This window comes from Stegostoma tigrinum, chromosome 2, assembly GCF_030684315.1.
Source record: "Stegostoma tigrinum isolate sSteTig4 chromosome 2, sSteTig4.hap1, whole genome shotgun sequence".
In the NCBI taxonomy this organism is placed as follows: Eukaryota; Metazoa; Chordata; class Chondrichthyes; order Orectolobiformes; family Stegostomatidae; genus Stegostoma; species Stegostoma tigrinum.
The window spans coordinates 34439031-34554423 of record NC_081355.1 but is presented as its reverse complement, the minus strand read 5'-3'; the positions used below and the strand labels follow the sequence as shown (position 1 = coordinate 34554423).

Here is a 115393-nt window from a genome sequence, read left to right as displayed (position 1 = left end):
ATCACATCATGGTGACACATTTAATGTTTCGGCTCAATGATCTTTCATCAGAACTGGAGAAAGTTAAAAATCTATTGACTTTAAGAAAGAGCTAAGGACAAAATGAGTATTTGTGATAAGATGGAGGACAGGAGCGATTGAAAAACAGAAAAGTTAGTCTTATGGGGTAAAGGGGAAAGGTGATGGGACAAGAACAGAAACAAAACAAAACAATGACCTGAACAGGTGTGCTACTGGAATTAAAGGCTAAAAATTTCAATGGTATTTTGTAGTTCTAATCTGTTGTCATCACAACGTTCTTGCCCACTTTGTTTGCCAGGACTCCACACTGAATGTCGCTTCTCCAACTCTTCTTCTTAACTTCTCCAGGACTATGACCTTGCCGATGAGCAAAAGGCCACTGTTTTCAAAACAGTCACTTACCTCATCTCCTCATAAGCAGGTTCAAGGAGCCAAATGGCATCCTACTATTCCGATATCTTATGATTGTTATGGTATTGTGGCAATCTTTCCTGAAGGGCTTTCCACTTGCTTCTCAAGATCACGCAGCCTGCACTGGTGGACCTATCAACTTTTCTGCCCTACTCAATTAATTTCTTCCAATTTTGACTCAGTTTATCTCTCTGTCTCCAAACTGTCAGCATTTGGGGGACACAAAAAGAGGAGGGGGCTGTGGGGTCCTGTAATTTACTGTGTGCATTTAACCAACTTCTTAACATTTTTTTCATCTCCTTGTAACAAAAATGTATCAGCGTTGGGACCCTTGCCATTTGAGGTATGTATGAATGATTTAAACTTGAATGCAGGAAAGCTGATCAGAAGTTCACAGATGAAATTTGTTGGGGTGGTAAATAGGGAGGAGGATCGCCTTGAATTACAGGATGACAGGCTGCTCAGATGGTCTGATCAATGGCAAATAGAATTTAATCTGGATAAGTCTGAGGTGATTCACTTGGGCAGAACAAATAAGGCAAGAGCATATATGATGAACAGTAGGACTTTGGGAAAGACATTGGTGTGCATGTCCATGTGTTTCTTAATGTAGTGGGATGAATAGATAAAGTTATTAGGAAGGCATATGGAATTCTTTATTAGCTGGGAAGAGGAGGATATGTTGGGACTCTACAAAGTATTGTTTTGGCAGCAGCTGGAGTACTGTCTAGAATTCACATTATGGGAGGGATATAACTGCACTGGAAAGGATGCAAAAGACATTTAGATTAAATTCCCTACAGTGTGGAAACAGCCCCTTCAGCCCAACAAGTCCACCCTGCCCCTTGAAGCATCCCGCCCAGACCCATCCCCCCTATAAGCCACACACCCCTGAACACTGCGGGCGATTTAATATGGTCAATTCACCTAGCCTGCACATCTTTGGACTGTGGGAGGAAACCGGAGCATCTGGAGGAAACCCACGCAGACATGGGGAGAATGTGCAAACTCCACGCAGACAGTCACCTGAGGCTTGAATTGAACCTAGGTCCCTGGTGCTGTGAGGCTGCAGTGCTAACCACTGAGCCACCGTGCCACCCAGGATGTTGTTTGGGCTGGAGAATTTTAATTATGAATTATGAAGAGAGATTTAATAGCCTAGTGTTATTTTCCTTGGAGCATTGTGGACTGAGGGGAGACATGATTCAGTTGTACAAAATAATGAGAGACATAATTAGTGTAGGCTGAAAGAAACCTTTCCCCTTGGTGGAGGAATCAATGACCAGGCGACATACCTTTAAGGCAAGGAAGAGGAAGTTAAAAAAGGATGTGAAGAAAAACCATTTCTCTCAGAGGATGTTGGGAATCTGGAATTCACTGCTTGTAGGGTTGGAAGAGGCAGAAGCCCTCATGATTTCAAGAAGTATTCAGAAGTGCTCTTGCATAAGACATAAAGTCTATGGGCCAAGTGCTAGAAAACGTGATCAGAAGTTACATGCTTGTTTTTGACTGGCACAGACTTGATGGACAAAATGGCCTTTATTTTGTACTCTATATGTTTATAACCCTATAACTGTTCCAGAGCTGTGCTTTCCTGGGAAAGCCCTGCTCACCCTTCAGAACTTTTCTGTCAGTGAGGGCATTTATGTATCGTAATTGTTTGGTGTTTTGGATACAAATGTAAAAAATAATTAAGAACTTTTGCCTTTGTGGAGATGTTTTCATTGCATTTCATTTTCTAATTTAAACGTGGAGGCATATTATGCATTTATGCAAGTTTGTTGGACTATCACTTTAATATTCGGACATGAACCTGGGCAGGGCAAAGGCATTTATCAGTAGGGGACCATTTTGGAGGTAGTGATCATAACACAGATTTAGGATAGCTGTGAAAAGGGTAAGAATCGACCAGGAATATAAGCTCTGAACTAGGGAAAGGCTAATTTTACAAAAACAAAATATCATTTGGCAGCAATGGACTGGGAGCAGCCACCTTCAGATAAAACAGAGTCAGAGACTTTGAAGAAAGAAATAATGACAGGACAAACATGTTCCAATAAAGACAAAGGATGGAACCATGACGGGAGAACACTGGATGTCACAGGACATAAAAGTGAGGGGACACAAAGGTTATGATTGACGAGGGGGGAAGAGAAGCTTACAGTAAATACCAAGGGCACAAGTCGCTGCAGGAGTATAAAATGTGTGGGGCAACTTATAAAAGAGAATGCATGAGAAGGCATTGGTGAGTAGAGCAAAGGAAAATTGAAAGGGGTATTATATAAAAAAAAAGTAACTAGGTACCACAGAAATATTCTGTGTTGATGTGTTGGCACAGTCCTCAAAGGGTACTTTACAGCAGCCTTTGCCTTGTTCTTAATATGTCATCGAGGCATAGGGTACAAGAAGAAAGAGTTTGGCTGGAATTGTATTAAATGTTGATTAGTCCACAACTGGAGTCCTGTGTGAAGTTATGGTCACCACATTATACGAGAGCTATGACTGTACTAGAAAGCATGTAGAGGAGATATGTCATGGCTGACAGATCTGAGATATGAGGAAAGATTTAACTGGCCTGGGTTGTTTTCCTTGGCTGAGAGAGGAGCTCATAGAGGTGTATAAGATTAAGAGGGGCATTAGTAGGAGTTCCATTGCTACAGAGATTAGTAACCAGGGTCATAGTTTTAAGGGAAGAGGTGGAAGGCAAACAGGAGAGTTGAGGAGAATGATTTTCACTCAGAGTACTAGTTGAGACAGGAATTCTCGTGACATTGAAGAATTATACAGATATTCATTTGCATTGCCATAACCTCCAGGGCTATGAGGCACAAACTGGAAAATGGGATCCATGTAGCCAGATATTTGTTGACTGGCACAGACATACTGTGTTGAAAGGAGTAATTTTGCATCCTGCAATATGCACTCCTCCCTTCCCTTCCTTGACGTTTCTGTGTCCATTTCTGGGGATAGACTAGCCACCAATATCCATTACAAACCCACCGACTCCCACAGCTACCTGGACCATACATCCTCACACCCCACTTCCTGTAAAGACTCCATCCCGTTTTCTCAGTTCCTCTGTCTCCATCACATATGTTCAAATGGGGCAAATTTCGAGGGAGCCTCCGAAATGTCCACATTCTTCATCAACCGAGGATTCCCCAGCTCTGTTGTGGACAGGGCCGTCAACCGGATCCAACCCATCTTTCGCACTTCAGCCCTCACCCCTTCAATTCCCTCGTACAACAGCGATAAGGTCCCCCTTATCCTCACTGACCATTCCACCAGCATCCACATCCAGAAGAGCATCAGACACCATTTCCGCCACCTCCAGCAAGATGCCACCACCAGACACATATTCCCCTCCTCTCCCTTGTCCACCTTCTGCAGGGACTGTTCCCTCCGGGACACAATGGTCCACATTTCCTTCACCCCCGGCACCGCCCCACAGCCCTATGGCACCTTCCCCTGTAACCGGTGAAAGTGCAACACCTGCCAATTTACCTCCTCCGTCCCTACTATCCTAGGGCCCAAACATACCTTCCATCTGAAGCAACACTTCACCTGTACTTCCAAGAATCTAGCCTACTGCATTCGATGCTCACGATGTGGCCTCCTCTACACTGGGGAAACGAAGCATAGACTTGGTGACCACTTCGCAGAACATCTATGTTCTGCTTGCAAAAAAGCCCTTGAACTACCTGTTGCCTGCCACTTCAATGCATCACCCTGCTGTCTGGCTAACATCTCTGTCTCTGGCTTGCTACAGTGTTCCAGTGAAGCCCAACATAAGCTGGAGGAACAACACCTCATTTTCTGCTTGGGGACCCTACAGCCCTCTGGATTCAATATTGTGTTCAATAATTTTAGGGCCTAAAATCTCATATGTCCCATCCCCACACCCCACACACCAGGCCTTGTTACCACGTAGCCTGCCACTATACACCTCTTGTTGTTAGTCACTAACAGTCCCCATTAACAACTACCCACCCTTCCAACCTGATCATTAGCAACTCCTTTGTCTGTCCAGTGATAATGGGAACTGCAGATGCTGGAGAATCCAAGATAACAAAGTATGAAGCTGGATGAACACAGCAGGCCAAGCAGCATCTCAGGAGCACAAAAGCTGACGTTTCGGGCCTAGACCCTTCATCAGATCTTTTGTCTGTCCAACTGTCTTTCTCTCTCTGCTTGGGCTCTATCCTATCGTTTACTCCCTACTCCACCGACCTCCCTGTTTTCTGCATATAAACTGACATTTTCCCAGCCACCATCACTTCTGAGGAAGGGTCACCAGATTGGAAATATTAACTCTGTTTTCTCCTCCACAGATGCTGCCAGACCAGCTGAGCTGTTCCAGCAACTCTGTTTTTGTTCATTCTGCATGCTAAACATCTATGAATCTATGTATAGGGGAAATGGGTGGTACTGTAATTCATGCTGTGTGAGCAGAAACACAATTCTGGCTGCAAAAGTATATGGTTGATCTCTGTTTAAGCATCATTTTAACTTTTGGTATTTAACTGTAGTAATAGAGGATAGTTAGCTGTTTGTAAGTGAAGAATTAAAAACTAAGCAACTTTCTAATTAAAGAGTATTTCAACAAAAAACTTCAGAAAGATAGTGGAACGAGATGTAAAGTATCAGGATATTGTTACCCACCCTTGTTTTCTTCCTGCACATCTTAGGAACTGAGGAAGAATAATGTGACCTGTAGACCTTCTTTACTCCTTTAATGAAAAGAAGAAAAGGAATGGCCTTGCCATTTTTGGTATTACACGAAAGGAAGATAAATAACAATGTTTCCTTTTCAGAATTGGACCCCATTGATTTGGATACAGGTGAAAATTTGGACAAATTATTAGCTTTGATGGATGCAAGTTATCAAAAAGATGATTTTCTAACTGTTTATTGTAGTGATTGTAACAAGGTTAGCTTGGTGGACCTCATAGAATATGAGTTCCCTGACTGGTACTGTTAATCTGATCCAATCAGGGAGCTCTGGCTGAGATAAGAGCAGGAGTATCAGACATCCTGTTCACTCTGAGACCTAGCTGTGACACAGCTGGATCAGTGTCAAGGACTCTTCACGTGTAAACACAGGATAAATTGGTGATGGGATACTGGCCAATGGAGTTATTTCAGTGGCAACAAGAGAAAAGCATACTCCTGAGGAAATTCACTTGAAACTCTCATCTGTGCATTGGGATAAGCATTTCTGGCATCATGCTGTAATTTGAGAAGCTTCATTCGTTTAATCCTGCCATCAAAGACTGGGCCCAGTATGTCGAAATAATGTGTTTTTTTCTTGACAAAATGCAGTTGGGGTGGATGCAAAGCTTGGAGTAGGTTTCCTGACACCATATGGACCCACAGCTTTTTTTGGTTATTAGGAGTCTGACTTTCTTGATGCACCAGATACAGAAACCTTTCAAGAGTTGGCAGATATAATTAAGGAATATTATGACCACAAGCCACCTAAGACACTATGTGTTACTCAGCAATTCAAGAACCAGCGCAATCCATATTGGAATTTTTGACTAAGTTAAGACGACTGGCAGAGGCATGCAAATTCCATTAAACTCTTAATGAGGTGCTAAGAGACTGTTTGGTTTGTGGGATTAATGATATAACTGTGCAAAAGCGCAAACTAGCTGAAGCCCAACTGGACCTCAAACAAGCACTACAAAAGGCTTTATCATTGTAAAATGCATCAAGTGGAGCATATGAGTTGCAAGGTATGCAACCGGATGGGAACACTCTTGTGAGTCCAACAGAGCCTGGGGAACACCACTTGAGTGAAAACAATTGCATAGCCTCACTCAGGACATGTCCTGAACAGAGAGATTGTAAGTCAGCCCACAGCAAAACCCCAAAGCCACGGGCAAATGGTTAAAATTTCTTCAGGATGTGGGCAGGTAAGCGATTGTAGTTGTTGCCAATATGTGGACTTGAGACAGCAAAAGAGTCTCACGAGACCCGAACTGTGTAAGAGACCTCACTGGCTGGTATCAAGGAGACTGCACACCCTGGATAGTGCACCTACATCTGGTTTGGAGCAATTACATTGCTTAGAAACATCCAAATCATAACTGATCAAAATAAACATCTGGTTCAATATTCACCCAGTTCTGATGGTGATCGATAATGACATGGCTGTTTCCGTGATCACAGACTAGTCTTTAATAAAATTTGCTCTGGACTCTAACTTTTGGTATTTAACTGTGGTAACGGAGAATGGTTCGCTCTTTGTGCAAGATTTTGGCTAAACTGAGAAGCTATACCGGGGAACCATTACAGATTGAGAGTACAGATTCAGTTCCAGACTGTTATGAGAAGCAGATTATTCAGTTGCCACTGATTGTAGTAAAACACTCAGGCCCAAGCCCTATGTGTTCATATTGGTTGAGAAAGATCCACTTAAATTGGCTCAACGGTTTTTGATTTGAAAATGGCTGCCTGAGTGAGGCCTAAATGAACTATCTCGAGGTTTTATCAAAGGGGACAAGGCCACCTTGCATGTTGACTAGGAAGAAATTCCATAAGTCTGTAGGGCCTATCCAAGGTCATTTGCCTTGCAAGCACAAGTAGAGACAGAAATCAGGAGGCTGGAAAGTGAAGGAATCATCAAACCAGTCCAATTTGCAGAGTGGGCAACATTGGTCATAACGATTGTGAAGCCCCATGGATTGGTTTGCCTTTGTGTGGATTTTAAACAAACAGTAAACCACTTTTCGCAGCTGATTAAATGCCCAGTCCCTTCCATGGATGATTTATATGCAAAGCTGACAGCAGGGGCTGTCCTTCATGAAGTTGGACAGGAGCCATGCATACTTGCAATTGCAGTTAAATGAGGTTTCCCAGAATTATGCTACAATTTATACCCATTTATACCCAATTTAAGGGTTTGAACCAATATACAAGATTGTCATTTGGATTATTGTCAGCCTGCTGCAATTTTTCAGCAGACGATGGAGAACATCTTACAAAGTCTACCCCAGATCACCATTTATCCAGATGATGTGCTAATAACAGTGGCCTACTTGGGCTACAGAGCCAACAAGACAGGGTTACACCCTTCAGTAGATAAAGTGAGGATAATCAAAGGTAGTTTGGAGGAGAACTTGTAGCTAGTGTCATTCCCATGCATCTGCTGCCCTTGTCCTTCCAGATGGAAGTGTCATAGATCTGGAATGTGCTGTCTGAGGATGTGTAGTGAACTTCTGCAGTGTGTCTTGCTGCTACTGAGTGCTGATGGTGAAGGGAGTGGATGCTTGTGGAAATGGTGCCAATCAATTTGGCTGCTTTGAACTGGATGGTTTCAAACTTCTTGAGTGTTGTTGGAACTGTACCCATCCAGGCAAGTGAGAAGTATTCCATCACACTCCTGACTTCTTCATCTTTGGTAAAAGTCTTAAAGTTTATCAGTGACAAGTGTTCAGCCACGGCATGCAGACAGAACAGTTTTCATCAAAACCAAAGTCCTGGGAAAAGCATTGGTGAGCCTCAGAACACAAATAAATCACAAAGTAAGGTCATTAGAGACTAGTTTCAATCAGTAAAACACAGTTTATAATGAAAGAGAGGGGCTTAAAGTGTTGCGAGACGAAGGGAAAGTCATTGATAAAGATAGAAAAATAATTGTACAGTTTTGGAACCTGATGGTTCAGGTACGGGATTGCTGGATACAGATTATAAATGTGTGCTTATGCGACTAGACTGTTGCAATTGACTGTTTGTTTGTTGAAGGATCGATAAGGTCTGATCAGTCCAAGAGGATAACCACCACAATGGGTGCTGAAGTCAAATATTTACCAGACAGGGCCAGTCAGTAGAGAAAGGTAACTATGATACGTGGAGCAGGGATGGTCCCTGTAAAATGTAACAACTTGTTGACTGTATAAGATGAAGGGCAGGAGGTAAGACTGTTGTATAGGGTTCATGAAGTTCAAAATTGGAAGGCAATGGAACATGGTATAAACATGAGCAGTGACTTTAGGAGAGAACATGTCTGTAGAAAGAGATTATTAATAGTCAAAAAGAATCCATTTAATAGGGAGAGATCAAACTGTAACAGTACAAAGAAGGGGAAAAAGAGGGCTTTTGTGGCTTAGTGGTAATGTCCCTTTTTCTGAGCCATGAAGTCTGGGATCAAGTCTTACCTGCTCAAGAGGTGTGCAATAAAATTTCTGAATAGGTTACTTAGAAAATATCAGAAAGAGATAGAAAGCAAGATAGTGGAGAATCTTAAAGACAAAGAATATAATGCAGGACAGGAATGCTACAAGGAGCAGAAGACTATGGGGTCAGGAAGCAACTTAAAAGCTTCTAAGCAGGAATTATTACAAATCTGGAGATAATTTGAAGAATATACAGACATAGCCATGCCAGATAGGAGACAATCAAATCTATTATGTAGGTGCATGGTACAGGATCTTGGCAGATCCATAAAGGTGGTAGTACAGGTGGATCAGTTTGTAAAGGCATATGGAATTCTGTAATTAATTGGCAGAGGTATAGAATGCAAAAAGTAGGGATATAATGTGTAATGGGCCATACAAATCCCTCAAAACATTTCAAGAAGATAGCCTTGACCCTAATGTTTATCTTATTTAAAAGCAAGTGTAAAGCATGCAGGATTACAAAGTGTGAAGCTGGATGAATGCAGCAGGCCAAGCAGCATCTCAGGAGCACAAAAGCTGACGTTTCGAGCCTAGACCCTTCATCTCTGATCCCATCTCTGATGAAGGGTCTAGGCCCAAAACGTCAGCTTTTGTGCTCCTGAGATGCTGCTTGGCCTGCTGTGTTCATCCAGCTTCACACTTTGTTGTCTTGGATTCTCCAGCATCTGCAGTTCCTATTATCTCTGTAAAGCATGCAGTCCCAGATATAATTTGAAAAGCTGTAAATAAAACTTTATTCTTGTACCAGTTACAATACAAAGAAAAAAGAAACAATAACTTTAACTATATTGAAATACTTAACAAAAGAATGTAATATTTTATTACTAATCATCAATTGTTCCTGAAGTGTGGCCCATGAACACATCATTGGCAGAGGTAAGTTCAGCAAAACAGATTTTTCTCAGGTGCTATGCTCCCTTCACTTGCACTGGAGACCATGAAATAAACAAGCAGCAGAGAAATAACTCAAACTTTTAGCTGCAGCAGGGAGAGCTGTATCTAGCAGCTTCAACAGCCAACTCCCCCAACCTCCCAACTTCAACTGAAGGCCAAACTAAAACCCAGAGTCTGTATCAGGTTAACTCCAACCCACTCATGCTTCTTTTCTCCAATTGAAAATAAAATCTCAGGATGCTCAATGCTGTTTAATCATTGCTTCTGAAATGGCTCTCTTCAAGCAAACCAGGATAAAATAAACCCCTGTTAAAGGCACACATTGTCAAAAAAAAATACTCATCAATATACAAAGATGGCTTCATTCTCCAAATTAGTCTTACACTATCAGTACTCTTCGAGTCATAGAGTTATATTTGTATGGAAACAGATCCTTTGGTGCAACTAGACCATGCTGACCATAGTCCCAAAGTAAACTGGTCCCACCTGCCTGTGCTTGGTCCGCATACATTTACACTAAAGCTAAGCATGCAAATCCATTCAATACTATAGTCCAGCTCAATCCATTTCTTCTATCACCAAACACCTCCAACTTCTTTCATCAAAATCATAACAATGCATTGGCAATTACATTATCTCATCTTGTCACATGCATAATTTTCAAATTGAATGGCTGTTACAATAAATTCCATCGTAACGGTCTGGTAAATTATCCTTCATGTTTCACAATAACATTGAGGCGTTACAACAGTATGTACAAGTGTCTCAGATATATTACTGATAACATAAATATTGTGATGTTGAAACGTTGCGATGCCAGCACCAAACTCAAGATCTCTTTGCCAATGGTGGAATATTTCTTTTGATAGATATTCACCTTTTGGGGGAAAACCACAATTGTCTTTCCATCCTTTCATCATCTTCTAGCAAATGTACATCCACATCCTTTGCTCTTTCAGGTAAAGTCACCTGCCAGTATCTTCTGAACAATTCCAGCATAGAAATATAAGTTGCTTGTCCCACCTTCTCAATACATTCTTCCAAATATGGAATAAGATACTAACTGTATTTCATAACTGCATTGACTTTGTGATTCTCCTCACATAATTGTTGGGTACCATCTGGTTTCAGCATTATCATGATGGTAAACTGCATTCACTGCAACTCACATCAATTATGTCATTTCTGAGCATGCTAACAATTTCTTTTTGAACCTGTGCCAATTTTAGAGGTTTAGGCCTATAAGGATGTTAATAATATATGAACAGCATTTCCTATACCTACACCATGCGTAGTTTAGTACTTCCCAGCTTATTCCCACGTATCTGTCCATGTAATAGTAATTACTCGGGCAGGTCATTCTGATTTTCCTCTGGAAGGCAACTCTAGTTCTACAGAATCCCGACAGCATGAAAACGGCCCCTTTGGCCCAACAAGTCCACATCAACCCTCAGAATATCTCATCCAGTCCCATTCCCCAAACCCACCTCATCTACATATCTTTGAACACGATAGGCATTTAGCATTGCCAAGCCACCGAGCCTGCACATCTTTGGACTGTGGGAGGAAACTGGAGCACCAGGAGGAAAGCCATGCAGAAATGGGGAGACTGTGCAAACTCCACACAGACAGTCGCCCATGGGTGGAATTGAACCGAGGCTCCGGGCGCTGTGAGTGCTAACCACAGAGTCACCATGCCACCTCTAACTGAGTAATATATCCCAATTTTTGAGAACTCCCTCAGTGTCCAACTTAGTTTGAGGAATATCAAATTCAGAATCATCTAGATTTAGTTCTTTGCTCTGAGTTGTCACAAGGAACACATTGTCCTTTTGCTTTTTCTTCCCTCTCAAAATACTGTTTGAATATATTCACTTGACATACCCTGTGAGTTTTCCTTCTATTTGGCGTTGTTATCAAATAATTCACTTCACTCAGTCTCTTTTTGATTTGATAAGACCTACTAAACCTTGCTTTTAAAGTTTCACCTATCACAGGTGGTAATATACCAACATTTTATCTCCAGTAGAGAAATTACAAATTTTAGATCTCTTGTTTGTATCCTGTTTCATTACACACAGGGCTATTTTTAAATGCTGTCTAGCCAACTCTTCTGCTGCATTTAATCTCTTCCTAAAATTTAACACATAGTCCAAATATGTAGTCTCTGAATTCTGACTCACCAATTTCTCCTTATTTCAGTGATCCTCTCACCTCAGAGCCATAGAGCTGTACATCATAGAAACGGAGCCTTTGGTCCAACTCGTCTATGCCAACCTGATATCCTAAATTAATCTAGTCCTGTTTGCCAACATTTGGCCCATATCCCTGTTAAATCCGTCCTATTCATGTTCCCATCCAGATGCCTTCTAAATGTCGTAATTGTACCAGCCTTCACCACTCCCTCTAACAGCTCATTCCATACACACATGGCCCTCTGTGTCAAAAAGTCACCCCTTAAGTCCCTTTTAAATCTTTCCTCTCTCACCTTACAACTCTGCCCTCCAGTTTTAGAATTTGCTAACCTGGGACAACGACTTTGGGTAATCACCCTATCTGTGCCCCTCATGCTCCAAAACTAATTCAATTATTTTTAGGTTATTTTTAGTTATTTTTAGGTGCATTTGGTGCACCTTAGTTGCAAAAAGTACAAATGGAATTCCTTTATCCCAATCCTCTGGATAGTCTTGACTATAAACCCTCAAGTCTCTAAAGTTTGCCATCATTTTAATGCTCTCTGCCACCCTGGGTTGCATGCACTGGATGTAAATTCTTTTATTCCTAAACTATCCATAACTTCCTTGAATGACTTTGAAGTGAACTTGGATCCTTGATCCCATTGTATCTGTGTGGTTAGTCCGCAGTTAATAAAATGTCTGAGTAACTATTTAACAATCCTTTTAGGCATGGTAGTGTGTTGTGCAATGGCTTCTGAAAATCTAGCAGACGTGTCCATTATGGTCAACAAATACTGGATACCACTTTTTGCTTTAGGGAGGCCTCCTACGCAACAATTAAGACTCATGTCAAAGGTTCCTCAAATACTGGATGGACATTAAGGGTGATGGTTTTGTCACTGCGTGAGGTTTTCCTATTTCCTGTCATGTGTGACATATATGAAAAATTCAATCACATTCTTTATTCTTAAAGATTAGCGAGGCCTCCTATGTGTGGAACTGCAGGACATGGGGGAGATACTAAACGAGCATTTTGTATCAGTGTTTACAGTGGAGAAGAATATGGAAGCTAGAGAATTTGGGGAAATAAACAGTGACATCTTGAAAAATTTCTATATTACAGAGGGAGTAGTGTTGGACCTCTTAAAATGCATAAAGGTGGATAAATCCCTGGGACCTGATCAGGTGTGCCCTAGGACTTTGTGGGAAGCTAGGGAAGCGATTGCTGGCCCCCTTGCTGATATATTTGTATTATCGATACCCATAGGTGTGGTGTTGGAAGACTGGAGGTTGGTTCATCTGGTGCCACTATTTAGGAAAGGTGGTAAGGGATATATTGGTGAGCCTGGCGTCATTGATGGGCAAGAGATCACAAGGTGCAGAGCTGGATGAACACAGCAGGCCAAGCAGCATTAGGGGAGCAGGAAAGCTGACATTTCGGGTCTGGACCCTTTTTCAAAAATGGAAGAGGGGAAGGGAATTCTGAAATAAAAGAGGAGGAGGCCGATGGATGATGGATAAAGGATCAGATAGGTAAAGAGGAGACAGACAGGTCAAGGAGGTGGGGATGGAGCCGGTGCCACAACGATGCCACCGACGGTTGCAGAAACAGCCCCACATATTTCGCTTGTAACCCTGCAGCCCAATGGTATCAATGTGGACTTCACAAGCTTCGAAATCTCCCCACCCCCGCAATCTCATTCCAAAACCAGCCCCACCTCCCTGACCTGTCCATCTTTTCACCTGCCTATCCGCTCTTCCCACCTCATCTTCTATCTATCAGCTTCATCCCTGCCTCCTTGACCTGTGTGTCTTCCCTTTACTGACCAATGCCCATCCTAACCCCAACCCTAGCCCTAACCCTCATCTTTACTGCCTTTACCTCGTGCATCTCTGATTTCCTATTTAATGCCATTGGTTGTAATTCTAAGATCATTACCTTTTGAGGTCCCACTTTCAGCTTGCTTCCTAATTCCCTATTTTCTGTTTTAGTTTTAAAAAAAGAGGCATGAGGTCCGATGTCTTTTATAGTAATGTATACCAGAATCACTGACTATTCATTCTCACGCTTCAGGGTGTCAGTGGTTGGCCTGAGACATCCTTGACCGTTGCACCAGGGAGGCATACACCATCCTGGAGCCTTGTTTGCAGCCACAAAACACTGATCTATTCCCCTTACAGTTGAATCCCCAATGACTACTGCATTTCCACACTTTTTGCACCACCCCTGTGCAGCAGAACAAACTGTAGTGCCGTGAATTTGTCTGTTGCTGTATCCTCCCTCAACAGTATCCAAAGTGGTATAGCTGTGTTTCAGGGGAACTGCCTACCTAGTTCTCTTACACTACCTGGTGGTCACCCGTTCCCTTTCTGTCAGTGGAGTCTTAGCCTGCGGTGTGACCGCCTCTCAATACATGCTGTCAATGATTCTCTCAGCTTTGCGGACGCTCCATAGTACAGTTGGTGCTCCAACTCCGAAATCCAGACTTCTAGGAGCTGCAGATGAAGATTCTTCCTGCATACCTGCTAGTCACAGGAACTGGAAGTGTACCTGGTCTCCCACATAGAAAAGAAGGAGCACACCACGGCTTTGAGCTCTCCTGTCACGACTTACCCTTTTAAATTAAACCTTTTGAAAGATGCTAAATATCAAATAGCAGTTTCTCTAGAATCCTTCTTTCCTGTTACTTGTTACTGCATAATCCAGTCCTTAGAAACTATAAACCATAAAAGATGAAAGTTGTAAATATTGACAAACATCACTTACTCCTTGCCAATCAGCTTTTCCTTTAGAGCCCTTATTCCTGCGGTAGTGCAAGAGCTTTCCAGTTTTCCAGTGATGTCACTTTTTTCCCCCAATAAGCAGAAAACCTATCACAAACTCATACACCATAACATTGACTGCAAAGACACCATTCCCAGACTGCTTCAAGGCAATATTGACTGTGAGGACACCCTTCCCAGGATGTTTCACTGTACATGGACACTGTTCCCAGACTGTTTCATTATGACACCAACTGTGAGGACACTCTTCCTAGACTGCTTTAAACGTGCTGTTGACAGCAAGGACAATTTTTCCTGTAACGTTTCACTGTGACGCTGACTACAAGGATATCCTCTCCAGTCACAGTATTATGTGTTGCTGCGTGTCTAGAGGCCCTCCTACCCCTGGTTAATACCAGCAGTGGCAGGTAATCAGTCACCCTTCTGAGGGCCTCAATTGATCATGGGGACTGCAGACCTCTTCCCGATTTAATTCAGGCAGAAATTGGAAGGCTGTGTGATTCAGGCATGATCCCATCCTGCCTTCTAAATTACTATTTTGCCCCCAGATACTCCATAAAATTAAATTCTATCAGCTCTTTATAACTTCCAAAGTGGCCTAGTAAGCCAGTTAAACAGTTACCATTTTGAGGAAAGTATGCAATATGTATAAATGCAATGAAATCACAATGGATCAAATTTGATTAACCTAAATTTCGAGCCGTAGTGAAGTTGTCAACCATTCTCGCTGGAAGATTAGCAAATCTTACAGAACAAAGTCTGTTAGGATACAGATTTCCAAATTGGGAACTCTGAATTAGCCAAATTTGTGCAAGAAATCTGAGGATTTAATATGGTTTTAAACTGATAAATTTAATATGAGAAACAGTTCAGCCAGGCTTCGTTTCAACAAAAAATAAACAGTTTTCAAATAATTTTGTCAAAAATCTTTGGAAAAATTGGCTAGATTACTAACAAAGAAATGATTTAGACTGTGCAAATTTGACCTCATTCAGGTGCCATTCATCTCAGGGGAGAAGGCTTGATACTAGTATGCATCTCAGTGAAGGAGGAGCTACATACAGGCCCCAGGGGACCTCCCACCCACAGCCTCCAACCTCATTGTTCCCCAACCCCGCACGGCTCATTTCAATCTCCTTCCCAAAATCCACAAACCTGCCTGGCCTGGTTGACCCATTGTCTCAGCCTGTTCCTGCCCCACTGAACTCATCTCCACCTATCTGGACTCCATTTTCTCCCCTTTGGTCCAGGAACTCCCTACCTACGTCTGTGACACCACCCACGTCCTCCACCTCCTCCAGGACTTCCAATTCCCTGGCCCCCAACACCTCATTTTCACCATGGACGTCCAGTCCCTATACACCTGTATTCCGCATGCAGATGGTCTCAAGGCCCTCCGCTTCTTCCTGTCCCACAGGCCCGACCAGTCCCCCTCCACCGACACCCACATCCGCCTAGCCGAACTCGTCCTCACCCTCAACAACTTCTCTTTCGATTGCTCCCACTTCCTACAGACAAAGGGGGTGGCCATGGGCACCCGCATGGGCCCCAGCCATGCCTGCCTCTTTGTAGGTTACGTGGAACAGGCCCTCTTCCGCACCTACATAGGCCCCAAACTCCACCTCTTCCTCCGTTGCATTGATGACAGTATCAGCGCCGCCTCTTGCTCCCCGGAGGAGCTCGAACTGTTCATCCACTTCACCAACACCTTCCACCCCAACCTTCAGTTCACCTGGGCCATCTCCAGCACATCCCTCACCTTCCTGGACCTCTCAGTCTCCATCTCAGGCAACCAGCTTGTAACTGATGTCCATTTCAAGCCCACTGACTCCCACAGCTACCTAGAATACAGCTCCTCCCACCCACCCTCCTGCAAAAATTCCATCCCCTATTCCCAATTCCTCTGCCTCTGCCGCATCTGCTCCCACGATGAGGCATTCCACTCCCGCACATCCCAGATGTCCAAGTTCTTCAAGGACCGCAACTTTCCCCCCACAGTGGTTGAGAACGCCCTTGTCCGCGTCTCCCGTATTTCCCGCAACACATCCCTCACACCCCGCCCACGCCACTACCGCCCAAAGAGGATCCCCCTCGTTCTCACACACAACGCCACCAACCTCCGGATACAACGCATCAGCCTCCGACACTTCCGCCATCTACAATCCAACCCGACCACCCAAGACATTTTTCCATCCCCACCCTTGTCTGCTTTCCGGAGAGACCACTCTCTCCGTGACTCCCTTGTTCGCTCCACACTGCCCTCCAACCCCACCACACCCAGCACCTTCCCCTGCAACCACAGGAAATGCTACACTTGACCCCACACCTCCTCCCTCACCCCTATCCCAGGCCCCAAGATGACTTTCCACATTAAGCAGATGTTCACCTGCACATCTGCCAATGTGGTATACTGCATCCATTGTACCCGGTGTGGCTACCTCTACATTGGGAAAACCAAGCAGAGGCTTGAGGACCACTTTGCAGAATACCTCCGCTCGGTTCGCAATAAACAACTGCACCTCCTAGTCGCAAACCATTTCCACGCCCCCTCCCATTCTTTAGATGACATGTCCATCATGGGCCTCCTGCAGTGCCACAATGATGCCACCCGATGGTTGCAGGAACAGCAACTCATATTCCGCTTGGGAACCCTGCAGCCTAATGATATCAATGTGGACTTCACCAGCTTCAAAATCTCCCCTTCCCCGACCGCATCCCAAAACCAGCCCAGTTCGTCCCCTCCCCCCATTGCACCACACAACCAGCCCAGCTCTTCCCCTCCACCCACTGCATCCCAAAACCAGTCCAACCTGTCTCTGCCCCCCTTACCTGTTCTTCCTCTCACCCATCCCTTCCTCCCACCCCAAGCCGCTCCTCCATCTCCTACCTACTAACCTCATCCCACCTCCTTGATTTGTCCGTCTTCCCTGGACTGACCTATCCCCTTCCACCTATACTCTCCTCTCCACCTATCTTTTCTCTCCATCTTCGGTCCGCCTCCCCCTCTCTCCCTATTTATTCCAGAACCCTCTCCCCATCCCCCTCTCTGATGAAGGGTCTAGGCCCGAAATGTCAGCTTTTGTGCTCCTGAGATGCTGCTAGGCCTGCTGTGTTCATCCAGCCTCACATTTTATTATCCCAGAAGCTTCCTGCCCGGATACTCCAAAGGCCCTGGCCCTCCATCTCCCCTGTATCTTTGATGTCAAAGTATACGGTAGTCCAAGCCAAGGAGAGTAAACCTGCATCCTCTAGACACAAACGCTAATGGGAACAAACAGGTAAATCTTCCAGGCCAACAAGACCAACTGCAGACCAATTCTCTACCTCAGCCGTGGGTTCCAGAGATTGCATCTAGATATGATGCAAGGTATAGGTTGAAAAGCATTTTGTCAGGGCACGTAGATAGCACGAGTGACACTTTAATGTGAGTAATCCTGCACATTTGTAAATTTATGATCATTGATACTTTTGGAATATGTGTTCAAGTCTCTTTGTAGCTGGTAAAGTTAGCATACTAACATCTTCTTCAGACATCCCAAGGATGAAAGAAATTGTAATGGATAAATGTTACTCGTCCCACATGTTCAATAGGCAGTGACCATTATCCTTCGTCCCCAGAGGTTGGTATTGACAAAGCATCAGCCTCACCACATCATAATTGCACATCTTAGACTCGCTTACAAGGTTCAAAGCCTTCGGTACTGCATATAGATGTTACTGTTTCTTTAGGTTGCAATGATGCTGTCAGGCCACTTTACAAACAGGCATGGATAGCCAACCACCTTATGGATTGGTACAGGATATTTCTTAGAGTTCATAACTTGCTTGTTTTTCCAGTAATTCATTTTAGTTACAGCAACATAGCCCAGGATTTTGTTTTGCCAGTGGAGTTCTCCTCCATTGGTTGGAAAATTGGTAGGAAGCTTCTGTTACTTCCATTGGGAAGGCCCAATTATGTGGTAAGCATTAGGCTTACCACATAATTTAGCATAGTTTAGTGTAAATCCCACTCCCTCAGGATTGCCAGTTAATCAAAAGCTGACAGCTCTCCATTAACAATGGCCTCCATCACCACCCAATCCCCCAACCCCAGAGATGGCTACTGCCTATAATGTTCCATGGCTTTCATCAGGGATCATCCTGGACTTTTGTAAGTGGGGTGGCATGGGGGTCATGGTAAAAGGGGCATCCTGATTTGGTGCCAGGGAACTGGAGACAAAGAAAGTTGAATACCAGGCCTCCAGGAATTCCCGTATGCGTCTGTGGTTGGCTTGAGCAAGGATGGTCACGTTGTCCCAATTTAATTTGTGGCCTTCATTGTCTGAGTGCACTGAGATGAGGGAAAGTTGGTCATGTCATTTTGCTGATAGCTGGTGTATACTGCTGGCTGGTTTCCTTCTGGTCTGGCTGATGTAATGTTTATTGCAGTCATTGCAAGGTATTTTGTAAACCGTGTTAGTCCTGCATGTACTGGGCCTCAGTCTTTGGTCCTTGTTGGTGTTTGTCAAAGTTTGGCTGTGAGTTTGTGCACTGCCATGATTCCCGGCGGTTGTAGGAATCTTGTTGTGTTAGGATACTATTCAAACTGTCCACAACTCACTGCAACATGCCAGAACAACACAAGAAGGAAGAAGAGCACCTACACCAGTTCTTTGCTAGCAATAGATATCCCAACAACTTCATCCGTGGGCACCTACTAGATAGACAATGTCAAGAGGACAAAGTAGGCCCCAAGACACTGGCCACACTACCCTATATCAAGAACATATCAGAGCTGACGAGACTCCTACAACCACTAGGAATCATGATTGCACACAAACCCACAGTCACACTATGACAAACATTCACAAGGACCAAAGACCCCATACCCATGACATGCAAAACCAGCACAGTTCGCAAAATACCTTACAATGACTGCAACAAGCATTACATTGGCCAGACCGGAAGGAAACTAGCCATCAGGATACATGAACGCCAGCCAGCAGGAAAACAACACAACAACCTTTCCCTCATCTGAGTGCACACGGGCAATGAAGGCCAGCAATTTAATTGGGACAATGTGACCAACCTAGCTTAAGCCAACCACAGACACACACAGGAATTCCTAAAGGCCTGGTTTTCAATCTGTAATGCAATCAACAAACATGTGGAATTAGCCTCCATGTACGAACTCATGCAGAACAGAACTGGAAATGTCACAACCCAACTTATCAGTCCAGATCATTTAAATAACAAGTGGAGTAGAACAATATCACTTCATTGGAGGCCTCACAGATGATGTTATCTAGCATGGTGACAAAACATCTGTATAATAACCAGCCAGCTCAGTGAGCAAGCCAACAATCTCGTCCACAACCTGAGCTACAAATCTTTGCAAGTATCTTAAAGATAGTTCTACCCAAAGCAATATCTGGTTTAGTGAGTCTCTACATCGTATACTACATAAATGGACAATGTTTTTGTTCTGATTTTTACATGAAGCGTTTTAATTAGTTTAATTTTGCACACCATAACATGAACAAAAATCTAGAATTATATTTTAATCCAATTACAATGATATCAAAAATTAAACATTCACACTGCAGCCTTTCAGTTCATTCATAATCTATGTGATTTAATCTATTCCATAAAACATATTTTGTATCAGGTTTAATTAACATTCTCAGGATAGGATGTTATCAACTAAAAAGATTATAATTTACACATTTGATGTGCTGATCTGCATGTATGATCTCTGGATAAAATTGGATAATGGGACAAAATCTTGCTGAAGCAGTTAAAATCAATTTTCTTACACTGTAAAGTACTGGCCACTGTGAATCTCTGGAGTGTGGGAACTTTATTTTCATGTTTATGAATTTAATCAGTGCCATATAATTTGAAATAGGATACCATTGGCCAGTTCTGATGACTATCTCACCCTAGACCATGCAGCGCAGTGTGCTGGATTTTCCAGCCCTAATGTGTGTCTGAAGTACATTGAGGAGGTTTCAAAAACGGTGTGCAGGACATGAATGTGGGATTCCCAACATTGTGAATTTTCAGTGGTGCGGCTTAAGAGCATAGGTATGGAGCCCTCTCTCTATTGCCCTGAATTTGTCATCTCAATTGCAAACCTTCAAAAACTTTGATGGAATTGGGCCAGTTTTGGAAAGCAGTGTAAATCGTATGGACAGATATTACAAATTACAGGAAACCACAGTTTGAAGATGGGAATTGTACGAAAGGTCAAACAAAAGATGTTCTCTAATTCATAGCCATGACATATCATTGATTATACCCATTTCTAATACAGTGAGTGGTAGTGCAGCTTGTGTCAGAAAAGAGAGTGATCATTAAATACTGTGGTTGCCAGGTTGCCAACCTCTGACATCTGGCAAGCTGATGAAGGAATTCACATTATTGTGAAAATGGAAAAAGTCTTCAGAAGTATTGGAGTACATCATCCTTGGATAGCGTGCTACTCTGGGTTGTAGAACTGTTGTACTCCCTTGGCCACTAAGGCAGTCAAATGTTATCCAGGTAGGTATGAATGTGAATTGGGGCTAAAATCAGATCCACCACAACATAATGAATGGTGGAGCGGGTTTGAAAGGGATACTGTTGCTCCAACTTCTCACCTTCATATATACCACTATGAAATCCTGGGCTGGCAGTGAGAAATGTGCCCATAGCTTTGATTGTCTCCTTGAAGTTAAATTGATCCATTTTCTTGGTTTTAAAACTTTGACAGATGGTTGGGCCTCTGATTATGTTCAAAGGCTTGACAGAATTCAGCCTAGGAAAGTTGGTAGACTCAGTTCTTCAATGGAATCTCACTATGAACAGTTGGCTGACTTTCAAATCAACTATTTGATTCTGCTGAGCAGGGGTAGTTCACAATGGTCAAAGAGAATATGAGCTTTCTTACACTTACAAATTTTGATTTGTTCAGAGACCATGGTTTTCAAGGGATATTCGAGTTTTTTTTATTTTATCTGATTTATCACTTTCCCAAGGATTTCTCAATGTTATTACAGAGGGTGAGAGTTATTTTTATCACAGATACTGGATGACTGGATTCAAGGATATGAGGAGATGAGGAATGGCTGGGGGATGGGGTAAAGGTGGTAAGGGAGTGAATGTCAAGGGGCTGTACACTCATCACCAGGCTGTGCTGATATTTCAATGAACAGAGGTCCTCCTCAGTATTGTCCCTGTTCTGGGTCTGATGAATAAAGCATCGGCGGGCAGAATTACGATCACAATGTTTTACTTGTTAAGTCAATTCATTTTTCATCTTGTGTCTGCATGAAGATTTTTGTGGATCTCTGTAAGAATTGGCTTGACATTTATGAATTAATAAGAAAGGAAGGAAAAGGAATATCCCAGTATTATTTTGGGTGACCATAGGGTATAGAAAGCTTATTTCTTCACTACAGCTGTTAAAACTCTTGTCTTGAATAAACTGATGCAGAGGTGATCATTACTACAATGCACTAGAATCAAAGAATTACTACATCTCTGCTGCTTATACCCATCATGACAGCAGAACTTCATTAGGCATTGGAAGACCACGAACAGCAGCCAAAGCGTTTTCAGTCATTTTCTCCAGTATCATATGATGAGTCTTTTCAGTGGCAGCTCCAATGTGGGGAGTCAGAATGACATTTGTTAAGCGTAGCAAAGGATGAGTCCTTTTAGAAAAAGCACATGAGACAGCCACATGAGTTTCCGTACCTAAATTATTGATTTCTACTTTTCAAATGAAGACTTTTGATAATTTGAAAAATTGCATGAGGCAACATACCTCGGAAGGGGCTCTGGTTCAGAAACATCTAGTGCTGCTGCACGAATAACTCCATTCTGAAGCACTTTCACCAAAGCATCCTGATCAATCACTCCACCTTGGGATATTAAACAACTCGATTAACTTGACTGCATGTTCTACTCTATGTGGAACACAGATTTTAAATATGCATGCAAAGTATAAGTTATACAGTTTTAGCAACATTTCTTTTGGATGAATTTATCCCAAGAATGCTTTACTGCGATCATAAAGGCCATATTATTCATTCTAATTGAAATAAATGTCAATCAGGGAAACCATTACATCCAATACAGATCTGTAATGTTAAAATTTTAAAGGATTCAATAACTCAAAAAAACTCTTACATCTGTGAGGCATAAAAGCAAATGATTAGTTCAGGTAACCACTATCTTCTGAGCTCTTTTTTGATTTGTGTCCATTATTTCTCTCCCTGAAAAAGGCTGTTTGGTTTAATTGCAGTTCAGGTTAGAAAAAGCCAGTAATACTGTGGCTTGAAGAGTTAGGCCCACGAACTGACCACACCAGGCATGCTCACTTCATGTGCCTGGGCCTGAGTGACAGCTGTGGATGAATGTCGATGGGTTGGATTCAGACTTGTGGAAGTTTGAATCCTTCTAGTTTGATGGAATATAGACCACTGGGAAGTGGCTGTGAATATCTGAAGGCTCACCGACACAGTCAGGCGAGGAGACGCTGGAGGAGGAGTCTTCACTGTAGCCTTCCATCTGGAAATTGCACGTGTACAATGGGATGAAAATTATTGCAAGAACACTTGGAGTAGGCGGGCTGAGTGACTTGTGAGAGAGCAGACTGCAGCACACACACTTCAGAAGGTGTTTAGAGGGGCCAACAATGAAAGATACAGGCCTCTGAAAAGTCTAGTGCAAAAACCTGAATGATGGATGCTTCCCAGATATTCTACAGAATTGAGTCCCCCTGAAGGTACCACCTCTCTGGCACAGCCACAAGTGGACACCTTTTTGGCTGTTAAACTTTGTGCGCAGAGGTGTTCAAAGATTAGGGATCTTCATCCTGGAGGGCCAAAGCTGCCAGTAGCACACATAGGCAGATGTCGTCAGCTCTACACACAAATCTTAATCCATGAGGCCCCTTGTGTGACCATGCACTCCTGCTGGATGATGTGAGAAAATATCATCTCCTGCCTCAGCCTCTGCCTCTACTCAGTGCAGCTTCTTCTGAAATTCTTATGCAGGCTTTAGGTACCTCCATACACACTCCAATGCTGTCTAAATGGTTTCCAGTTCTCCACTCAGCTTCAATGCATCAAAGGCAACTTGCTTTCTTCTATTCTCAACAGATCCTGCTCGCACATCTCCCCAACCTAAGCTTTTTAAAAGTGACCCATGGTCCCCAAAATTTCAGATACTCATTCTTTCATGTTTTTCTCCTTCTGTACCATTGTGACATTCTGCTGTTCTTTTTAGTCTCCCCACAACTTATGGTGATTCCTCAGAATCTGTCCAATTGCAAATCTGGTCCAAATGTTGAAAGTTGGTTCTTACGTTCCTCCAGTTCTGCATCCTCCTGTAAGCTCCCACCTTAAAACTCCCTTCATGAATCATACTTATCTTTGGTCTGATTATGCCTCTGTGAACTGCCTTTTCTAAAAACATGGTGTACAGTAAATGAAAATTCATACATTTTATATATTATGCTATAATGTTGACCTTTCCTTGACAATGGGTAATCCCCTCTGTTAGAAGACCAATACATTTTACTGGCACATGGAAAACCCTGTAATATATTCTCACATGCAAGAAGTATCTTGGCCTGTCATGTTCGATCTTTACTAATTAGGAAAGCTAGCCTGTCTGAAAGGAAACAGGTACAGCAATTTTAGCTGACATAATCACATAACTGCTCCCCAGAGACCTAATGGTTGAAATCAGTGAAATCCATAACTGCACTCATAAAGAATATAAACCATAGAATCCTGTCAACCAATCCAAAATTTAGGTGTTTGATGATTTTCTGAGTTAGAAATGTGTCATTTTATGTAAGATTTAATACAATTATACAAACAGAAAACTTTTAAAGAAGGTACGTGGTCATTGCAGATAAATTGTTAAAACATTTTTGCAAACAATGGCTATTTTTATTAAACATGTAATCACATATATATATAATATATATATTATATCTATATTTCCTTACCGCGGGAGATATTAATGAGAGTCGCATTGGGTTTCATTAGTCTAAGCTCTCTTTCTCCCATCATTTTGGTAGTTTGCGGAGTCAGGTTTACTACTATCATGACAAAATCTGACTCCTGGAGGAGGTCATCAATTTTTGCACAGTAGCAAGCCTCAACCAGCCTCTCTTCTTCCTCAGTCCTACAGATGGATGAAGCAAGTGTTATAATTATTGTAAAGTTAGTGAATTTTTAGGACCTTGTACACATTTTCATTATTAGTTAATGATTCTGTGAAAAATCACACTTTTTTTACATAAATCTTTTCACTCTCCAGCTTTGCCAGTAGTGTGCCTTTTTAGGGACATTAAATTGAAACCTCCAAATTCAGATCATCTGTTCCATAGTGACATTTCCTAAATTTCATTGCTAAAATAGAAAAACACCAGGATCCTGTAATGTTTATTTGCAATTTCAATTCAAACATAGTTGGGGTACTGTGGTACAGTACTGTTCTTCACTTGATGAAATCCCAGTAGGGAGAAATGAGAGGATACAACCTCAGTAAAATATTAATGACACAGCATGTGCAGGAAAAGGACATGTTGGTTAATCAAACATGCTAGTTAATAGACAGGCACATTTATTGATGGAATACAGTGCAATATCTGTTGCATGAACTTGCAAAGAAAGAATACAAAATAATATGCAGCAAAGGAAGTAAAAACTCTTTACTTCTAATCTTCAACAGTAAGTCAAAATACAAAGGGTCTTAGATTAAATCCTTCAAAAGTTTCTTTATCAGGCAAGTCTTTTGCAAATGGAACATTGAATTTTCTCTGAGCCCTTTTGTAAGTTTCACTTTTACATCCTTTATTATTAGAGGTCTTGAAAGTTCTATAGAATGCCTTCATTATTTCATTTACATTCTCATGATTTCTCTTCTTTAATCACATTTCAAAGTCTGGATGACACTTGGATCAAGAAGTTACACTAATGAGGTTTCATTTGCAGGCAGGAAGATGTTAACTGTTCACTAACCCTGGTTTAGGAGTGTGAGGTCAACAATTGTCTCACAATAGAATAGAGTCATAGAATCCCTACATCATGGAAGCAGGCCATTCTGCACATTGTGTCCATGCCGACCCTCTGACAAGCATCCCCACCCAGACCGAGCCACCCATCCTGTCCTGTAGTCCCTCATTTCCCATGGTTAATCCACCTAGCCTGTACATTCCTGACACTATAGTCAATGTAACATTTAAAGTATTGGCAAAGATCTGTAGCTCAGGTTGTTGATGAACTTGTTGACTTGCTTGCCTAGCTGGCTTGTTTTTATTCAGACGTTTCATCACCACGCTAGGGAACATATTCAGTGGAGCCTATAATGAGGCAATGTTATTCTATTCCGACTGGAATTTATACTGACCGGTCTGTTATTGTGAGTACTGTCATTTCCGGTTTTGATCTTTGTGAGTTTACGTATGGGGAACAATTCTATATGTTTGTTAATTGAAGTATGGGTGGAGAACCATGCCGTTTGGAATTCCTGTGCAGGTCGATGTTGTAGCCCAAGCCAAACATAGACATGCACGGGAATTCCAGGGGCATGGTTCTCCACTCATACTTCAATCAACAAATATAGAGAATTGTACCCCATATACAAAGCCAAACAGATAAAAAAAAATCGAAATAATAGTACTCGCCATAATGGACCAGACAGCATAAATTCCAATCGGAGTAGGATAACGTTGCTTCATTGGAGACTCCACAGATGATATCATCGAGCATGGTGACAAAACGTCTGAACAAAAACAAGCCAGCTCGGTGAACAAGTCAACAACCCCATCAATGTAGCATGGCCGATCCACCAAATCTGTACATCTTTGGTCTATGGGAGGAAACCAGGGAAAGCCCATGCGACACAGGGAGAATGCACCTACTCCACACAAACAGCTGCCCAAGGGTGGAATTAAACTTGGGTCACTGGCACTGTGAGGCAACAGTGCTAACCACAGAGCCACCATGCTGCCCTAAATCTTCACTGGCTTCACTAATGTCAGTCTTGGCTATTTTTCAAAATTCTTCTTTTACCAACAGTGCAAAACACAATCAAACCACTCTTGAAAAATGTCCTTGCCCATTCATGAATTATTCTGCTCACTCTGAACTACAATACACGTAAATGACCTCGGGTGCTGAAATTTTTCAATCACCCGTAAGTACTATCAATATAAGTTTGTTCTGTTTTGAAGCCAGATCCACTCACTCGCATCTGCAAAGCCTAGAATTTGGTAAACAGAGTCAATGTGAGCCAGTTTTGTCTGCGTTATAAATTTGGTCAGGAATAGGTCCGTTTTTTGCGCACAGGATAACCTAATGTCACTATAAAATTAAAACATGAAATCATAAAACAGAAAATATATGTGCATCAGTCACTTGCTTTTCCTCATTAATTTTACCTTTTCAATGAGCATATTGCCAGAGAAGAGTTATCTGAACTTTTTTGGAGAAAACCATTCATATAAAGCATGACTAGCTCCTCATATGTAGGTACATGTTTATTTGATTCAGAACAAGAGAAAAAGCTCAGCAATGTTCTTTTTGATCCCTGATGTTGTATATCATGGATGGGCCAACATTCAATTATATCAACAAAACATTCCAATTTTCATCATTTCAATGCTTGTATTGACGTCATATTTTCTTCATTAATGTTCACAAAAATCTTCTGTGCTTCTTTCCTCAGTTTTTCTAAGGTTTACTGGACATCATAATGGGACAATTGTGTTTGTTACTGTTGTGTTGGGAAGATTAAGAATTACAATGACAATGAACAAGAAGGGCAATCAATGCCTCTACTAGGAGCTCACCAACCCATATCAAGGTGACCTGGGAAAACACTAACATTTGGAATAACACCTGAACAGCTTCTTAGTTCAGTGAAGCGATGGTTTGCTGGAGATGAATATCAAAATTCTACATTGTAGAGAATTCCAATGGCTTAAATGCCCAATAACACAATGATCGGGGTAAAGGTACTTTCAGGTAAGAGGAATTGAATAAGATTACATCAACAAAAAGGATCTTTATAGACTACGTAGTGGGTTGATATGGTGGATGTGGAGAAATGGTTCTCACTAATGGGTGAGTTCAGATCAAGAATACAAATATAAAAAACATTCATTAATAGACCAAAGAAAAATTTAGGTGCACAGTTTTGTAAGTCCCACCAGTGGGTTTGCAGGTGTAGGGTGAGGGTGTAAAATATCCCAAAGCTCTCCAACCATCCATCCACTGCTCTAACCTGCCAACGATATCACAGTGGGATTGGAAAGGCCTGGCACTCCCTCACATCCTTGCCATGGCTGTTCAAGGGCTGTTCCCTGTCCAGCTTGCAGGAGTTCAGGGGCAAGCACGGAAGTCTGGCAAGTCACCCAGATAGACCTCAAAAAGGAAGTAAGACAGTTCCCTTCATGATCCCCTTTCCAGATCAGATGTCCCCCGAAAAGTCTATGTTCAGATGGATATTTCCTCTCCATTATGATTCCCATCCCTTTCTTATCACTTGTCCAGGCCTCACGTTCCTTCCTGTTTTGACAGCACCTGCACTCACCTAATCCTGAAATCCAGGATCTGGAATCTGGGTTTGCTTATACTCCTGCTTTTGGCCACTAATGCTGTGAGTACAGAGCTGCCAGTCACTCAGTTAGCTGACAGCTTGTCGAGTGAGACCTCCTCCTGACTGAGTGCTGAAAATCTTATCTCCAGTCTGTTAACACAACTTGAAGCAGGAACTAACAAATTGAAATAACTGAGGCTCAGGGCTCCAGGGGCCCACTGTGCTCAGGCCAGGGCCAGGGGCAGAGTCAGGGGTCCATTACTTCTGACCCTACACCTCAGGAGCAGGAAAAGTTGAGAAGGCCATTTAAAAAGCTTCTGGGATTCTCTGTTTTATCAGTAGAAGCATTGAGTACAGAAACAAGGATACTGTGTGAAGTGTTTATGAAAACTTTGGGCTTCCCCTCGGAAATTTTGAGCACTACAATTTAAGTTTGAGACAAGACGCAGAAAGGATTTACCAGAATGCTATCAGGGATAAGAACTTCTTTTTCATGAAGAGCTGGGAGAAACTAACAGAGATTATTCTACTTAGTGTAGAGAAGGTTAAACTGAGATTGGTAGATGTAGTCAAAATATGGAAGGCTTTGATAAATAAGGAGAAACTGCTTTGAGCAGCAGAAAGGACAGTAACAAACGGCCACAGATTTAAAGGATGATTAGCAAATGTACCTGAATCAACATGAAACAAAATGTTACACTGTGAGATGCTGCAATTTTATGTGCACTGTAGTAATTGTAATTAGGTCAACCAGGTGGACCTCATACAATGAATTCCCTGACTGGGGCTATTAATCTGGTCCAATCAGGGAGCCTGGCTGACAGATAGGAACAGGAGTGTCAGGCATCCTGTTCACAAAGCTGGTCCTCAGCAAGCTGGATCAGTCATGTGTAAATAAATCATAGAATCCCTGCAGTGTGGAAGTAGATCATTTGGCCCATTCATTGAGTCCAAACAGACCCTCTGAACCCATCCCATCCTCCTCCCCTATCCCTGTAACCCTCCATTTCCCATGGCTAGTCCACATAGGCTGGACATCGCTGAACACTATGGACAATCTAGCGTGGCCAATCCACCCAACCAGCATATCTTTGAACTGTGGGAGAAAATCAGAACACTCAGAGAAACCCACACAGACATGGGAAGAACATCCAAACTTCACACAGACATCCAGGGATTGAACCCAGCCCACCGGCACTGTGAGGCAGCAGTGCTAATGACTGAGACAATGTGTTGCACAGTGCATTCGTAACAGGCCTCAATGGGGTTATTTCAGTGGCAATGAAAGAAAAGCACTCTCCTGAAGAAATTCACTTGCAATGATCTTTGAGTTGGGGTAAGCATTTCTGGCATCATTTGGGAAACTTGACTTGTTCAATCCTGCCGTCAAAGACTGGGTCCAGTTTGTGGAAAGAATGTGTTACTTTTTCCAGATAATTGACATTGGGCAGATGAAAGTCAATGTGTAATCCTCCTGACAGCTTGTGGACCTGCAGCTTTTTTAGTTATTAGGAGGTGTTCAACCCTGAGGGACCAGATACTAAAACCTTTCAAGTGTTGATGGATTTAGATGAGGAATATTCTGGCTCCAAGCGACTAATAATTCTGAGATGCAATCGCTTTTACTCAGCAATTTGGGTACGAGGGAAACCGTCTCCGGAATTTTGACTAGGTTCTGAAAAATGGCAGAGGCATGTGACTTTGGTTTGTTACTTAATGAGATGCTGGGAGACTGTTTGATATATGGGATTACTGGTGCAACTATGCAAGAGTACTGACTAGAAGAAGCCCAACTGGACTTCAAATAGGCATCACAACTAGCTTGATCATTGGAAAATATGGCAAGTGGAGCATATGAGTTGCAGGTATTCCGAAGGAAGTGAACACTCTCGCTAATCCAACTAAGCTTGGGGAACACCACTTGAGTGAAGGCAATTGCACAGCCTCACTCACGACATATCCTGAACAGAGGGAGTCTAGGTCAGTTTACAACAAAACCCCAAAACAAAGCCAAGCCTTGGCCACAATGGTTAAACTTTTCTTCAGGATCTGGGCTGGCAAGTCATTGTAGTTGCTGCCAGTACATGGACTTGAGAAAGCAAACAAGTCTCACTAAAACTAAGATAACAAAGTGTGAAGCTGGATGAACACAGCAACTGGGAGGTGCAGTTGTTTGTTACGAACTGAGCGGAGGTGTTCTGCAAACTGGTCCCCAAGACTCCGCTTGGTTTCCCCAATGTAGAGGAAGCCACACCGGGTATAATGGATGCAGTATACCACATTGGCAGATGTGCAGGTGAACATCTGCTTAATATGGAAAGTCATCTTGGGGCCTGGGATGGGGGTGAGGGAGGTGGTGTGGGGGCAAATGTAGCACTTCCTGCAGTTGCAGGGGAAGGTGCCGGTTGTGGTGGGGTTGGAGTGGAGTGTGGAGCAGACAAGGGAGTCACGGAGAGAGTGGTCTCTCCGGAAGGCAGACAAGGGTGGGGATGGAAAAATGTCTCGGGTGGTGGGGTCGGATTGTAGATGGAGGAAGTGTCGGAGGATGATGCGTTGTATCCAGAGGCTGGTGGGGTGGTATGTGAGAACGAGGGGGATCCTCTTGGGGCACTTGTGGCGGGGGTGGGGTGTGAGGGATATGTTGCGGGAAATGTGGGAGTCGCGGTCAAGGGCGTTCTCGACCACTGCGGGGGGCAAGTTGCGGTCCTTGAAGAACGTGGACATCTGGGATGGGATGTGCGGGAGTGGAATGCATCATCTTGGGAGCAGATGCGGTGGAGGCGGAGGAATTGGGAATAGGGGATGGAATTTTTGCAGGAGGGTGGGTGGGAGGAGGTGTATTCTAGGTAACTGTGGGAATCGGTGGGCTTGAAATGGAAACATCAGTTGCTGGCTGGTTACCTGAGATGGAGACTGAGAGGTCCAGGAAGGGGAGGGGTGTGTTGGAGATGGCCCAAGTGAACTTGAGGTTGGGGTGGAAGGTTTTGGTCAAGTGGATGAACTGTTCGAGCTCCTCTAGGGAGCAAGAGGTGGCGCCGATACAGTCATCAATGTAACAGAGGAAGGGGTGGGGTTTGGGGCCTGTGTAGGTGCGGCAGAGGGACTGTTCCACGTAACCTACAAAGAGCCAAGCATAGCTTGGGCCCATGCGGGTACCCATGGCCACCCCCTTTGTCTGTAGGAAGTGGGAGGAATCGAAAGAGAAGTTGTTGAGGGTGGGGACGAGTTTGGCTACGCGGATGAGGGTGTCGGTGGAGGGGGACTGGTCGGGCCTGCGGGACAGGAAGAAGCGGAGGGCCTTGAGGCCATTTGCATGAGGAATATAGGTGTGTAGGGACTGGACGTCCATGGTGAAAATTAGGTTTTGGGGGCCAGGGAATTGGAAGATCTGGATGATGCCCTGGCAATGTTCTTACCTCAACTAGTAACTGTAAAATCCCAAATTATTTGGGCATTTAGTTTGTTTGTTGCCGATGGAGTCTGATCTGCAGCAACATAGAAAAGAGGAGCAGGAATAGGCCCTCCGAAAAACTCAACTTTTTATATTTTTCATGTAAATGTGAGCTGTTCAGATATATAATTCCGTGAAAGTGTGTCACAAGTACACAGGGTGGTGAAGGCGGCATCTGACACACTTAACACACTTTTTCTTCACAGGTATAAGTGTTGGGACATCATGTTACAGCCGTAGAAGACACTGCTAAAGCAACATTTAGAGTATTGTGTACAATTGTGGCTACCCTGCTATTAGAAGAAGGTTATTAAACTAAAAAGGGTGCAAAAGAAAATTTACAAGAACGCTACCGAAACTGGAAGGTTTGAATTAAAAAAACAACCTCCATAAGCCAGGACATTTTTCCACTGGAACATAGGAGGGTGAGGGGTGATCTGATGGAGATACATAAAATCATGAGGGATATAGATAAGGTCTTTTCCCCAGGGAAAAGGTGCCCAAAACTCGTGGGCACAGGTTTAAGGTTAGAGAGGAAAGATTTAAAAGGCATCTGAGGGCAAATTCTTCACACAGAGGGCGGAGCTGGCAGAGGAAGTGGTAGGGGTGGGTACAATTACAACATTTAAAAGACATTTGGACAGGTACATGGATAGGAAGGGTGTAAAGGGATATGGGCCAAATGCAGGCAACTAGGACTCGTCCAGTCAGCACGCACAAGTTGGGCCTAAAGGGCCTGTTTCTGTGCTGTATGACAATGACACTAATCAGTCTGTTCAAATGTGTTATGGCACATCTTATGCAAATTAGTCTTAAGCTCAGTCCTTCCAGCTCAAAGATATGGACACAATCACTGCAGCACAAGGACTGTAAAACACAATCTTATTTACGCAGAGAGATAGTAAGAACCTCAAATGCGAGAGTCAGAGATAACACAGCGTGGAGCTGGAGGATCACATCAGGCCAGGCAGCATCAGAGGAGCAGGAAAGTTGACGGAAGAAGGGTCCCGACCCAAAACGTCGACTTTCCTGCCCTCTCACGCTGCCTGACGTGCTGTGTTCCTCCAGCTCCACACTGTATTATCCCTTCTTTACGTACCACCACTCACATAGTGAAGAGCTAAGAATGCAGCTTTTTTAAATTAATTCATCATCTATTTAAATTAAAGAATTACACTGACAAAAGGGAAAGATATGAGAGCTTTTTTTTTAAGTCACTTGTTCATACCTGTCATGATACATACCTGGGACTTAGAAACATCGGAAATAGGAGCAGGAGTAGGCTATTTGGCCATTGAAAAACCTGGTCCACCATTCAATATGATCATGTCAGATCCTCCAACTCAGTACCTTGTTCCTACTTTCTCCCATACCTGTTGATTCCTTTAGCCCAAAGAACATTTCTTTAGTCTGAAGAACTATATCTAATTCCTGAGGTTCTGAGGAAGGGTCACCGGAAGCAAAAAGTTAACTCTGTTTTCTCCTTCACAGATGTTGCCAGACCTCTTGAGCTTTTCCAGCAATTTTGTTTTTGTTCCTGATTTACAGCATTTGCAGTTCTTTTGGTTTTTATATCTAAATCTTTCCTGAGAACATTCAACGTTGTGGCATCAATTGCTTTATGTGGCAGAGAATTGCACAGGCTTTCTGGGTGAAGAAATATCTCCTCATCTCAGTCCTAAATGGCCTACATCACATCCTAAAAGTGTAACCCCTGGTTCTGGACTCCTCAATCGCTAGGAACATTCTTCCTGTGTTGACCCTGTTCAGTCCTATTCGAATTTTATCAGTTTCTACTCGATCCCTCCCCTCCTCCTCGTTCTTCCAAATTTCAGTGAATAATCAAGCAGATTCAGTTTCTCTTCATATCCATTCTGCCACCCTAGGAATCAGTCTGGTAAATCTTCATTGAACTCCCTCCATAGCTAGAACATTTCTCCTCAGTTAAAGTGACAAAAAACTGTACACAGTATGCCAAGTATGAACTCATCAGGATCAAGACATCTCTGCTCCTGTGCTCGAATTCTTTTGCTATGAAGGCAAACATACCATTTGCCTTCTTCACTGCCTGCTGAACCTGTTTGCTTACTTTCAGTGACTGGTGTAAAAGGACATCCAGATCTCATTACACCCCCGCCTTTCCCAATCTATCATCATTCAGATAATAATCTGCTTTCTTGTTTTTGCTACTGAAGTGGATAACCTTACATTTATCCACAGTACACATTATCTACCATGCATTTGTCCACTCACTCAACTTGTCCAAACCACACTGAAGATTTTCTGCATGCTCCTCGAAAGCTACCATGCCACCCAGCTTTGAATCATCTGCAAACTTGAAGATATTATGCTTAATTCCCTCATCTAAATCATTAATATATATTGAGTGCACCTAGGGTCCAAACATTGATGTCTGTGCTACTCCACTAGTCACACAGAAAAAGACCTGTTCTTCCGACTCTTTGTTTCATGTCTGTCAACCAGATCTCTATCCATATCAATACACTATCCCCAATCCATGCACTTTAATTTTACAAGCTAAACTCTTACGTGGGACCTTATCGAAACCCTTCTGGAAATCAAAGTGAACTACATGCCCTGGCTCTCCCTAATGAACACTAGTGGTTGCATTCTTGAAAAATTACAGTAGATTTGTCAAACATGATTTCCCTTTTCTGAATCCATGCTGACTGATCGTGTCACTCTTTTTCAAGTGCTCTGCTGTTAAATCTTTTACAATGGACACTTGTATTTCCCCATTGTCAATGTCAAACCAACTGTTCTGTATGTTTTCTCACTACCTCCTTTATTAAATAGTGGGCTTACATTAGCCAGCCTCCAATCCATAGGAAACATTCCAGAGTCTGTAGAATCTTGAAAGATGATCACTTTTGCATCCAGTACTTCAAGGGCTACTTCTATTAGTACTCTCGATGTAGATTACGTGTGCCTGAGGCTTTATCGGCCTTTAGTCCCACCAATTTGGCCAAACCATTTCCCTACTAATACTGATTAACTTTTGTTCCTCTCACTCACTGAACTCTGTGATCTCCTATATCTCTTGAACATTAGTTGTGTCGTGACAAGACTCTCTTATTTGCAATTAAGATGACACACTTTGTTTACTTAAAAAAATCTGAATTTTCTAGTCATACTGCAGTCATTAGAAGTCACTTGAGATGGCCTTAAGATGTGGCAAGGTGATTTATATTTGCAAATTCATTTAATTTACACAGTACTTATTTTATTCTAGTCCCCAGTGGTGATCTCCTTTGGCCCAGTAACTTGAAAATATCTAAATAAGTCATTGTCCCCTTATTTCATCGTGATCTGCAAATATTCATTCGTGAAATCTCATTAGCGAATCATTATAAATTAGATATTGCGAAAAGTGCCTTGAATGATAAATACACACTTGACACGAATCACAATTCTTTGATGATCACTTCCTTATAATACCAAAGGTGTAAATAATGTCTAACATAAAACTAACTTAGAATCAAACATTAAATTGAAATAAAATTAAATTAGCACAATAGCAAGTACAATACAATAGTTAAGTTATTTTAGTTACTATGATAATTGACTAGTTACGCATAAAGTTCCACTTTCACAGGAATTGTTAATCTGCACTAGTTTTCTGAATTGATTTTATAGTTCAATTTCTAGGTCAAGGTCATTTTTGTAATAAAAAACATAAAATTTTAGGCTATTGGACAGCCATAATTTTCTTTCACGAAGAACATTTTTTGATGTATTTAAGAATTATAATCTCAAATTTTTAATACCATATTTATTAATATACAAACACACAAGTTAGAAGTCGTAGGCCATTCAACCCCTCATTCCTGCTCTGCCAATTAGATCATACTTAAACTAATAGTAACCTCAATTTCACATCTCCATCTAAAGGAGATAACCTCTCATCCTTTCTTAATGACGTTGTATCTACTACTTTTAAAAAATTCAAGGACTAACGAGTGGTGCCAGAGGACTGGAGAACACCAGTGTGTTCAGTTATTCAAGAAATGGCAAAGAATAAATTAGAAAGCTATAGGCCACTCAGGACAAACTCAATGGTGGGGTAACTACTGGAAACAATTCTGAGAAACGGAATTAATTTGCACTTGGAGAGGCAGGGATTAATCAAGAACAGAACCGTCAGCATGGTTTTGTTCGGGGAGGTCATGTCTGACCAACTTGATTTTAAATTTTCAAAGAAGTGACCAGGCATACAGAAAAGTGCAATAAATTTGGTGTAGTCTACCTTGGCTTCAGCCTGACTTTTGATAAGGTCTTACATGGGAGACCAAGAGCGAAGATAACAGCCTGTTGGAATCAAAGAAATATGGCTGATTGATTCAGAATTGGCTGAGTAGCAGGAAGCAGAGGGTGATCGGTGAGGGGTATCATGATGACTGAAAGACTGTGTCCAGTGGGGTTCCACAGGAATTTGTTTTGGGACCCTTGGTGTTTGTGGTATATATAAATGGTTTAGACTTGAATATGGGAGAGTCAGTCAGTAAGTTCACAGATATGAAAATTGGTGGGGTCAGAAAAAATGACGAGGTTAGCCTTACAGTACAAGAGGATATAGATGGGTAAGTCAGATGGCAAATAGAATTCAATGAGTATATGTGTCAGGTGATGCACTTGGGCCGGATAAATAAGGCAAGTGAATACATGACGAACAGTACGACCCTCAGCAGTGCCAAGGATCATAGGGACCTTGATGTGCATGTTCACCAGCCCATTGAAGTCACTTGTCAGGATGATAAAGTGGCTAAGAAGGCATACGGGATACTTGGCTTTATTAGCTGAGGCACAGAGAGGTTACGCTGGATCTATTCAAAACATTGCTTCAGCTACAGCAGTATTTGTGTGCAGTTCTGGAATCCATTGGACAGGATGCAAAGGAGCTTAAGCAGGATGTTGCACGGGCACGAGAGTTTTAGTTAAGAAGAGAGATTAGATAAAGTGGGATTGTATTCTTGGAGCAGAGCGACATGATTGAGCTGTATAAAATTATGAGAGGCATAAACAGGTTATACAGGACGGAATGTCTCTCCTTGGTATAACCAGGGGTATAGATATAAGGTCAACTTCAGAAGGTTTAGAGTGGATGTGAAGGAAATATCAGTGTTGAGAGTATGAAACTCACTGCCTGTAAGGGTGGTAGAAGCAGAAACCATGAAACATTTGATGTGCATGTGATGCCAAAGCACATAGTGCTGTAGGCCAAGTGATGGAAATTGGGATTAGAATAGTTACATAGTTGTTTTTGAGTGGAACAGACTTTATGGGCTGTGGGGACTTTTTTCTGTGCTGTAAAGCTTTTCGACTCTATTTCCAACACCTTTTCAGGGAGAGGTTTACAGGGACTCACAATCTATGTGTAGCTTCCTGTCGCCTCCTCATGGCATCTTCACAACTTACTCTCCTGTCAATGATTGTGTCATCAGCAAATTTGGCAACTGTACCTTTGGTCCCTTAACCCAAGTTTATTTACATAAATTGTAAACATTGAGGTCCCAACATCAATTCCTAAGGTTTCATCGTTCCTATTTACATACACTTTCTGCTTCCTGTTAGCCAACCAATCTTCTATCTATGCGACCATGTCAACCTATTGCAGGAAGACTGCAGTGGTTCAAGAAGGCAGCTCACCACCATCTACTCAACAGCAACTATGGTTTGGCAAGAAATGCTGGCTAACCAGCAACGCACACATGCCACAAACGAGTAGGGAAAAAAAAGTGACCCCTTATCAAATACCTTCTGGAAATCTTAAGTACTATACATCTGTTGGCTCCCTTTTATCTAATCATGTGTTAACTGTTCAAAGAAATCCAAGAAGTTGGTCAAGCATGATTTCCCTGACACAAAATCATATTGCCTCTGCCTGATTATCCTTGAACTTATCCAAATACTCTGCTATAACTTTTTTTTTTGCAATAGTTTCTATTATTTTCTCTGTGACAGACGTTAATCTGACTGGATTGTAGTTTCCTGTTTTCTGTCTCACTTTGTCTTCAATGATTAATACAGCTGAAAATGAGTTTTTCACCAAAATAAGCATTTTTAATAAAAGTATCCATTCTACCATCCATGAATAGCCCAACTTCAAGTAACATAAAATTACTTTAAAAAAAGCAATATGACAATTTTTAAAGTTTCACTGATGTACCACATGTTGGTACATGGGATGGGCCTGTTTTCTGCTTCTACTCTTGCTGCTCGGTCGCCTCATGTACATACTGTCCTTTACTAATTCTTTACCACCATTCGAAGGCTTAGAACTAGCTTCCATGTGAATGATGGTACCCAATTTTAAAACTCGATTTCCCTCACTGCTTCTGTATTGTCAGACTGCTTATACAACATCCCATCTTGCACAATCCATGATCTTCACCAGTTAGAAAGAAAGAATGTGTCTTTACATTATTACTGCTGTAACTTCAGGACAACCCAAGTACTCTACAGACAATCAAGCTTTTTTTGAAGTGTGATCACAATTGTAACATAGGAACCATGGCTACCAACATGTGCATAGCAAGAATCACAAACAAATGTGGTAAGAAGCAGTTAATTTATTTTTCTACATAGCTTGAGGGGTGAACATTACTAGGGCACTGTGAAGAAGTTCTTAACTCTTCTTCAAGAAAATACCAGAGGATATTTAAACCTCCCACCTGATATGGGGCCTTGTTTTAACATCCTAGGTATAACACGGCATCTCTGATAATTCAGCACTGCCCGAGTTCTATATCGGTGCAGCAACCTACATTTTCTTGAGTGGGAACTGAACGCGGAATGTTCTGACTCAGAGGCGAGTGTGCTAATACTGAGCTATATCTGGGATATAAACGTTAACAAGATGAAACCCAGTTTCTTCAAACCCCATTGTGAATTCTGTGTCTTTGCTGCCATTTATATTTCCATCATGGTCACTGTCTCTGTAACCTGGTTAGATGACCCAATCAGTTGGGTACAGCCATGGATTTCTTGAGGAGCTTGGGGACAGAATCAGGTTGCACTTTTTGAATTTCTAATCAGCCTCCATCTATTCTTGTGGGGGAACTTTATCTATGGTTTCAATCATCATTATTAATATGGCAGGGCAGTTGTAACATGGGACCTTGATTTTTGAGATCCTCATTCCCCTTTAAATCCTGTCCAAAACATCCAGGGAGCACATAAAAAGCTGTGTCTGGGGATTAATGTGCTAGTATGTTAACATGCATTTCAAATGCTATTAATATATATCTGTGCACTGTTAGAAAATGATCTTTGGTTGGAATCTCCCACAAATCCTACCTCCTGTTCCTGTTGTGATACAGAATTTTCATATCAAATCCTTTGGCTTTTTGAGCAACTTTGTATCCAATCCGTCCCATTCCAATGATCCCAAGAGTAGCTCCAGTCACCTCGACTCCATAGCAATTCAAAGGATAAGTTTTAGTGTCTGGAGAAGTTGAAATCCGCTGACCTAAAATTTTAAAATCGAGGTAGTTGGGAGCAATTTGTGTATTGAATAGCTAACCAATAAATATGTTTCATGAATGAAAACAGAAACTGATAGAGATATTCAGCAGGTCACACATCTCTGGAGAGAGAAACAGAGTAAATATTTTAGGATGACGACGTTCCGGCAGAATTTTTTCAGAAGCTGGAAGAAGGTGAAAATTGAAGGACAATATTGTATAAACAGCCCTCCTAGTCTGGCAACAAATTGGCCACGTCTGTTGCAGTGTCACCACAGTGCTGTTTGGACTTAATTAACTTTTATACCTGCAGCAACTAAATTAGGAAGGCTAATGTAAATTTTCAGCACTGTTGCACCAACAAACTGCAACCTCCAAACATAAGTTGACATGAGATGAACACCAAGGAAGACATGTGTGCAGCAATCTCACATTACAAATTTATAATCTGCAGGAGTTCATATGCTAAACGAAACAGTAATTTTCAATAACTTTTAGGGGCCTATGCAAAGGCTTGCCTTGTATAATCTCTGCATTATAAATACCCACTGCTTGGGTAAAATACCACAACCAGAAGACAAACTATTGGTTTTGTCAAATGGTAAGATGTCCAATTAGAGTGAATGAGAGAGATAATGGGAACCACAGATGCTGGAGAATCCGAGATAACAAGGTGTAGAGCTGGATGAACACAGCAGGCCAAGCAGCATCTTAGGAGCACAAAAGCTGATGTTTTGGGCCTAGACCCTTCATCAGAAAAAGGCGACGGGGAGAGGGTTCTGAAATAAATAGGGAGAGAGGGGGAGGTGGATCGAAGGTGGATAGAGGAGAAGATAGATGGAGAGGAGACAGACAGGTTAAAGGGGCAGGGATGGAGCTTGTAGAGGTGAGTATGGAGGTAGGGAGGGGATAGGTCAGTCCAGGGAGGACAGACAGGTCAAGGGGGCGGAATGAGGTTAGGAGGTACGGAATGGAGGTGCGGCTTGAGGTGGGAGGAGGGGATAGGTGAGAGGAAGAACAGGTTAAGGAGGTGGGGGTGAGCTGGGATGGTTTTAGGATACAGTGGGGGGAGGGAAGATTTTGAAGCTGGTGAAGTCCACATTGATACCATTGGGCTGCGGGGTTCCCAAGCGGAATATGAGTTGCTGTTCCTGCAACCTTCGGGTAGCATCATTGTGGCACTGTAGGAGGCCCAGGATGGACATGTCATCTGAGGAATGCGAGGGGGAGTTAAAATGGTTCGCGACTGGGAGGTGCAGTTGTTTGTTACGAACTGAGCGGAGGTGTTCTGCAAACTGGTTCCCAAGCCTCCGTTTGGTTTCCCCAATGTAGAGAAAGCCACAACGGGTACAGCGGATGCAATATACCACATTGGCAGATGTGCAGGTGAACATCTGCTTGATGCGGAAAGTCATCTTGGCGCCATGGATGTGGGTGAGGGAGGAGGTGTGGGGGCAAGTGTAGCACTTCCTGCGGTTGCAGGGGAAGGTGCCGGGTGTGGTGGGGTTGAAGGGCAGTGTGGAGCAGACAAGGGAGTCACGGAGAGAGTGGTCCCTCTGGAAGGCAGACAAGGGTGGGGATGGAAAAATGTCTTTGGCGGTGGGGTCGGATTGTAGATGGTGGAAGTATTGGAGGATGATGCCTTGTATCCGGAGGTTGGTGGGGTGGTATGTGACGACAAGAGGGATTCTCTTTTGGCAGCTATTGCGGGGATGGGGTGTGAGGGACGAGTTACGGGAAATGCGGGAGACGTGGTCGAGGGCGTTCTCAACCACTGCCGGGGGGAGGTTGCAGTCCTTGAAGAACGAGGACATCTGGGATGTAGGGGAATGGAATGCCTCATCCTGGGAGCAGATGTGGTGGAGGTGAAGGAATTGGGAATAGGGGATGGAATTTTTGCAGGAGAGTGGGAGGGAGGAGGTGTATTCTAAGCAGCTGTGGGTGTCGGTGGGTTGAAATGGATATCGGTTTCTAGGTGGTTGCCTGAGATGGAGACAGAGAGGTCCAGGAAGGGGAGGGATGTATTGGAAATGGTCCAGGTGAACTTAAGGTTGGGGTGGAAGGTGTTGGTCAAGTGGATGACCTGTTCGAGCTCTTCTTGGGAGCATGGCGCGGCGCTGACACAGCCATCAATGTAACGGTGGAAGAGGTGGGGTTTAGGGCCAGTGTAGGTACGGCAGAGGGATGTTCCACGTAACCTACAAAGAGGCAGGCATAGCTTTGGCCCATGTGGGTACCAATGGCCACCCCCTTTGTCTGCAGGAAGTGCGAGGAATCAAAAGAGAAGTTGTTGAGGGTGAGGACAAGTTCGGCTCGGCAGATGAGGGTGTCAGTGGAGGGGGACTGGTCGGGCCTGCGGGACAGGAAGCGGAGGGCCTTCAGGCCATCTGCATGAGGAATGCAGGAGTATAGGGACTGGACGTCCATGGTGAAAATGAGGTGTTGGGGACCAGGGAATTGGAAGTTCTGGAGGAGGTGGAGGGTGTGGCTGGTGTCACAGACATAGGTAGGGAGTTCCTGGACCAAGGGGGAGAAAATGGAGTCCAGATAGGTGGAGATGAGTTCAGTGGGGCAGGAGCAGGTGGAGACAATGGATCGACCAGGGCAGGCTGGTTTGTGGATTTTGGGAAGGAGATAGAAGTGGGAAGTGCAGGTTTGGGAAACAATGAGGTTGGAGGCTGTGGGTGGGAGGTCACCTGAGGTGATGAGGTTGTGGATAGTTTGGAAGATGATGGTTTGGTGCTCGGGGGTGGGGTCGTGATCCAGGGGGGTGGTAGGAGGTGGTGTTGGAGAGTTGGCGTCTGGCCTCAGCAATGTAAAGGTCAGTGTGCCATACTACAACTGCGCCTCCCTTGTCTGTGGGTTTGATGGTGAGGTTGGGATTGGAGCAGAGGGAGCGGAGGGCTACATCTTCTGCAGGTGTCAATTCAGGTCAATTCCATTGAATTCAGTTTTGAGACATTATCTTCATGAAGCCAGGAACTTCAGGAAATGAATAATTTTAATCAGATATATCACCCAATGTTTTCATATTTATATGTTTTTACAAGGTACATTTCTTCTCCTGTTATGAGAGTGATTTGTAACTTACTTAATTCTACAATATTGTTTTAAAAAGTATTACCTGTAAAAAAAAATTTATGCCAGGCAGGAATTCACAATATATCAACAAAGCCTGTAAGAAATGCTGAAAGCAGCAGATGATAAATTATAACAATGAATGCAGATTTTCAACATTCTTTGGCACAATTATGGGCTGGATTATTCACTGAGGGCACGTTCTTTGCAATATAAATACTGAGAGTGAGATTGGGCACGACTAACCTGCCCTGCTTTTACAGCCTGTAGATCTTTGATTATTACACCTGATAAACTGCCTCTTTCCGAGAAGATGACTCAGAGTTGACAGCCAGTGAAGGCCAGGAGTTCAACAGAGCTGCAGATGTCGTCCATTGTGGTGAGCATTACTAGTACTTGCAGATAGGCCAAGGGGAAAATGTTCAGTGACGGATACTGACTATCAGGCATTTCAGGCAGGCTCTGGTGAGTGGCTGTAGAGACAGCGTCTTGACTAATAAAGTCCAGCAGAAAGGTGGATGTGAGAAGCGAAAACTGTCTGAGGTGGAAGGGCATCCAACTGGCACCAGGGACCAGTAAAAGAAGCATCTTCCCTTTCACCTCCAGCAACCTGCAGAGTCAAAGCTGCCAGGCAGCAGTTTGGGCCGCAAGTCTTTTCCTGCAATTGGGGCAGTGGCTGGATGAGACTCTAATATGCGGCATAAACTGCTCACTTAACTGGGCTTTAAGCAGGAAAGCTGCTCTCAAACATTACAGTGCAGACTTCAGTGGGGTTATGAGGAAACAGGGAGATAACTGGGTTCCCACCCTGCGCCCTCCAGATACAGCAACCAGGAAGGGCAATAAATTCTGCCTTTTGCATGAATTAGAGAATCACAGAATTGTTACGCAGACAGGAGGAGGCCTTTTGGCTGATTGGATCCGGACCACCTCACTGATTTAGTATTAGGACTTAGCGCCATTCTCTTTGTCTTTTCCTGTAACCTCATTTATTGTTTCAATGTAAATAATCATCTAAATCTTGCTTCAATGCTTCAGTTGAACCTGATCACATCACCAGCAGTGCGCTCCTGACCCTCGATTTACTGTATTAAATAGCTCTTTCCTTACAGCACATTTGGTTCTTTTGTGAATTATATTGTATCTGTGACATCTCATTTTGATCCTTTTAGGACAATGAAATTTCTCCCAATTGACATTCGTGATTTTGAAAACTTTTATCAAATCTTGTGTAAGTCTTCTCTTTTCCCAGGAAAACAGTTCCAACTTCTCCAGTCTGTCTTTATAACTGAAGTTTCCTGTTCCTGCAAACATCCTTGTAAAACTCTTCTGCACACTTTCCAATGTATTTAACATCCTCCCTGAAGTGAGATGCTGGGAACTGTAAACAGTTCTCCATCTGAAGTCTGACTCCTTACCTTATAGAAGCTAAGCATTATTTGCTATGAACTAGAGACAAGAGAGTAGAAGTAGGATTAATCACCTTTACACACAAATCCATCCTTTCTTATTTACCTATGAACTGGATATATCAGGGATGAGTAAAAATGTGGAATTTGTACAGAATGAATATGCAAAAGCCAAAGGTGCACCTCCTTCCACTAACTCCATCAATTCACCAAACTCCCAGGATTCATTTCAAGTTGCACTAAGATGCAGTGCGTAATAGTTCCGAAACTGAACAGATAGCTGAGCCCCAGTTACCAAAAAAGATTCAAGCCAGCTTCCTTAATTTACTATCCTAGCTGTCCTGCAGTGGATAATTTGCATACCTCTGCCTAACTCCGGTTCCTGAAATTTATACAGTTAAATGTTAGATTTCAGCAAGTTTATATTTCCGGAAAGAGATTAAAAAATTTCCTGAACTCACCAAATCTAGCACTGACCAGTCATGCTCGAAAACAGATGAGAAAAACTGTTGAACAGCCAGTAAGTGCAATTAGTCTACATGATAGCATGTTTCTGTGGTGCACAATTTAATAATTTCAACCTGTATTTTCTCCGATTAATGCATGTTAATTTGAATGTTTATTAAATTATGCTCTGCTTCTTCCTTGGTTTTAAAACTCAAAATTATAGATTCCATATCATCTGATGTCTTTTTTGCCAAAATAGTTGACATTTTCAACCCCTATCTTACCTTCTAATATATTCCTGGCAGATGCCAACATTAGGGCCATGCCCATTTCAGCAGTAGCACTGTCCACCACATGAGGAGTGTTGGCTACCTTCACACCGAAGCTGTGGATCAGAGATAAATCAAGATGGTCCACACCAACTCCATGATTTACAATGGCCTTCAAACATGGTAGAGATTTCAGAAGCTTTTCATTTATTCTGGGAGAATGATACCACGTAAAAATGACCTGGATTTTATCAGCAAGCTGTTTTGCATTTTTCAGGAATTCTTCATAGCAGATGATTTTGAAATGTTTCTTGATGAGTTCTGCAAACCTTGCTGGGATACCATTTGTTTCACTTATTGTAGAAACTAAAGCATGAGCCTGAACATTCATTGTCTGTGGGGGAGCAGAAATAAAAGATGTTATTCTGTAAATTAGTTGGATGTTATATTGCTAGAATTTCTTCTCACAATTCTTCACTTCTGTTGCATCATGCAGGCAGAGCACTAAAATGGATTGACCCACCAACTATGTTGAAACCTCCAGGACACACAGAAACAGGATTAGAGTCAAGTCAAGGGCAAAATTGGAAATCTGCATTTCTGGTTCGAACAGTCCCACACTCAAGCTATCTTGCAAGAGGTGGGATCATTGTCACAGAGGTCATACTCTTGGTAGGTCAATGTAAGGACCAATTGCAGTTATGTTCTTGAAAACTCTGGGATCTAACCACTGTTGGGGCAAGCACCCCTGCACCTCACGCGGTTGTGTAGGGAGGCCAAATGCAGCTTAAAGGCAGCCTTCTGGCAACCCGCTGGCTCACTGTAAAGAATTCCAGTCAATTACTCTGAGGAGATGCCACCAAACTTCAAAAGACAGAGCCACATTGGCCTCCTGAGCTGCAGGACTTCCATTCTTAAAGATATTAGGTTCTCAGAGCGCCTCCATCTTGAGACAACCTTACACTCCCCTACCTACCTCAACATCTCCACCTCTAACAGTGTAACATCCATTTCCCAGTGCTGCAAGTCTTCCTAAAGGGTGTCCTGCCTTGGTGGTCCATCCATCTTCTTTCACTGAATAGTGAATTTGAAGGCAGCCTATTTATTTTCTGCCCTCTAGAAGATTCCAACTGTCAGATATCCCTGACCTGGACGGGGTTGGGGCCCAGAAATGGATTTGATTTATGAAAATTTACAATAGGCAGGAGATTCTGCCCAACCTGTGTCATTTGGTGACCAATTTGCTGTGTTCATAACATATGGAATGAGTTAGCTAAGTCAGCATCTTTATGATGAAAAAAATGTCCCATGAAATACTGCTCAGCAGGCATCTGGTTTAGCTCACTCATCCTGCAAAGTAAAATTACTTTTACTGTCATTTTTATTTCACCAGTAAGTTAGCTCAGTTTCTTTCTACTTCTGTCTGGGGTACTTTCATTTTATGTTTGTTAACTCGATGCAGAATAAGCGGTTGAAAGAAGAACAATTTACACAAAAGCACAAGGTGTAGCTTCAAAGAAAAATGAAAACAATGTTTTTACAAAAAAACTCAATGAGTTTACTCCAGGGTTATTTGCAAACATGTGTAGATGCTACATTTTTAATTCCAGGAACAGTGCTGGAGGAATGATGTCCTGCATAAATTTGGATTTTCAGAATGAAGATCTGTAAAACTGAAAGGAAATGGCACACCTGTTCCACATTGCAAGTCACTTCCTACCACAGCAACAGTTTTGTTTCTGTTCTTTAGCTTGGCTGGCTGTTCTCTGCTGTTAATTGATTTACAATCTATCTGGAAATAGCAATAATGATGGAACCATCAAATCTCAGGGACGATGAAAGTAAAACAGGTAAAGTCAATAACGTATGAAATTAACAAGCCACATTGTGAGCTGATGGTGATCTAGATTTTAATTGCATCTCAATCATATCAGCCAGGGGAGAGAACATGCTGTGGACTGAAAGACAGTGTGCCAAATTGTTGCCACTAATTTCTGCTTTGCTACAATCAGCTGCCAAGTTTATGGCTTTTGAAAAGGGAGATAAATTGAGGAAAATCAAAGCATTTATTTTGTTTCCTTGGTTTCTGTCAGGATTTTCTATTTAAGTGCTCCTCAGACGGATGTGATATGTCAGTTTGGGAAGCATGAAACAAGGGTTGTGCTTAAACTTGTGGCAAGGGGCCTCAGTTGTTAGCACTGCTGCCTCACAGCGCCAGGGACCCGGGTTCAACTCCAGCCTCAGGGACTGTCTGTGGAGTTTGCACATTCTCCCCCTGTCTGTGTGGGTTTCCACCAAGTGCTCCTGCTTCCTCCCACAGTTCAAAGATGTGCAGATTAGGTGGATTGGCCATGCTAAATTATCCGTAGTGTTCAGGGAGGTAGAGGGCATATATTAAGTGGGTCATAGGGGGTTGGGTCTGGGTGGGATGCTGTGAAGTTTGGTGTGGACTTGTTGGGCCAAAGGGCACAGTAGGCATTTTATGATTCTATGAGGATCTCTATGAATGGTTCATCTCTGTGGTACACTATTCATCCTTAAATGGGACTGTTTGTTTCTTAAATTGAGTCTGTTCTCATTGGAGAGAAGAAGGATGAAAGGAGATTTGATAGCTGTTTTAAACGTAATGTGTACATTGGGCAAAGTATATAGCGAGAAAGTTGCACTTCTAATCATAGAGTTGTGTAACACTGAAACAGACCCTTTGGTCCAACTTATCCATGCTGACCAGCTAACCTATAATCCAGTCCTTTTTTCCAGCATTTGGCCCATATCCCTCTGAATCCTTCCTATTCATGAACCTATCCAGATGCCTTTTAAGTGAGGTAATTTTACCAGCCTTCACCACTCATTCCATATACAGACCCACTCTCTGTGTGAAAAAATTGCCCCTTTTAAATCTTTCCCCTCTCACCTTAAACCCATGCCCACTAGTTTTGGAGTCACGTACCCTGGGAAAAAGACCTGGGCTATTTACCCTAACCATGCCCCTCATGATTTTAATAACCTCTATAATGTCACTCCTCAACCTTCGATGCTCTCGGCATAATAGCCTCAACTTATTCAGCCTCTCCCTATAGATCAAACCCTCTAACCCTGGCTTTGTCCTTGTAAATCTTTCTGCACCTTTTCAAATTTAATAGTATCCTTCCTATGCCAGGGAGACCAGAACTAAACATAGTATTCCAAACATGGCCTAACTAACATCCTGTACAGCTGCACGTGATGTGCCAATTCCTATATTCAATGCATTGACCACTAAAGGTAAGTGTACCAAATGCCTTCTTCACTACCCAGTCTAGCTGTACCTCCAGTTTCAAGGAAAAATTAACCTGCACCCCAAGGTCTCTTTGTTCAGCAACGCTCCCCAGTTCTTGCCATCAAGTGTGTAAGTCCTGTCCTGATTTACCTTACCAAAATGCAGCACCTCACATTTATCTAAATTAAACTCCATCTGCCATTCCTCAGCCCATTGGCCCAGCTGATCAAGATCCCTTTGTACGCTGAGATGACCTTCTTCACTGTCCACTACAGCTCCACTTTTACTGTCACTTGCAAACTTATGAGCCATTCCTCCTATAATCAAATCAAAATAATTCATATAAATGACAAAAAACAGTGGTCCCAGGCCCAAACCTTGCTGCACACTGCTGGTCACAGGCCTTCAGTCCAAACAACAACCCTCCACCAGCACACTTTGTCTTCTACTATCAAGCCAATTTTTGTATCCAAATGGCTAGCTCTGTCTGGATACCATGTGAACTAACCTTGCTGACCAGTCTACCATGTGGAACCTTGTTCAGCACCTTGCTGACGTCCATATTGACAATGTCCACTGCTCTGCCATCATTAGCCTTCTTTGTCACTTCTTCAAAAAACTTGATCTACTTAGTGAGACATGATTTCCCACGCACAAAGCCATGTTGACTATCCCTAATTAGTCCTTGCCTTTTTAAATACATGTAAATCCTGTCCTCAGAATCTCCTCCAAAGACTTACCCACCACTGATATCAGGTTCACAAGTTTAATAGTTCTGTGGCTTTTCCTTACTATGTTTCTTAAATAGTGGAACCACATTAGCCACCATTCAGTCTTTAGACACCTCACATGTGGCTATCAATGATACAAATATCCCAGCATGGAGCCCAGCAATCACTTCCCTAGCTTCCCACAAAGTTCTTCGATAAACCTAACCAGGTCCTGGGGATTTATCCACCTTCATGCGTTTTAAGATGTCCAGCACCACCTTCTCTGTGGTGTAGGCATTTTTCAAGCTATCACTATTTGTGTCTCCAAATTCTCTAGTTTCCACATCCTTGAGGTTGTTGAGGTTGATTGGCTCGCTGAGCTGGTTTCTTGCTTTGCAGACATTTCATTACCATGCTTGATAACATCCTCAGTGCAGCCTCTGATGAAGCGTCGGTGTGTTTTCCTGCCTGGTTTTTAAACTTTGCGTCCGTTGAGATGGATTGCCTCACTTCCAGTAGTGGAATGTATCTGGGGTCGAGTTCAATGTGCTTATTAATAGAATGCTTTGTGGAGTGCCATGCTTCCAGGAATTCTCGTGCTTGTCTCTGCCTAGCCTGTCCCGGGATCTTGGTGTTGTCCCAACCGAAGTGATGGTTCTCCTTGTCCATGTAGATTGAGATGAGTGAGTATTGGTCGGTCATGTCCTTTTGTAGCCAGTTGGTGTTCATGTGCTCTTGTTGTTAGTTTTCTTTCCGTTTGTCAGATGTAGTGTTTCCCGCAGTCTCTGTAGGGGATCTTGTAGATGACATTGGTCCTGTCCACGGTGGGTAGTAGGTCCTTGGTTTGGGTGAGCAGTTGTCATCGGGTTGACATGAGTTTGTGTGCCAATCTGATGCCCAACAATCATAGGAGTCTTGTGGTGAGTTCCGATGTGTTTTTGATATAGGGTAGTGAGATGAGGGTGTTGGGGCGTGTAGCCTCTTTCTGATGCTGTTCCTGTAGGCATCTTCTGACTTAATTCTTTGGATATCCATTATCCTTGAAAACCTGAAGGAGGTATTCTTCTTCTTCTTGGCGTAGTTCCATGTTGCTGCAGTGTGTTGTTGCCCTTTTAATTAGTGTTCAAATGCAGCTTCGTTTGTGTGTGCTGGGATGGTTACTATTGAAGTTCAGTACCTGGTCTGTGTGTGTGGCTTTTCAGTGTACTTTTGTTTGCAGTTCCCCACTTGTCTTGCACTCTACCATGATGTCCAGGAATGGGAGTTGTTTGCTCTTTTCCTCCCCTATGGTGAATTTTATTCCGGTGAGGGTGTTGTTTATGTATTTGTGTGTCTCTTCTAATTTGATCTGTATAATGATGACAAAGGTGTCGTCTACATAACGTATCCACAGCTTTGGTTGGATTTGCGGAAGGGCAGTCCTTTCTAGTCTGCCTCACTGCTTCTGCTTTGAGTCCGGAGATAGGTGATCCCATGGGTGTCCCATTGATTTGCTCGTATGTTTGGCCGTTGAAAGTGAAGTCGGTGGTCAGGCATTGGTCCAATAGTTTGAGCATGTTGTCTTTGGAGATGGTTTCACTAGGGTTGTGTTCTTGTTCAAGTAGTGTTGTCATTGTTTCCCTTGCTAGTGGTATGTCTATTGATGTGAATAGGGCAGTGACATCAAACAATACCATGGTCTCTTCGTCCTCTATCTTTATGTCTTTGATGGAATTGAGGAATTCTTGGGCTGAGTGGATAGAGTGGCGTGACTTGTTGACTAGGTGCCTGAGTCTTCTTTGTAGTTCTTTGGGTAATCTGTGCGATGGAGTGCCAGGTAGGGAGACTACGGGTCTGAGGGGGACTTCCGACTTGTGCACTTTAGGGAGGCCGTAGAATCTGGGTATGTTCGATCCTTCGGGTTTCATTTTTAAGAAGTCTGTTTTGTTGATCTGTCCTGTTTACGTCTCTGCAGTGAGCAGAGGATTTTGTTGCCTAGTTACAGTGTCGGGTCAATCTGCACTGGTCGTATGTGTTCTTGTCGGCGAGCAGTGCTTGCGCTTTGGAGATGTAGTCCCTTTTATTCATTATCACTGTCATGCGCCCTTTGCCTGCAGGTAGTATAGTGATGTTCTTGACCTTCTTTAATCCGTCCAGTGCTTGTCTTTCCCGTGTGTTGAGTTGGGTCTTTCTGGTTAGTGTCGGGACTACTTATAGTTGTTGTGTTTATTTGTTGATATTGTTGGTCTTGAGTGTGGCTTCCAGTGTAGCTAAGAATTCCAATTTGTTGGCATTCCTGTAGTGGGAGTTCAGTCCTTAGGTGAGAACGGCTTTTTCCGTGTCTGTCAGTTTCCTGTCAGAGAGGTTTCTTATCCATGTGTCTTTTCTGTGGTTGCCGTTTTTGTGGGTAAGCGTCGCTAGCTTGTCTTGCAGGGTCTGTCTTTTCTTGGTCCTTGAGGTCTTTTGGCTGATGTTAATGGCTCATTCCATGTCAGTTGTCCAGTCTTGATTGGCAGCTTCCTGGAATAATGTTTTTTGGTGCGTAATTTCTCTGGTGTATTTGTGGAGCTGCTGGGTGTGCGTCATTTATCATTACCCTTACCATCTTGCGGCCACAGCTACATAATGAATAAGAAAATTTTCTTGCACACACTTAACAAGTTCCTTGCCATCCAAGCCCTGAACACTATGGCTGTCCCAGTCTGTGTTTGGTAAGTAAAAATTCCTATTCTTAAAAATAGTTGAGATCTCCTTACAAATTTGCTTCTCAATTTCCTGCTGACTCTTGAGGGGCCTACAGTACACCTCAAGAAGTGATTATCTGTTTCTTATTTCTCAGTTCTACCCAAATAATTTCACTGGACATGCTTCCAGGAATATGATCCCTATGTCCAGCCGAAATGCTATCCCTAACTAAAAAACACCACTCCCCTTTCTCTTCCTATCCTTCCTGGAACATTAAGCTGCTAGCCCTGAGCCCATTTCTATAATAACCGTGATATCCCAGTCCTACATTCCCAACCTTGCCCTAAGTTAATCTGCCTTACCTGTCAGGCCTCTTGCATTGAAATAAATGCAGTTTAGTTTCTAAGTCTTACCTCATTCTCTGCCTTGCTCTGCCTACCTTGACTATTTGACTTGCTCCTCTTCTTAACTGAAACAGCCCCAGGCTTACATTTTTTCTGACTATCTCTTTAAGTCCCAACCCCTTACTAGTTCAAAGCCTCCTGAGTAGCACGAGTAAATCTCCTCACTAGGATACTGGTCCTTTACCACTTCATGTACAAACCATCCTTCTTGTACAGGCCACTTTTATCCCAGAAGAGATTTCAATGATTTAAAAATATGAAGCCCTACCCTCTGCTCCAACTCCTCAGTTACGCATTCATCGGCTTTGGCCTCCTATTCCTACTTTCACTAGCACAGGGCACCAGGAGTAATCCAGATATTACAACCCTCAAGGACTTTTTTAAGCTCCTGCATAGATTCATATATTTTGCCTTCAGACCTCATCCCTTTCACTTCCTATGTTGTTGGCACCAATGTGTACGATGACCTCCGGCTGGTCACGCTTGCTTTTGAGAATATTCTGCACCTTCTCCGAGACATCCTTGATCCTGGCACCGGAGAGGCAACACACCATTCTGATGTCACGCTGTTGGCTGCAGAAACATCTGAAACATCTATCTGTGCCCCTGACTAGACAGGGCACTCTAGTCTCGCAAAATAAGAAAGAATGAGGACATATATTTAAAATGAAGTGTAAATTAAACAAGTGTGGTGAGAAGCTACCAAAGGTTAAGCCTCTGACTAACTGTGAGCTGTGCCATGGAGAATGCACCACTGTATTTGTAAAATTTCAGACATATTTACAAGAAACTGCAAGTTCACCAGTTGTGAAGCCACTTTTACCAGAGATCAGATTGCAAAATGTAAAGCACCAAGTGTTTGATAGTCCTTCATTAGGAATCAAACTTGGAATAGAAGCTCGTGGTATTCATTCTGAGGAAGGGTCACCGGACTCAAAACGTTAACTCTGTTTTCTCCTCCACACAGATGCTGTTAGATCTGCTGAGCTTTTCCAGCAACTTTGTTTTGGTTGCTGATTTACAGCATCCGTAGTTATTTTGGTTCTTGTGGTATTCATGTATACTTCCTTCTCTGTTCCAACCAACATTAAAGGATCATTCTGTATATCTCAGCTAATTTCCAGTTGCTTCATCATTCACTTGGAAATAGATAGGCTAGGCCAGTGATATCAGTAGGTTTTTCACTTTCTGTTAACCATAAATCAAGGTCAAGCAATTAGACCAATGCCTAAAAAAGATAGGAAGTCAGGAAAGTGATTGTTTAATATCTTAATTTGCGCTCACCCGGAGTCTTAAATTTGCCTTTGGGCCTCATTTTAACTAAACCAAGTAACTATGTGGCTGTCAGTTGAGTGTCCCAATACACCTTGGCAATGCAGCCTGACATCAATCGGTATTTTCTAAAAAAGCAGGTGAAGGTAAAGTGACAGAGGACAAGACTGAACTGACAGCAGTCAAAGTATTTTTATAGCAGCAGAAAAGCACTCTGTTTCTTGGAGAGTTATTGATCAATGTAATTCTCTCCTCCAGAGAGCAGTGAAAGCTGGGGCTTTGAATACACTTAAGGCTGAAATTGACACCTTTTTGACCTTTCAGAGGTTAATGTAACCTCTCCACGAGCTTTATAGCCTACCTTACAAAATCAAAGTTCATCTTGCAATTTCAGGAAAAAAAGAACCAATTCTAAAATATCCAAACACCCATTCAGTTTTCATTCCTGCAGTGGTCATGGAAGCTAGCACTATGTTCTGTGCAGGAACCTTCAATTCAAGCTGTCTTCAAAGCCACCACTGAGGTTAATCAGTTTATCGTGAATCAACAATAACACTACCTGCTGTATGAATTCGTCAGTCAGTGGCACCTGCACAATCAGACTTTACTATCTCCTGCAGCACAGACCCACAAGTAAAAACACACTACTGACTGAACTCCAATCCTCACGTTCAAGAATATGGAACAACCTCAGCATTGGAGCTTCACCACTCAATGATTCCTTACATTCACACCGATTCATTGGTCATTAATAATTCACCTATTTCCCCCTACCTACAACAAAATCAAAACAGTTGTTTGGTGACCCAAAATACAAAACAGTATTATACCCATGGTCACTATGCTTCAGACTCACCCTGCCCTATTAGCCAATCAATTCCTGTCTCCAATCTATTTCCCATCATTTTGACCCTGCACACATATTTTGAACATTTTTGTTGGTCTGCTGCTAAATGTTGTTATTGTATAACAAACCTGTTCAGAGCAATTAGGACTTGAACCTGGTCTCCTAGCTCAGAAGTAGGGACACTTGAGCCCTCAGGCAAATGTTAATGTAGCAAGTGGTTAAGCAGGTGCTAGAAGGTTAATTCACCAGCTAAATATTATAGGGTAACAGGTGGAACAGTTTCTTGGTTTTTGGTTCATCAGTGGATTGGATTAATACTGCTATTGGTAGTGGAGAATGGCTGTCTAAATGTGAGGTTTGGAAACTAAAAGTTTTCTTTCATATAAAAACTTGTTTTTGCAGTTGCTTTGGAATCAAATGAGTGAAACTAAGTGCAAAGAATTAATAAGTGAATTCCCATTGAAGTTGAATCTTATCAGTAGAAAACTTACATGTACATATGGAAGAGGTTGTTTCTTTACTGAGAAGACAACAAAGTATGGTCTTCGTATTGTTGTTTACAGCTACAAGCAAGATCAGGTGAAATGTATTTTCAATCATATATGGTTGAAAGCTTGGAAATTCTATTAATTTATAAGAAAAATGACACTAAAGCATGTGAAGCTTGGTCGGACTCTGAATTTAGGCAAGCAGGATATTCTAAAGAAGAATGTATAATGGAATTTAACAAAATATATGTAAGATTGCAAAAAAGCTACTTATTAGTAATTCAGGATTTGTCTTTAAACTGGACTGTGCTGAATTTGTATAGACTTATAGAATTGACTAGAATTAAATTTCCAGTAAGAAACATGTTTTCTGAACAGATGTCAGAAGTGTGTCTATGCATGTCCTATGAACAAGTCGAAGAAAACAGCCTACACACTTCAACACAAATTTGCTGGCACAATGAGAATAAAATTGTGCTTACACAGATTGAGGACATAATGCATACAACTCCGTGGTAGCTACCACTGAATGAGACAGACAAGGTCTTAATAGTTCAGGGTAGCTTTTCAAGAAGAAACTTCCTAACTCAGAGATCCAGGATACTATGAAGAACAAAAAAAAACAAATGCCTGTTCTGAAGAACTAAGATACTTTTTTTTTGAAAAAGTTAGTACCACCTTCAACAGGATATCTGACCTCTGAAGGAAATTCACATGATTAATGATCTCCAGTAAAGCAATGCCTGTTTTCAGCAGGAACAGAGAGGAAAGGCATTCAATTTTAAAGGGTTTGGACCTTGCTCTGTCATAGACAGAATCAAAGACAACAATCTTCAATAGTGAGACCTACCAATCTTCCAGATTGGAACAGAACATGTTCTGGGACACAACAATACTTCCATACTGTCTTCAAAAATTAGGTGGGGGGAGGTGGGGGACATGTGATTATACATTTTGTGTGTGTAACATTTTAATGCTATTGGGTGGGGGGAAGCTTGGAGGGGGATGTTGTAAAGAGTCTAAAAGGGTTAATTTTGAGTTCACTCAACAGGACTTAAAGTACAGCATGGAAACAGACCCTTCAGTCCAACTTGACCAGATCTCCTAAATTAATCTAGTCCCGTTTGGCCCATATCCCTCTAAACCCTTCCTATTCATATACTCATCCAGGTGCATTATACATGTTGTAATTGTACCAACCTCCACAACTTCCTCTGGCAGCTCATTCCAGATATGCAGCACCCTCTGCATGGAAAAGTTGCCCCTGAGGTCCCATTCAATTCTTTCCCCCTTACCTTAAATCTATCCCCTCTAGTTTTGAAGACTGCTACCCTGGAGAAAAGAACTTGTCTATTCACCCTATCCACGCCCCTCATGATTTTATAAACTTCTATAACATCATCCCTCAGCCTCCAATGCTTCAGGGAAAGTAGCCTTAGCTTATTCAGCCTCTCCCTATAGCTCAAACCTTCCAATCCAGGCAACAACCTTGTAAATCTTTTCTGAACCATCAAGAGAAAACTGTAGGTGTGTGAGAGGGAGGGAGAGAATAGCCAGGAGAGATGCACTGCAGGTTCCAAATCCAGCTTCAAGACCCCAGCAACCGATATTACTAAAAAGCTAAACGTAAAAGTCCTGGTTCTGGGGAGCTTGACTCCACCTAATAAGGCTGTTTCTATTGTTCCAACCTTAGGAAAACAAAACCTAAGGTCTCACAAACTGTTTATTGGTTTTGAAGCATACTGATTGGCACCTCTGTCTCAACCTTTCTTCATTAAAAATAAAGAAGAAAATAGACTTCTTAAAGCCATTCTATTGCCTCTTCTACCCTCTTAAAAATGAACCATCAATTTCCAAAGATAGTAAGAACTGCAGATGCTGGAGAATCCGAGCTAACAAGGTGTAGAGCTGGATGAACACAGCAGGCCAAGCAGCATCAGAGGAGCAGGAAGGCTGACGTTTCAGGCCTAGACCCTTCTTCAGAAAATCATTTTTACACAAGGCATACCTTGTTTAATCCAACCAAATGCAATGCCTAAAGTAAAAAAAAACACCAATACTCACTCACCACTTTGAGTTGAACAATCCTAAACACAGCCTAGAATAAGAGATTTCGATCCCAATGGGAACTTCCAATTTATTATGGACCCCCCCCAAAGTATATTAAGAATGTAGTTTAGGCCTGAACTTTTTCTTGTTTTATAAGCAAGTCCTGTTTCCTACAAGTCATTTATATAAATGACAAAAAGCAATGAACCCAGCACCGATCCTTGCAGCACACTGCTGGTCACGGGCCTCCAGTGCAAAGAAAAGCCTTCCACCATCAAGCACAGTCTCCTAGCATCAAGTTAATTTTGCATCCAAATGGCTATCCCTCTCTGGATTCCATGAGATCTAATGTTGCAAACCAGTCCACCATGCAGAACATTGTTGAATACCTTCCTGAAGTCCATGTAGAAAATGTCGTCCAAGCTGCCTTCATCAATCTTCTTTGTCACTTCTTCAAAACATTCAATCAACTTAGTGAGACACTACTTCCCACGCACAAAGTTATGTTGACTATCCGTAATCAGTCCTTGCCTTTCCAAATACATGTAAATCTTGTCCCTCAGAATCCTCTCCAAAAGCTTACCCATCACTGACATCAGGCACATTGTTCCCTGATTTTTCCTTACCACCTTTCTTGAATAATAGCATCACAATACCACTCTCCAGTCTTCTGGCACCTCACCTGTGGCTATCGATGATACAAATATCTCACCAAAGGGCCCAACAATCGCTTCCCTAGTTTTCCACAAAATTCTGGGATGTACCTGATCAGATCCTAGGGACTTACCCATCTTTATGTGTTGTAAGACATCCAGCACTTACTTCTTCTGTAATATGGGCACTTTTCAAGATATCGCTATTTATTTCTCCAAGTTCTCTAGCTGCCATATCCTTCTCCACAGTGAATACTGACACGACATACATGTTTAGTATTTCAGCCATTTCCTGTGGTTCCACACGTAGACAGCCTCATTGATCTTTAAGGGGCCCTATATTCTCTTTAATTACTGTTTTGCCCTTACTGTATTTATAGAATCTCTTTGGATTCTTCTTAGCCCTATTTGGCAAATCTGTCTCATGTCCCCTTTCTGCCCTCTTCATTTCCCTATTGACTAAACTCCTGCCTCCCTTCCACTCCCCCCACTCCAAGGGATTCATTTGATCCCAGCTGTCTATACCTGATATATGCCTCGTCTTTTTTGACCAGTGCCTCAATTTATCGGGTCATACAGCACGGAAATAGATCCTTTGGTCCAACAAATCCATGCAAAACATAATCCTAAACTAAGCTAGTCCCACCTGCCTGTTCCTGGCCCATATCACTCCAAACATTTCCTATTCATGTACTTATCTAAGTGTCTTTCAAATGTTGTAACTATGCCCATATTCGCCACTTCCTCAGGAAGTTGATTCCACGTGTGAACCACCCTCTCATTTAGAAGCTCAGCCATATCCTCCACCATCCTTTTAGTACTTAATTGGTGAAAAATTCTTTTGAATAAGTTTTTTTTCTATCTGCAAGTTTCTAAAAGGGATCTTGAGTTTCTTCTAATGGCACCAGTACATCCATTCTCATGCACTGTTTGTCCTGTGTGTTTCTTTTTTCAATTCCGAAATTATTTTTATTCAGGTTTGTTTTCTACTGAATAATGTCTATAACACTTCTCACACTCTAACTCATTGATTCACACACTTTGGAAACAGACCTTTTGGTTCAGCATCCTTTTGAACAGGTATTTCCTGTCCCAGATGACATTCCAATTATCCAAAAACCTGAATCCCTTAATAATGCACCATCACTTCAGCCATTGATATATATCCTTTATCCTTTTATTCCTACCACTGCATACAATAATTTCCGGCATCTCAATCTCCCCTTTAACAATATGGTGCTTAACCTTAGAACCAGGAAGGCAACATACCATCCTAAATTTATGCTCACTGCCACAGAATCTCCAGTCTGTGCCCCTGGCAGGAGAGTTCTCCATAACAATTATTCTTTTAAAGTTTTTTCAAACTCAGCCTAATATAAAAATTATTCCTGGTATCCAATAACCAACCACCTTCTATTATTTTCCTCAGAGAGACTATCCCTTTCAAAAGTACCCAAAACTGAATATCTATTTGAAGGAGGAATAGCCACTGAAAACCTTTGAACTAACTTCTTACCTTTCCTGACAGCCACCCTTCTATTTGACTGATGTAATCATGTAAATCACTGTTCTAAAACTACTAGCCATCTCACTCTGTGCCTCTTGTATGCCCTCAATAACATTAAGCCAAAAAAAGAGCAACTCCACTTACACCTGTATACATAAATTAACTTTACTTTCTATAGTTGATGAAAGGTAAAAATGCAAAAAAATTTTCTTAAACACTCAAACATATAAATCATGAATAAAATCAGCCACGTAACTGATTAACTTAACTGATACGACTCATCTTCAATAATTTCTCTGATTTAAAAGAAACTTCTCTAGAGCCGACCATGTGTAGGATTCACCAAAAGGAAAACACAACTCTGTTAAAAAAAACTCTTGCAAAGTTAAAAAAACTCCTAAAACATGTATATTCTTTTTTAAACTTCTAAATTTAAAATAAAACTTCAACCATTCACTGTTGACTCCTGAAAGACTTTTTTTAAAAAAATAGTCTGTTTGAAGAAAAACACGATTGATTTTGTTTGTTTTTGTGTTTTTTTAATGTTAAAGAAACAAAATGAATAAAAATCCTTTAATGGTGAAATATAATAACTGTCTTTCTCTAGTCATCCAGCATTCCCTACACCTACTGGCCTTGCCTTCACACTAACAGGAACATACAATTGACCATGTGGCACTCAACGTGCTCCTTCATCCTTCAGACCATTTCTCAAGAAGGGTCCTGACCCGAAACATCAGCTTTTCTGCTCCCTGGCTGGCCTGCTGTGTTCCTCCAGCTTCACACTGTGTTATTCCCCATCATCCTGTTGCTTGCTTTTCTGCTTTGAACATCTCAGTTCTACCCATATCATTTCAAATCCTCAGTTGTTACTTTTGGATCTACGATTGTTTCCTCAGTGAAATGTATTCACTTTTCCATCCAGTTTTTTTGATTGTTGGTGTTTAGGGGATGTGTACGCATGACTGAAGGAAAACTAATCCCTCATTTTCTTGGAGAGGGTGGCAGAGAGCTGTTGGTTCTATCTGGTGTTGGTGCACCCAGTGTGGCATGTTTTCACAACAAAGGACATGTTGCTTGACACTTCTCATCAGGACACATGCAAGAATGGCAAATTTCACAACAACACAACAATTTTTACTCCAGGAGAAAAGGTTGCTGATAGGTAGTAATTATTTCTCATTGGCCTGGTTGTTGCCATGAGGAAGGTCCCATGCTCTGTATGAAATTGCCGAAGAGTGTGAGGCTTAAAGACAATCCAGACTCTCCCTCCAGGCGGAGAGAGTCAAAACTTGAGGCTGTTTTCATTAGAGAGAAGAAGGTTGAGAGGTGACTTAATTGAAACATATAAAATAATCAGAGGGTTAGATAGAGTGGATAGGGAGAGCCTTTTTCCTAGGATGGTGACGGCGAGCACAAGGGGGCATAGCTTTAAATTGAGCGGTGAAAGATATAGGACAGATGTCAGAGGTAGTTTCTTTACTCAGAGAGTAGGAAGGGAATGGAACGCTTTGCCTGCAATGGTAGTAGATTCGCCAACTTTAGGTACATTGAAGTTGTCATTGGATAAGCATATGGACGTACGTGGAATAGTGTAGGTTAGATGGGCTTGAGATCGGTATGACAGGTCGGCACAACATCGAAGGCCGAAGGGCCTGTACTGTGCTGTAATGTTCTATGTTCTATGTTCTATACTACCTCTGGACTGTCATTATCTCATTTTGAAGGCCTCCCATTTTCCAACGATTCCTTTACCTTTGAATAGCCTCACCCAATAAACTTTTGAAAGTTCTTGCCTAATACTGTCAAATTAGCCTTACTCCAACTTAGAACTTTAACTTTTAAGTTCAGCTATTTAATTACTAAACAGCAGCTGTTCCAATATAGTAAAATTCTATAAGCACACCCTTGGTAAAGCCAAATTTCGTAAAATAGATGGTCTCATAGGCAAATCTCCAGTTTAGGAGGAAAAAAAATCAAGAGAAAATTCTGTGTGTGTGTTTGAGAGAGAGAGAGAGAGAGAGAGGAGTAGCAGGGACAGATGTACTGCAGCTTCCAAACCCAGTTTCATGACCCCAGCAACTGAAACAAAAATTAAAATTCCTGGCTCTGGGGGAGCTTGACCCCATCCATTCAGGCTGCTGCTTTTGTTCAAACCTTAGAAAAAAAATCCCCAAGGCTTCCCAAGCGGTTTATGGGCTTTGAAACAGACTGATTGACACCTCTGTCTTTCAAAAAAATGCAGGACAAAATACACCTCTTAAAGCCATAGGATCTTCATACCAGGGGTGGCATGGTGGCTCAGTGGATAGCATTGCTGCTTCACAGTGCCAGGGACCCAGGACTGTTTCCAGCCTTGGGCGACTGGCTGTGTGGAGTTTGCACATTCTCCCCGTGTCTGTGGGTTTTCTCCGGGTGCTCCGTTTCCTCCCACAGTCCAAAGATGTGCAGGTTAGGTGGATTAGCCATGTTAACTTGCTCCAGAGTGTCCACGGACATGTGGGTTAGCCGTGGGAAATGGACGGTTACAGGATTGGGTAGAGGGCTGGATTTGGATGGGATGCTCTATGGTGATTGGGTATGGACTCGATGGGCTGAATGGTTTGCTTCCACACTGTGGGGATTTTAAAGGAAAAGAAAGAGGCCAAGTAGTCCCTGTTCACCAACACGATAAAGGTGATATCAAATCTACTAGATCACATGAGCTGTGCTAAGGATTTATCTTTCAACACTCTCTAGACAAACATTTTCACCCTATTAACTCGCTTCACATTCACTCACTCGCTTCACCATCAACACACAGAGGCAGCAGTGTATACAATCTAGAAAATGTACTGCAGCAACTAACCCAGGCTGTGTTGATAGCACCTTCCAAACCTACAACCGCTATCAAATAGAAGGACAAGGGTAGCAGACATGCCATCTGCATGTTCCCCCACCTTGAAAGCCCACACCATCCTGGCTTGGAACAAACAATTATTTCAATTCCTGAAGCTCCCTTCCTAACAGAATTGTGTAAGTACACCTATGTACTTAATGGTTCAAGGCAGTAGCTCTCCATCACCTTTTAAAACATACAATCCTGAAGGGTCTTCACAAGGTAGGTGTTTCTCTTATGGGAGAATCTAAAACTAGGGATCACTATTTTAAAAATCCAGTTTTGTAATTTGAAACAGATGAGGTGAATTTTTGTTCCTCAAATCATGAGTCTTTGGAACGCTTTCTGAAATGGTGAATGCTTGAATATATAAGGCAGAAGTGGATAGATTCTTGCTAAGCAAAGGAGTGAAAGGTTATTGGGCGTAGGCAGAGAAATGGATTTGAGGTTTACATTTCAGATCAACCACTATCTTGTTGAATGGCCTGTTCATAATCTGTATGTTTGTGGAAACGATCTCAAGGACATTTAGGAATGGGCAATAAACATCACATCCTTTGAATGAATAAAAACAAGGCTTCTAATACTATTAAAGGGAAATGAAATCATTCATGGGAGGTATGGAAAATTTAAAATCGTCACTTGCTTGAATTATTAAATATCTATATAGCGGAGATTGTGTAAGTGTAGGCTAGTGTTTTAAATCCAGCTGTTTGGAAAACCTGGCGATGCCTTTAAACCCGACGATTTTATTAGCTGCAGAGATAATGGGAACTGCAGATGCTGGAGATTCCAAGATAATAAAATGTGAGGCTGGACGAACACAGCAGGCCAAGCAGCATCTCAGGAGCACAAAAGCTGACGTTTCGGGCCTAGACCCTTCATCAGAGAGGGGGATGGGGGGGAGGGAACTGGAATAAATAGGGAGAGAGGGGGAGGCGGACCGAAGATGGAGAGTAAAGAAGATAGGTGGAGAGAGTGTAGGTGGGGAGGTAGGGAGGGGATAGGTCAGTCCAGGGAAGACGGACAGGTCAAGGAGGTGGGATGAGGTTAGTAGGTGGCGGGGGGTGCGGCTTGGGGTGGGAGGAAGGGATGGGTGAGAGGAAGAACCGGTTAGGGAGGCAAAGACAGGTTGGACTGGTTTTGGGATGCAGTGGGTGGGGGAGGAAGAGCTGGGCTGGTTGTGTGGTGCAGTGGGGGGAGGGGACGAACTGGGCTGGTTGAGGGATGCAGTAGGGGAAGGGGAGATTTTGAAACTGGTGAAGTCCACATTGATACCATATGGCTGCAGGGTTCCCAGGCGGAATATGAGTTGCTGTTCCTGCAACCTTCGGGTGGCATCATTGTGGCAGTGCAGGAGGCCCATGATGGACATGTCATCAAGAGAATGGGAGGGGGAGTGGAAATGGTTTGCGACTGGGAGGTGCAGTTGTTTTTTGCGAACTGAGCGGAGGTGTTCTGCAAAGCGGTCCCCAAGCCTCCGCTTGGTTTCCCCAATGTAGAGGAAGCCGCACCGGGTACAGTGGATGCAGTATACCACATTGACAGATGTGCAGGTGAACCTCTGCTTGATGTGGAATGTCATCTTGGGGCCTGGGATGGGGGTGAGGGAGGAGGTGTGGGGACAAGTGTAGCATTTCCTGCGGTTGCAGGGGAAGGTGCCGGGTGTGGTGGGGTTGGAGGGCAGTGTGGAGCGAACAAGGGAGTCACGGAGAGAGTGGTCTCTCCGGAAAGCAGACAGGGGAGGGGATGGAAAAATGTCTTGGGTGGTGGGGTCGGATTGTAAATGGCGGAAGTGTCGGAGGATAATGCGTTGTATCCGGAGGTTGGTAGGGTGGTGTGTGAGAACGAGGGGGATCCTCTTGGGGCGGTTGTGGCGGGGGCGGGGTGTGAGGGATGTGTCGCAGGAAATGCGGGAGACGCGGTCAAGGGTGTTCTCGATCACCATGGGGGGAAAGTTGCGGTCCTTAAAGAACTTGGACATCTGGGATGTGCGGGAGTGGAATGTCTTGTCGTGGGAGCAGATGCGGCGGAGGCGGAGGAATTGGGAATAGGGGATGGAATTTTTGCAGGAGGGTGGGTGGGAGGAGGTGTATTCTAGGTAGCTGTGGGAGTCGGTGGGCTTGAAATGGACATCAGTTACAAGCTGGTTGCCTGAGATGGAGACTGAGAGGTCCAGGAAGGTGAGGGATGTGCTGGAGATGGCCCAGGTGAACTGAAGGTTGGGGTGGAAGGTGTTGGTGAAGTGGATGAACTGTTCGAGCTCCTCTGGGGAGCAAGAGGCGGCGCCGATACAGTCATCAATGTACCGGAGGAAGAGGTGGGGTTTGGGGCCTGTGTAGGTGCGGAAGAGGGACTGTTCCACGTAACCTACAAAGAGGCAGATATAGCTGGGGCCCATGCGGGTGCCCATGGCCACCCCCTTAGTCTGTAGGAAGTGGGAGGAGTCAAAAGAGAAGTTGTTGAGTGTGAGGACGAGTTCAGCTAGGCGGATGAGAGTGTCGGTGGAGGGGGACTGGTTGGGCCTGCGGGACAGGAAGAAGCGGAGGGCCTTGAGGCCATCTCCATGCGGAATGCAGCTGTACAGGGACTGGACGTCCATGGTGAATATGAGGTGTTGGGGGCCAGGGAATTGGAAGTCCTGGAGGAGGTGGAGGGCGTGGGTGGTGTCACGGATGTAGGTGGGGAGTTCCTGGACCAAAGGGGAGAAAATGGAGTCCAGATAGGTGGAGATGAGTTCGGTGGGGCAGGAGCAGGCTGAGACGATGGGTCGACCACCCTTCCTGCAAAAATTCCATCCCCTGTTCCCAATTCCTCCGCCTCCGCCGCATCTGCTCCCACGATAAGACATTCCACTCCCGCACATCCCAGATGTCCAAGTTCTTCAAGGACCGCAACTTTCCCCCCACAGTGATCGAGAACGCCCTTGACCGCGTCTCCCGCATTTCCCGCTACACATCCCTCACACGCCACAACCGCCCAAAGAGGATCCCCCTCGTTCTCACACACCACCCCACCAACCTCCGGATACAACGCATCATCCTCCGACACTTCCGCCATCTACAATCCGACCCCACCACCCAAGACATTTTTCCATCCCCACCCCTGTCTGCTTTCCGGAGAGACTACTCTCTCCGTGACTCCCTTGTTCGCTCCACACTGCCCTCCAACCCCACCACACCCGGCACCTTCCCCTGCAACCGCAGGAAATGCTACACTTGCCCCCACACCTCCTCCCTCACCCCTATCCCAGGCCTCAAGATGACATTCCACATTAAGCAGAGGTTCACCTGCACATCTGCCAATGTGGTATACTGCATCCACTGTACCCGGTGTGGCTTCCTCTACATTGTGGAAAACAAGCGGAGGCTTGGAGACTGCTTTGCAGAACACCTCCGCTCAGTTCGCAACAAACAACTGCACCTCCCAGTCGCAAACCATTTCCACTCCCCCTCCCATTCTTTAGATGACATGTCCATCATGGGCCTCCTGCAGTGCCACAATGATGCCACCCGAAGGTTGCAGGAACAGCAACTCATATTCCGCCTGGGAACCCTGCAGCCTAATGGTATCAATGTGGACTTCACCAGTTTCAAAATCTCCCCTTCCCCAACTGCATCCCTAAACCAGCCCAGTTCGTCCCCTCCCCCAACTGCACCACACAACCAGCCCAGCTCTTCCCCTCCACCCACTGCATCGCAAAACCAGTCCAACCTGTCTCTGCCTCCCTAACCTGTTCTCCCTCTCACTCATCCCTTCCTCCCACCCCAAGCCACACCCCCATCTACCTACTAACCTCATCCCACCTCCTTGACCTGTCAGTCTTCCCTGGACTGACCTATCCCCTCCCTACCTCCCCACCTATACTCTCTCCACCTATCTTCTTTTCTCTCCATCTTCGGTCCGCCTCCCCCTCTCTCCCTATTTATTCCAGAACCCTCACCCCATCCCCCTCTCTGATGAAGGGTCTAGGCCCGAAACGTCAGCTTTTGTGCTCCTGAGATGCTGCTTGGCCTGCTGTGTTCATCCAGCCTCACATTTTATTATCTGCCATGTGTTAGACTAGGTCTTCATTACTACCACAACATCATAATCTCAGAAAGCGATTTGTGCCCGTCACTCCATCCTACGCTTTCACATACACTGAAATGTATCCCCAATTTTTAAGACTTCATTACTTTCTCCATTACTCTGACTCCACCTAATAATTTACTATCTCTCAATGTTATCTGCCCCTCCCACCACATCTGCACCTTTTTGGTATTACTTTTAAAGATTCTCTTCTGGTTACCATGCACCTGCTGAGTGAACTTAAATTCTCCCCAACAGTACAAGCAAAACCTCCTCTCGGTGAAGAACTCAGTCCTGGCTTTGTTCAACCCGTCCAGCTTCTACAGGTGCCATCTTCCCCCAGAGGTAGACCCAGTGTCCCAGGAATCTAAAGCCCTCCATCTTGCACCACCTTTCCAGCCATATGTTCATCTGACTTATGTTCCTAGTTCTGAATTCACTTATAAGTGGTACTGGGAGTAATCTAGAGATTACTGCTTCACAGGTCTTGCTTGCTCATTTTCTAAATTCCAATTGCAGGATCAACTCTCCCTTCCTACCTATTCATTTAGTACCGATGTATGTTAGTACTATGACTTCTGGCTTTTCACCTCCCCACCATCTCCCCCACCCCACCCAACCTTTCACAGAAGAATGTCTTGCAGCTGCTCCATGACATCCCTAACTCTATCGCCAGGTAGGCAACAAACCATTCCAGAGTCACAGTGACTGTCCCAGAAATGCCCATCCATTGTAGAAACTAAAGGATCTTGTAATAGTGCTATTCTTCTTCTTCCCCTCCAGTACAGCTTGGCTCTTGTTGCTTTCTTCCAAGGATCCATTGGCGCCACCATTATCAAGAACAGAATACCAAACTGGTAAATAGGATCTCTGGACACACCTGCATTACCTGCTGGTTTCTCATGGACTGCCTGATGGAAAGGTTAAAGGTCCCTTGCTTATGACTCTCTGAGCAGTTAAAGGTTTATTTTTCATTTAAAAATAATATTACTTACTTGACAATGAAACTCAACACAAGCTTGAGGAACAGCACATCATCTTCCACCAAGATCGCCAACTTCAGGCAACAACAGAGGGTGATGATTCTATTCTCCTGTTTACACCTCCTCCAGACCTTTGTCAATATAATTTTCATGTCTCAATGCTACTCCTTTCTCCTTTGCTCTGTCCTTTTCAGGAAAAATGAAACTAATCCTGCCTGTGACTCGTCACAGGCCTCCCATTTATTCTATCCTGCCCTCCCACCCATTTTCTGTTTCCAGCCTCTTTACATCATTTCTGTACTACTGAATGATTACTGATTCAAAACATGATCTGTTTCTCACTCAGGTGATCCTGGACACTTCCACTGCTTTCACTTTCGATTTAGGGCAGAGTCAGCATGGTTTCACTAACTGGAGGTCATGTCTGACAAATCTGTTAGAATTCTTTTGAAGAGGTAACAAACAAGTTAGACACAGGAGATCCAGTGGACATGATCTGTTTGGATTTCCAGAAAGGCTTTAACAAAGTGCCACACAGAAGGCTGCTAAATAAGACAAGAGCCCATGGTGTTAGGGACAAGGTACTCAGATGGACAGTGGGTTGGTTGACTGGCAGAAAGCACAATGGGAATAATCCACAGGGGTCAGTGTTGGGACCACAATTATTCACGTTATACATCAACGATCTGGTTGCAGGAACTGTGGGCATTGTTGCTAAGTTTGCAGATGTCACAAAGGTAGGTAGAGGGACAAGTAGTGTTGAAGAAACAGGGAGGCTGCAGAAGGATTTGGACAGGCTAGGCCTGTGGACAAAGAAAGGATAGATACAATACAATGTGGGAGACTGAGATTATACAGTTTGGTAGGAAGAACAGAGGTGAAGTCTATTTTCTAGATGGGAAAGGCTTTGGAAATCAGAAGCACAAAGGGACTTGGGAGACCTAGTACAAGATCTTTTTAAGGGTAACATGCAAGTTGAGTTGGCAGTTAGGAAGGCAAATGCAATGTTGGCATTCATTTCAAGAAGTCTAGAACACAAAAACAGCAATGTGGTGCTGAGGCTGCGTAAGGCTGTGGTCAGACAGCATTTGGAATATTGTGTGAGCAGTTTTGGGCCCTGCATTGAAGAAGAGATGTGATGCATTTAGAGAGGGTCCAGAGGCAATTTACAAGAATGATCCCAGGGATGAAGGCTTTGTCATATGAGGAGCAGTTGAACATCTGGGTCTGTACTTGAAGAAATGTAGAAGGATGGGCTGAGAGTTCTCATTGAAACTTACAGAATACTGAAGAAGCTTGGATAGAATGTATCAGGTGAAGGTGTTTCCCTTAGTAGGGGAGATCAGGACTTGGGGACACAGCCTCAGACTGAAGGGATGACCTTTAGAACTGAGATGTGGAGGAATTTCTTCCATCTGAAGGTGGTTTATCTATGGAACTCATTGCTGCAGAGGGCTGTGGAGGCCAAGTCATTGAGTGTATTTAAGACAAAGATGTTCTTGATTTGTAAGGGGTTCAGGGATTACGGGGAGAAGGTAGGAGAATGGGGTAGAGAAACATCAGCCATGGTTGAAAGATGGAGCAGACTCAATGGGCTGAATGGCCTAATTCTGCTCCCAAATCTTATGGTCTTATTTCCAATATCCACAATAATTTGCTTCATTAAGATGAAAAGCTACAGATGTTTTAAAATGCATTTAATTAACACCCTATAAACTCTGTAAACAAGTAATCATTGAAGTTATAAACATGTCTAGAGATCCCAGCATTGGGCTGAGCTTTCTAGAGGGATGAAATATTTGTCTACACAAAGTTAATGTGTAATCTCTCCAGTTCTGAATCAACTCTTACTATTTACTATTACAGATGCTGCCAGACGAGCTGCGTTTCTCTGGCATTATAGAATCATAGAATCCTTGCAGTGTGGAAACAAGCCCTTTGGCCCGACAAGTCCACACTGGACCTCAGAGCATCCCACCCAGACCTATCCCCCTAATGTAGGCGTCTCTGGACTCTATGGGCAATTTAGCACGGCTGATCCACCTAGCCTGCACATCTTTGGAGTGTGGGAGGAAACCAGAGCACCTGGAGGATACCCATGCAGTCATGGGGAGAATGTGTAAATTCCACGCAAACAGTTGCCTGAGGGTGGAATCAAACCCAGATCTCTGGTGCTGTGAGGCAGCAGTGCAATCCACTGAGCCACTATGCCACTCCACACATTATCTGTATTTGTTTGGGATTTCCAGTATGTGCAGTGTTTTGAATTTTATGTCATCTTGTGGCAAGGCATCCGCCTGTGTCTGTTTGGAGAATTTATATCTGTTTTATTATGATTTTAGAATTGTCCAAAAAGGCAGAAGTTTATCCTGCATACTCTGTAGCCATAGCCAGTCACTCATAGTGGTTAAGTGAAGGCCAGTCACAGTTCAATGGTCTGGCATCGCCTAAGAAATATGAGCAGGACTCAGTCACTCAAGCCTGCTGCATCATTCAATATGGCTGATCTGCCCCAGGGCCACCTCCACATGTGCCAGCATCCCCACCCTTATCCTGTAATTCCTTTTACAGCGACAGGAACACAGTTGGGTGGACAGCTGGTTTGCAATGCAGTGTGATGCCAACAGCATGGGTTTAATTCTCACATCGAATGGGGTTAAAACTCATGAAGGAGTCTCCTTCTCAATTTCTCCCCTTGCCTAAAGCACAGTGAGGCTCGGTAAACTTCCTGCAATCTCTCGCATTCAAGACTATGGTTACTTAACTTTTAACTTTCAGGATTTAAGCCTCCACAAATCCCTAAAGGTATTTTGTAGAATCACAAAATCCCTACAGTGCAGATGGAGGCCATTCGGCCCATCGAGTCAGTGCCGATCTTCTGAAGAGCATCACACCCAGACCCACAGCCCCACCCTATCCTCACATTTACCATGGCTAACCCACCTGACCTGCACGTCCCTTGACACTACAGGGCAATTTTTAACACGCCCAATCCGCCTAACCTGCCCATCTTTGGACATCAAAAGATAATCAAATGTGAGGCTGGATGAACACAGCAGGCCAAGCAGCATCTCAGGAGCACAAAAGCTGACGTTTCGGGCCTAGACCCGAAACGTCAGCTTTTGTGCTCCTGAGATGCTGCTTGGCCTGCTGTGTTCATCCAGCCTCACATTTTATTATCTTGGAATTCTCCAGCATCTGCAGTTCCCATTATCTCTCATCTTTGGACATCATTTGAAGAGGAGATAATTTTTTTTCTCTCTCTTTGCTGTTCTCAAGATCGACAATACCTTCTCCCGGCTCATTTCTGTGCGCGTAGCAATAATTGTTCATTTCAGCTTCCTTCTGTTTACCGCTAGTATATGCAGCCAGGAATCTCCTCTTCAGAGCCACCCCGCTTCCTTTACTGAACTTTAATCGCCAAGTGAAGGTGCCGTTTCAAAAGTACTGCTAGAATTGAGCTTAGATATCCTTCTCTTTAATCCTAAAGTCTGAAAATGAACAGTTCGTTTTTCTTTAACCCCGGCCTGACAGAGGCGCTTCAATTGTGCAAATATTTAAGTTGTATTCTTTAGAAAATCGCCGCGTCACAAACACCTCGTATTCATGTTGTCCCTCTTTCTCCTCCCACCTTTCTCAGGGATCCGAACACTGTGCCCCTTGTTGGGCGGGGAATTTCAGGATTTGTTGAGAAATTAAGAGCCGAGTTGCAGACTTCTACATTTGGACGTACAGAGGAAATCCAGGCGTTTTTCTCTCGGTGCAGTTAGCCCAGAAACCCTGCCGCAGTCACAGACAGGTCTCACATTCCCACCCTGAGCGCTGGACTAACCTGCCTGTGGGAACTGTGCTCCGGGATGAGGGCAGCAGCAACACAGACACCGCATGAGTAAAACAGCGCCTGTGGATTGATTTGGGTAGTGGGTATCGCACCGTTGGAGAGTGCGGAGACGGCACTAAGTGGCTGCCCGCGGAGCTCCGGTCTCGCTGTGTCAGGGATCCAGCGGGCAACTTAGTCCTTCAGTAAATGGGGAGCCTTCGGCAAACAACCTGCACATTCACGGAACATGAAATGTGTACTGAATTATGGCTTTTTCAGAAACCATAATAATCGACCCTGTGACTAGGCCCCGTAAGGGAGCTTCACCGTGCTGTGGCCATTCATCCAATCGTCTCTGCCTGCAGCTCTTTCTGCTAAACATCCCACATGTCCACCAGCATTAATTTATTCTGGAATATTTAATTTTACCTCTTTCAATTCAAATAAGTCATCGTACTATTAATGGATGAAGGGGCTTGGCCCGAAACGTCAGCTTTTGTGCTCCTGAGATGCTGCTGGGCCTGCTGTGTTCATCCAGCCTCACATTTTATTATCTTACATTACATCGTATTATTAAACCATCTTTCCCAAGACTTTGATTTATATTCAGCGTTCAGAAGCTGGTTCTCTGGCCCAGGAACTCACCTTCTGACTTTTTTTTCCAAAGCTGGTGCTTCAGTGGCAGCTCTGTATATCATTTAACAAGGCACACTTGCCAAAGCTTCTTTAGCACCTCCCAAATCAGGAATCAGTTGACCCTTGGAATAAGAAATTTGTGGTTCACTAACGTCTTTTAAAAAAAACTGCCATTACCTTGTCTGACCTGCATGTGGCACCAGATCCCCACCACAATAGTATGGGCCCTGAATTGGCTTAACAAGCTCAGCAATTTGTGCATTAAACCATTCAACTGCCTAGAAAAAAAGTGGTGACCCACCTAGTGTTAACCTAAGCACTGGAAACTTCAAATTCAAATGTCCATCCTTTGGAGTCGACCTTACCAAAATCTGTTTGCTACTGGCAAAATTGGGAGAGCTGTCTCACACAGTAGTTAAGTGACAGCTTAATGTAGCCGTACTCAAAATCATACCTTTATGCATAATAGCCATCATTGTCCATAGGCAAGTCCTGCTGCACCACCACAATGGACCCAGCAGAGATGGCAGTACAGTGGTGAACAGTCAGAAAAGAGTTGCCCCGCGAGTTGTCTACATTGACTCTGACCCCATGAAGCCTCACAGGTATCACATTGGGAACAAAAGCTCCTGCTGACTGCCATATACTGCCACCAAATTTCTGCCCTCTTTTCCCCCCACTTCCAATCAAGTAGGAGGCTGCACAAATATCTTTATTCTCACTTCTGAGGTACTCCCATACTAACAGTGCAAAAGACAAGGCTGAAGCATTTTCAACAACCTTCAGTCAGAGGTATCGAGTGGATGATCCACCTCAGCAGCCTCCAGGAGGTCCTCAGCATCACAAATGCAAATTTGATTCACTCCATGTTATATGAAGAAGTGGCTGGAAGCACCAGATGCTGAAAAGGCTATGGATGCTGGCAACATTCTGGCAGTAGTACTGAAGAACTGTGTGCCAGAACTTGCTGTACTCCCTAGCTAAGATCCCCCAGTGTAGCCATAACATTGGTATCATTTCAATATTGTCAAAAATTGTACAGGTATGTCCTGTTCACAAATGAGGACAAATCCAACAAATCAGAAGTGGTATATGTGTAATTATCAGCAAACATTCAGCCCTATTCACAATCTTTTAGAGACTGAGTAAGTCCTGCCCAAATGCATCAAGGCTTGGACAATATCCAGGTTCCTGCCAACCAGTGGCGAGTAGCATTCACACCACAAGCACCATTTCCAAGAGTAGATGATTTAACCATCACATTGGAATTACCATTATTGAATCAGCCACTACCAATATCCTGGGTGCTATTGTTGACTGGAAGTTTAAATGAACTAAGAATATAAATAGTGGCTATAAAAGCAAGTCAAAGTTTAGGAATAATGTGATGAGTAACAAATCTCCTGATTTCCAAAGCCTGAAATTGTAAAAGACACTTGTTAGGCCTCAGTTTGAGTATTGTGTATAATTTTGGGTCCACGTCAGTATGAAGGATGTGATGCATTGGAGTGGTTTACAAGGTTGAAGAACTTTAGTGATGAAGATAGATTGAAGAAGTTGGGACTTTTCTCCTCGAAGTGAAGGTGGCCCAGAGGAGAGTTGATGGATATTTTCAGAACATGAGTGGGTTGAACAAGTAGATATGGATAGCTTCTCCCTAAAGGAACAACATCAAGGGGGCATGGAATAAAAGTGACCTGCAAAAGAAGCAAGGGTGAAGTAAGAAAAAAAAGTTTCATTCAACGAGGGCTGGAGGTATGAATTGTACTACCTGGAAGTGTGGTTTAGCTGAGGCATTCAGGAGGCTGTTGGGTGATTATCCAAATAATGTGCAAGGTTGTGGGGAAAAAGCAGGAAATTGGCACTAAGTAATGATACTCATTTAGTGACCCAGTACAAGCACAATGGCACAAATCACCTCCTTCTGCGCTATAACAGGGAAGTTTCAGGGAAGCAAGATGGCACCAGCAAGCAAGAAGTTGGTTTGAAGTGTGTCTACTTCAATGCCAGGAGCGTCCGGAATAAGGTGGATGAACTTGCAGCATGGGTTAGTACCTGGGACTTCGATGTTGTGGCCATTTCGGAGATATGGATAGAGCAGGGACAGGAATGGTTGTTGCAGGTTCCGGGATTTAAATGTTTCAGTAATAACAGAGAAGATGGTAAAAGGGGCGGAGGTGTGGCATTGTTGGTCAAGGACGGTATTACAGTTGCAGAAAGGATGTTTGGGGACTCGTTAACTGAGGTAGTATGGGCTGAGGTTAGAAACAGGAAAGGAGAGGTCACCCTGTTGGGAGTTTCCTATAGGCCTCCGAATAGTTCCAGAGATGTAGAGGAAAGGATAGCAAAGATGATTCTCGATAGGAGTGAGAGAGACAGGGTAGTTGTCATGGGGGACTTCAACTTTCCAAATATTGACTGGGAACACTATAGTTCGAGTACGATAGATGGGTCAGTTTTTGTCCAGTGTGTGCTGGAGGGATTCCTGACACAGTATGGAGATAGGCCAACAAGGGGCGAAGCCACATTAGATTTGGTACTGGGTAATGAGCCTGGCCAGGAGTTAGATTTGGAAGTAGGTGAGCACTTTGGTGATAGCGATCACAATTCTGTTATGTTTACTTTAGTGATGGAAAGGGATAGGTGTATACCACTGGGCAAGAGTTATAGCTGGGGGAAAGGCAATTACAATGAGATTAGGCAAGATTTAGGGAGCATAGGATGGGGAAAGAAACTGCAGGGGATGGGCACATTGGAAATGTAGAGCTTATTCAAGGAAAAGCTCCTGTATGTCCTAGATAAGTATGTACCTGTCAGGCAGGGAGGAAGCTGTAGAGTGCGGGAGCCGTGGTTTACGAAGGAGGTGGAATCTCTGGTCAAGAGAAAGAAGAAGGCTTATGTAGGATGAGATGTGAAGGCTCAGTTAGGGCACTTGAGTTCTACAAAGTAGCCAGGAAAGACCTAAAGAGAGAGCTCAGAAGAGCCAGGAGGAGACCTGAGAAGTTGTTGGCGGATAGGATCAGGATAAACCCTAAGGCTTTCTATAAGTATTTAAGGAATAAAAGAATGACGAAAGTAAGATTAGGCCCAATCAAGGATAGTAGTGGTAAGTTGTGTGTGGAGTCAAATGAGATGGGGAAGCACTAAATGAATATTTTTCACAGTATTCACTCTAGACAACGACAATGTTTTCGAGGAGAATACTGAGATACAGGCTACTAGACTAGGTGGGATTGAGGTTCACAAGGAAGAGGTATTAGAAATCCTTCAGAGGGTGAAGATAGATAAGTCCCCTGGGCCGGATGGGATTTATCCTCGGGTCCTCTGGGAAGCCAGGGAGGAGATTGCCGAGCCTTTGGCATTGATCTTCAACTCGTCATTGTCTACAGGAATAGTGCCAGATGACTGGAGGATAGCAAATGTGGTTCCCCTGTTCAAGAAGGGGAGTAGAGACAACCCTGGTAATTATAGACCAGTGAGCCTTACCTCAGTTGTTGGTAAAGTGTTGGAAAAGGTTATAAGAGATAGGATTTATAATCATCTAGAAAAGAATAAATTGATTAGGGATAGTCAGCACGGTTTTATGAAGGGAAGGTCGTGCCTCACAAACCTTATTGAGTTCTTTGAGAAGGTGACCAAACAGTTAGATGAGAGTAAACCAGTTGATGTGGTGTATGGATTTCAGCAAGGCGTTCGATAAGGTTCCCCACAATAAGCTATTGTACAAAATGCGGAGGAATGGAATTGTGGGAGATATAGCAGTTTGGATCGGAAATTGGCTTGCTGAAAGAAGACAGAGGGTGGTAGTTGATGAGAAATGTTCATCCTGGAGACCAGTTACTAGTGGTGTACCGCAAGGGTCGGTGTGGGGTCCACTGCTGTTTGTCATTTTTATAAATGACCTGGATGAGGGCGTAGAAGGATAGGTTAGTAAATTTGCAGATGACACTAAGGCCAGTGGAGTTGTGGACAGTGACGAAGGATGCTGTAGGTTGCAGAGAGACATAGGTAAGCTGCAGAGCTGGGCTGAGAGGTGGCAAATGGAGTTTAGTGCAGACAAGCGTGAGGTGATGCACTTTGGTAGGAGTAACCAGAAGGCAAAGTACAGGGCTAATGGTAAAGATTCTTAGTAGTGTAGATGAGCAGAGAGATCTCGGTGTCTATGTACACAGATCCTTGAAAGTTGCCACCCAGGTTGACAGGGCTGTTAAGAAGGCATACAGTGTTTTAGCTTTTATTAATAGAGGGATCGAGTTCCGGAACCAAGAGGTTATGGTGAAGTTGTACAAAACTCTGGTGCGGCCGCACTTGGAGTATTGTGTACAGTTCTGGTCACCGCATTATAAGGGTGTGGAAGCTTTGGAAAGGGTGCAGAGGAGATTTACTAGGATGTTGCCTGGTATGGAGGGAAGGTCTTATGAGGAAAGGCTGAGGGACTTGAGGCTGTTTTCATTAGAGAGAAGAAGGTTGAGAGGTGACTTAATTGAGACATATAAAATAATCAGAGGGTTAGATAGGGTGGATAGGGAGAGCCTTTTTCCTAGGATGGTGACGGCGAGCACGAGGGGGCATAGCTTTAAATTGAGGGGTGAAAGATATAGGACACATGTCAGAGGTATTTCTTTACTCAGAGAGTAGTAAGGGAATGGAACGCTTTGCCTGCAATAGTAGTAGATTTGCCAACTTTAGGTGCATTTAAGTTGTCATTGGATATGCATATGGACGTACATGGAATAGTGTAGGTTAGATGGGCTTGAGATCGGTATGACAGGTCGGCACAACATCGAGGGCCGAAGGGCCTGTACTGTGCTGTAATGTTCTATGTTCTATAACACTTCTGTAATTCTGTCCACCATCAACAAAGCACAAGTCAGGAGTGTGATGGAATATTCCCACTTGTCTGGATGAGTGGAACTTCAACAATACTCAAGAAGCTTGACACTATCCAGGACAAAACATCCACAACTATTCACTCCTTCAACCACTGATGCCTAATAGCAGCAGTGTGCACTGTTTACAAGATGCATTACCAAAATTCACCAAGGCTCCTTGGACTGCACCTTCCAAACTCTCCACCATCTGGAAGGACAAGGGCAGCGGATACATGGGGAACTGCCACCTGTAAATTTCTCTCCGAGCCAGTCACTATCCTAACTTGGAAATATATCACCATTCCTTCAGTACCACAAATACTGAACTCCTTTCCTAGTGGCATTGTGGGTCTGCGTAAACCAAATGGGCTATAGTAGTTGAAGAAAATAGCTCACCACCTCAAAAACAACTTTTTCAATGTGAGGGTTGCAAAGTTAAATAGTCTTGCGTCATCTGTAGTTGCTTAATAGTTATTCACACGTTTATGTAATCTTTTTGCACATTTAGTAGCAGTGCTTTGAAGCAAAACATGCAGAGAGTAAAGAAGTTGGGTCAGAGATTTGGAGAAGAAAAACACATGTATTTATTAAATTGTACTAGTATTTTTAGTCAATGTGGATTTTTATAAATACATTTAGTTGTGGGGTATTTAGAGCATGGAAAGACGGCCTTTGGTCCATACAGATCATCAAGCATTTAACTGTTGTAATCCCATTTCCCAGCCCTTGGCCCTTAGCCCTGTATGCTGTAATGTTTCAAGTATTTATTTCAAGTCATTTGTACCTCGGCAGTATGAAAAGTTCTTTGTTCTGCATGCAGTACAGGCAGATCATTACATACCAAGATCATAGGGTGATTGAGCAAGGAATACAGAATTACAACTGCAAAGAAGGTACACAAAATGCAAGATCCACACTAGATTTTAAATTTGAGAGGTCAAATTAGAAGTCTAATAATAGCAGGGAAAAAACTGTTCTTCACACTGATGGTATGTTTGTTTAAGCTTTTGTATCCTGCCTGATGCAAGAGGTTGGAAAAGATTAGAAATGGGTGGGAGGGGTCTTTGATGTTGGCTGCATTTCTGAGGCAGTGAATGTATAGATAGAGTCAATGGATGGATTGTTGGCTTACGTGATGCTTAAGTGGTCTAATGGTTCCAGCCTCTGCCACCTTTTTAGGCAGCAAGTACCAGATACCCTTTACCCTCCGGGAGAAATTTTTTTCCTTAAATCTCCTCTCACCCTCCTGCCAATTAAAGCTATGCCTTTAATGAATGACCCCTCCACTAATGGGAAATGGTTCTTCCTATCTATCTAATCTATCACCCCTTATGATTTTGCAAACTTCAAACATGATCTTTACCCCTCTCTTCTCCAAGGAAATCAACTCCCTCCTGTCTCATGTCTCTTGACAAAACCACAGTGACTATCATTTATTAATTCTTGTATCTCCAGTAAGAGATTGTTTTTGTCCCTCAGGCTACCTAATGGGTAGCGATAGTGTGGGGCCTGGAAATAATCAGTTGAGAGAAATCATAAGCAGCCCAGCTATCACAGAATCCCTACAGTGTGGAAACAGACCATTTGGCCCAACAAGACAACAGTGAATCTTGGAAGAGCTTCCCACCCAGACCTATCTCCCTACCCTTTCTCTGTAGCCCTACATTTCCCACGGCTAGCACATCTAATCCATACATCTCTGAAGAATATGGGCAATTTAACATGGGCAATCCACCTAACCTGTACAATCTTTGGACTGTGGGAGAAAACTGGAGCACCTGAGAAATCTACGCAGACATGGGGGGAACGTGCAAACTCCAGACAGGCCCATTGTCCAAGGGTGGAATTGAACACAGGTCTCTGATGCTGTGAGGCAGCAGAGCTGACCATTGAGCCTGCATACACCGCGTGAATCATTGCGAGCAACAACTAAACAAAAAGGTTACCTGCTTGACTGGCTTCCAATCGAGAAAAGCACTTCCTAGTCATCCGTCCCTTCATGTTTTACCACCTGGAGTTTTGTTAAACCTTCCACTAGACTTTTTCCTTTACTTTATATCTCGAGGATAAATCAATTGAATAATAAAGCTGTGAAGGTTGAATTTTGGAAGTGTCAGGAATGGTTCTAGATCAGTATGTTAAAGCGTCAACAAGAAGCTGTGCTTTTAAAAATTTGTTGTGTAATCAAAGGGCTAATTAAGAATCTTGTTAAAAGAATCTTGTACGAATGACTGACCACTAAAATAGAGCTTTACATTATGTTAAAAGTGTTGTTCAATCAGAAGCAAAGGTGTCAAATTTGTATAAGGGAAACTTTACAAAGGCATTGGGCACATGTTGGTTGAGATGGATTGGGGAAAATATTCTTACCATGGAGGGAGTGCAACTAATGTTTATCAGACTTGTTTCATGATAGTGGGATTGTCCCCTGAAGAAAGATTAGGCTAGCTGGGCCTTAATTCTCGACAGTCTAAAAGAATTAGAGGTGGTCTCATTGAGACTTTGAAAATACTAAAGGACAGGATAGATGCAGATAAGATGTTGCTCCTAACTGGGGAGTTTAGAACAAGGGGCACATTTTAAAAATTAACAGTATGATTCTTATGCCCAAGACAACAAGGAATTACTCAGTGTTCTGATTGTTCAGAATTCTCTACTACAGAGAGCTGTGAAGGCTCAGTCTTTCAGTACGTTAAGGTAGAGATTGATAGATTTCTGATTAATAATGGTGGACAAGATTGTGAAGATGGAGTGAGTAAAGTCCATTGAAGTGTACAATCAGCCATGATCGTGTTGAATGCCAGGGAAATCTCTATGGACTGAATGCCCTACTCTGTTCTTAGAATGTTTTCCAAATGTTTCCCTTCCTTAGATTCATTGGCTGATAGGACCCTGGTTTATCCTCACCAACCTTCTTGTTCGTAATGACCTCTATTTGCTGTTTGCCAGTCCCCTGGTCAGAGAGTATTTTAAAAATTAATGTCAGAGGCCATGCAATATCCTCTCTTATCCCAGACTGCTATGGGAGGCAACTTATCTGAACTTAGGAAATTATCCAATTTTAAGCCTGCTAAAACCATGAATACCTCTCCCTCCCAATGCTGACATGTTTGTTTATCATAGTCTTCCTCCAAGGTTTCCATACCTATATTGTCCTCCCCTGTAGTGAATACAAATTCAAAGTACTCACTCAAAACCTTCACGAATCTTTGGGCTCCATGCACAAATTGTCACTGTGGTTCCTAATGGCCCTGCTCTTTCTCTTCCCTTTAACCGCTTGCCTAATTATACTTATAAAATGTCTTTGGATTTTGCTTTATTTTAGTCACTCTTTTCTCCCCCATGCCCTGTCTTCGCTCTCTTTCTATCTTTCTATGTAGGACACTGCACTTTCTATCCTCTTGTAGGATTTCTAATGTTTCAGATCTCAGTATGACCATAAACTTTCCCTTTTATGCCTTAACTAATCCTAAACATTCCTTTTCATCTCTGGTTCCCTGGACCTATTTGCCTGCCTCTCTCTACTAATGGATATATGTTGGCCATGCGCTCTGACTTCTTTCTTTTTAAATGACTCCCACTGCTCTGAAAAATTTCCCACAAAAGCTGTTCTTAGTCCACTCCCTACTTTTGTCAGATCCTGCTTTGTCATTTTAAAATCAGCCTTTTCTCTAATTCAGTACTTTTTTTATTCCTGATGCAACTTTGACCTTTTGTATAACTGACTTTTAAAATATTTTAAATAACAGTTATGGTCACTGTCTCCAAACTGCTTCTCCACTGATAGCAAGGTGTGGAACTGGATGAACACAGCAGGCCAAACAGCATCTTAGGAGCTGGAAAGCTGATGTTTCTGGCCTACACCCTTCATCAGAAATGCGGGAGGGGAAGAGGGTTCAGAAATAAATAGGGAGCGAGGGGGAGGCAGATCGAAGATGGATAGAAAAGAAAATAGATGGAGAGGAGACAGACAGGTCAAAGAGACGGGGATGGAGCCAGTAAAGGTGAGTGTAGGTGGGAGGTAGGGAGGAGATAGGTTAGCCCAGGGAGGACAGACAGGTCAAGGGGGCGGGATGAGGTTAGTAGGCAGAAAATGGGGGTGCAGCTTGAGGTGGGAGGAGGGAATGGGTGAGAGGAAGAACAGGTTAGGGAGGTGGGGACGAGCTGGGCGACAACAGAGACAACAACGCTGAGCCCTGCCCAGTCTTCACCATCCCCCCCCAGACCTCCCTCCTACTGAGGACGAACAGCCAGTCCTCAGTAAAGGGCTCACCTTTGTCCCCTTCCACCCACACATCAACAAGTACCAGTCACATTTGGACATTGAGCATTTTTTCCGCCGCCTTCGCCTCCACGTTGACTTCTTTAACCGTGAGCCTAACCCTCCCTCTACTGACCCCTTCTCCCGCCTCCAACACAAGCCCTCCTCCTGAACACCGCCCAAGGCCTTCTACCGTCCCTCAACCTCTTCATTTCCAACTTCCGCCAAGACATCAATCGCCTCAGCCTCTCCACCCAACTCACCCACTCCTATCTCTCCCCCGCAAAACGTGTGGCCCTCCGCTCCAATCCCAAACTCACCATAAAACCCACGGACAAGGGAGGCGCAGTTGTAGTATGGCGCACTGATTCTTAGTTGCTAAGGTCAGCCGCCAACTCTCCGACACCACCACCTACCGACCCCTGGACCATGACCCCACCCCCAAGCACCAAACCATCATCTTCCAAACCATCCACAACCTCATCACATCAGGTGACCTCCCACCCACAGCCTCCAACCTCATCATTCCCTAACGCCGCACTGCCCGCGTCTATCTCCTTCCCAAAATCCACAAACCTGTCTGCCCTGGTCAACCCATTGTTTCCACCTGCTCCTGCGCCACCAAACGCATCTCCACCTATCTGGACTCCATTTTCTCCCCCTTGGTCCAGGAACTCCCTACCTACGTCCGTGACACCACCCACGCCCTCCACCTCCTCCAGAACTTCCAATTCCTCAGTCCCCAACACCTCATTTTTACTATGGATGTCCAGTCCCTTTACACCTGCATTCCCCATGCAGATGGCCTAAAGGCCCTCTGCTTCTTCCCGTCCCACAGGCCTGACCAGTCTCCCTCCACTGACACCCTCATCCGCTTAGCCAAACTCGTCCCCACCCTCAACAACTTCTCTTTCAATTCCTCCCACTTCCTACAGACAAAGCGGGTGGCCATGTGCACCTGCATGGGCCCAAGCTATATTTGCCTCTTTGTAGGTTACATGGAACAATACCTCTTCCGCACCTACACTGGCCCTAACCCCCACCTCTTCTCCATTACATTGATGACTGTATCGGTGCCACCTCATGCTCCGACGAGGAGCTCGAGCAGTTCATCCACTTTACCAACACCTTCCACCCCAACCTTAAGTTCACCTGGACTATCTCTGACACGTTCCTCACCTTCCTGGATCTCTTTGTCTTCATCCCGGGCAACCACCTAGAAACTGATATCCAGCTTAAGACCACCGACTCCCACAGCTACCTAGAATACACCTCTTCTCACCCACCTTCCTGCAAAAATGTCATCCCTTATTCCCCATTCCTTCGCTTCTGCTGCATCTGCTCCCAGGATGAGGATTCCATTCCCGTACATCTCAAATGTCTTCCTGTTTCAAGGACTGCAACATCCCCCTGCAGTGGTCAAGAACGCCCTCGACTGTGTATCCTGCATTTTCCACAACTCATCCCTCACACTCCGACCCCAGAATAAGCACCAAAGGAGAATCCTCCTCATCCTCACATACCATCCCACCAACCTCCGGATCCAATGCATCACCCTCTGACACTTCTGCCATCTGCAATCCCACCCCACTACCAAAGACATTTTTCATCCCCACCCTTGTCTGCTTTCCGGAAGGACCACCCTCTCCGTGACTCCCTTGTCCGCTCCACACTCTCCTCCAGCCCCACCACACCCGGCACTTTTCCCTGCAACCGCAGGAAGTGCTACACCTGCCCACACACGTCCTCCCTCACCCCCATCCCAGGCCTCAAAAAGATTTTCCACATCAAGGAGAGGTTCATTTGCATATCTGCTAATCCGCTGTACCGATTGTGGCCTCCTCTACATCGGGGAAACCAAGTGGAGACTTGGGGACTGCTTTGTAGAAGACCTACGATTGGTTCGCAATAAACAGCTGCACCTCCCAGAAGCGAACCATTTCAACTCCCCCTCCCATTCCTCAGACGACATGTCCATCCTGGGCCTCCTGCAGTGCCACAACGACGCCACCCGAAGGTTGCAGGAACAGCAACTCATATTCCACTTAGGAACCCTCCAGCACAATGGCATCATTGTGCATTCCACAAGCTTCAAAATCTCCCCTCCCTCCACCACATCCCAAAACCAGCCCAGCTCATCCCCGCCTCCCTAAGCTGTTCTTCTTCTCGCCCATCCCCTCCTCCCACCTCAAGCCGCACCCCCATTTTCTACCTACTAACCTCATCCCACCCACCTGACCTGTCCATCCTCCCTGGACTAACCTATCTCCTCCCTACCTCCCCACCTACACTCACCTTTATTGGCTCCATTCCCACCTCTTTAACTTGTCTGTCTCTTCTCCATCTATTTTCTTTTCTATCCATCTTCGATCCGCCTCCCCTTCTCTCCCTATTTATTTCAGAACCTTCGTTCCCTCCCCCATTTCTGATGAAGGGTCTAGGCTCGAAACGTCAGCTTTCATGCTCCTAAGATGCTGATTGACCTGCTGTGTTCATCCAGTTCCACACCTTGTTATCTTGGATTCTCCAGCATCTGCAGATCCTATTATCTCTGCTTCTCCATTGACACTGTTTGAATATTGAGTTACTGTTTGAGGGAGGGGCAGAACATGTCTCTGTGACAGTAACAATATCATAATCCATGTGTTAATGAGCACCCTTAACTTGTCTGCCTTACTTGCAAGCTTACCTGCATTCAAATAAGTATCATCTAGCCTTGTCATGCTCTCTTACACCGTAATGAGATAAGTGGTCTGCCTTTCACATTGACTTGTTTTTTTTCCTTCCACATTTGCACCTGCACTCTATCTTTTCCCCCTACAAAAATAGCTATACCCCCACAAACAGCCCCAGCAAACCACCTGCATGGATGCTTGTCCAGCTTTCATTAAGGTTCAATTGGTCAAATTTGTTCACATTCTGCCTTTCTTGGAATCTAAGGTCCTCCCTTCTCCACCACCCATTCAGTCACTCAGTTAATCTGTTCTATCTGCTTATTCCTATACTCGGCATGTGGTAGAGAGAATAATTCAGAGATTACAACCTTTTAAAGTCCTGATAATTGTTCAATATTCCAAGGGATATCAATAGAATGAAAAGTGAGGAACTGATTGCCCCTGAGGAAGTGGCAGTGAGCTGCTTCTTGAACTGTTGGCGCAGGTTTACCTACACCTATTAGGCGAGAAGTTTGAGAATTTTCACCCAACGACTGTGAAGGAAAACTTTCCAGACAGCATGGTGTAGCTTGGAGACAAATGTACAGGTCATGCAGTTGACATGTGTCTGCTGCCCTTGTCTTTCCAAGTAGTGGTGGCTCTGAAAGATGCTCTTGGATGGATGTTGGTGTGTTATTTCAGTGCGAAGTGTACATAGATATACTGCTGCATTATGTATCAGTGGTGGTAAGGTACAAATGTTAAAGGTATTAGAGGAGGTGACAGTCAAGTAGCTGCTTTGTCCCTGATAGCACAGTTTTAAGTGTTGTTGAAGCTATATCCATCAAATGATATCAAATTCATACACAAACAGAGGTAATAAAAAGTTTCAAAAAGGAAGGTAAAGGCAGGTGCTGTTTACAGTTTTTAAGAGTCCATGAGAGTGAAATCTGAGTCCAAACTATTTAGCTGATATGTCGATTCCTTGAGAGTGGTGCAACTTAGAGAATATCTTAATTTCTTGAACAGTGGTTATTCTCTAAATTGCTTTTTCACAGATGCTGGTTTCTGAAGTTGAGGGGGGGGGGTGATAGGGAGGGAGAGAGACAGTATCTTTGTTGTTTATCATTCCAAATTGCTCTCTTTCTTTATAACTTGAACCTTCTTCATACTTGGCAGCATCATGGTAAATCTCTTCTGAACCTGGTCCAGCTTAATAATATCCTTCTTGTAACAGGATGACCAGAAGTAGATCCAGTACTCCAGAAGAGACCTCACCAGTATCCTATACAACCTCACCATGAAGTCCTAACTCCTATACTCCATGGTCTGAGCAATGAAGACACGCATCCTAAGTTCCTTTATAACCACCGTGTCTACATGCAATACAAACTTCAAAGTATTATGTGTCTGAACCCCTAGGTCCTCTGTTGCACACCACTACTCAATAAGACTTTACTCCACAGAACGTAACAAAATAGTTTAACTATATACCTACAGATAATTTGAATAATACAAAAAATGTGTAGTTGATTCTTAAATGCCCTTTGAAATGGCACTAGGAAGCCACTCACCTGTAAAGCATTTAGGGCAATCAGCAATAGGCAAAATGCGCACCTTTACTTGATGTCATGGCATGAAGGAAAACAAGTCCCACTGGCAGATCTGCTCTGATCACTGCAGAAGATAGGTGCTTCAGGAAGTTCCTAGGTGTGTTCCCTTTCACCAGGAATGAAATGTTGTACTGCCGGTGCTCCTCACCTATTAATATTGTGGTATAATTCAATGCTGGTTAAGTCCACCTCGCAAATAGTTTAATTGTTGCAAATATTTGTGCCCAGCCAAAATAATTTGTCACATGCTGGTGTTCTCTGCATTTCTAAGTCTTAAAATCCATTGATATGATTAAGTTTACATCTCATTCACTACTAACATCCTGATCCTTGCTTCATGTTTATTAAAAAGATCATAAAGCAAATTTTCAGGATCGAAACACCTTTCTTTATTGTATCATAAATGGAAGTTACATAAATGCTTTGAGGTCCAAACCTGCTCAATATCCAAACACTCTTCCTCAGGGCCATAATCAGCAATTTCTAACAATATCTCAACATGTAGACCCAAGTAAAATTTTTAAATACTGTGTACTTTAAAACTTTGTACATTAAAAATAAGAGAAATGAATTAAGCGTTTTAACTTTTATTTTTAAACAATCTCAGCAAATCACTTATGACAAATCCATTAGGTTCTTGTTAAACTGTAGGTGCAAATTTTTCACGACAGATTATGTAGCTGGAATAAAACATGAAGCCTTATTTTCTGCCATTTAGGCTTTTATTTGTATCTCATCACAGAAATTCATTTTAATGACTATTACCCACCTCAGTTATCACTACTAGCTGTTGGCATTTAACAAAGGCCACTGGAGGAACATTGCAGATGACTTGTTGGGAAATGAGAAAGTGCCTAGAAATTCTTTGAAAATTGTTTTAATTGGAATTTGTCTGCTTCTAAGTTAATAAATGCTCCCTGTGCATTTTCACTATGATGAAACAAATACGGTTTAGTTAACACCTACTGTAACAAAAATGGTGAAACTTGATAGGATGGCGGCAATGGTGTCACTTAGAAAAGTACTTTCCATGTGTAAGCTAAGACATTCAGAACATGATCATCATCTTCCACCAAACCATTTGCTACCCAGGAAACTCAACATGCCAAAAAATCCACAGTCAACATTACGCATCAATACCATCAGCAAATACCAATATCCATAAACTTCAACTTTGTATAGCTACGGGTTAAATCTTGATTAGTAGATCACCAGGACTCAAATTTTAAAACACCCTGAACTATTGTTACAACTGGATTATCATCTAGTGCCATTTATACCATACAAATCATCTTAGACTTCAAACGTAAAATAACACTAGTTTTCCTCAAAGAAAAACCAAAATGATTAAACTTCTATTTAGGGGGTAGAAATTCTGTCCTCTGGAGTAAACATTTCGTCCTTTTTTTAGTTTCTTTAAGTTAACAAGTTTCCGTAGTCTTTTTGGGAATAAAGTTTACTTTGAGACGTGTTTCCTTTTCTTACAACGTGACAAAAGATAACAAAGATTTGCCATGAATTATTTCTTGAAAAATATTCACATTCTTTACAAGAAGAAATTTAAAACCACAGTCCAAATAGGAAACATAAAAATGTCCCTCAGTTATTTCTCAACTGTAACTGCTAGTTTCTGTTCAATATCTTCTATACAATTTTCATTACAATCTAATCCTAAACTGCTGGAACAATACATTTCTAGTTAGACAATATGTTATAGCTCCCCAATAGAAAAGACATGCAAAGACACCTGCTTCTATATACAGAAGAATAAAGTTACATTTGGGTGTGTGAGGCATGACCGTCAGTTCAAGATGCTGAGGAAGCCTGGAGGCAGATATCCAAATCCTATCTGTAGAATTTTCACAAAGACTCAATTCAAAATATGTAGTGTCAAAAGCATCTTTGTAGAGATGGAGGTATATGAAAGCAGGGAAATTATAGAATTAAAAAGTCACTCTGAGACTTGGCTCTCTGGAGGGACGAGGATAATGTGGCATGTGGTACAGCAAGGACTTTACAGGTGAGAAGAATCTGGACTCAAGAAATATCTTCCTACAATCTTAACCCTGGGGGGAAAAAAAATATGTAAAGTGATTAGATGTGAAAGATCAAGAGCAAATGTAGGTATTTTTGATAAAATAAGGTGGTATTGGCACAAAAAAAAGAACACTTTAAATGAAATTCCGATTTTGAAAAGTTTTTTTTCTACAAAGAAAACCAAGCATTTCGGAAGTCTATCTAGATGGATCAATGTTCTGCTTGCCCGAAAACATTATCACATATCATATATTGTACGATGTTTCTTGTTTAAAAGTAACCCAATTCAACAACAATGCATGTATTTTGCACACTGATGCTCTCCCACTGAGTTCTCTGTAAATTAAAAGCAAAATTCAGAGCAACTTGTGTTGTTTCCTTATGTTGCATTTAAGCTTTGGATAGAATAATACCTTCAGAACAAAGTTGTACTGACTTTGGATATCTCAACTTTATAGTTGTATACTTCTGAGCTGACTTCATTACTGTCCAACAGCTCTGTGATTGCTTTATAAAGAATATTGTTAAGCGCTCTCATTCAGATTGTGTGCTCTATCTGCAATTTGCACTGAGGTTTCAATACGTTCTCCAAACTGGAGGGCTTATAAAGCTACACAAAAGTAGCAAACAAAACTGAGCTAATGTAAATTACATGATAAATAAAATCCCACATTTTAAACAAGTAGTATCCTTGGAAATCCAAACAGAGCAAAATCTAGAGAGTGATTTCATCCGAATTCTGATTTTTCAGCTTGACTGGTCAATAATGCTGTCACCTTTGTATCTTTGAAGTTGTACTCTCAAGTTAGCATATGAATGAAAATTAACTCTCCAACAGTGCTTTGTTGCATGAAATGAAACAGTCAATTAAAAGTTCCCACAGTACTCCTCCTCGCACCCTCCCACCCTTCAAATCAACTTTAAATATTACTCATTCAAGTTGCTATTTTATCAACCCAGAAATGTTACACTATGTGATGCACAATAAATTATCCAACTGCTTAGTTAGAAATCTGTTGTTCTTATTTAACCACGTTTTCTCATCAAACCTGGTTAGAGACATTCTTACACACTTCTGGAGCAAATGGGGACTTCAACCTGGGTCGCCTAGTCCAGGGGAAGGGATACTACAACTATGTGACAAGAGCATCCTACTGAAAGGCAAAATTCACGTAAGGCTTCTGTTTACATAACAGAGTTTCAGTGGTAATGAACACAAGATTGCAAGTTAGAAGGATCAAGAGACTGACATAAGCAAATTCTTGAAAATGCAAACGAATGAGACTAAGTCATTAAGCCTGTTGAGCCTGACCTGCCATTCATTAGAATCATGGCTAAACAAACATTTCAATGTCTTTTATGTGCACCATTCCTGTAACCTGTAATTCCTGTAATTAGAAATCTATCAGCCTCAATCTTAAGTAAACCCTAAAAATGAGCTTCCACAGCCCTCTGTGGTACAGAATTCTGAAAGTTCACAATCCTCTGAGTAAAACAAATTTACCTCTCACTTAGGTAGCACCACCTTATTCATAAATTATTCCCCTTGGCTCTAGACTCTCCAAACAGGAGAGATATCTTTTCTGCATCTACCCTGTCTATCCCTTTTAAGGATTTGTAGGTTTCAGTGAGATCATCTTTCTTTCTTCAAAACTCCCTGGAAACTACAACTTACCTTAACCCAATCTATCTTTATCAAACATTCCCTCCATCTCAGGAACAAGTCTGCTCACCTTTGTTGCATACTCACAGTGGCAGTAATGTTATTCCTGAGGTAAGGAGATCAAAACTGCAGACAATATTCCAAGTGTGGTCTAACCAAGCTCCCATACACTTGAAGTAAGACTTCACAACTCCTATCTCAAATCTCCTTACAATAATGGCTAACATTCCATTAGTCTTCTTAATTGCTTGCTGATAATTCACTGAAGGCTGACAAGGATACCTGGATCCCTCTGTACATCTACAAATTCCAACCTCTTAGCATTTAAGAAGTACACTCCATATCTTTATCGCCTAAGTGGGTAACCTCTCACATTTTTGCACTTTACCCTCTAGTCCTAGTTTCACCTGCTAGCAGAAACCTCCCTGCCTTCACCTTATCTAGTCCCTTCGTAATCTTATATGTTTCTATAAGATCTCCCCTCATTCTTCTGAATTCCAATGAATATAATCTCAGTCTATTCAGTCTCTCCTCATAATCCAACTCTCTCAACTCTGGAATCAACCGAGTGAATCTCCTCTGCACCCCCTTAGTGCTGTTATATCTCTTCCCAAGCAAGGAGACCAAAACTGCACACAGTACTGCAGGTGTAGCCTCACCAGGACCGTATACAGCTACAGCATAGCCTCCCTGTTTTTAAACTCCATCCCTCTAGCATTGGCAGACAAAATTGCATTTGCCTTTTTAATTACCTGCTGCACCTGCAATCCTGCTTTTAGCGATTCATGCACGAGGATACCCAAGTCCGTCTGCATAGCAGTGTGCTGCAATTTTTACCATTTAAAACATAGTCCATTTTGCTGTTATTCCTATGAAAATGGATGACCTCACATTTATCAACATTGTACTCCATTTGCCAGACCTTTGCCCGCTCACTTAGACTATCTGTATCCCTCTGCAGACTTTCAGTGTCTTCTGCACACTTTGCTCTACCACTCACCTTAGTGTCATCTGCAAATTTTGACACACCACACTTAGTCCCCAACTTCAAAGCATCTATGTAAATTGTAAACAATTGCAGTCCCAACACTGATCCCTGAGGCACACCACTAGCCACTGACTGCCAACCAGAAAAATACCCATTTACCCCTACTCTTTGCTTTCTACTGGTCAACCAATCCTCTATCCATGCCAATACATTACCTGTAATACTGTGCAACTTTATCTTATGTAGCAGCCTTTGGTATGGCACCTTGTCAAATGCCTTCTGGAAATCCAGATACACCATATCCACAGGTCCACCATGCAAGTAATGTAGGTCCACCATGCAAGTAATGTCCTCAAAGATTTCCACCAGATTAGTTAAACATGACCTACCCTTCATGAACCCATGCTGTGTGTTCCCAATGGGACAATCTGTATCCAGATGTCTTGCTATTTCTTCCTTAATGATAGATTCAAGCATTTTCCCCACAACCGAAGTTAAGCTAATTGGCCTATAGTTACCTGCTTTTTGTCTACTTCCTTTTTTAAACAGTGGCATCACATTGGCTGTTTTCCAATCTGTGAGAACCACCCCAGAGTCTCATGAATTTTGGTAAATAATTACTAGTGCATTTGCTATTACCCCCATCACCTCTTCTGGCACCCTGGATGTAGTTCATCAGGGCCAGGAGACTTGGCTACCTTTAGCCCTCATTAGCTTGCCCAGCACTGCCTCCTTAGTGATAATGATGGTTTCTAGAGCCTCACCTGCTAAAACCTTCTTGCCATTAGTTTTCAGCATGTTATTTGTGTCTTCCACTATGAGGACCAACACAAAATAATGATTTATCTTCTCAGCTATTTCCTCATTCCCAGTTATTAAATTGGCTTTCTCATCCTCTAAAGGGCCAACGTTTACCTTCACCATTGTTTCACGATTTACATATTTGTAGAAACTTTTGCTACCTGTTTTTATATTCTGAGCTAGTTTACTCTCATAATCTATCTTACTTTTCTTTGTAATTTTTTTTGTGGTTTTCTGTTGGCCTTTAAAGATTTCCCAGTCTATTAGTTTCCCACTACTCTTTGCTTTTTTTGTATGTGTTTTTTTTTCAATTTGATACTTTCGTTTATTTCCTTAGACATCCATGGCTGGCTCTCTCTTTTCCTACAGTTCTTCCTTATCACTGGAATATACTGGAAGAAGCCTTATGAAACTTTAAGTATACTATCTCCATCAGCTCTCCAATGCCAATTTTGTCACGAACATCTACAAAATGCTCCAACTAGTTCCCATTTACAAATTCACGCTGACTATGCTCAATCATGGCATTATCATCTGAATGTCAATTTATTCTATCCTTTATAATAGATTTGAGAATCTCCCATTCTACTGATGCAAGGCTAACAGATATGTGATTCCATTTCCTCTTGCTTCTTTCCTAAATAGTGGGGTGACATTTGATACTTTCTAATCTGCAGGAATCATTCCAGAATCTCTCGAATTGTGGAAAATAATCACCAATGACTGTCTGTAATTATCTCCTTCAGCATCCTGGAACGAAGACCATCGGATCCTGGGAATTTTCAAGATTCAGCCCCACTAATTTAACTATTACAATTTTTTGTTTACCATCACTGATTTTCTTCAACTGCTCATTTTCCTCAGCCACATGGATGTCTAGTTGTGGGAGATTACTAATATTGTCTTTAGTGAAAACAGACACAAAATAACCATTTAGCTTCTCTGCCCTTTCTTTATGGCCATATATTCTCCTGACTCTGCCTGTGATGGACCCATAATCAATCTAGCCAAACATCTCCTTTTTACATACCTATAGAATGTTTTGCAATCCATTTTGGCAATATTCGTGAATTGCTCCAAACTTAGTTTGACTCTCAAATTTATTCACTTTATTTAGTCAAGTGCACTTTGTGTTCTTGCTTGGGAGTAAAAGCAAAGAATAAAGCTGGCTTACCAGGGAACCATATCATTAGACATAGATAGTCATTAACAATTTTAATGACAGGCTCTCACCAGCATGCCACTCATTCACCAAAAATTTGGTGAATGTCTAGCTATTCCACGGTTATGATAGATGAAGTTAAGTTCTCAGGTACTCAGGGAATAGTCCCTGACTCCAAGAAGAAAATCCAGTGGCAAGGAAGGTCCACTGTTTCCTTGTTGGCCCCATAGTCCCTGGCCTACAAAGAAGCCAAAGTAAAATAACTCATCTGATGAAGGGTCTTGGCCTGAAACGTCAGCTTTTGTGCTCCTAAGATGCTGCTTAGCCTGCTGTATTCATCCAGCTCCACACTTTGCTATTTTTCATCTGACCTTATGATCCTCTTCTTGCAGCAGTTGCATTTTATCTCTACTGCATTTTTCTTTGCTTCAAATAATTATTTACTTTTGCCTTGGTAAGATGTATAATGTCTCTGACTTAACTATTCTCTGTAGTATTCTAAAGTTATTACAATTTATTTATCCTATCCTTTTACTTTGCTTTCAGTAAAGAGTTTTATTTTGACCACCTAATGCCATTTAACTCACAAATCAAAAATCTTTTTCTACTCACCCCAAGAACATTTCTTACTTTTAAAACATACAGTACATCTCTCCTTGGCCTCATTCAGTTCATTTAAAATCAGCTCAGTACAAGTCTTTTGTGTTAAGTATAGTTTTCCATCCTTCTCTCATGACCTCAGCAATATTCACTGAGAAGGACTCCATGAAAACCACACTTAGTAAATGCTTCCTAATCTATTCCAGAAGACAAAGACTCTAGAAAGAAATTCCAGCATCTAAGATAATCATCTGCCTTAAGATTGTCATTTTCACTCCTTGTTGTACACCTCTATCCTTTAGAGAAAAACAAACTATTCTACTGAACTTAATCTTTCCATTTTCTCAATTATAGATTTTCTCTAGATTGTGTTTTCTTAACAGCAAATAGCAAAATCTGGAGTGCATTTTGTTAAATAAGGACACCCAAGAACATACTTTCTGGTTACTCCTTTGCACCATCACCAGAGCTACGATAATCTACACAACACTCGGAACCCAAAATGTGGTACAATACTCCGAATGCAGGCAGGTTAAAATATTTTGCAGTCAAGAGTTCCAAAATTGTATCTCTCACTGTCTTAGCATTATCATATAAACCCAAAAGCTTTTCTAATAGGTTAGCTAGTGTTGGCTGGGCAGGAGAGAAGATTTAAACTAATTTGGCAGAGGCAAAGGTACCAAAGTAAACCTGGCTCAAACAAGAGGAGGGATTAGTACTCAATACTCCTGAATGCAACATATGGAGGAAAGAAGGAGGGGATAGAAAGGGGATGGCAAATTGATCAAAGATACAGTTTCAGTGATAGAAAGGGATGTAAATAAGTGTTCTAACATAGATTGTTTAGAATTAAAGAATAATAGAAAAGTTATGATGTTTCAAGTACCAAATAGTATAAAGTTTGAAGACAAATAACAGGAAGGTGCGAGAGTTTGAAACTCGTGTTAATGGGACACTTCAATTGCCTGAGAAATTAACTGCATAAAGAACAAAGAGGGGAGAAACTTCTAGCTTGTTTAAGACAACTCCCTTGTTCCTATTATTTCTATCCCAACCAGAAAGGAAGTAATACTAGATCCAGCTCTGGGAATGTAGTGGGGTAAATGGAGTGTGTTTCAATAGGAGGGGTGGAAGCAAAAGAATTGGCAAAATATGATCACACTGTCATTAAGTAGTTACGAAAAAGAATCAAGGAATAGGAAATTTGAAAATACTGAACTCAACTCAATTACGTTGATGTGAGAAGGGACCCAATGGGCTACAAGAGAGTCTCAGAGGTAAAACAGTGAATGAACAATGAGAGGGCTTCAAGAGAAGATGATTTGGACTCAGATCAGCTAGTGACACTCCTATGAGGGGAAAGAAAGAAGAGAAAACAGCTCCCTGAATAATAGAGATTAAGACAAAAGCAAAAAGAACAATTTACTTGGACTTTGGTAAAGCCTTTGACAAGGTTCTGCATGGTAGACTAATTAGTAAAGCTAGATCACATGGGATTCAAGGTGAGCTTGCCAATTGGATCCAAAATAGCTTGATGGTAGGAGATAGAGGGTGGCGGGGAGGATTGTTTTTAAGACTAGAGGCCTGTGACCAGCGATGTTCCACATGGATTGGTACTAGATCTAATTTTGTTTGCCATTTAAATCAATGATTTGGATAAGAATATAGGGTCATGTTAATAAGTTTCCAGTTGACACCAAAATTGGTGGTACGGTGGACAGTGAAGAAGATTGTCTAAGATTAGAAAGAGATCTTGATCAATTGGGTCAATGGGATGAGGAGCACTAGATGGACTTTGGTCTGGATAAATGAGAGGTATTGTGTTTTGGTAATAGAAACAACAACAGGACTTATAAAATCATCCACGGCCCCACCATTAATTATCTAAGAACAGAGTCCTCAGGGTTCAGGTACATAATTCTTTGAAATTTGCGTCACAGATGGACAGGTAGTTAAGAAGGGATTTAGCATTCTTGCCTTCATCACTCAGACCATTGAGTATAGGAATAGGTATGTCATGTTGAGGTTGTACAGGATGCTCTCAAGGCCTCTTCTGGAGTATCCGCACCCCTCTGGTCACCTTGTTATAGGAAGGATACTATTGAGCTGGACAGGGTTCAGAAAAAATTACCGGAGCATTGCCAAGAAAGGCTGGGACGTGTTTTACTGGGAGTTTGAGAGGTGACCTGATGAGGTTGATAAAATTATGAGAGGTAATGGTAGGCAACCTTTCCCTAGATGAGGGATTTTAAGACTGGAGCATATTTTTAAGGTGAGAAGGGAATGTTTTAGGGTGTTTAGCGTGTGGAATGAACTTCCTGAGGAAGTGGTGAATGTTGGCACAGTTAGAACATTTAGAAGATACTTAGCGTGGATAGGAAGGGTTTGGTGGGATATGGGCCAGAAGCAGGCAGGTGGGACTAGTTTAGTTTGGGATTATGTTCCGCATGGACCAGTTGGACCAAAGGATCTGTTTCCATGCTGCAGGACTTTATGACTCTGGCTCAAAGCTTGGTAAATGTTAAAGTTATTATTCAGTAGAAACCAACCCAAAACAAATAGTAGAGGAATTGAAACAAGAAACATACAGGACAGAGTGTGTGAGAACAGATGTGTTGGTACCATTAGAGGAAACCCAAGAGCTCTTCTAGAAATTTACAGATAGGAAAAACTTAGTCAAAGGAATTTTTCACCACTTAAGGACCAAAAAGATGGTGGAGGATATGGCTGAGCTTCTAAATGTGTATCTTGTCAGTTTCACTTGTGAAGAGGATGCTGCGAATGTCACAGACAAGGATATAATAAAAATAGATAAAACTTGATTGGTGGAAGTTCTCAATATTAAAAAAAGAAAAATCACCTGATCCAGATGGGATTGTTAAAGGATTAAAATGGTAAAGAAAAATTGAACGATTGATTGGTTTGATGTTTATTTATAGTTGCTGGTGATTACCTATTTTTGATATTGATATTCACAGTTCATGGATGCTATTCATAACTTTTGCCATGATATGAAACAAAATTACTTTTTGCTCAAGGCTGAGAACCCATGAAGTTCTTCATTACCAGGGAAAATCTCGTGAACTTTATTGAAAAATTTCTTCCATCACTCAAAAGTCAATAACTGGGGCGGTATGGCAGCTCTGTGGTTAGCACTGTTGACTCACAGTGCCAGGGACATGGGTTCGATTCCACTCTCTGGCGACTGTGTGTGGAGTTTGTACATTCTCCCCATGCATTTTGTTCAGGTGCTCCGGTTTCCTCCCACAGGCCAAAGACATGCAAGTTAGGTGTGGATTGGCTACGCTAAATTGCCCCATAGTGGCCAGGGATGTGTAGATTAGATGTGTTAGCCAAGGGAAATATTTAGTGGGGAATGGGTCAGTGCATGATGGCCTTTGGAGGGTTGGTGTGGACTTGCTGGGCCCAAATGGCTTGATTCCACACTGTAGGGATTATGATTCTATGATTAACTACTTTACTTTCGTCGGGGCATGGGGGGGAAGTCAGTTTCTCCAGGTTATTAAATTTCACTCATGCATTTACTAAAACTTCTTACCAATTGCAATCCCAGTATCCCTTTCATACCAAAATATCTTCCAGGTTGAAGGTCAGAAAATAATAGATTGAGCACATCTCAGACTCTCATTATACCACTTTTGAGGCTGGGTGCTACACAGTTACATGCCAGAGTGAGCTGCAATCCCACCATCAAGTAAGAGTATGTGCATGCAGAGTACCACCTTGGGAATTTCTAAGAATTTCATAATTGTGGACAAGCATGCATGGTGGTGGCAAGCTTAATCCAGCTAGTGTAATTTCAGGGTAGGCTGGCTATAACTGTTTTTAGAATTGATTTTAGCAGTAGAATTTTCAGTACTACAATAGTTTTCCAACATCTAATTGTTTTCATTCATTCCCAAGGTGCTCAAGGTCAACATTGAAGGTCCCGCCTTCTCAACCACACCTCTCAGCTGAGGGGAGGTAACTTTCAGGTTTAACGTCCCTCTCTCTCTCTCAAGACAGCAGTCAGAGTCATACAGCACAAAAACAAACTCTGTAAACCAATTTGACCAACACAGGAATCCCAAACTGACCCAGTCCCATTTGCCAGAATTTGGCCCATATCCGTCTTCAACTCTTCCTAATTGTGTACCCATCCAGATGTCTTTTAAAATGTTGTAATTGTAGCAGCCTCCACCACCTCCTCTGGCAGCTTGTTCCATACAAACACCACACTGCAAGGAAAAGCTGCCCATTAGGTCTTCTTTAATAACTTTCTCCTCTCACCTTAAACCTACACCCTTAGTTTTGGACTCCCCTACTCTAGGGAAAAGACCTTAGCTACTCACCCTACTGATGTTCTTCATAATTTAATGAATTTATATGGGGTCACCACTCAGCCTCCAACACTCTGTGCGGACAATAGCCCCAGCCTATTCTGCGTCTCCCTAGAACACAAATCTTCCAGTCCCTAAATCATCCTTGTAAATCTTTTCTGAACCCTTTCAAGTTTAAGAACATCTTTCCTATAGCAGGGACACCAGAATTGTACACAGTATTCTTGAAATGGTCTCACCAATGTCCTATACAACCACAACATGATGTCCCCAATTCCAATGTTTAATGCACTGACTAACTAAGACGTGTGCCTAACGTGTTCTTCATCACCCATGCCCACCTGCAACTCCACTTTCAACAAACTACGCACCTGACCCCTACATCTTTGTTCGGCAACACTCCCCAGGGCCCTATGATAAGTCCTGGCCTGGTTTGCTTTACAAAGTGCAGCACGTCACATTTATCTAAATTATACTCCCTCTGCCACTCCTCTTGCCACTGCCCCATCTAATCAAGGTTCAGTTGTACTCCAACATTGTCCACTACACCACATATTTTGACATCATCTGCAAACTTACTAACCACGCCTCCTATATACATATGCACATCATCTATATAAAGTGATAAAGCAGTCGATTCAGCACCAATCCTTGTGGCATACCACTGTTCACAGGCATCCCGTCTGAAAAGCAAACCTGCCCCACCACCCTGTGTTTCTTACCTTCGAGCCAATTTTGTATCCAGTTGGCTAGCTCCCCCAGATCCCATGTGATCTAATGTAACTAACTAGTCTACTATGCAGAACCTTGCCATCTGGTCCTCGGAGAGTATGGCAATATCAAAGTAATTTTATTTACCATTGAAACTGCAGTACTTACAAATATCACAAAGCATTTCTTCTAACATACCTAAATGGCAAATAAATTGACAGTTTAGGATTATTTAATAACAGCAGTATTTCCTGAAGATCCACAAAATCTATTTTATCATAATTTCAAAACCAAACCTCATAGCATAATAAATCCAAATCACTGCAATAATGAAGAAACTAAGATTTCTAAATAATTTGACAGCTTGATCCAGTTTATTTTGAAATCTTTTAATGAGGGAACAGGCAGTGGATAATTTGAACTATGGTTACATGAACAAAATATTGAAACAGTAATCCATTTAATTTATATTTATGTTCATTAGAGTGAGTCCCATGAAAGGTTTCAGCCAAAATCTTTAATTGTTTCTTTCCCCATAGAAAATCAACCTGCTGAGTACTTGCAACATGTGTTTCATTTATTACTTTTGCAGAAATAATATATTTTTCATCTGTTTGTTTATGAACAATTCTCAAGCTAGTTGATAAATTTCAACAAATATAAAATTGGCATATGGCCCAAAGAAAAACTGATCAGTACTTTCAGATTCTATAACCTTTTGAAAGGATCTTTGGAAAGTTTGACAGATTGACATTTTCCTTTTAGGATATTGTGATGGTGTCAGCTGCTTTGGTGCAATTTGCAATAACTGTCAAAATGTGATCAGAATTTTCCACATGTGAATTGACCTGAAGCCATCCAAGTAAGATGGAAGCTCTTAAGAGGGTTCCTTTTTTTTTTCAATTTTGTAATTACTGGTTGGCACAGTCAATTGTATGGCTGGTTTGTGATGAAAGCAGAAAGAGTTTATATCCTATACCAGGCGAGCTCAACAAAAGATCCCACCATCTCAAACGCAGCTCTTGCCTAGGCATTGTGACCTTCAGGTTAAACTCACCACAAGTCATCTTTCTCCAGTGAGGGAGCAGCTCAATGGTCCTCTAGGACTATGGTACTCTGTAACTAGGTAAAGTTGCCAACCAGGCACAGAAAAAGCCTTGAGAGGAACAGCTGGAAGATTGAAATAACACTGAGTTAACAGAAGGGTGAAGATATGCCTGGAGTGACCTCAACTTGTTATACCACATCATCACACCTGATGTTACCATTTTAATTTATTAGCATTGTGCAATTTTGCAGCACTGCACAGAATTATATACAACCCACTCACATCATTCTTAATCAGGAGAAACCCAGAAGACGTGGCAGCATCTGTGGAAAAAAATAGAGTTAACGCTTCCAGTCCAGTGAACCTTTGTCTACTCTTCATGTGTTTTGATCACTAGTCTTAAGAATGCAAAACTCTGAAGTTAGATTCACTCATGATGTTTGGCCAATTTTTTTTACCGAACCTCAAAAGTTTGCTACTCAGCTCTGTATTGGTTGTTATTTCATTAGTTCTTAATACAAATTTGATGCATAAATACAAATTTTGTTTAAAGTAGGATAGCAGTATAATTGCAACATCAGCTTGACATGTACGACATTGATATCTGATCTCGGTGGTAGCAGGAATTTTGAAGCAAACAATATAATTTCCGGTTGCCTTCAAAACTGTAAACCTGCAAATCTAACCAATTGGCACGTTTGATAGCCTATTTATATTTACTAATAATTGAGTTACGTACAAGTACTCACTTTGATTTAGAGAGGAATTTCTTCAGTAAGTTCTTTGCATATAGACAGCCAGTGCTCTGCACTTGCCTGCATTGACCTCCACTCAGGCTCATACCCTGCACTTTGCAGCAACTACGACGCGCCGCACATCTGCGCAGTGCGCTCAACACTCCAACTGCTGCCATCGGGCCGACTGGGAAAACACAAGAAAACGCTCAGCCTACATCCACACCTGCTCTTCCGTCGCTGTTTCTAGGGAAATGAGGGTTTTAAAAAAGGACCACTTATGTCTAGCCGAAACTCTCGTTATTATCAAAAACACATATTGTCGATGTCTTGAGACTGTTTTACACCAGGGCATCCTGCCACTACCATTCATGTGCGGTCTGGATTAGGTGGGCGGAGTCTTTGGTGAGCATTTAGTGTTGCTTGTGCGCCGTCTTGCCCGCCTGGATTCTTTGCAAACTGTATCCTGCCACTCAAAGCTGTGCCTGCGCTGTTTTAGTAGCATCTCTCAGGCTAACCATTTATCTCATTGGACTTCTCATGTGTTACAGCTCCCATTCAATACTTAAGACTTACATTTGAGCTCCCAAAGCGATTTCAATTGTGAACGTGATATGGACTTCAGGAAGGCATTTGTCAAGGTTCCTCGTGGTAGACTGGTTAGCAAGGTCAGATCACATGGAATAAAGGGAGAACTAGCCATTTAGATACAGAACTGGCTTGAAGGTAGAAGACAGGACCGTGGTGGAGTGTTGCATTTCAGACTGGAGGCATATGACCAGCTGTATTCTACAAGGATTGGTGCTGGGTTCACTACTTCTCATCATTTATATAAATGATTTGGATGTGAACATAGGGGGTGCGGTTAGTAAGTTTGCAGATGACACCAAATTTGGAGGTATAGTGGACAGCGAAGAATATTACTTCAGAGTACAATGGAATCTTGATCAGATGGGCCAATGGCCCGAGGAGTGGCAGATGGTGTTTAATTTAGATAAATGTGAGGTGCTGCATTTTAGAAAGGCAGATCAGGCCGCAGCTTGTACACTTAATGGTATGGTCCCTTGGGTGTTGCTGAACAAAGAGATATTGAAGTGCAGGTTCATAGTTCCTTGAAAATGGAGTCGCAGTAGATAGGATAGTGAAGGAGGGATTTGGTATGCTTGCCTTTATTGGACAGTGCATTGAATATAGGAGTTGGGAGGACATGTTGTGGCGTGCAGTACATTGCTTAGGCCGCTTTTGGAATACTGTGTGCAATTCTGATCACCCTGCTATAAGAAGGATGTTGTGAAGCTCGAAAGGGTTCAGACAAGATTTACAAGCATATTGCTAGGGTTGGAGGCTTTGAGCTATAGGAAGATGCTGAAAAGGCTGTGGCTATTTTCCCTGGTGACTGAGGGGTGATGTTTATAAAATCACACAGGGTGTGGACAGGGTAAATAGACAGGGTCTTTTCCCTGGGGTGGGGAAGTCAAAAGTCAGAGGGCATAGGTTTAAGGTGAGAGGGGAAAGATTTAAAAGGGACCTAAGGGGTAACTTCTGTCACTCAGAAGATTGTACGTGTATGGAATGAGCTGGCAGATGAAGTGATCGAGGCTGTTACATTTGCGACATTTAAAAGGCATCTGGTTGGGTATATGAATAGGGGGGATTGGAAGGGATGTGGCCAAGTGCTTGCAATTGGAATTAGATTAATTTAGGATATTTGGTTGGCCTGGATAAATTAGACCAACAGATTTTTTCCATGCTGTACATCTCTATAACTCTAGAAGCAGAAACATGTGGGCGCTGAAAATTCATTACAAAAGCAGAAATGATAGGAAACACCCAGCAGGCCAGGCAGCACCTGTGAAAAATTGCATAATTTCAGTCCAGACAGGTAATGTAATTTCAAACCAGTTGCAAGGATCATGATACGTGACATAAAGGTAACCATTTTGTCTTCAGTCATAGTGTGGGTAAAATAATGTAAGTGGTGTTTGTTTGGTCACTTGGTTATGTGTATGTAATGTACAGCAACATTAAGCACCAAATCTAGACTATACATAAGTCAGTGACATTGTAACAATGTCATTTAAAACATCAAGACATTTGTCTCAACAAGAAAGCAATATTTATTATATTTTACATGAGCTATCATACAGGCCAGCATCCAGGCCACATCACAGTGGTAGTGAAGTTTGACCAGAGAAATCACATCATGGTGACACATTTAATGTTTCGGCTCAATGATCTTTCATCAGAACTGGAGAAAGTTAAAAATCTATTGACTTTAAGAAAGAGCTAAGGACAAAATGAGTATTTGTGATAAGATGGAGGACAGGAGCGATTGAAAAACAGAAAAGTTAGTCTTATGGGGTAAAGGGGAAAGGTGATGGGACAAGAACAGAAACAAAACAAAACAATGACCTGAACAGGTGTGCTACTGGAATTAAAGGCTAAAAATTTCAATGGTATTTTGTAGTTCTAATCTGTTGTCATCACAACGTTCTTGCCCACTTTGTTTGCCAGGACTCCACACTGAATGTCGCTTCTCCAACTCTTCTTCTTAACTTCTCCAGGACTATGACCTTGCCGATGAGCAAAAGGCCACTGTTTTCAAAACAGTCACTTACCTCATCTCCTCATAAGCAGGTTCAAGGAGCCAAATGGCATCCTACTATTCCGATATCTTATGATTGTTATGGTATTGTGGCAATCTTTCCTGAAGGGCTTTCCACTTGCTTCTCAAGATCACGCAGCCTGCACTGGTGGACCTATCAACTTTTCTGCCCTACTCAATTAATTTCTTCCAATTTTGACTCAGTTTATCTCTCTGTCTCCAAACTGTCAGCATTTGGGGGACACAAAAAGAGGAGGGGGCTGTGGGGTCCTGTAATTTACTGTGTGCATTTAACCAACTTCTTAACATTTTTTTCATCTCCTTGTAACAAAAATGTATCAGCGTTGGGACCCTTGCCATTTGAGGTATGTATGAATGATTTAAACTTGAATGCAGGAAAGCTGATCAGAAGTTCACAGATGAAATTTGTTGGGGTGGTAAATAGGGAGGAGGATCGCCTTGAATTACAGGATGACAGGCTGCTCAGATGGTCTGATCAATGGCAAATAGAATTTAATCTGGATAAGTCTGAGGTGATTCACTTGGGCAGAACAAATAAGGCAAGAGCATATATGATGAACAGTAGGACTTTGGGAAAGACATTGGTGTGCATGTCCATGTGTTTCTTAATGTAGTGGGATGAATAGATAAAGTTATTAGGAAGGCATATGGAATTCTTTATTAGCTGGGAAGAGGAGGATATGTTGGGACTCTACAAAGTATTGTTTTGGCAGCAGCTGGAGTACTGTCTAGAATTCACATTATGGGAGGGATATAACTGCACTGGAAAGGATGCAAAAGACATTTAGATTAAATTCCCTACAGTGTGGAAACAGCCCCTTCAGCCCAACAAGTCCACCCTGCCCCTTGAAGCATCCCGCCCAGACCCATCCCCCCTATAAGCCACACACCCCTGAACACTGCGGGCGATTTAATATGGTCAATTCACCTAGCCTGCACATCTTTGGACTGTGGGAGGAAACCGGAGCATCTGGAGGAAACCCACGCAGACATGGGGAGAATGTGCAAACTCCACGCAGACAGTCACCTGAGGCTTGAATTGAACCTAGGTCCCTGGTGCTGTGAGGCTGCAGTGCTAACCACTGAGCCACCGTGCCACCCAGGATGTTGTTTGGGCTGGAGAATTTTAATTATGAATTATGAAGAGAGATTTAATAGCCTAGTGTTATTTTCCTTGGAGCATTGTGGACTGAGGGGAGACATGATTCAGTTGTACAAAATAATGAGAGACATAATTAGTGTAGGCTGAAAGAAACCTTTCCCCTTGGTGGAGGAATCAATGACCAGGCGACATACCTTTAAGGCAAGGAAGAGGAAGTTAAAAAAGGATGTGAAGAAAAACCATTTCTCTCAGAGGATGTTGGGAATCTGGAATTCACTGCTTGTAGGGTTGGAAGAGGCAGAAGCCCTCATGATTTCAAGAAGTATTCAGAAGTGCTCTTGCATAAGACATAAAGTCTATGGGCCAAGTGCTAGAAAACGTGATTAGAAGTTACATGCTTGTTTTTGACTGGCACAGACTTGATGGACAAAATGGCCTTTATTTTGTACTCTATATGTTTATAACCCTATAACTGTTCCAGAGCTGTGCTTTCCTGGGAAAGCCCTGCTCACCCTTCAGAACTTTTCTGTCAGTGAGGGCATTTATGTATCGTAATTGTTTGGTGTTTTGGATACAAATGTAAAAAATAATTAAGAACTTTTGCCTTTGTGGAGATGTTTTCATTGCATTTCATTTTCTAATTTAAACGTGGAGGCATATTATGCATTTATGCAAGTTTGTTGGACTATCACTTTAATATTCGGACATGAACCTGGGCAGGGCAAAGGCATTTATCAGTAGGGGACCATTTTGGAGGTAGTGATCATAACACAGATTTAGGATAGCTGTGAAAAGGGTAAGAATCGACCAGGAATATAAGCTCTGAACTAGGGAAAGGCTAATTTTACAAAAACAAAATATCATTTGGCAGCAATGGACTGGGAGCAGCCACCTTCAGATAAAACAGAGTCAGAGACTTTGAAGAAAGAAATAATGACAGGACAAACATGTTCCAATAAAGACAAAGGATGGAACCATGACGGGAGAACACTGGATGTCACAGGACATAAAAGTGAGGGGACACAAAGGTTATGATTGACGAGGGGGGAAGAGAAGCTTACAGTAAATACCAAGGGCACAAGTCGCTGCAGGAGTATAAAATGTGTGGGGCAACTTATAAAAGAGAATGCATGAGAAGGCATTGGTGAGTAGAGCAAAGGAAAATTGAAAGGGGTATTATATAAAAAAAAAGTAACTAGGTACCACAGAAATATTCTGTGTTGATGTGTTGGCACAGTCCTCAAAGGGTACTTTACAGCAGCCTTTGCCTTGTTCTTAATATGTCATCGAGGCATAGGGTACAAGAAGAAAGAGTTTGGCTGGAATTGTATTAAATGTTGATTAGTCCACAACTGGAGTCCTGTGTGAAGTTATGGTCACCACATTATACGAGAGCTATGACTGTACTAGAAAGCATGTAGAGGAGATATGTCATGGCTGACAGATCTGAGATATGAGGAAAGATTTAACTGGCCTGGGTTGTTTTCCTTGGCTGAGAGAGGAGCTCATAGAGGTGTATAAGATTAAGAGGGGCATTAGTAGGAGTTCCATTGCTACAGAGATTAGTAACCAGGGTCATAGTTTTAAGGGAAGAGGTGGAAGGCAAACAGGAGAGTTGAGGAGAATGATTTTCACTCAGAGTACTAGTTGAGACAGGAATTCTCGTGACATTGAAGAATTATACAGATATTCATTTGCATTGCCATAACCTCCAGGGCTATGAGGCACAAACTGGAAAATGGGATCCATGTAGCCAGATATTTGTTGACTGGCACAGACATACTGTGTTGAAAGGAGTAATTTTGCATCCTGCAATATGCACTCCTCCCTTCCCTTCCTTGACGTTTCTGTGTCCATTTCTGGGGATAGACTAGCCACCAATATCCATTACAAACCCACCGACTCCCACAGCTACCTGGACCATACATCCTCACACCCCACTTCCTGTAAAGACTCCATCCCGTTTTCTCAGTTCCTCTGTCTCCATCACATATGTTCAAATGGGGCAAATTTCGAGGGAGCCTCCGAAATGTCCACATTCTTCATCAACCGAGGATTCCCCAGCTCTGTTGTGGACAGGGCCGTCAACCGGATCCAACCCATCTTTCGCACTTCAGCCCTCACCCCTTCAATTCCCTCGTACAACAGCGATAAGGTCCCCCTTATCCTCACTGACCATTCCACCAGCATCCACATCCAGAAGAGCATCAGACACCATTTCCGCCACCTCCAGCAAGATGCCACCACCAGACACATATTCCCCTCCTCTCCCTTGTCCACCTTCTGCAGGGACTGTTCCCTCCGGGACACAATGGTCCACATTTCCTTCACCCCCGGCACCGCCCCACAGCCCTATGGCACCTTCCCCTGTAACCGGTGAAAGTGCAACACCTGCCAATTTACCTCCTCCGTCCCTACTATCCTAGGGCCCAAACATACCTTCCATCTGAAGCAACACTTCACCTGTACTTCCAAGAATCTAGCCTACTGCATTCGATGCTCACGATGTGGCCTCCTCTACACTGGGGAAACGAAGCATAGACTTGGTGACCACTTCGCAGAACATCTATGTTCTGCTTGCAAAAAAGCCCTTGAACTACCTGTTGCCTGCCACTTCAATGCATCACCCTGCTGTCTGGCTAACATCTCTGTCTCTGGCTTGCTACAGTGTTCCAGTGAAGCCCAACATAAGCTGGAGGAACAACACCTCATTTTCTGCTTGGGGACCCTACAGCCCTCTGGATTCAATATTGTGTTCAATAATTTTAGGGCCTAAAATCTCATATGTCCCATCCCCACACCCCACACACCAGGCCTTGTTACCACGTAGCCTGCCACTATACACCTCTTGTTGTTAGTCACTAACAGTCCCCATTAACAACTACCCACCCTTCCAACCTGATCATTAGCAACTCCTTTGTCTGTCCAGTGATAATGGGAACTGCAGATGCTGGAGAATCCAAGATAACAAAGTATGAAGCTGGATGAACACAGCAGGCCAAGCAGCATCTCAGGAGCACAAAAGCTGACGTTTCGGGCCTAGACCCTTCATCAGATCTTTTGTCTGTCCAACTGTCTTTCTCTCTCTGCTTGGGCTCTATCCTATCGTTTACTCCCTACTCCACCGACCTCCCTGTTTTCTGCATATAAACTGACATTTTCCCAGCCACCATCACTTCTGAGGAAGGGTCACCAGATCGGAAATATTAACTCTGTTTTCTCCTCCACAGATGCTGCCAGACCAGCTGAGCTGTTCCAGCAACTCTGTTTTTGTTCATTCTGCATGCTAAACATCTATGAATCTATGTATAGGGGAAATGGGTGGTACTGTAATTCATGCTGTGTGAGCAGAAACACAATTCTGGCTGCAAAAGTATATGGTTGATCTCTGTTTAAGCATCATTTTAACTTTTGGTATTTAACTGTAGTAATAGAGGATAGTTAGCTGTTTGTAAGTGAAGAATTAAAAACTAAGCAACTTTCTAATTAAAGAGTATTTCAACAAAAAACTTCAGAAAGATAGTGGAACGAGATGTAAAGTATCAGGATATTGTTACCCACCCTTGTTTTCTTCCTGCACATCTTAGGAACTGAGGAAGAATAATGTGACCTGTAGACCTTCTTTACTCCTTTAATGAAAAGAAGAAAAGGAATGGCCTTGCCATTTTTGGTATTACACGAAAGGAAGATAAATAACAATGTTTCCTTTTCAGAATTGGACCCCATTGATTTGGATACAGGTGAAAATTTGGACAAATTATTAGCTTTGATGGATGCAAGTTATCAAAAAGATGATTTTCTAACTGTTTATTGTAGTGATTGTAACAAGGTTAGCTTGGTGGACCTCATAGAATATGAGTTCCCTGACTGGTACTGTTAATCTGATCCAATCAGGGAGCTCTGGCTGAGATAAGAGCAGGAGTATCAGACATCCTGTTCACTCTGAGACCTAGCTGTGACACAGCTGGATCAGTGTCAAGGACTCTTCACGTGTAAACACAGGATAAATTGGTGATGGGATACTGGCCAATGGAGTTATTTCAGTGGCAACAAGAGAAAAGCATACTCCTGAGGAAATTCACTTGCAACTCTCATCTGTGCATTGGGATAAGCATTTCTGGCATCATGCTGTAATTTGAGAAGCTTCATTCGTTTAATCCTGCCATCAAAGACTGGGCCCAGTATGTCGAAATAATGTGTTTTTTTCTTGACAAAATGCAGTTGGGGTGGATGCAAAGCTTGGAGTAGGTTTCCTGACACCATATGGACCCACAGCTTTTTTTGGTTATTAGGAGTCTGACTTTCTTGATGCACCAGATACAGAAACCTTTCAAGAGTTGGCAGATATAATTAAGGAATATTATGACCACAAGCCACCTAAGACACTATGTGTTACTCAGCAATTCAAGAACCAGCGCAATCCATATTGGAATTTTTGACTAAGTTAAGACGACTGGCAGAGGCATGCAAATTCCATTAAACTCTTAATGAGGTGCTAAGAGACTGTTTGGTTTGTGGGATTAATGATATAACTGTGCAAAAGCGCAAACTAGCTGAAGCCCAACTGGACCTCAAACAAGCACTACAAAAGGCTTTATCATTGTAAAATGCATCAAGTGGAGCATATGAGTTGCAAGGTATGCAACCGGATGGGAACACTCTTGTGAGTCCAACAGAGCCTGGGGAACACCACTTGAGTGAAAACAATTGCATAGCCTCACTCAGGACATGTCCTGAACAGAGAGATTGTAAGTCAGCCCACAGCAAAACCCCAAAGCCACGGGCAAATGGTTAAAATTTCTTCAGGATGTGGGCAGGTAAGCGATTGTAGTTGTTGCCAATATGTGGACTTGAGACAGCAAAAGAGTCTCACGAGACCCGAACTGTGTAAGAGACCTCACTGGCTGGTATCAAGGAGACTGCACACCCTGGATAGTGCACCTACATCTGGTTTGGAGCAATTACATTGCTTAGAAACATCCAAATCATAACTGATCAAAATAAACATCTGGTTCAATATTCACCCAGTTCTGATGGTGATCGATAATGACATGGCTGTTTCCGTGATCACAGACTAGTCTTTAATAAAATTTGCTCTGGACTCTAACTTTTGGTATTTAACTGTGGTAACGGAGAATGGTTCGCTCTTTGTGCAAGATTTTGGCTAAACTGAGAAGCTATACCGGGGAACCATTACAGATTGAGAGTACAGATTCAGTTCCAGACTGTTATGAGAAGCAGATTATTCAGTTGCCACTGATTGTAGTAAAACACTCAGGCCCAAGCCCTATGTGTTCATATTGGTTGAGAAAGATCCACTTAAATTGGCTCAACGGTTTTTGATTTGAAAATGGCTGCCTGAGTGAGGCCTAAATGAACTATCTCGAGGTTTTATCAAAGGGGACAAGGCCACCTTGCATGTTGACTAGGAAGAAATTCCATAAGTCTGTAGGGCCTATCCAAGGTCATTTGCCTTGCAAGCACAAGTAGAGACAGAAATCAGGAGGCTGGAAAGTGAAGGAATCATCAAACCAGTCCAATTTGCAGAGTGGGCAACATTGGTCATAACGATTGTGAAGCCCCATGGATTGGTTTGCCTTTGTGTGGATTTTAAACAAACAGTAAACCACTTTTCGCAGCTGATTAAATGCCCAGTCCCTTCCATGGATGATTTATATGCAAAGCTGACAGCAGGGGCTGTCCTTCATGAAGTTGGACAGGAGCCATGCATACTTGCAATTGCAGTTAAATGAGGTTTCCCAGAATTATGCTACAATTTATACCCATTTATACCCAATTTAAGGGTTTGAACCAATATACAAGATTGTCATTTGGATTATTGTCAGCCTGCTGCAATTTTTCAGCAGACGATGGAGAACATCTTACAAAGTCTACCCCAGATCACCATTTATCCAGATGATGTGCTAATAACAGTGGCCTACTTGGGCTACAGAGCCAACAAGACAGGGTTACACCCTTCAGTAGATAAAGTGAGGATAATCAAAGGTAGTTTGGAGGAGAACTTGTAGCTAGTGTCATTCCCATGCATCTGCTGCCCTTGTCCTTCCAGATGGAAGTGTCATAGATCTGGAATGTGCTGTCTGAGGATGTGTAGTGAACTTCTGCAGTGTGTCTTGCTGCTACTGAGTGCTGATGGTGAAGGGAGTGGATGCTTGTGGAAATGGTGCCAATCAATTTGGCTGCTTTGAACTGGATGGTTTCAAACTTCTTGAGTGTTGTTGGAACTGTACCCATCCAGGCAAGTGAGAAGTATTCCATCACACTCCTGACTTCTTCATCTTTGGTAAAAGTCTTAAAGTTTATCAGTGACAAGTGTTCAGCCACGGCATGCAGACAGAACAGTTTTCATCAAAACCAAAGTCCTGGGAAAAGCATTGGTGAGCCTCAGAACACAAATAAATCACAAAGTAAGGTCATTAGAGACTAGTTTCAATCAGTAAAACACAGTTTATAATGAAAGAGAGGGGCTTAAAGTGTTGCGAGACGAAGGGAAAGTCATTGATAAAGATAGAAAAATAATTGTACAGTTTTGGAACCTGATGGTTCAGGTACGGGATTGCTGGATACAGATTATAAATGTGTGCTTATGCGACTAGACTGTTGCAATTGACTGTTTGTTTGTTGAAGGATCGATAAGGTCTGATCAGTCCAAGAGGATAACCACCACAATGGGTGCTGAAGTCAAATATTTACCAGACAGGGCCAGTCAGTAGAGAAAGGTAACTATGATACGTGGAGCAGGGATGGTCCCTGTAAAATGTAACAACTTGTTGACTGTATAAGATGAAGGGCAGGAGGTAAGACTGTTGTATAGGGTTCATGAAGTTCAAAATTGGAAGGCAATGGAACATGGTATAAACATGAGCAGTGACTTTAGGAGAGAACATGTCTGTAGAAAGAGATTATTAATAGTCAAAAAGAATCCATTTAATAGGGAGAGATCAAACTGTAACAGTACAAAGAAGGGGAAAAAGAGGGCTTTTGTGGCTTAGTGGTAATGTCCCTTTTTCTGAGCCATGAAGTCTGGGATCAAGTCTTACCTGCTCAAGAGGTGTGCAATAAAATTTCTGAATAGGTTACTTAGAAAATATCAGAAAGAGATAGAAAGCAAGATAGTGGAGAATCTTAAAGACAAAGAATATAATGCAGGACAGGAATGCTACAAGGAGCAGAAGACTATGGGGTCAGGAAGCAACTTAAAAGCTTCTAAGCAGGAATTATTACAAATCTGGAGATAATTTGAAGAATATACAGACATAGCCATGCCAGATAGGAGACAATCAAATCTATTATGTAGGTGCATGGTACAGGATCTTGGCAGATCCATAAAGGTGGTAGTACAGGTGGATCAGTTTGTAAAGGCATATGGAATTCTGTAATTAATTGGCAGAGGTATAGAATGCAAAAAGTAGGGATATAATGTGTAATGGGCCATACAAATCCCTCAAAACATTTCAAGAAGATAGCCTTGACCCTAATGTTTATCTTATTTAAAAGCAAGTGTAAAGCATGCAGGATTACAAAGTGTGAAGCTGGATGAATGCAGCAGGCCAAGCAGCATCTCAGGAGCACAAAAGCTGACGTTTCGAGCCTAGACCCTTCATCTCTGATCCCATCTCTGATGAAGGGTCTAGGCCCAAAACGTCAGCTTTTGTGCTCCTGAGATGCTGCTTGGCCTGCTGTGTTCATCCAGCTTCACACTTTGTTGTCTTGGATTCTCCAGCATCTGCAGTTCCTATTATCTCTGTAAAGCATGCAGTCCCAGATATAATTTGAAAAGCTGTAAATAAAACTTTATTCTTGTACCAGTTACAATACAAAGAAAAAAGAAACAATAACTTTAACTATATTGAAATACTTAACAAAAGAATGTAATATTTTATTACTAATCATCAATTGTTCCTGAAGTGTGGCCCATGAACACATCATTGGCAGAGGTAAGTTCAGCAAAACAGATTTTTCTCAGGTGCTATGCTCCCTTCACTTGCACTGGAGACCATGAAATAAACAAGCAGCAGAGAAATAACTCAAACTTTTAGCTGCAGCAGGGAGAGCTGTATCTAGCAGCTTCAACAGCCAACTCCCCCAACCTCCCAACTTCAACTGAAGGCCAAACTAAAACCCAGAGTCTGTATCAGGTTAACTCCAACCCACTCATGCTTCTTTTCTCCAATTGAAAATAAAATCTCAGGATGCTCAATGCTGTTTAATCATTGCTTCTGAAATGGCTCTCTTCAAGCAAACCAGGATAAAATAAACCCCTGTTAAAGGCACACATTGTCAAAAAAAAATACTCATCAATATACAAAGATGGCTTCATTCTCCAAATTAGTCTTACACTATCAGTACTCTTCGAGTCATAGAGTTATATTTGTATGGAAACAGATCCTTTGGTGCAACTAGACCATGCTGACCATAGTCCCAAAGTAAACTGGTCCCACCTGCCTGTGCTTGGTCCGCATACATTTACACTAAAGCTAAGCATGCAAATCCATTCAATACTATAGTCCAGCTCAATCCATTTCTTCTATCACCAAACACCTCCAACTTCTTTCATCAAAATCATAACAATGCATTGGCAATTACATTATCTCATCTTGTCACATGCATAATTTTCAAATTGAATGGCTGTTACAATAAATTCCATCGTAACGGTCTGGTAAATTATCCTTCATGTTTCACAATAACATTGAGGCGTTACAACAGTATGTACAAGTGTCTCAGATATATTACTGATAACATAAATATTGTGATGTTGAAACGTTGCGATGCCAGCACCAAACTCAAGATCTCTTTGCCAATGGTGGAATATTTCTTTTGATAGATATTCACCTTTTGGGGGAAAACCACAATTGTCTTTCCATCCTTTCATCATCTTCTAGCAAATGTACATCCACATCCTTTGCTCTTTCAGGTAAAGTCACCTGCCAGTATCTTCTGAACAATTCCAGCATAGAAATATAAGTTGCTTGTCCCACCTTCTCAATACATTCTTCCAAATATGGAATAAGATACTAACTGTATTTCATAACTGCATTGACTTTGTGATTCTCCTCACATAATTGTTGGGTACCATCTGGTTTCAGCATTATCATGATGGTAAACTGCATTCACTGCAACTCACATCAATTATGTCATTTCTGAGCATGCTAACAATTTCTTTTTGAACCTGTGCCAATTTTAGAGGTTTAGGCCTATAAGGATGTTAATAATATATGAACAGCATTTCCTATACCTACACCATGCGTAGTTTAGTACTTCCCAGCTTATTCCCACGTATCTGTCCATGTAATAGTAATTACTCGGGCAGGTCATTCTGATTTTCCTCTGGAAGGCAACTCTAGTTCTACAGAATCCCGACAGCATGAAAACGGCCCCTTTGGCCCAACAAGTCCACATCAACCCTCAGAATATCTCATCCAGTCCCATTCCCCAAACCCACCTCATCTACATATCTTTGAACACGATAGGCATTTAGCATTGCCAAGCCACCGAGCCTGCACATCTTTGGACTGTGGGAGGAAACTGGAGCACCAGGAGGAAAGCCATGCAGAAATGGGGAGACTGTGCAAACTCCACACAGACAGTCGCCCATGGGTGGAATTGAACCGAGGCTCCGGGCGCTGTGAGTGCTAACCACAGAGTCACCATGCCACCTCTAACTGAGTAATATATCCCAATTTTTGAGAACTCCCTCAGTGTCCAACTTAGTTTGAGGAATATCAAATTCAGAATCATCTAGATTTAGTTCTTTGCTCTGAGTTGTCACAAGGAACACATTGTCCTTTTGCTTTTTCTTCCCTCTCAAAATACTGTTTGAATATATTCACTTGACATACCCTGTGAGTTTTCCTTCTATTTGGCGTTGTTATCAAATAATTCACTTCACTCAGTCTCTTTTTGATTTGATAAGACCTACTAAACCTTGCTTTTAAAGTTTCACCTATCACAGGTGGTAATATACCAACATTTTATCTCCAGTAGAGAAATTACAAATTTTAGATCTCTTGTTTGTATCCTGTTTCATTACACACAGGGCTATTTTTAAATGCTGTCTAGCCAACTCTTCTGCTGCATTTAATCTCTTCCTAAAATTTAACACATAGTCCAAATATGTAGTCTCTGAATTCTGACTCACCAATTTCTCCTTATTTCAGTGATCCTCTCACCTCAGAGCCATAGAGCTGTACATCATAGAAACGGAGCCTTTGGTCCAACTCGTCTATGCCAACCTGATATCCTAAATTAATCTAGTCCTGTTTGCCAACATTTGGCCCATATCCCTGTTAAATCCGTCCTATTCATGTTCCCATCCAGATGCCTTCTAAATGTCGTAATTGTACCAGCCTTCACCACTCCCTCTAACAGCTCATTCCATACACACATGGCCCTCTGTGTCAAAAAGTCACCCCTTAAGTCCCTTTTAAATCTTTCCTCTCTCACCTTACAACTCTGCCCTCCAGTTTTAGAATTTGCTAACCTGGGACAACGACTTTGGGTAATCACCCTATCTGTGCCCCTCATGCTCCAAAACTAATTCAATTATTTTTAGGTTATTTTTAGTTATTTTTAGGTGCATTTGGTGCACCTTAGTTGCAAAAAGTACAAATGGAATTCCTTTATCCCAATCCTCTGGATAGTCTTGACTATAAACCCTCAAGTCTCTAAAGTTTGCCATCATTTTAATGCTCTCTGCCACCCTGGGTTGCATGCACTGGATGTAAATTCTTTTATTCCTAAACTATCCATAACTTCCTTGAATGACTTTGAAGTGAACTTGGATCCTTGATCCCATTGTATCTGTGTGGTTAGTCCGCAGTTAATAAAATGTCTGAGTAACTATTTAACAATCCTTTTAGGCATGGTAGTGTGTTGTGCAATGGCTTCTGAAAATCTAGCAGACGTGTCCATTATGGTCAACAAATACTGGATACCACTTTTTGCTTTAGGGAGGCCTCCTACGCAACAATTAAGACTCATGTCAAAGGTTCCTCAAATACTGGATGGACATTAAGGGTGATGGTTTTGTCACTGCGTGAGGTTTTCCTATTTCCTGTCATGTGTGACATATATGAAAAATTCAATCACATTCTTTATTCTTAAAGATTAGCGAGGCCTCCTATGTGTGGAACTGCAGGACATGGGGGAGATACTAAACGAGCATTTTGTATCAGTGTTTACAGTGGAGAAGAATATGGAAGCTAGAGAATTTGGGGAAATAAACAGTGACATCTTGAAAAATTTCTATATTACAGAGGGAGTAGTGTTGGACCTCTTAAAATGCATAAAGGTGGATAAATCCCTGGGACCTGATCAGGTGTGCCCTAGGACTTTGTGGGAAGCTAGGGAAGCGATTGCTGGCCCCCTTGCTGATATATTTGTATTATCGATACCCATAGGTGTGGTGTTGGAAGACTGGAGGTTGGTTCATCTGGTGCCACTATTTAGGAAAGGTGGTAAGGGATATATTGGTGAGCCTGGCGTCATTGATGGGCAAGAGATCACAAGGTGCAGAGCTGGATGAACACAGCAGGCCAAGCAGCATTAGGGGAGCAGGAAAGCTGACATTTCGGGTCTGGACCCTTTTTCAAAAATGGAAGAGGGGAAGGGAATTCTGAAATAAAAGAGGAGGAGGCCGATGGATGATGGATAAAGGATCAGATAGGTAAAGAGGAGACAGACAGGTCAAGGAGGTGGGGATGGAGCCGGTGCCACAACGATGCCACCGACGGTTGCAGAAACAGCCCCACATATTTCGCTTGTAACCCTGCAGCCCAATGGTATCAATGTGGACTTCACAAGCTTCGAAATCTCCCCACCCCCGCAATCTCATTCCAAAACCAGCCCCACCTCCCTGACCTGTCCATCTTTTCACCTGCCTATCCGCTCTTCCCACCTCATCTTCTATCTATCAGCTTCATCCCTGCCTCCTTGACCTGTGTGTCTTCCCTTTACTGACCAATGCCCATCCTAACCCCAACCCTAGCCCTAACCCTCATCTTTACTGCCTTTACCTCGTGCATCTCTGATTTCCTATTTAATGCCATTGGTTGTAATTCTAAGATCATTACCTTTTGAGGTCCCACTTTCAGCTTGCTTCCTAATTCCCTATTTTCTGTTTTAGTTTTAAAAAAAGAGGCATGAGGTCCGATGTCTTTTATAGTAATGTATACCAGAATCACTGACTATTCATTCTCACGCTTCAGGGTGTCAGTGGTTGGCCTGAGACATCCTTGACCGTTGCACCAGGGAGGCATACACCATCCTGGAGCCTTGTTTGCAGCCACAAAACACTGATCTATTCCCCTTACAGTTGAATCCCCAATGACTACTGCATTTCCACACTTTTTGCACCACCCCTGTGCAGCAGAACAAACTGTAGTGCCGTGAATTTGTCTGTTGCTGTATCCTCCCTCAACAGTATCCAAAGTGGTATAGCTGTGTTTCAGGGGAACTGCCTACCTAGTTCTCTTACACTACCTGGTGGTCACCCGTTCCCTTTCTGCCAGTGGAGTCTTAGCCTGCGGTGTGACCGCCTCTCAATACATGCTGTCAATGATTCTCTCAGCTTTGCGGACGCTCCATAGTACAGTTGGTGCTCCAACTCCGAAATCCAGACTTCTAGGAGCTGCAGATGAAGATTCTTCCTGCATACCTGCTAGTCACAGGAACTGGAAGTGTACCTGGTCTCCCACATAGAAAAGAAGGAGCACACCACGGCTTTGAGCTCTCCTGTCACGACTTACCCTTTTAAATTAAACCTTTTGAAAGATGCTAAATATCAAATAGCAGTTTCTCTAGAATCCTTCTTTCCTGTTACTTGTTACTGCATAATCCAGTCCTTAGAAACTATAAACCATAAAAGATGAAAGTTGTAAATATTGACAAACATCACTTACTCCTTGCCAATCAGCTTTTCCTTTAGAGCCCTTATTCCTGCGGTAGTGCAAGAGCTTTCCAGTTTTCCAGTGATGTCACTTTTTTCCCCCAATAAGCAGAAAACCTATCACAAACTCATACACCATAACATTGACTGCAAAGACACCATTCCCAGACTGCTTCAAGGCAATATTGACTGTGAGGACACCCTTCCCAGGATGTTTCACTGTACATGGACACTGTTCCCAGACTGTTTCATTATGACACCAACTGTGAGGACACTCTTCCTAGACTGCTTTAAACGTGCTGTTGACAGCAAGGACAATTTTTCCTGTAACGTTTCACTGTGACGCTGACTACAAGGATATCCTCTCCAGTCACAGTATTATGTGTTGCTGCGTGTCTAGAGGCCCTCCTACCCCTGGTTAATACCAGCAGTGGCAGGTAATCAGTCACCCTTCTGAGGGCCTCAATTGATCATGGGGACTGCAGACCTCTTCCCGATTTAATTCAGGCAGAAATTGGAAGGCTGTGTGATTCAGGCATGATCCCATCCTGCCTTCTAAATTACTATTTTGCCCCCAGATACTCCATAAAATTAAATTCTATCAGCTCTTTATAACTTCCAAAGTGGCCTAGTAAGCCAGTTAAACAGTTACCATTTTGAGGAAAGTATGCAATATGTATAAATGCAATGAAATCACAATGGATCAAATTTGATTAACCTAAATTTCGAGCCGTAGTGAAGTTGTCAACCATTCTCGCTGGAAGATTAGCAAATCTTACAGAACAAAGTCTGTTAGGATACAGATTTCCAAATTGGGAACTCTGAATTAGCCAAATTTGTGC

General features: G+C 42.6%; 1 protein-coding gene across 7 annotated transcripts; it reads right to left on the bottom strand.

The window, feature by feature from the left end:
• Positions 1–19967: 19967 nt before the first annotated feature.
• LOC132210823 (probable 2-ketogluconate reductase) lies at positions 19968–98044 on the bottom strand. 7 transcript variants are annotated; one of them, XM_059653275.1, is made up of 7 exons: positions 97932–98044; positions 97192–97304; positions 44208–44586; positions 38823–38994; positions 24456–24634; positions 22260–22356; positions 19968–22146 (listed from the first exon to the last, which is right to left on the bottom strand). In XM_059653275.1, the coding sequence occupies exons 3-7, from the start codon at positions 44581–44583 to the stop codon at positions 21990–21992; spliced, it is 981 nt and encodes a 326-aa protein (XP_059509258.1). In that variant the 5' UTR covers positions 44584–44586; positions 97192–97304; positions 97932–98044; the 3' UTR covers positions 19968–21989. The 7 variants fall into 7 exon arrangements, with proteins under 7 accessions (XP_059509258.1, XP_059509277.1, XP_059509252.1 ...); XM_059653294.1 differs by lacking the exon at positions 97192–97304 and having other exon boundaries at positions 97932–97949; XM_059653269.1 differs by lacking the exons at positions 97192–97304; positions 97932–98044 and adding an exon at positions 70443–70570.
• Between the last annotated feature and the right edge of the window lie 17349 nt (positions 98045–115393).

Excerpts from the sequence above, each read along its gene's own strand:
- LOC132210823 (XM_059653264.1), bottom strand. Across the intron at positions 38,995-44,207 it reads TGCCAGGAATATATTAGAAG|GTCAGCGGATTTCAACTTCT; the intron begins GTAAGATAGGGG and ends TTAAAATTTTAG. Across the intron at positions 22,357-24,455 it reads TCTCATTAATATCTCCCGCG|GTGGAGTGATTGATCAGGAT; the intron begins GTAAGGAAATAT and ends TAATATCCCAAG.